Genomic DNA, 114,917 nt, shown 5'->3' with positions numbered 1-114,917 from the left:
GTGTAAAGCAAAATGTTCTAATTTGTCACATTACAAACATCAAACAACATCATGATGCCTAGCTACTAAAAACTTTTAGCACAATAGAAATCTCAATAATGGGTTTTGATTTTAAATCCGAATTACGCTTAATCTTGAGTTGTTTTAGCAAATGATTAGTGAGTTTGATGATCTAGCGCTTGAATTGTATGTTCCATCTTTCAATTTCCCGTTTTACCTTTGTGGGTTCGTTTCCCCAATTTTCTTGGGTTAAAATTTGACCTAACTAGAAGTATAGCAATATGGGTGTCATTAATCGTGGTTTTTAATATAGAATTCGATTATGAATAGACTTTGAGTACTTGGAGGTGCTACGAAAGGGCAAGGCCAAGGTGTGACGGTTCGTAGCTCCTGTTCGGCTTTTCAGGTAGGTTACAGCTTACCTTGCGGTTAGCGGATTATATGTATAACATTATTAGCAATAATAAGGTGAAAATGCCTTACAATCACTGCTTTCATGTAATATTGATTCTTAGGTGCATATTACAATTGTTTAAAAGTTCTCTTTAACTGTGATTTCCTTTAAACTTATACTGAATGAATAAATTGTTTCCTTTAATATGAGCTTTTCCTTCTATTAGTTAGTCGAAACAAGATTTAAGGAAATCACCTTTGTTTCGTGTTGCCAGATTAGCTTCATTTCTTTTCTTTTTTTAAAAATTTAAGCCGCCTTCAGTTAAAAAAAAAAAAAAAACACTTTTTGGTAGTAGTCCATACATTGTATTGAAGGCAATGCTTGTAGAGCTAAAACTTTTTACTTGGCACTTAGGAGCTTATAAATTTGCTAGAGAAGGAGGTAGTGCTTGCTGTACTTGCCGTTCGAAGAGTTTCTGGAAATGATTCTCGGGAGAAGTTTTTTGGAGATACTTTGGGAAGAAAATTTCTGGAAAACAAATTTTGTTTGGATGATTGTTATTCAAAGATACTTTTGAAACTATGTTTGGATTGGATGTTTATTGAGGAGCAGAAAAACAAGAAACACAAGCTGTATATTTAAAGAACGTTCAATCAAACCCTAAGAGAAAACTTACCTGAGTGATTCTTTGTTAACCTCACATAGTTTTTAGTCTCATGTCCCACACCGCTAAAATATTTGGTATATACTTCTGTTACAATGATTATTAACATCCTTTACTCACTTACTGCAGTAGATGTGACCATATTGTATTGCATATTTGGCAGGATCTGATCTCAACTATTCCCTCAAAGATTGTTATTGTTAATACATTTTCTGGAGGGAGAGAAAACAAATCAAGCTCCAGATAGTGTAGCAAGAAATAGTGGAGTTATTGAGATCTCAAAAGAACAAGGAGCTTAGATGGAGGCTAATAGGTTGAAGACATTGCAGAGAATTGGTGCTCAAGTTATTCATATCAAGTCTACTTGATTGTTTTTACATATAGCCTGATAGAAGTTTCCAAGTTATTATGTCTTCTCCCATTGTTCATGCGGGGAAATTTTAATAAATGCTTAAGAAAGACCTTTCATATGGAATAAAGACTCATAGATGTACTAATGTTTCTTCGGCCAAATCGAATATCTTTTTCATTAACTTCTTAATTTCTTAAACACTGAACTTCGCTAAATTGTACATTTCTCAATGGCTATTTGGTTGTGAACATCTTGGATATTGTTGAAGAGAGAACAAGCCTAATTAAAGTATATTAAACTACGTTTGGGTAAATAGAATGATCACTATTATGACTATAGCTTCGGTAAGTCTACCAAAGACAATCATATATGATAATACGGAAAACAAATTTTACTTTACCGGACAGGATTTACCATAGATCCTGCAAAGAACAATTACAATTTAATGTTCTATTTAGGAGTTAAAATAAATCATGCGCTTGGAAAAGAAGGACCAATTCAAAATCTACAATATTGGGCCCGTGCACACCAGTAATGAATTATTCATCGAAGTAATTACTAAGTGGACTGTCCGGAAGATAAAATAATACAAATGAGAAGCATAACTTAATTGTACTGTGAGATTTGCAATATTTCAAAAAAAAAAAAAAAAAAAAAAAATATATATATATATATATATATATATATATATATATATATATAATAACAAAAAAGGAAATTTTAATATTTTATTTATTGCCGTAGAAATATTAATTATTAACAAACAATTCTTCAGGCTCTGATGTGAATTACAGGAATATTTACATATTGTTTTCTTTTGATAGAGAAAAGATTAAAGAGCTTGAATAAGTAAAGCAATGGTAAACAAATTTCAAAAACTAAATGCATCTACACGAATTAAAGAAAATGTCTCATTCTGCAGCTTGTTTTCAAATTCAAAGCAAATGTTAGGAAAATTATCTTCTCTTGTTAAGAATTTAAGCAGCTTTCAAAATCACATCGTGTCAAATTCCTGAATAGAGCTAATCTAAAAGAAAATTTTGAACTTTGTTAAAAAAGTTAAATTAATTGGAGGAGAAAATAGTATTTGAATTTGGGGAGTTTATATTAGAATGCATTCTACATTAAGTATATATCACTAAGTTTACTATGTTGCTAGATGCAGATATTAGGTAAGAGGCAATCTATTACACCCCGTATTTTCAGAGAAGCACTTATCAAAATTTGGAAGTAACTATGTTGAACTATGGCTATGTAAAACAACTTTGGGATTATGAAAATAAGGAACGAAGCATTATCAAGTATATTTTAAGAGTAAAGGATGCATATAAGGAATGCTAGAAGGTCCTATAAGGAAATGAGCGGAAGAAATTGAGTTAGTATGACTTTGGAGAAAAGATGGGCAATGTTTCGTATGATAATTTTTGTCCAACTTAGAGAAAGAATATCTTTTAGTACATTAGGAGTTTTGAAGTAAAGCAAAAACCTAAATTGAAGCTCGGGAAGTCTAGTTTCCAACGCAACAAACCGTGCATTGATCCGACATCGGAATCAACCGTTATGAGTGTTTTAATACGGACTGCCAGGGCAGGAATTTACTCTGCGCGAACGCGCCTGAAGGTGGCGCGACCGCGCTGAGCAATTTTTAGGTAGGTTCAGGTAGACTCTGGAACATTATAAAAAGGGGCTTAACCCCTCATTTTCCATCCAAAAAACACTCCAAACCTCTCCAAATTTCTGGAAACTTTTCCATACATCAAATTTTAGCCCAGATCAAGTATAGTCTTCGGATTTCGATTCGAACAGCATGTAGTTGCAATTATAATACCGTACTACAGTGAATCTTGGCTGGAATTCAAGGTGAGTATTGAAGGTATTGCGGTTCTAGCCAGAGTAAGGTATGAATCCTCTTTTATTGATATTGATTTAGGCTTATTTACAAAGGTAGAGTTGTTAAATGATCGAATACCAAATTTGTTGGTTGATAAATTGAATAAACATCGTGTGGATGTTTTATGGAATATATTGGTGTTGATGATGATGTTATTGGCGTTGGTGTTGTTGTTGTTGTGTTGATTGTTGGTATTGTGATTTCGGGCTAGGGATATAAACAGGGGAGATGCTGCCCGAATTTTGGCAGATTCTAAAGGGGTTAATTTGAAGGCTTAAGACAAGCACGTGACGATGAGTCTAACAATAGTATTAATGATTTTATATGTAGATTACGAGACTACGAGTGATCTTAAGTAGGTCGCAAGACAGGAAGTAAGCTGGAAAGTCGAAAAGTAAGCTTCCAGGTATGTTAAGGCTATCCCTTATTTTCACTGGCATGATGTCTACTATTGAGCCACCTTTGACTATTCGCACCAAGATATGCTATTCATCAAGATTATACTCAGGTTACCAAAACCCTAGTGTGATAATTCTCTCCAGTTGAGGACAGGTATAAGAATAGTTGGGTTATATAAGCTGATGGAATGACAAAAGGAATAACTAGTGTACATACAGGATATTATGTTGCCTTTAAGTTATCATTATATGTTTGTATATGCCTGGCCTATGAGCCATGGAGTTGATTATACCTGACCTGCGGGTCATGGAGTTGTTGCCTGGCCTATGAGCCATGGAGTTGATTATACCTGACCTACGGGTCATGGAGTTGTTACTGCACATGAACGTGGAGTTGATTATACCTGACCTACGGGTCATGGAGTTATTACGTGACCTACGGGTTATGGAGCTATTTGTACCTGAACTACGGGTCATGGAGTTGATTATACCTAGCCTATGAGCCATGGAGTTATCTATGCCTGACCCTCAGGTCACGGAGTTATATCTATACAGTTATGTTATTTTGCCTCAGATGAAAGACAACCCAGGTAGAGTACCCCCAGATGTTTTCTTGAAATATCCAGAGTATAGCCTGTTACTTCATTTCAGTTGTTATCTTGTCTTACATATTCAGTACATTATTCGTGCGACGTCCCTTTATTTGGGAGCGGCATTCATGCCGCCGGAGTTCGGGTAGCCGGACGGCGATCCGCTCGGTGGGCCGCCTCCACTCGCTGTGTTGTAGTCGGTGCGCTCCATTTGGTTGAGCCGGTCCTTTTGGTATGCTATTTCGCGTGTACATATGGGTATGACGGGGCTTTGTCCTGTCCTTTCTGCAGCTCGTGTTCCCTTGAGGTGTGTAGACAGTTGTACACAGTTGGGATGTTATGTAGCCTTGTTGGTTCTCAGTTTCGTTGTTCAGCCTACATAGTAGCCTCGTCAGCTTGCTCAGTTGTGTATATATATTTTGGGTGTGTGTGCCCAGTTCAGACGAGATGGTCAGTATATATATATATATATATATATATATATATATATATATATATATATGCAGATTACATCCTCGCCGGCTTGTTGGTATTGTTTGTGTGCAGGTAGGCCTTATTGGTTTAAGTTGAGGGTTACTCCCAGAGTTTCCAATTTAGAGTGGTTTGCTCGGGCCTAGGTTGGCATCGAGTGCCGGTCACGCCACTCTAGATTTGGGGCGTGACACAATCACTGGACTCAACTCCTCAAAAGTGCAACCTTTCCAAATAAGAAAAACACTAACCTACTTCTGCATTTTTGCCGGTAAAGAAATTGATCCACTTGAATATGTTGAGAAGATGATATATGTAAATAAGTTCAATCGAGATAGAGTATTCACTAACACGTGAATATAATAATAAAAATAAATGGTGCCTATACAAAATAAAATACTAAAAATATAGTGGACCTTATTGGTGGACTTGGATTGGACTTTGAGATCCTATAGCACAACTTTAAATGCCAAGAACATACATATGTTGCAAATTTCAGCTAAAACGCATAGACTATATCTTGGATATATAGCTCGGCCGGATGAATACCCCTTTAGTGCAACATGACATTTAGGTTCTTATATTTTTATCTTCCACCTTTGAGACATTAATACACATTAATAAAAATTAATTACATAGGAGTGGAGAAGAGCCATAACGTTCAGAGTACTTAATAGAAATTTTTAGACTTTTTACTATAAGTTAAACAAATAGAATGGAGGAAGAAAAACTCAAAAAAGAAAAAAAAAAAAAAAAGAAGAGGAAAAAGATAAATAAGATTCTTGGCCAAAGAGAGGTTCCACATCAGTACATACGCAGGAAAAACAAGGGAGCATGGCTGAAGAAACCTCAAATGAGGAGCCTCTCTCTTTCTTATTGAGGAGGTAAGGGCTATCTTCACATTCTCTGAGGCATGAAGACTTTTGCATACCTACCTCAACGAAGTAGAGAAGGCCAAGGAAGCCCTCTCAACAACTATCGAAAGGCCATATATTTGGCAGAGTGAGGATTGGAAGTCGACAATGCTAAAAGGTCTCGAACAACAACTATTAAACCTTCAAAATATTGAACAAATGGTGATGGTGAACTTTCTTTTTTTTTTGCTCTTTTGTACGTTGTTGAGGCTCTGCTCTTTTTTTTAATTCGAGGCTATGTTCTTTATTTTTCATATTTATTTTTAAAGTGTAGTATCCTTAAAAACATAAAGTCATTTAACTTCATGTACTAATATTATTGCTATTATCTATATTAGTAAAGATTAATTCAAGAAGATGGTAACCATGTATTTGAACTTAGTAATATTGTTGCTATTATTTATATTAGTAAGGATTAGTTAAAGTCTATTAGATGTTAACCATGTGTTGGCAATACATTCCGCGAGATTATAAAAAAAAAATTACGTTAATTCAAAATTATAATAAATTTCTACTGTAAAATGTATGCAGTTTTTCTTTCTTTCTTTCTTCTTAATAAAATTTCTTACTTTTTTATTTTCCTACAAATTACAATATTGTCAAAGCAAAAATAAAATCATAAATTCACTATTAATTAAAAAAATTGGGGCCTCAAATATTTGGGAGCCTAAAACAAAAGCTTCACTAGCCTCCCCTGTTGAGCCACCCCTGATCATTGATAAGTGGTCATATATACAACTTTGGAGTCAAGTCTACTTTGAGTTGCTTAAGAAAAAAAAAATAGAGAGAGAGAAGGGAGGTTCTATGGTGTAATAACACAACCCCCCTAAGGACCTGTTGGAACGCTCAAAACACCAATCAGGGATTGTTTAAACACATATTTGACTGTGGTCAACTCTGAATCTTCATTTTAACTACTATGCAACTTAAGTGTCTGAATCACACCTGAGCCCCTCACACTCATCTAACCTATCCATCTAAGTCATAAATCACCATTCGAGCCTAGAGAAACTTTCAAACCTCGATTCCGATTCTATTTACTCTGAATGTTGATTTTGATCAACTCTTTTTTCTCTCAAAGACTCTAGTTTTTGGTTTTTTTCTCCGATACGCATTCGGTTGTCTCGGGATCTGTGTCACCCATCCCCGCAATTTATAATTCACATTTATTAAGGGTAACCTCAAGTATCACCTTTTTTTTGAGTCTTACCTGAACTATCAGGTGTGAGAGTTTCCTACCTAAACTATCATTAACTAGTTTGCAAAACACACCTCAACTATCAATTGTTCACTTTTCCTACTTGAACTATCACCGAATAGTACATATTAAAAAAAATTAATTATATGGGAGTGGAGAAGAGCCATAACGTTCAGAGCACTTTATAGAAATTGTTAGGCTTTTTAATATAAGTTAAACAAATAAAATGGAGGAAGAAAAACTCAAAGCAATGTGGAAAAAGATAAATATGATCCTTGGCTAAAGAGAGGTGTCACATCACTCATTTTTGCCTAGCTTAATATTATATATAGATTCGGTAGCTCATATTAGCTCTAGAACTAAAACTATTGGCACCCTATGGTGATTCTCGATCACCCATCGTATTCAACATCTATCACCATATATACTTCCTGTATTACCACTTGTTATAATGCTAGCGTCCACCAAACAATGTATGAAGGGACCCAGTTTTCTTCCAGTTCCCTTGTGCAGTGAAGAAGTAAAGAAGGCAAGATTTTACAGTGAAAAACTCCTTGCTCAAGGGATTAAAAACCACGACCTACTACGTAGGATTTCAACTCCACTATCACCGAGCAACTTCAGATTACAACCTCTTGCAATCTAGGAATCTAACTCACATAATCCCTCACCCTTACAATACACTTATTGTAAGCTACACCTCTTAACTACCCTTAGCCAAGCTCACAACCATATTTGACTAACTCTATCCAAACCAACTAATACACTTGACTAACTCTAGCCAAGGGTACCACTCAATAGATTGATTAGGTAAACTGCCTAACAACTACTGAGAATTTATGATACCTACAACAGCTTCTTAAAAGAAGAGTAGGTTTACAGTTTAAAGAGCATATGAATAAAGACTCACAATAACCTAAAGAACTTAGACATAATCTGGTGTCTTGATCAGGTTCTTCAGCTTGCAAGTGACTTTGATCTTGAGAGCACTTGAGAACTTGTGGCGGCAAGAATTTGCACAAGATAGTTTAGGCTTTCAAGTGATACCTAATATGTTGGAACAAGTTGTATATATAGTGGGGAACCTGGGGGTGAGATAGAGATCACTCATCCCATGTTTGACTTAAAGCATGGGCCGTAATGCGGTTGTACAGTTGTGCAGTTGGCAGTGTAGCTTTACAGTTGTTGCTGCTGACTGTACAACATACAGAGAGAGCAGATCGCAAACCAGGTCTCTCTTCATTTCTTTAGTAGTTTGACAATCATCAAAACATAGAATGTACTTTGTCTTATTAGATGCCACCAAACATCACCATTTCTCTAAGCCCAGAATCCAGAGTTATCACTCTCAACCATTTTCTTCTCATATCAGAAGAAAAAACTAAGAGAAGAGAAGGGAAAAACATATCTCAACTTCACTTTCTTATCTATTATTTTTCTTTTTGTTGGATTCAAATGGTGTTCTATATTGTTACGATGAAATGGTGGGTGATTATGGTAATTTTAGGAGGGTGGTGTGGTGGAGGATGTATGAGAATGGAAGAAAATAAATTTGGAGTTGTATATCTGTAGATATTATTCATGTATATTGTGTATAATTGAGTAAAAGTAAGGGGAAATGGCTCTTTAAGTCGGTATATATCCGTGTATATCCTCCTACATATATTATGTCCCTTGTTTATTAGTGTATAACTTCCATGTTATATATATGTGTGTGTGTGTGTATTGTTCCATGAAAATTTTGTATGATATATAGCAAGATAGACATGCGCGGTGTTTTCCACATAGATTTTAGATATGAATTTAACTCCAAACTGATTCAAATCACCTTCAATCTTCCTCAATTTTTGTATGTAACGTCATCTAGATGTTTTCAACGAATCAAATCTACATCCACAAAAAATATTTTACTAAAAAATTCAGATACAAATTTGATTGCGACTTAAAATATGGGTTTTGACTAAATAATATGGAAAATCGCACATTTGACCGCAATATATATATATATATATATATATATATATATATATATATATATATATATATATATATTGCATTGATGATAATTTCTATTGTATTGAGGATAATTTCTATTATAATATCTTTTATAAAATATAAAATATCTTTTATATTTTATAAAAGATTTGAGTAAATCTTTTATATTCACAACAATATTTATATTTATATTGAAATATAAAATATAACCCCCCTATATAAAAGATAACCCATATAAAATATAACCCCCCCTATCACTTTGGTATCAGAGTAAGAAGATTTTTGGACCTAAACCTATAACTTAAACCTATATTTTAGACAACAGTTTATGAGAAGACCATTCTCTGCGCGACAGAGAAGACAAACTGCTATACCTGTTTATCGACAATATTATATGAGACAACATAGTTTTACTCAATATATAAGTTATAATTATCGTATGATATATTTCATCCAAAAAAGACTTACAAATCTTAGAAAAACAAGAAAGTTTTTAACTGAATATAGTAGATACATAGACACAGTCCATCGCCGAGACTTACATAATAATATAACAATACTAAGTTTAAGAAATAATCTTAATTGGGAAATATTTTTCACCAACGACGAGATAGTTAGAGCTGAAGATCGTATTAGACATCTAGAACAAAAGGTAAAATTTATCCCATTAGGGTAATGCAAGATAATTATTTAGAGGTAAAACAAGAGTTAGAAAGATTGTACCCAGAATATATCAGACTAAGTAGTATTAAAGAGAGTCAGTTAAGATTACAAGAATTAATAGATATAATATCAGGATTAGAATATAAATTATTAGGACATATAAGATCTAGGAAATACTCTCAAAAGCAGATCCAGAAACGATTTAAGCCATACTAGTTATTTTTATGAGAACACTACCCTTTGTTAGACAAATAGCTATAGACCATTGGTATTTATATAGAGATATAGAGAAAGGACGAGAATATAGAAAAGTTGAAAAAGCCCTAAGTTCATATTTAGAAATAATAAATACAGAAACTTTGTCATCCCTAATAGAAAATAGATACGTTACAAAGCCAAATTAACGAAGATACAATTTCGGCTATAACTTGGGAATTCCAAGGCATAAGAGAAGATATAAAAGGACTTACAGATAATATAGAGTATCAAAAGAAAATTTGTAAACTAAGAATTCCTTTAGGATAATAAACAAATTTTGATAAAATAGATACACTAAAGAATTTAGAATATTTAGACTTAAGAATATACCCAGAAAAGAAATATAGAGCATTAAAAGATCATAGTATTATAAAGTGTAATTTTAGTAACGGAGAACATATATTACATAGTGAAGACGAACAATTTAATACATTAGTTGATTTAGTTATAAATTTTAGTGAAAAAACTCAAGAAAATAATAAAGATATTACTCGAATATTAGAAGTCATAGAAGTTTCTCAAACTAATCAAAAGAAGGAGTTAGAAAAATTAGAACAGAATTTTGATTACTTAAAAACGCAAGAATTAGAATTAGAATGAAAAATTCAGATTTTAATTAACAAATCGAATTTAGAAAAACCGCCTATAAAGACTGAAATAGAATTAATTAAGGCTATTCTAGAAAAGCCTAAAGAAATAGAAATAAAGACAAACCACATAATAACACAAACAACATAACAAATAGAAAAACTAAATAACGATATTAAAGATTTGAAAAAGACATTAGAAGAACTTAAAGAAATTACTCTTTCATGAACAAATTAACTATAGTTCAACAAGAAGCCTCAAAGTTAATAAAAAAATATATATCTTTACCACCAGACTATATAGACTATATATCTAACGCTAAATCTGATCAAATAGTAATAAAACAAAATATTACTATACTTTCTTTATTATTGGAAATAACTAAGAACGTAGAGCAGGAAATAATTCCAAGGCTAGAAATAATAAGCGAGCACTTAAGAGTAATAATTGAAACACAAAAAGAGAAAAATATAGAAACCCCAAAGAATAAAGAAGTTAAGGAACTAATAGAACAATTAAAGAAGGTTGAAATAACACCTCAGAAAGAAAAAGTTAAAGTAATTAGAAAACCACAAAAATGGACTTTCTTTCAACTAAACCAAGAAACGAAAGAGGACCAGAAAGGCAAGGACAAGAAAGACCCTGAGTAAGTTTTTCAGACAATAGAATAGGTAATAATCTTTTATCAAGAATTCTAAATAGGAGAAGACCGGAAGAAAATAAGCAGCAGCTAAGTGAGGTAATAGACGTAGATAGAGATATACAAATTTTTCAACAAAACCAATTAAAATTATTAACTCCAAAGACTTTATCCAATATAGGACAATTCTCAAGTACAACACGATTATATAGACATTATAGAGAAGAACAATTATCAGCCATAGGAACTAAAGTTACTACGATAAACTTAATAGACCCAGCGGCTATAAGACAAATAAAAAATACTGGAAGAAGTTTAATGCATATGGGATTAATAGTGGTAGGATTAAAAGGATTAACTAGAAAGAAGTTAGGAACTAAAGTTTTAATAGTAATTTATGATGATAGATGGTCAGACAAGAAAAAATCAATAATAGGACTAACAGAAGTAGACATGACAAATAATGGAGAAATTTTTTATATTAGCCCAGACTTTATAATGAATTTAGCAGAATTTGAAAAACACATAAAAATAGGAATATAGACCAAAGGATATGAAGAGATGTGTGACGGTAATAATTTATTAATGTGCGTAGGATTCCTAGGAAAAATGACTAATAATAGTAATACGAAATTTAAAATTAAGGTAGAAGATGTAGTCAAAGTAATGGGAAATAGAGGAATAAGACTAATAAAACCCATAAAAATAAATCCTGAAGAATATGCAGGGATGGAATGGAATCTAGAAGATTTTAATAGAAAAAAGATTCTACAGCCAGAATCTCACCTAATGTACACTAATTCTAGGAGAGAGACATCTGTACGTTTCACCAATTATAATTATACACCACAAAAAGACATAAAAGAAGAGAGTACTTTAGACGAAAATGAAATTACAGAATCAAATTTTATGAATATAGAATTAGCATAGGACGAGTTTGCGGTAGACATAGCTATAGAAGAAGCAAAAAGACTCCATAAAGAAAACAAAAATATACTTTTTAGATGTAAAGGGTGTAAGCTAGGAAACTTAACAATAGAAGAAACCATAAGTCATTTTAAGTTATGTGAAGCTAGAACTGATAATTGGGGATATAGAGTAGAAAATATGTACCAAAAGAAATTAGACGAATTTGATAAAATATTAGAAGATATGCAATTTAGTGATGACGAAATAGAGATAGACTCAATAATAAGTCAAAAAGAATTAATGGAATCTAGTGCGTCTAGTTCTAGTCCATTTCAAAGAACAACTATTGGAGAACAATATACTGTAGATACAAGTACAGGAAATGTACCGAGGAGAAGAGTTTTTAGAACAGCAGGAGAACCCTTAGACAATGTTAAACCATCAGGAAAAAGAATGCCCATAGAAGAACCTATCATCCTTCAAGAAGGAGGTAATAAAGGTAAAATATTAAATATAGCAGCACATGATCCACAAAGATAGAATTCAGTAATAGATCTTTGGAAAGGAATAGTAGTAGCAGACTATATAAAAACATATAATGATACAGATACATAAACAATGTATAAATATTTAGAAACTTTTTTAGGAGAATCAGCCAAAGCTTTATGGGAAGCTTATAAGAAAATTTTCCAATGGAATTTCAACACTTAGTATCCATGCGAGCAAATCCATATAATTTTACTAATAAAATACATACTTTAATTACAAGGGAAGACCCAAATAGTGGATTATTAGTACTACAAAGAAATGCAGTAATAAAATTAGAACAACTAAGCATAAGTAACTGGTTTCATATTAAGAAATTTTTAAACAATTCTTTTTACTACTGTACTATTAGTGGAAATGCTTTTGATCAAGAATTAGGTAAAAAATTATTTAATAAACTACCAGGAGCCTTAGGAAGAGAAATAAAAGATAGATGGAATAAGAGAGACAGAATAGCACAGAATCCTAATCTAAAATGGTCTGTAGGACATAGGATACAACATATAATGGATATACTACAAGAAAAATGTACCCATAAACAGATACAAAGACAGCAAAAACAAAATGAAATGAACTTTTGTAAAAGCGTGATTTACACTACACAAAGCTATGATAAAGACAATTATAAAAAGAAAAAGCATAAAAAATATAGAACACATTATAATAGAAATTATCCTCAATACAATAGAAAGAAATATTATCTTAGAAAGTCAGCAGCTAGAAAACCTTACTTACACAGAAATAGGCATGTAAGAAAATATCGAACAGAAAGGAATTATAAAAATAAACTAGAATGCTTTACTTGTGGAAGTGTAGAACACTTAGCCAACACATGTCCAAAAAGAATAAATAATAAGACAAGAAATTCTCAACTAATTGAAGATTTTCAAGAAACATTAATAAATGTAGATGAATATATGTCAGATACAGAAAGTATATATTCTATAGTAAGTGTAGACATTAAAACGGCCTTTCAAACACCTAGGAATTTACAGGTTAATCCATCGAGTATATTAAGAAATTATGAGAATAACCATATACTAAGAGTAATAGATTCATAATAACAAGTAAGTAATTACTCAAAACATTATCAACATAATATTTTAATTAAACATGGAATAATCTACATAGTAGGGAGATTAGTACAGAAAACATAGATAAAAACTTACATGACTTGAAGATGGAGAGAGGTTTCCCTTTCGGGGAACCCGAAAACTACTTCACACTAAGAGAAAATTACTTGAAGGCTTAATAATATTTTATAAGGAAGTTATATTACAAAAGGTGTTCTTTGGATAGTCAATTATGCTCTGATACCAATAAAGTTTAGTCTTCTTTTTCTGAAATGTCCTTGTCGGATTACTGCCACAAAAGTCTTTCTTTTCTTTTCTTCACATGTCATTGTCTTGTCTTCTTTTTTCTTTCTGAAATGAGATTCCACTAAAGTCTTCAAATGTCATTGTCTTTGTCTTCTTTTTCCTTTCATTTTCCTTTCTGAAATGTCTTTCTAAGATAAAGGTTTTGTTCTCTGTATCACCTTTTTTATTTTGTCTTTTTGCTAGGCTTATTGTTTTCAACCAATGTCTTCAGCCGTTTCTTCATGTTCTATCATTATTTTTCTCCATTAACTGGTCTAAGTGTCCAAATTATGTAGAGAAATCGAATCAAAACTCATGCCTGAGTACATCATTTGGATCTTGAGAGTCTTGAAATGCACTGTCCTGGAAATTAATATCATCTCCTTCGAAATCTGAACTATGGACTGGTGACATCCCATGACTTGGAGATAATTTTGAACTAGGATTTTTAACTATATGTTTATCTTGTTCTTTTGTCTGGAAAATTTTTTTTAGTGTCTTTTTACTATATTTTCTATTTTTTCATTCTTTTTCTTTTTTGCAAGTATGCTTTTCTTAGTAGAAGTTGCTCCTTGCGTAAGTGTCTTTGGTAGTCTCCGTCTTGTTTGGAGAGATGAACATCCCTCATCTTCACTTTTTGGCAAAGTGACAGCCATCAACGGATTTGATGAGTCTTTACCGGCTACCGTTTGAACCGGACTAGCTGTATCATTAGGGAATGCACACCCGTCTCACCCATTTTTGTCTGAGATGGAGAACCCTGAGATTGCACTAATTTGAATTTAACCGCTTGCAGTCTTTGTTCTAATATCTTCACTTGATGCAAGAGTTTCATTTTTTCTTGAACCAATGTCTCTTTCTGCTGGTTTAGTCTCTTGACCACTTCAGTCATAGTAGAATAGTGATCACAAAAAATTATCTTGTTTGTGTCTTTTTGTACGTTGTACTGAGGGTTTTGTCTGGGTTTTGTCTAAGAGCTGGAGAAATATAGTAATTTGGACCCAACATTCCTCTAGCATAGTCTAATGCCTCAGTAAAATCATTAAATCCTTTAAAAAGAGGTTTTCTTATGTCTTTAATAGAGTCTAAAACTTCTAGCCAAGTTTGAAAAACACCATTAGTTTTACCATGAACTACAACATAAAATTTAAATTTTTTGTCTAAATTTCGGTCTGTAAAATACTGACAAAGAGAATTTATAGTGGCTACAAAATGTTTAGAGTCTTTTTTATTATGTGAAATCCATAAATTATCTACTAAGCATCTTTGTTGTCTGTCTATTACATATTCTGGTAATACTTTAAAAGTCCAATTTGATGGTTGGAAAGCTACTAAGTTATTGGCTCCGAATTGTATTCTTTCCATAGTATTTCTCTCTAATAAAGATGTAGGTCAAAATGAAGGTTACCTAATATTGTCTGTCTGTATGTGTCTTGGGTTAAGGCTATGCCTTTCCCCTTGTCTGTTGTCGGAGAACTGGAAGGTCTCATGCTGTTCAAATAGAAAATCAGTTAGCAGTAATCTTTAGTCTACTTAATTGGTCTGCTAAATTATTATTTTTTCCTTTTATATGTTCAAATTTTAGATTATAAATTGAAATGGTATCTAAGAAATTTAACCATCTTCTTCTACTACTATTTTTATGATTTATCTTTAGATAGAATTTAACTATAGCTTCGCAGTCTGTTCTAACTAGTATTTCTGGTTTATTTAGGATATATAGTCTAAAACTATTTAATCCGTATATTACAACTAAAATTTCTGCATCTATACTACTCATATTTCCTTTTTCTTTATACTTACCACTTTGATAAGCACATATCTTTTCTTCATTTTTTATTACTATATTTATTTGGTTTTGCTTTTAGCACTGCTCCCCATCCTTCAAAACTACCGTCTGTTTCTATGATTAGATAGTCTGTTTCTAGAGGCATATTTAAATAGGGAATGTTTTTTATTTTTTCTTTAATTTGTTGTACTAATTTAATATCTTCAGTAATAAAGTATTTTTGACCATTAGATCCAGTCTTTGAATACAATGGTCCTGCTATTTTTCCTAAATCTTTTATAAAATTTCTAGCATAATTGACTATTCCTAAAAAAAATTATAATTCTTTAACATTGTCTAACTTATCTGGCATTTCTAAAGCTTTTTTGGCTATATGAGGTTGTAACTTTATTTTACCCTCTCCTAGTACTACTCCTAAAAAATTTATATAATTTTTACATAATTTCATCTTTTTCTTACTAATTATTATTCCATTTTCTACAAATAGTCTAAATACCGTTTGTAGGTGTCCTAAATGTTCTTTAATATCTTTACCAAATACTAGTATATCATCTACATATACTAATACAAACATTTTGTATTCTCCAAATATACTATCCATTTTTCTTTGAAAAATCGGCGGAGCTATTTTTAATCCAAATGGCATTACTAACCATTCGAAATGTCCTTCAGGACAGGTGAATGCAGTCCATTCTATGCTTTCTTCATGCATTCGTATCTGCCAATATCCTGATTTACAATCAAATTTACTAAATATTTTCTTTCCTTGTATTCTATTTATTAATTCTAATTTGTCTGGTAACTTATATCCATCTGTCCTAATATTATCATCAAGTCTTTTATAGTTTATTGCCATTCTCGCTTTTCCTCTGACTATTTCGCTATGATTTCTTACCATAAATGCTGCAGATCTATGTTTAGAAGTGGATCTCTGTATTACTCCTAAATCCAATGGTTATTTTATTTGTACTTTAAAATCTTCTGCATCTTGATTTGTTGCTTCAATTGAAGCTGTTTTAATTATATAGTCTGGATTTATTATATCTAATTTACATACAATCCTATTATTTTTCCAATGTTTTAATGGTTTTTCTCCTATAATTTCTATTTCATCTAGTATTTTTATTATATTATCCAGGTTTTTTTGATTCTTTATTACTCCTATTCTTTCTATTCCTGTTTTAAAATTATATAACTCTGTTTCTATATCTATTAAAGTGTAATCTTTTTCTAAGGAATCCTCGTCTCCTAGAATTTCTTCTTCTTTTAGAGTTAAATTTTTTATTTCTGGCTTATCTTTACAACATGTATTATTCTCTTGACAATCTTTACAACAACTATCTTCTTTCTTTTGCAGGTTGATTCGGTCTATGGTAGGGATCTTCTTATAACGGATTCTAGTTTCAGTCTTAAGAACTTGTACTGGTGTATGAGTAATATTTTTTAAGAAAATTACTCCATCTCTTGTTATCATACAGTTGCCACTATTATGTAACATAAAGTCTAATCCTATGACAAAATCTACATTTATAGTAAGGTCTCTTACCCATATCTTGTTAATTTTATAGCTTGGTTTGTAAAATTCTGAACAAGTATTTATAAAGCTAATGTAGGCCTTATGAACATAATGTCTATATATGTTATGTGTTCCATCCATTTGCATGGTTTACTTTTTTTTTTCTAGAATTTTTATTAAATTAGTTGGAACTATTCTTTTATTTATTATGCACTTTGTGCACCCTGAATCTACTAATGCTAATGTTTCTATCTCATAATCATCTATTTTGATTCTTGCAAGTATTTTTATTGTCCCTAATTTTTTATCTTCATTACATACTAATGCTTCATGGTCTTCTATACTCATTAGTTCTGCTTGAGAATCTTCTGGTATTGTTTGTAATGGTCTCATTATTGGTTGTATATTCGATAATCTTATTTCTTCATCTTCACTATCTGCTTCTTTTTGTTTTCCTTTTTCTAGTTTACATAGTCTAGTTTCTAATTCATTTATTCTTGTTTCTAATGTTATCATTCTTAGATTAATAGTAGGGTCTTCAATTTTTTTATGGGTTTCTTCTTTATTTTTTTTTTTGTTTTAAATTCTTTTTCTATACACATTGTACATCCTTCTATATAACAATTTTTACATTTAGCTCTTTTGTCTCTAATAGGATACCATTTACAAAAGAAACATGCATTACTATCCAATCCTTTATTTCTTTCGAATTCATGATTACAGTCTTCCGCTATATTTGCTAAATTATCTATTGCTTCTACGTTTAGATTTTCTAATCCTATTTCATTAATTAATTCTTCTGCTTCTGAGTCTGATGAGTCTGTTTTGATTTTTTCTTCAGTGTCTGTTTTGATTTTTTCTTTAGTGGAAATGCTTTTGATCAAGAATTAGGTAAAAAATTATTTAATAAACTACCAGGAGCCATAGGAAGAGAAATAGAAGATAGATGGAATAAGAGAGACGGAGTAGTACAGAATCCTATTCTAAAATGGTCTATAGGACATAGGATACAACATATAATGGATATACTACAAGAAAAATGTATCCATATACAGATACAAAAACAGCTAAAACAAAATGAAATGAACTTTTGTAAAAGCGTGATTTACACTACACAAAGCTATGATAAAGACAATTATAAAAAGAAAAAATATATATATATATATATATATATATATATATTTGAAGGCACTCCATCTGTAAATAGTTGTCACGTTTCGCTTTTCGAAAGTCAATTTGATCATTCTTTATACTCTTTCCATCCCATAATACTTGTCATGTTTCAGTTTTCGAGAGTCAGATTACTTGAACTTTGACCAACATATATATTTACTAGGTATTATATTGGTGGATGGTTGTTTCGTGAAAAATCCTAAATATTACTGACCGAAATTTGACCAAAAAAACTCACCATCTACGCTAATTTTAACATTTCACTTTGTCTATTAATGTATAAAAAAAAAATAAAGAGAAAAGGCATGAATTCCCCCTCAAACTTTTTCGCAAAATTCACTTTAACACTGTAACTTTACAAGCGTTTAAATACACCCTTAAACAATTTTTAAGTGAATTTAATAACTCCTCAAAAGTACAGAACCACACTTATGGTGGGAGGTGTTCTACACACACCTCCACATGTAAAAAACTTCTTTTTTTTTTTGTCTTTTTATATTATCTAAAAAAAAATCCTTTTTTCACTCATCCAGTCATCGTCTTCCCTACAACTCACAAGTTGAAACAACAAAGTATCCAATTTCTTCTTTTTATTAAGTGCTTAGTAAATAGGGATTTACAAAGTGAAGAACATTGTAGTAGTGAACCACCGCCGTGTCGACCTACACCGTAAACAACCCATCAACTACGCCAACTGAAAAACCCCACCATCGTCAATCCTAAATCATGTCGACCTACATGATTTTTTAATGAATTAGTTTCATCAATTTAATTTCATCCAACAGATAGTTTGCTTGCTGAATTTAATTCATCAATCCTAAAATTGCTTGCTGAGTTTTGTGGACAAGTTTGATTCATCAATTTATGTCTCTTCTCAAAAAAAAAAAAAAAAAAAAAAAGTTAAGAGGTTGTTTGGTATGATGAATAAGGTAAAGTAGTTTTGGGATAAAAAATTTAGTATCTCCTTATCTCTCATTTGGTTACTAATTATGAGATAAGTTATTCCAACAGAGGGTATAATAACAATTTCAAAATTAATTATTCTCAAAAAAAAAAAAAAAAAAAAAAAAAAAAAAAAAATGACAAAATTGTTTGGAGGTGGATAAACCTTTTTTTCTACTAAATAAGGTGAATAAACAAAATATTTTTTCTTAAAATTTTTACAATACATGTTACTTTTAATACAATAGATCAAACGATCAATAAAAAATAAAAATGACAAAATTGTCAATTTATGTGAACCCCAAATTTTTTTTTTTCTACTAAATGAATGACCTCTTTTGAATTTAAATAAAATATTTTTACACACAAATATTGACTTATTTTTAGACTATAAATTTTAAAAATCTTTTCTCTTTCTTAAATATCCAATCAATGGGTTCGATCAATAAAAAATAATATCACAATAACTAATCTCAGCATAAATGGCCTTCAAAACCAAACGACCCCTAAGGGGTCGTTTGGTGCATGGTATAAGTTGAGATATCCCAGCACTAATTTTTTATACCATGTTTGATAGAAGGTATAAATTTATCTTAAAATAAATTTATATCTTATACCAAATAAGATATAAGTTTCATCCCATCCCAAGAGATGGGATATCCCTTCTTATCTCACTTATACTGAGATTATTTTATACCATCTTTTAAATGGTATAAAATAATCCCAATGAGATAAATTAGTTAAAATTATAATTCTGGGATAATTTTGACTACCTACCGAACGACACGTAAGAGAATAAACACTAGCCGCCTCCACGAGTCCACGTGTATCTCCTTTTTCTCTCACCCAAAGCATATATAAAGTGGACCCGCCCTTTCGCGTGAACATTCTTCAGTCTTCTCTATCAGTAAAGAAAAAAAAAAAAAAAGCAGTAGATCATCATGTCTGGTACATACGGTTACGATGCTCCGCCTCCTCCTTCTGACGGTGGATACAGCAGTGGTGGATACGGTGGCTCGGGCTCGCACGGTGGTGGATACGGTGGCTCGGGCACCGGTGGTGGATACGGTGGCGAAGGCGGTAGGGGTGGATACGGTGTCTCGGGCTCGCGCGGTGGAGGATATGGTGGCTCGGGCGGCGGCGGTGGATACGGTGGTTCTAGAGGAGGTGGATATGTTGGTGGTTCGCATAATCGAGGTACTATACTATCCTTGTTCCTAAATTTTGTTCAATAAATTAGAGATAATGGTCAAAACACACGCTGAACAACTATCACTTTTTCGCGAGTTTCATTCTGGATTATTATTATATGATTGATTTTTGAACTTTTCATATATATATATATATATAAAAGAAATACTCCCTCCGTTTCCCATTTGATTGGGCACGATATTTAAGATATAGGGAAGACTTTTGAAATTTGTGGTTTAAAGTAAGTCTTGAAAATTTGTCATATATATAAAAAAAGAAATAGAAAGAGATAAACTAGAAACAACATTTGTTAGGTTAATGATACCAAAGGAAACGACCTTTTGATTTTTCTCTTGTTTTCATATTGAAAAAGTAAGAAGAATGAGAGGTGTTAAGCTTTTTATCATCTTGGCGTAACCTGATTATTGCAATGGCTCAGGATAGCCTTTTTTAGCTTCTAGGGTCTATTTCTTAGTTCACAATCCATCTTAATACCCAACTAACTATTAGTTGTTACCTTTTTCGACCTGAAATATCACCCCATACCATTTATGTATTAAAACACACCTCAACTATCAGTATTCAGGTAGGAAAGTGAACAACTAATAATTGAGGTGTGTTTTAATACATAGATGGTGATAGTTCATGTAGGAAAAGGAAACAACTGGTAATAGTTGGGGTGAGAAAGTTGCAAAAAAAGCTATAGTTCAGGTGTGTTTTTTTACCATTCTCAATAAATTAGCATAAGATATAAACTATTCTATGGTGAGAATAATTTTTTATCCATATTTATCGGAACTGATAGGTGGTGGTGGTGGATATCAAGGAGGAAGAGGTGGTGGTCGCGGTGGAGGAAGTGGGAGGGATGGCGATTGGCGTTGCCCTAATCCGAGGTAAGATTTTCAGTATCCTTCTTGATAGTTTTTGGAGTTTCTGCTTAGTATTACTTGTTCAAACATTTATATTTTAGGTTTTTTTGGGTAATATTTAGGAAATTGTGTTTTTATGCCTGATCAACTAATTGTTTTGATTTATTAGTTGGAGTAAATGGAGGTGGAAGTATCCAAAAAAAAAAATGGAGGTGGAAGTTCCAAAAGTTAATACCTTTAACTAAGTTATTCTAAGCTGCTATAGTTAAACTACTAACTTTGATATTCAACAGTTTTTTCAAGAGAGCTGTAGTATTCAATTGTAAAATTCATTTTTCAAAAAATATGATTGACAAACGGAATTTTGAACCTAGGGTTTGATTGGTTCAAAAAATATGATTGACATTATGTCTGCTTAAAGACAACAAGTGGCTTCACTTTCAAAGTTCAGTGAGCAAATTTAGTTTGATTCTCCTTGTCAAAAATTTAATTTGATTCTCTTTGTCGTAATTACAAGTTGTAATTATGTTCATGTCATTCCATGAAAAAGAGCACCTTGTGAATTGATGATCACAATTGAGCCCATGCTGACATGTTCTCAATTTTTATGAAGTGCTGTGAAGTATTAGCATGAACGTTATATTGTTTTGGGTTTAATTACCTAATATTATCTCATTTAAACTATGGAATTATACCTGTCTAATTTTCCTGTCTCGTGTTACTAATTCTGTTGTATCTGGATCTAGTTGTGGAAACTTGAACTTTGCTCGAAGAGTCGAGTGTAATAAATGTGGTGCACCTTCGCCTGCGGGTAATGATGATCGTGGTAGCAGAGGTGGTAGCGGTTACAGTAGAGGTGGAAATGAAGGTGGATATGCAAATAATCGAGGGGGGAGAGGTGATAATTATGATAGAGGGGGTGGAGGAAGCAATAGATATGGCTCGTATTCTGGTAATCAGGGAAGAGATGATGGTGGTTATGGTCATGGTCCTCAAGCTGCTCGTCCATCTTACAGAGGTCCTGATAGCAACTATCCACCACCATTCAACACTTATGGTGGGAACCCAGATTCTGCCCCTGATGCAGTTCCTCCGCCTGCAAGCTACAGTGGCGGAGCTGCGTCATATCCTCCTTCACACGCTAGCACTGTTGGCTATGGTGGGAATATACAATATGATGCCCCTGGTGGTGGTCGGGGTGGCCCACAAGGAGGGTATGATGGGGGATATGGCAGTGGTCCTCGAAAAGAAGTAGGTATTTATGGCAGTGCTCCTGCTGAGGCTCCAGAGAAGGTGAAACAGTGTGATGAGCAATGTGGAGATTCCTGTGACAACTCCAGAATATATATCTCAAATTTGCCTCCTGATGTCACCATTGAAGAACTCCAAGAACTTTTTGGAAACATCGGGCAGGTAATATGAAAGTTCTTTTGATTATAATTTTGGTTTCAGATTTATTTTTTCCGTTAGCAGTACATTATTTTTGAACTCTTTAGAACTTTTTGGAAGCATTTGGACAGGTAATATGAAAGTTCTTTTGATTATAATTCCCGTTTCAGATTTATTTTTTCTGTTAGCAGTACATTATTTTTCGTTACTTCACAACTCCATGCTATTCACTGTGGTATTAGTACTTGGAGCACGAAGATAAAATGTTGTAATACTTAGTATTTTGATGTTTTTTCTTTTACTGATCTTAGAAATATTGCCTTGACTTTATCATCACAATAAAGTGATTGATTTTTGTGACTAGCTGTTAGTCGATGCCTTTGAATGATGCTTAATTCCTTTCCCGTTAATCTGTAGGTAGCGAGAATCAAGCAAAAACGAGGCTACAAGGACCAGTGGCCTTGGAGCATAAAGTTATACACAGATGAAAAAGGAAATAACAAAGGGGATGCAGTTTTGTCATATGAAGATCCTTCTGCAGCTCACTCTGCTGGAGGCTTTTTCAATAGTAAAAACTATAATAATATGATTTCTTTTGACCTTATGCACTAAATCCTTACCTGCTAACCATGAATGTGTTCACCAGATTATGACTTCAGAGGTTATAAGATCAGTGTTGCAATGGCTGAGAAGTCTGCACCAAAGGCTCCTCCAGCATATGGTTCTGGGTATGTCATACAGTGTTATCCTATGTTCAATCTTCTTTTTGAAGTTATATTCTTTCATTTCACATGACTTCCAGTTATTTCTACAGTTCGCTACTTAAGAGTACAAAAATAGCTTTGTACTTGTGCCTCGGCATGCATGCGGAGTTAAGATATCTTTGATTAGATTATGGGAGTGTCTAACTTGCTAGTTTTTACAGTTTGATGGTTTTGTAGTTGTCTCTACTTGTGAACAGCCAATGCCCCCCCCCCCCCCCCCAACCCCCCCTTCTCCTCCTCCTTTTTTCCCCTTTTTCTTTTTAAAATTTTGGACTCTAGTCTGTGTCCTTTTTCTTTTTAAAATTTGGGCTGTAGTCTGTGTAGCCTGCCAGCAGTTGGTATTTTGGACCATTATTATAGTGTATGGACGCTTGTGAGTTGTGAGGGCCGTAATATTTTCCAAGTTGAACATTATGATTTAGCCTTGACAAAGACACAGCTGCATATAATTTCTTAAAACAATAATCGCTTTTGTGTTTTCACTAAATTTGCAAGATTGAGCAATCATGGGTGTCTTTATTGCCACTTTTGGGTTGCTTCCAGTGAAATTTACATCTAATATATTTTGTCTAATTTATATTGCAAGTATTATTTGCAAAATTTGACTATGTGGTAACTAGTGATCTTGATGCAACGGGTGGATGTCCTGGATGGATCCGCCAACCTACATTGGAACTTTTTTGTGGAGATATAATGAAGTTCATTTTTATTTTTAGAACCGTGAAGCTCAGTGCCTATAAAAATGAGTTTTAACACTCTGCGAACCGCAAGTTACACCAGTCTGGTATTAACCCCCTTAATCCCGCAGAATATGATTAAACTAAAAGTGCCAAGTTGACAGCGTGTTATATTATCTGTTAATACTTGCTTAAGTGAGTGATTTCAAGCGTTATTATCCATTTAATCTTCAGTCTATCTGCACCTACAACCTATCCTTCAGGTGATGCCTCAATTTTTTCCACTCGCCTGGTTCCTTCCCTAGCCTCTTGTAATCACTCTCCAAAAAGAATAAGGCTTTGTATTCTTTTTGTTATTAACTTTTTTAATGTTAGCTTAAAGTGGGCAAAAATGTCTAATCCATTAGTCTGATGGTTGCGTTCTGTTTATGGGTTAGATAAGGTTGGGTAGTTAACTTCTTCTTCTTCTTTTTTTTTTTTTTTTTTTTGGGATAAGGTGATAGTTAACTGTTTATTCTGAACTCTGAGAGTGAATATTTTGTCCACCTAGAGAGTAAAATATAGTAAAATGGTAATGCGGATCCTTTATGCTGACCTTTTATATTGATTGTAGGGGCGGTGGTCGAGGCGGCTATGGTGGTGACAGGCGCAGAGGTAACTATGGTTCTGGTCCAGACAGAAACTATCATGGTGGAAACCGTTCACGTCCCTACTGAATTTCAGCCGGACAATCTATGTACTAAAAATATGTGTTGGGAGGGTTTTTTTTAATTAGTTCCATTCCATGATATACTCCCTTAGCTGGAGACTAAGAGGTAGGTTGTTCATTTACTCTGAGCAATACCCTTTTTCTCCTTGCTATCTGCTACTTAGGGTGGTTTCTTCAGTTTGAAGCTTTGATTAATATGAACTGTGTGAATGTTTTTATAGAGGCGAATGGATGATTCTGCAAAATGCTGCTAAGGTAGGTTGAAATGTTCAGGTGAGTGTTGCTTCTTTGAAAATCTAACATGCTCCATTAATTCAAGCTGGTTGATACTGCTATTGTGTGTGTGCGCGCACGCTTGCACACGTTGGCATCTTCACATGATGCCAAATTTGATGTTTTAGGTGCTTCTAGATGGGTGGCACATATGTTTCCCAGATATGTTCTCATTTCTATGGTTACTAGCTAGTGTCCAGGTCAGGAATGACCATCTATTTTGGAATCAGTCTATATTAGTCAGTAAGGATCTTTTATCTTTTGAGAGTGCTTGAGCTGGGTCCTCAATCCTCTGGTGTTCTTGGTAGAGAAAAGAATCAGTATGTGGTTAGTTTTGCTACGTTTGGAAGTTCAGAGCGGAGTCAAGAATTTCGAGATTGGTAATGTTTCAATTGTAGGGATTACTCCTCCCCTGTATCCACTTTTTTTTTGGTTTTACATAATATAGAAGTTTGTTGACCGCCCTTTCGGTAGTCATATTGGTATTGACTTGGAAACTTATGGTGTGAACGGAGAAAATAGGATGTTATCGCTCGTCTGTTTGATAAGGACAATTTAGCTGGAGGAGCTATTCGATTTCCCTGAGAAGCATATACCAAGCTGTGCTAATGAATGCCTCGGCTGTAGGAGCTATCCCGAGACGGTTGTATGATTAGCGGCTTAGTGGCCAATTCGATCTTAATGTACTTTCCGTTTTTTCTTTATTTCAAGAATAAATTGGGTCCTGTTATCATGAAAGTGGAGATTGGTCCATGAAATAGGAGCAGACCATTCTTTTCCTTCCTAGCAAAGCAAGCCCAGAATTACAATGATGGGGTTTTTTTTTTTTTTTTTTTTTAAGGAGTCCCGAAAAATCAGTCGCTCAAGACCACTTTCTGCTATCAGGGTCTTTGTTGTAGTATGTTTGTGTAATATTCGGATTTTGACAAGCTGCTTTTATTAAATAATAAATGTCACTCTTGATTTTCTAATTGGGAACTGTCCTCATTTTTGTTGTGTCTGAAAATGGTGTGCGTTCTTTTAAAGGATTATGCAGACAGTAAATTTAAGGGAGGCTCCTTTATGGCTTTTGAGTCTTAACTCTTGATTTTCTAATTGGGAACTGTCCTCATTTTTGCTGTGTCTGAAAATGGTGTGCGTTCTTTTAAACGATTATGCAGACAGTAAATTTAAGGGAGGCTCCTTTATGGCTTTTGAGAGTCATCTCTACTACTTTTTGACTTTCAGCATAGCGTCATTTCCAGGTGCTTATGTGTGTCGGTATTTTGTCCATTTCTGGATTCTGCATAGCATTTGTCAATAGATGAATGATCGACACTGCACTATTCAAATTTGACGTTTATGTGTTAGCTTGACAGAGCAAAATGCATCTTGGCTCTTATCATGTTAGAAATGTAACTCTTCATATTTCTTTTCTTGAATAGATTATATACCATATTTTTTTTCCTCCTAGAATGCATCTAGACAGGGACAAGCTTGGTGTTTTGATGATCACAAATCAAAACAATCAAAGTGCCGCCGTTTTCTTGAATAATGGACTAAAAGCATATACTCCCTCCGTCCGATATTACTTGTCTGTAAGTATAAGGTCAAAATAGGAAAATGGTCATTAATCCTATTTTGATTTTGTGAATGGACAAATATTTTATAAGGTCAAATAGGAAAATGGTCATATTTTTTGATTTTGTGAATGGACAAATATTTTTAATAATGTGGGAATAAGGGAGAGGAGTATTCAAGTTTTCCCTTCTTCGTCGTTGAAGGGTGGACGGCCACTTTCTGCCTCGAAACCTCAAATATTTGCAGAGAAAAAGTCCTCAATTTCTTGCAAAAATTGAAATATTCTATTCGGCCAAAAATATTCTAATGACATTCGAGGATCAAGAAAAAGGTCAAAATAGCTCGAGATCTTTGGATTTTGGTGCAAAATGATCTTATTTCTTTTACCTAGACCATCAGCAGTCAACATTCATTTTTAAAGTGGTTTCTTTCAGTTCTAAACTACTAGTATATGTTGTTTTTAACGGAGATTTTTCTTCAAAGCAAGCTAAATTCTCTCTTTAGAACAGTATCGATTGAGACGCTTTCTTTTGTGAGTCAGATGGTTGAAAGATAAAACTGTAAATCTCTAATGACGGTTGGGGATAGATTGAAAATGTACAATTTGGTCAAGGATTGTGGATTATTTGTATAGGATCAGTTTAAGCCAAAATTAAGAGGTGACAAACTATGTTGGATTTTTTTTTCTCTTCGAGGATCTATTTTGTTGGGTTCCTGCGTGAATTTTACTGCCGTTCTTTTTTTTTTTTTGTGGTATTTCTTTCCATCTATCTAAACATTGACAAGTAAAGCTACCCAATCCTGTGCTTGCTTGAATATAGCAGCTACATGGTGAACTAGTTGAACCGCTCTGTGCAAAATGATCTATACGAGAGCAAATTGGTATGGGTGCCATCAAGTTAGCTCTTACAACCTGGTCAGCAGAGTGCATGCTAGACGGAAATAAGGCACAGAAGCCAAGTTAACCAGAATCTTAAATGATAGAATGCATCAAATACAATTTGAAGGGAGCCAAGAATGCATCAAATGCAATTTGAAGGGAGCCTTGGAGTAACTGTAAAGTTGTCTCTGTGTGATTTATAGGTAACGGGTTCAATCGTGGAAGCAAGCATTAGGGTAAATTGTGTACATCATACCTCTTGGAGTGTGGCCCTTCTCGGGATCCTATTAACACGGAAAGCTTTGTGCATCAGGTTGTGCTTTTTAGAATGCATCAAATACAACTCTCAACGGTAACCTAGTATCTATTTTGGGGCTTAAACCAAAATGGGAAACAAGTAACTCGGTAAGCACTTACCCACAAAGAAAGTTAACGTCAAATCAATTAATTTGATATTAGCAGTTAAAAACTAAATTGAGAATACACATGGCTTAAATGTTGTTAAGTCAAAATGAGTGCATGAAGCCATGAAGGACATGTGTCACGCATCCGTAGGGTTAATGTAAACACCTAGTGCGGACAAGGTTTTACCGAAAAGCTCTAATTCAATTCCGGACCAAAAGAACAAAGATTTGATCCATAAAGGAGTCTAATCACTCTCTCATCAAACTGTTAAGCATACTAATACCAAGAGCACAAATACTCAAAAAGCTGCACTCAGAATAAAATAGGTATCACTAAACAAAGTGGAACATTTAGACTCCAAACTACAAGACAGACTCCAACAGCGTGAACAAACCGAGACAGTTTAATATTCACACCCATGGTTGCTAGGGATCCCTGTTATGATGTTTCCTGTGTTATTTAGCTGCGGATGTTTGATTGTTAGTGAGATTAAGCAAATGTCTGAACCAAAATATGTTATGGCTAATAATTCTTAAATGTATTGTATTTTAAAAAGAAAAAATTTCATTATTATAGGTGTGTAGCATCTGCTAATGCCCTCTTTAGAAATGGAGATTAATCGAACCCAGAATGGTTTCGTAGACCAGCGCCTTATCCATTATGTTTTTGCTGCATCAATTTCTTAAATTTATCGGATAGGTTTTTTAAATCAAAGTCACCAAGAAAATTTCATTATTATAGTTGTTTAGCATCTGCGATTATGAATATCTTATTTGTTCGGTTATCGTTTTAGCATGTTTACAAATCGATAAACCGAACTGATAACATAAAATGGAAAAGACCGACTCCCCACAATCTTGGGATCGATCCGACTCTAGATATTGACATAACGACATCAGTCCGAAAATTAATATGGAGGCTATCTATCTACAAGGCAAACTTGCAGAAACTGTGCATTTGATAAAACTTAGATCTAACCTTCTGCAACTATTGATTGGCCGTTGTGAAAAATCTTAAGGTGCTTCTCAAAATGCAACAATAAAAAGGGTTAATTACGATAAACATCCTTATAATGATATCCCCATATTTTTTAATCAAATACTTACGACCCCAATATTATGAAAATCCTACACTAACACCCTAAAAGATATATCCGAAACTAAATACATTAGAATATAATTATTGAAAGACAAATTAGAACTAGAAATAAAAAGATGATGATTCATATATAATAAAATATTATAATAAATAAAAATGCATATTTGAAGTATAGGAAAGTTATTATTAATAGTTGTTATATCTTATTAAAGTATTTGTGTTTATTTCTTATTTATAAGTTTGAAAGATACATGTTTCAAAAGTGTGTGTAACCTCACTTAATCAAATGCGTGAATAAAGATATGTACAGAGAGTTTATCTTATTTATTAAATTTCATAAAAATAAATATAATTACTTCTTATATATAATTTTAATTTATTTTTTAATATATTTACTGATGGATATATCTCATAGGGGATGTTAGTGTAAGATTTATATAAGATATGTTAATAAGTTTTAATTTTAAAATATACAAGGGGCAAACTAAGTGTTTAGAGTTTGATAAAACAAAATTAAGAAAGATCTAACCTGTAAAAGTCATGTTAACTTTGATCGACGTCGTAACAAATGACATGATATATAACTCTATCAAGTCCCAGAATAAATTTGAGCAAAATCCTTCACGCCAATACTTTGAGTCATGTTCATATTTCACCCAAACAATATAAAAAGGAACAACTAACCACAACATAAAAAATGTCAACCAAGTTCATCCAACCAAATTTAAGGTAGTTATTAGAAGCAGAAATCGACTGACACAAGTATAGTCTCCCCAGGCCGTCACTTAATTGGGAAGAAAAATAGCAGCTGACCAGTTTTTAACATTGAGAGTAAAGCTACCCGACCTTGTGCTGGTGAAAAATAGCAGCTACCTGATGAATTAGTCGAATTGCTAAACCAACTTAGACTGCATAGTTAATTGGTATGGGTGCTACCATAATAGCTCTGTGCAGACTAATCTAGAAAAGTGAGCCAATTGGTATGGGCTCTTAAAAACTGGTCAGCAAAATGCTTACTGATTAAAAGGAAAAAAAACACAGAACACAGGTTAACTAGAATCTTGAAATAAACGTAACACACACAACCTCTTGTGCTTGATTAAAGAGTAGCAGACTAGCAGTTCGTTACTGAATAATTAACTTGAAAAACACTTGTGCTTGACAAATGTTACAAAAGTGCGAAACATATTTTACTACACAACTCAAAAACACTTACTTTTAAACACATTAATTTGAAAAATCATACCTTTTGAAAGAAAAACAAACATTTTTAGCTTCACGGAAAGCTTGGCCAAACAGGTTGTTAGTATCTTAATTACTATTAGGTGGCTTAAAGCAAACTGAGAAACGAGAAACTTTATCCAACTCTGTAACCAAAAGAACAACATTTGATCCACAAAGGAGTCTTAATCATTCTCTCATCAAAATGCTGCATACTAGTACCAAGAACACAAATATTCAAAAAACTGTTTGCAGAACAAAATAGGCATTACTAAGTAAAAGCGAAACATTTAGACTCCAAACTACAAAACTTAACTTTAACCACACTCCAACAGCACGGATTCTGAGACAGCTTAAGCAGTGGTGGCGGATTGAGCAGCCAACCTCTTACGTGCCTCCTCGATGATGGACAACTTAATACCTTTACCCTTAGGTAGTGATACCCACGGCTTAGTACCCTTGCCAAGTGTGAACACATTACCCAAACGGGTAGCAAATTCATGACCAAGCGCATCCTGAATATGGACAGTCTCGAAGCTACCCTTATGCTTCTCCCTGTTCTTAAGAACACCAACACGACCCCTGTTTCTACCTCCGGTGACCATCACAACATTCCCAACATCAAACTTGATGAAATCAACAATCTTGTTAGATTCCAAGTCCAGCTTTATGGTATAGTTGGCCTTGATGAGAGGATCAGGATAGCGGATTGTTCTTCCATCATAAGTGTTAAGGTACGGAATCCCCTTCTGACCAAAAGCCACAGAGCGGACCTTGCAAAGCTTAAACTGCCAAAAGGAGAAAAAAGGTTAATTACATTTTTGGACCGATAGCCCGCAAATGTATAGGCTATGTATATTAAGTATAAATAAGCATATAATATACATAATATATACTCGAGATATACATATTATACATATAATAATCAGTGCATAAGTTTTGCATGTTTTAGCTAATGCCGTAGTTAATTTTGGCCGACTGGTCAAGAATGAAAAATAAACCTAAACTTTACATGGGCAGAAAATGAATCTAACACAGAAATTCCTGACAAATGCAAAAAACTATAACATTAATCTTACCTTGGATTCCTCATCCCTGATTGAGTGAAGACGGAATCGGCCCTTAGTGTCATAAAGGAGACGGAAGTTCTCATTCGTCTTCGGAATTGAAACGACATCTGTATATAGAAAATTAGAATTATCATTGTCAAGGAGCAAAACAACCCTTACAGCCAAAAGAAAGGGAAAATGCAATTTGGTTATTGAACAAAAAACTTTTGTTGACGAACGGACAACCTATCCATAGTATTCAAAAGTTCCAATTTATATGACACTCTTTTTATTTTAGGATGCAAAATGTTTGACACCATTATCTTTCACCTCAACTTTAAGAATTCAAATTCATTAAATTATTCTAAAAATTTACACTAATATATGATGTTTTATCTACCAAACTCACTTTTCAACCATCACTTTAATATTCTTTTCAAAAAAAATAAGTTGGTGTATAACTTATTTTTTTTTGAGTATATCTACTCCCTCCACTTATTTTTTTAGTGGTTTATTTTCTGCCTTTAGCTTGCCAAACACTCAAAAAAGCTGAAAACACTTATAAGCAACTTATAAGAAATCCACTTCATATTTAGTGGTGCCTTTAGCTTGGGCACACCCCTTGAGAAATCTACTGACTACAAGAAAGTAAGAAGTGTTATTATTAACTTACCCTTAATAAAATAGTATCTATTTAATACAGTTTCTTGGTTACATAAAAACCATTTATTTGATTGAATACTGGTGAATTTGGAAGGAAATAATTAATACTCCCTCCGGATCAAAAAAAGAGTTCACTTAGCCATTTGCACACCCCTTAAGAAAATACTACTAACTACTAGACAAAAATAAGTAATTTGACTAAACTACACCTAATTAAATAGGCATTGGGATTTGATCATACAACACTTAATAGGGGCAAATATGAAAAAACAAGGTTAATTCTTTCTTGATTTGCTAAGTGGACTCTTTTTTTTATCCAAGAAAAAAAGGCTAAGTGGACTTTTTTTGATCCGGAGGGAGTACCTTCTTGATTATGTGAAATACTACTTATTTTGGACCAAAAAGAAAAGGTAAAAACACTACTCAATATGGACAAAAGGGAGTAATATATAAGATGGATGTTTTTAAGTACATAAACACCAAATACCATCATACAAGATGGAATGAAGGAGCATTAGACAATATACCAGAAAACGGTCAATTTAGATAAAGTGCATTTACCCATGAAACCAGCTGGATATGTCTTGTCTGTCCGAACTTTCCCATCAACCGAAATTTGTCGTTGCATCAAAATTGCAATCACCTCACGGTATGTGAGAGCATACTTCAGCCTGTTTCGCAAGATAAGGGCCAATGGTAAGCACTCCCTTGATTTGTGTGGGCCAGAGGAAGGCTTGGGAGCCTATACAGGAAACAATTGAATTTTTTTAGCTAAAAGCATATCCAAATCTTCTAGAACTACATAGAAAAGACTATGAAAAAAGACGTCTCACTTACAAATGCTCCGCCAAGCTTATCAAGCATCCAATGCTTTGGGGCATTGAGCCTCTTCAGATGCTTCTTCAAACCTCTAGCCTGTACAAATTGTAAACCAGGTTTCAATATAATTAAACCCCAATTGATCCGCCAAGTATGCAATATGATGTATAACACAGAACCGTAAAGATCAATAAACATGAGGGATAGCAAAATTCTCTCAAGACAGAATATGCTCTTCCATAAACAAGATTAGTAAACTTCAATACTAATACTATGAGCGGTAATTTGGTTTAATGTACTAGTTCTGCGGGGATTGCAATACATGGATTGTTTGAGCAGAGAATAAATATGGAGAACGTTATGCGGAGAATAAATAATACAAGGATTGTACATTGATTATAACATAGGAATTTTTTTTTAGGTATAAAATATAATAAGGGCATTTTCATCTTTAGATTCTCTTTTCCACGTATTGCTAATACACATAGTACTTATTTTACCTTCTATCCCGTATAAAATAATACATAAATTTACATATAACTTATTCTCGTATTAGATATATGACGTTTCATTTCCGGTAGTAAAATCAGCATACTTACGCGGATTTTGATAACGGAATAAAGCAATAACGATTTATATACCAACATTAACTTGGCTTACAACTCAAACCAAACAACCCCTAAGGAACAGTAATAGTATCAGACCCATCGAACGGGCTATCCAATAACCATTTAGAGCCTCCATCTATTCAATTGATTTAAGAGTAAACAGCCAAAACCATCATAGAACTATAAATAAGCCACATAAATCATGTAAAGGACAGGGCTCAATCCCGTATAAACACTCATCTTCCATAAATATGTCAGCAAAAGGGCAATGGAACTGAGCACCACATCGAGACAATAGAATAGACTCAGAAAGTGATAGGACTACAAAAAAATTTATGGCTGAGCCATTTGTCGATGGAATTTTTTCTTTCAAAAGGAGTTTGGTTACATATCGGACTGCTTTTTTGAAAAAAATATTTGAAGATGAGTTTCAAGTTTGAAAAAAGTGGTTGACAAGTTTTTCAAGTGGAAAAACTTTTCCACTCACAAAATTTCATCTTTTTGTCAAGTTAAATTCATGTCCAAAACACAACTTCAATTTTCAAATACCCTTTTTCAACTTAACTTCAAATACTATTTTTTTAGAATATCACACTTTCTATGTCCAAATGCCTAATTAGTCAAGTACATACAACCAGTACTCTGTCCACAACTACAAGTAGAAAGACTAATTTTTTTGAACCGATCAGCTCGCCCTACTAGCTTCAGGTCATATCTCTACAGAAAAACTACAGGCAGGAATTTTTACAACACAAGAACTAAAGTTTCACTAGCAAAATATTAGATAAGTACATTTTCACTATATATAACACATGAAAAAGAAAATGTACTAACAAAACTCAGCAAGCCTAAAAGAATGACACATTATTCTTGATAACAAAGTTTTGATTTTTCAGTGGACCCAGTAATTAAAATATGTTTCTACATACTTATTTAGGTCTATAAAAAAATTCCAATTTGAATCTATACTATATATAACACATAAACAAATTGTCCTAGTAAAACTCAGCAAGCCTAAAATATATTCTTGATAACATAAATAAGCCCAGCAAAAAAGATTTCAATTTGATTATATACTATATACTATAACACATAAAAAGATTGTACTAACAAAAATAAGCAAACCAAAAATATATTCTTGATAACATGAATAAGCACAGCAAAAAAAAAATCAATTTGATTATATACTATATATTATAACACATAAAAAAATTGTACTAACAAAAATCAGCAAGCCTAAAAGATATTCTTGATAACATGAATAAGCACAAGAAAAAAAAAAAATCAATTTGATTATTTACTATGTACTAACAAAAATAAGCAAACCAAAAACATATAACATGAATAAGCACAGCAAAAAAAAAAAACAATTTGATTAAATACTATATATTATAACATATAAAATGATTGTACTAACAAAAATCAGCAAGCCAAAAAGATATTCTTGATAACATGAATAAGCACAAGAAAAAAAGATTTCAATTTGATTATATACTATATATATAACACATGAAAAAAATTGTACTAACAAAAAACTAAGCAAGCAAAAAAGATTGATAAATAGATGCATCACAGTATATACATATAAACAAAAATATTAAGTGAAGAAATGGGGTATAGAAGAACGAACCATTTTGTTAGTGTTTGTGTATTTTTTGCTGCTTAAGTTGAAGAAGACTGAGAGATGAGAGAACAACTTAAACCCTAGTTTTTTCTTTAAGTAGTGAACCTTTGTAAGATTTGGGCTCTGGCTAAAGTTGGGCTGGACTTTTAATGGGTTTTACTAATTTGGGCCTCCAACTAATTGAAAATGTGATAACAAACTTTTGAATATATATTGTCCTTTAAACGCACTGGTCTTTAATTTATGTCTTCTTTTGGGGTGGTCTTTAATATTTTTTCTTTAATTTTTCTTTTTTCATTTCACGAAAAATCTAAGGTTTCATTTAATGATAAATTAGATGAAAATATCCTTAACTATTTGGATCGCGTGTATGCGCGACCAAGCATAAGTTTTGTGATATTAAAAGACCGTGATTTTTTTATCAGACTTGAAATAAGTATTTTCCAAGATAACTTTGATAATTCCTTAGGAATTAAGTTACGTCACATAAAAACTTTTGACCTGCATATTTTGTGAATTTGTTGTAGTGTCTAGAAAATGGAGAAATGATTTTTGGGGCATATGTTATTTATCCTTTTTTAGAGAAAAAAAAATGATAACTTTTAATGCGGACTCGGCATAAACTTGTGAAATGAATTATCAAAGTTATGGGTGTGTGTGTGTGTATAAGGCATTATTTTTTATTTTTTTGGAAACACATTATGCTGGATGGCATAGCGAAATTTAAACTCATGGCATTTTTTTTTTAAATTGTGTACCGCGTGTGGGTTCAAATAGAAGTTTTTTTTTTTAAGGCAAAATTTAAATTTTCAACATATTGGGCAAAATTTAAAGAAGATTTAAGTTACGCTCTTTAATTTATGTCTCTCGTATATGTGGTCTTTAATTTTTTTTTTTTTTTGGCTGCTGCTCATTTAATGAAAATTGGTGGATGAAAATATCTTTAACTAGAGGCATATAAGTTTTGTGATATTAAGATTTTGAGTTGAATAATGAACTTTTTATGGAGTTCGATATGTTTTTAGTCCATTTTTGGGTTGATTTTTTTGAAAGTTTTGTCTAGAAAATGAAGAAATGATTTTTGGGGCATATGTTATTTATCCTTTTTTAGAGAAAAAAAAATGATAGCTAATGCGGGATGGTAGAGTACATGTATGGGTATGTGTGTGTGTGTATTTATTTTTTTTATTTTTTTTTGGAAACACATTATGCCGTCATGGCATAAGTTGTGTAACACTTAAGAGTTTTTTTTTTATATTCTGGAACTGAACTTTTGCTTCGTTGGGCATAAATTCTCAGAAGATTTAAATGTTAAACATAAGTGGTAGAAAAATTGCAGTTGTTCAAACCACCCGAAATTCAATGCTTTTGAGGACATTTTTGAGTTGAATAATGTATCTGTTTTTATGGAGTTCGATATGTTTTTAGCCATTTTTGGGTTGAGTTTTGAAAGTTTTGTCGTTTCCGACATAACTTGTAGAAATGATGATGAAAAAATATAAACTTATGCCCCACGGAAACAAAAAATTATGCTAGGTTACTTTTGTACTCTTATTTTTCACCTAAAGTGTTGAAAGACAAAAATTAAAGACCACGAATTCAAAGAGTTAAAAATTGCAGACCACCCCAAAATAGGACATTTTTATTTGGCCCTTTTGATAAAGAGAAGTTTTTTTTTTCAGCTTGATCCAATAATTTAGACGAGATTAGGGACCATACTCCCCTTTCTTCTCGTAGTTGCTATTAGAACACAAGTCAAGGAATTCAAAATCACGACACAAGCACCCTTTATTTACTTTTTTTTTTTTTTTTTTTTTTTGTACATAGAGAAAGTGACTGCTACATTCACATTCCCCTTCTAGAATATCAAGGATTTCAAAGATCTATCATACTGTGCCCAATCGGGGATAAATTATCAGTTTTACAGTTAGTGAAACATTATAATACAAGTTCAAATGTCCCTCCATTACAATTTTGGGTAAAAATATCCCTTTAGTTTGTTTTAATGGTTAAAAATATCCTCCATTATAATTTCGGGTCATTTATGCCCTTGACGTTATAAAAGTTAATAAATATATCCCTCATTTGACGGATATCAACAAATTGATTTAAATAACCCGATTTCACAAAAAATAACTTACTCCCATACTTACCGCTCTGACCCGCCTCCTAAAATAACTAAAGTCTTCCTTCTCTCTTATATTTTTTCCTCCAGCAACTTGACTCTCAAGCACACCACTCCGACGAACTCCTACTTCTATCCTAGGACTAGGATTCAATAACAATTGGAAACTAAGGCTTCAGCTGCTAAACAAACATCAATTCGTCAAACTAAAATGACAGCCACTGATAATAAAAAGTTAAAAAGGTGCAAAATAGCTCTAATATAACTTATTAGTTTCCCTCTTTGATTTATCTCTCCCAAATGCATTTTCACTCAGTTTCTTCTAATATTCTATGTAAAAGAGAAGAGCGGATGGATCTTTCACACTAAAATTAGAATACAGTACGGCTAATGACACAATGGGAAGGGAATTCATAAATGCAGCCTTTTACAATTTTTTTTTTCAGTTAAAGATTTTGATAATCACATATCAAAACGTTGGACAGTGAAAAAAGATGAGATGATGTACTTCAAGATTGTGTTTCAAACGCCATCAGTAGGGCTGTTCACGGTATGGTGAAAAACCAAAACCAAACCGAATAAAAAAATCGACTTTTGATTTGGTTTTAAATTTGAAAAATCGATAATATTTGGTTTGGTTATGGTTATACTAAAAAATAATCGAATAAATAACCGAATCAAACCGATAATTATATATATATAATTATTCAATTATTTATAGGTATAATATTAGCTTTTCATAAATAATTATAAATATTTTATACCTTTTAATTATTAATTTGATTTTAATCTACTTATTTCACATGATTGTTTAAGGCCCATGTCTTAACGAATATGTTCAAGCCCAACTTAAGTCTTAAGTATAAGCCCAACTCTATAAGTCTTAAGTGTAAGTGTTTAACCCTACCATCTCACTTTTCATTTTACATTTCTACCTAACCTAGCTGAACAAGAGAAGCTCACGTTTCTTTCTCACAGTCACAGTAAAGGCTCAAGAAATTTGAAGAATGTAAAGAAAGAATAGTTGAATTGTCACGGCTGTCCTAAATCGAAAAATCGAACCAAACCGAATCAAACCAACAATAACCAAACTGGTAGTTTTTTATTTTATTTGGTTTGGTTTTAGACATTTGAAAACCGACTAAATTGATTTGGTTATGGTTTTAATCAATAACCGACCCAAACTGAACCATGAACAGCCCTAGCCATTAGGGAAGACAATGGGTTTATTTTAAGAGGTGGGTCTGGGGTGTAAAATAGGGGAGTGGGTTATTTTTATGAAATCGGGTTATTTGAATCAATTTGGGATTTCCGTCAAATGAAGGGTATATTTGTTAACTTTCATAACGGCAGGGGCATAAATGACCTAAAATTGTAACGAAGCATAATTTTTAGCCATTGAATGAAAGTAGTGGAATATTTTTTATTCTTTTCCCTTCTTTTAGCGACGGCCAAGAACTATGTGAACTGATCTGTCAAGGCTTTCAAACTTTTAACATATTTGGCCACTCGTCCAAATATAATTATAACATTTAACTCCCCCCCCCCCCCCACCCCCACCCTCTCTCTATCTCTCTCTCTCTCTCTCTCTCTCTCTCTCTATATATATATATATATATATATATATATATATATATATATATAAGTAAACTAGTGGCATTGGCCCGTGCGTATATTAAAGGAGATATTACTACTTATTGAGGCTGATGCATATAATTAAAGGATGTGATATTTTTTGAAGTGGTTTTTACTTAAATACGTAGTGAGCTCTTCAGAATACATGTATAACTTTTTCAAAATGTGAGCTCAAAGTGTTTAATAAAAACCATTTATCATGTGTTCTGGTACTTCATTGAAACATATTCATAGTTTGAGTATCTAAATAACATTTACTGGCAAATTTTAAAAATTGTTCAATGAGTACCATATGAGTGTGTAGCGTAATTTAAGGACCCGTTTGGCCATGAGAATTTTTCACTTTTTTCGAAAAATTATTTCACTTTATTTGAAAATCAACGTTTGGCCATGAAAATTAAAACCTTATTTTTACTTTTTTTTTTTAACTTTTAATACGTTCAAACAATCAAATATTCTTTGCAAAAACTATAACCAAACACAATTCTATCATCAACTCTAACTTCAAAATTCCAAATAAAGTGAAAAATATTTGATTTTCATACCAAACGCCTACTAAGAGGCAACTTATGTATTTGCCCATAAAAAAGCAACAACCAAAAAAGAATCTTAGCACCACTGATCAAATTGTCACGGGCAGCTTGTCGTTGTCGAAGCATTCATTCGTGTAACATTCCTAAAGTGGGTCTGTTGTGCAAAATGACACTTGCCTCACAAATGCGGAAAGATGCATTCGGGCTTAGAGAAAATATCTCCAACTTTGAGGGCACTTTCTTAGAGTAAATCATAAAATTGAGGGCTGTCTGGTAAAAATATACTACTTCCTCTATCCCATAATAAGTGTCACCTTAGTCAAATTCTTTTATACCTTATTAAGTGTCATCTTAGAAATCAAGACATAAATTGACTAGTTTTCTCCAATTCTACCTTTAAAAAATAAAATAACATCTAAATGATGATTGAAAAAACTACATAATAATTTGATATTATTGGATTCTAATATCAAAATATTTACTTCTTGTGTATACTCTAATTAAAAGGTAAAAATAATTTATTTTTCTTATATATGAATAATTTAATAAATTTTACATTTCATTATTAATTTTTTAATATGCGTATTTTTTATTAAAGCGACACTTATTAAGAAGCGAGGAAGTAGATATTAGTACTTCACTTCTGGGATTCAGTTATCTTTACAGTTTCCTCACTTTCAGTCTCTCTTTTGATTCCACGTGCTGTGACTTAGATCCAGATATCGCAAAGAACCAAGAAAACAAGATAAAATCACTATAATGGTCCCTCATGTTTCAGAATTGGTTCAAAGTAGTCCATTAAGTATGTATTGAATAGTAAGTATAGATCCTTAAAATTTGTCAAAAATTAGCATTTTGAGTTTCCATCCAATATTTAGTGAACTTTATCAGTTAGATTTGACGGAAATAATGCAAAAGAAAATATTGAAAACTAATTTAAACGTATGTTTCTACTATTTTTGATTTATTTCTATAATCTGATGTATTTTTTGAGGTATAATTTCTGCTTCTTTTTATATTGTTTAGGTATTTAGTGTAATTTTTTGTGTTGTATTTTCAGAGATTTGATGAGACTTTCTTGATGCTAGGTTAAAAAAAAAAATCATTATTTCCGTCAGATTTAACGAACATAAATTGACAAATATTTGATATATTTTACAAACTTAAAGGACCAAAACTACTTAATACATATTTAAGGGGGTATTTTAACCTATCATACAACATGAGGGGTCATTTTCTCAACAATCCCCCTCAATTAAATCCTCTATTTTTCTCTTATAGAAAAATACCAAAACATTTCCCAAATTCCATTATCTCACAAAAATGGAATTTTCTTTCCAAAAAAGTGTATCATTTCTCCTAATTTGCTTCTTATGCTTCACCCAATTTTCTCCTATTTCTTGTGATAAGAAAGTGTCTTTAGCTTTGTATTATGAAAGCCTTTGTCCTTACTGTTCCAATTTTATTGTTAATTATTTACCTAAGATTTTCAAGAATGGGATTATTGATATTGTTGATTTAAAACTTGTTCCATGGGGTAATACTAAGCTTAAAGCCAATAACACCTTCAAATGCCAGGTACACCAAGAATCTTTTTCTTTTTTTTTTGTATAAATTTCTTTTCTTCTTGTTCTGAGATTATAGTTAAAACTGCTGTCTTTTTAGTTTCAATTTGTTTGACTTGATGCGGAGTTTAAAAAAATAAAGAAGCCTTTTGAATCTTGTGTTATTAAATTATGTATAATGTACCAAAATGTCCTTTAAATCTTGTGATCCTAAACATGTCATGTGTTATGTTGAAATTATAGAGTTGTCTCAGTGTTTCTTTATGCAATTTGCAAAAATTTTTAACTTCAACTTCACATCGTGATTTGGGATTTTAAATAATTTTAAATGTAAAATTTGACCCATAAATTTATATTTTATAACAAAAGATCCATAAGTTGATAGATATATTTACCAATCTTGTTTACCAACTCATGTCCAATTTTAAGTTATACTACAATTCATGTTTAATACCAGTGGAAGGATTATATTAAAGAGTAGTTAGACTACTACTCATGTTTCATTTTTTTTTTTTATTGAACTAAAGCTCGATCAATAGATGTTGTAATTTTTAAAAAGATATTCTACTAGCTTATGAATTATGATTTGCTCATTTGATAAGATTGTATAAGAATTGGGAAGTTTTGATGGTTTTCACAACTTGTGGGATTTTTATGTTTATGAGAAATAATACAACTTAAGAAATTCATATTGCATGTCCAAATAAAACTTCAACTTCAAATCATCCCGATTTCAAATCATGTCCAAACGGGGCCTAAGAAAGAGACAATTCTTTTTTAAACAGACTAAAAGGGGAAAAAGAAGCAATTTGAAATAGAGGGAGTAATAGAAAATCGAAATAACTAGTTAGAGTAAGCATGAAGGGGCTTAATTGAGTGAAATTATGATGCTTTTTATGCATATGTTTTAAAAGCACTTACCTAAGATCTAAATCTTTGTGAAATAAGATAGGACTATAGGCAAAAATCTCAATTTTAAATAGGCGGATCCATAATATAAACTTGATTGGTTCATTGTTTGAGCTCATACTATTGAACCCGTTTTTCACTTATTAAAACAATGGCTTCAAAATGTAGTATTTGTTGAAATTTTGGTAACTTCTGAGTTGAATCCCGTAAACTAAGGCTCCGGCCACCTCTGAGTTTAGAGCGTGATATTTATACATTTTGCAAATATTTTTGTATACCTATAATGGTTGAACAAAAAGACAGTAAGTTGAATAGTTTGTAAACATTTTTGTATATTTATGAAATTCTCTTTGTTATGGTTGCAGCATGGTCCAGTTGAATGTTTTTTGGACACTGTAGAGGCTTGTGCAATTGATGCCTGGCCAGATTTGGTAAGCTACTAATCAAAGTTGTTGAGCATGTTTTTTGATAGTTGTAGTCAATTCATTTAGAGCGCGTTCAGTTTGATGTATATAACAAAATAATCCTTGCATTACTAATCACTGTATTACTAGTCCTTGCATCACTTGTCTTGAAGCAAACAACCCCTTTAAAGATAAATGTGTAGCACCACATTAGAGAGTATAACTTGATAAATCATAAATGACAGGTAGCATGAAAGATAAATGTGTAGCATCACGTTAGAGAGTTACTTGATAAATGATAGGTTAACGTGTTATTTTTTATATCTACCTAAGGAGGATATTCTAAATTGTAGTTGCATTTTTATTGGATATTTTGATGCAGAATGATCACTTTCCTTTCATTTACTGTGTGGAAAGTCTGGTGTACCATAAGAATTATACCCACTGGGAAACATGTTTTGAAAAACTGAATTTGAAGGCAAAGGTTATTAAGGATTGTGTCCTCGGTGGACGAGGGAAAGAGGTTAGTTCTCTTAATTGATTTAAAGCTAATCCTGTTCTTTCTGCTTCTCTCTTTTTAATTTTTGGGTGTTATTTGAGCATTTCTTGGTAAGTTGGTATCATTTCTGATTCGCCTTGCTGTAAAGATTTGAATTTGTGTTTAAACAAATTTAGTTCTATTTGAAATTTATGATTTCACATCATAATGTGCAGAGAGCAGTGAGTCTACGCTTAACATATTAATAACTTCAGTTCTGCTATATGCTCAATCACTAGATGTTGAGCATTTGAATATGGAAAAAGAGGAATTTCTTCAAATCGACTATTGTTCTCGTGGATACACATTATTGAATGTACTAGCTACCTTTGAAGAGGAGGACAAGTAGCATTTTGCATCTATCTATGCCATGTTTCAGTATCTGTTGTGGGAGCCGTTTGATTTAAAGTTTTTTTTTTTTTTTCCAGATTTTTTTTTTCAAAACATTTGTTTGGTTATACGTTGGACTGCTTTTTTGGTTAGTTTTTGAGATGAGTTTTTCAAGTGAAAATTGAATACTAGCTTTGATCTGCTTTTCAAGTGAAAGATCTTTACCAATTTCAATTTTTTTTCCCAAGTGAAATGCATGTCCAAACTCCAAACACACTTTCAACTTTCAAATATCATTTTTTGTAACTTTAACTTTAATAACTGTTTTTCAAGTTTCAACCAAATGTATGTCCAAACGCCTACTTGGTGTCCTTGTTTTTCATTTTATTCTCATTGATTACCATGTTTCAGTATCTGCTGTTATTCTTAATAATTTACTGTAAATATTTTTTTCCTTCGTATTATTTTCCGCAACACTTCATACACGAATTTTGGAGGCTAAGCCATTTTTTTTCAACAATTATATCAAACTGTGTTTGTTGGCGAGTTTGCTGAGGAAAGAAGGTTATTCTCTTTTTCAGTTCGAGTCCAAGTATATTTAGTACCTTCCAAGTGTTTATTCACAATTTAATGTTTAGCATAGAATGGTAGAATAGGAAGCAACAGGTAATAGCACCACCCTAACTTGTTGCTTTCTTTATCAGTGCTATCACTGTTTGTCCTTTAGAAGTTTCCTGAAGTACCTTTCTTCAGGATGCGTTTTTGTTCGTTTTCGTAGTAAGCACAATAAAATTTAAAGAGTTCTTGATCTGTTATCCGCTTTTATTTCTTTTCACACCATCCAAAATTCTTTATAGAATCATATTTTTGGTTATTTCCCCTGAAACAAATGCTTGGAATGTCACTCCTTGCACCTTTTGCATGTTGCATTATTATAAGTTTTCATTCAAGTGTTGAATAAGAGGCATTTTTTTTTTTGATGATGTAAGTGTTTTATAATCACAAAGGCATCAAGGGGATGCATAGTTGCAAAAGAGTGTTGAATAAGAGGCATTAAGGTGACTTTTGCCTTCTTCGTGCCCTTAAAATGATAATCTGCTTCTCTGCCCTTTGAGGTCTTATCTGCTCCTGTTATTTGCGGTTACCGAGGTGACTGATGATATTAAATTAGGTAAACAATTCATCGGGCTAAGAGTATGTGGCATCTTGTTAATGAAATTGGAATTGTAACCCTATTGTCGGCTTGCTGTGATTCATTAAGTAACATAAAGAGGGAAAGTGGAAGTTTCAAAAAAAAAAAAAAAAAAGAAAAGAAAAAAGAGGGGAAGTGAATCAAATTAGTGAAGCTTAAGCTGAAACACCCCTTTGTTTTCTTAATTATGTTTTCAATAAAGAAATTCAAGATGAAATTGCTAATATAGTGGTGCAAATACTTTCGGAATTTCTAATGTTGCAACAAATGATATTTTCCTCATTTCTTGCTATGCGGAGACCAGAAAAGATTTAAGTTAGTCACGTCCACTGTTTGAGATTAATGAAATTGGTCTTGAGTAACTTGGAAAGCTAGTCCTCAGCATCTATTTGTTTGACTTGAATTCCAACAACATAAAATTGTTAACTTTGGAGCTTATTGGAAGGCAGCTTAATTTGTAAATAACTTTGATGGAACAAATTTTATTTTGGTATGATTTTTTGTTTCTCATAGTAGTATTATTATGTTCTGTGATTAATTTTACTTAAATTTTAATGTGCAGCTCGAACTAAGTTATGCAGCTGAGACAAATGCCCTTCAGCCTCCACATAAATATGTACCATGGGTTGTTGTTGATGGCCAACCGCTTTACGATGTCAGTTTCTTTCTCTATATTTCAGAACTTGCATTATTCATTATCTAGTAGGAGTATTATATAGTCCCTTTCTAACTGTGTGTCAAATTATGTTTTTTGAGTTCTTTTCCTGCATGCTCACTGACAACAAACCCCTTCACCCCCTGAAAATTATTTCATCATAAATAAAAGTTGCCAGCTTTTTCACTTTAAGGAGCGGACTTAGCCTTATGGGCTGATTTAGAGCTTTTTACTTCTGAAATTGCTTTGCTCTAAATAGTTAATCAAAAGCCTTTTCTAGAGAAAGTGAGAAAAATGGTCCCTTATCTTTGGTGGTTGGTTCAAGATAGTCCGTTAACTATCATTTGAGCAGCTTTGGTCCTTTTAAGTTTGCCAAAAGTGAGCACTTTTGGTGTCTTTCAGATATTTAACATTAACTATCATTTGAGCAGCTTTGGTCCTTTAAGTTTGCCAAAAGTGAGCACTTTTGGTGTCCTTCGGATGTTTACCACCGATTGTTAAATTTAATTGGAATTGTCAAAATAGAAATATTTAACGGGAACTCACATTTGGAAGTATAGTTTTTGTAGTTTATGTTACTATTTGTTTTGTCTATTTCAAGAGTCTAGTGTAATTTCTGATATTTTTGGTCTACTTTTTGTTTCGTGTGTAGTTTTTTATGTTGCGGTTTATGGACTTTAGAAGAAATTTTTCGGTGTTTCTGGTTAAATTTTTTCTCCACATTTCTGTTTGGTAAATATCTGACAGAGATCAATAGTGCTCTTTTTTGTCATTTTCTCATCTTTTCTATATTTATTATCTGCTTTCCAAGTTTTTGTTTTGTACAACTTTTAACTGGCGTAAATGGCCTCTAACCCTCGATAATTGATTGCCCTAGTGGTTTGTGAAAATTCCTTCCTATGACAACATATTTCATTGTTTCAGGACTACACGGACTTCATAAGCTTCATCTGCAAAGCTTACAAAGGAACTGCTCCAGTCCCCGGTTGCAGCTCATCCGTCAATGTCATTAAAATAGGAAGGAAATTTAATGCTTTCTGTTTAAAGACGACAGCTATTTCCAAATTATCAACTATAAGTTCAGCTATTACGTCATGGTTGAACCGCTTTAACCTGGCTGCATTTGCATAATGCACAAGCTGCTTTGTCGTGCTGCTGCTTATAACATACCCGAGTTCTTTGATGCTAGTTCTTTTTATGAAGTGATGAAGATACTGTAGTTGGTGAATGCATTTGTAATATTTGTCATTTTGGATGATAATGAAGGTTCTCAGTTCTCTCTAATCAGCTGTTGATAGGAAATGTTGTAATATGAGAATTTGGCTCAATTGGGATGTGGGAATACAAAGTATGGATTTTTATAAGTTGTCTACATGAAAGCAGCCACGTCTTGAGTCTGCACTTCAACAAACTATATTATAGAGGTTAATCCAGGATCTAAATTCAACCAGTTAATGATCTTATTTTATATTATCATACATTTTGGTTTTTGTTGCATAGATGCACACAGTTCAAGTCAAAAGTAATGGATTCAGTTGAAACACACAAATGATTGTGTTATGACTATGTTGTTGTGGCTCTGTATACTATTCACACATTGAATATTCCCCTTTGTAACCAATTCCTTGAGGTAAGCTGTACTTCACTGTAGTTTTAGATGTTTATATTGTTCAGACGCTTTAAGAATATTGTTGGATTCGTGTCGGTCTTCTAAAAATAGTGTATTTTCTAAAGATTCAATACATAGATAACATTTTTGAAAAGTCCGAATAAAATAACATTGTGAAAATAAAATTTACATTGATAGCGGATAACGATGAAGAATACAACAACTCATTTTTGCTCCTCTATTGAGCTTTTGCACTATATCTCTGCATTTTAATGATGTGAGGCATTTTAGATATAATTGTATGGATTTGACTCAAAGCATGCCAAAGCACATAATATCACATTATGTTAAGAGTAACACCTACAACAGAAGAGTTTCGCGAATAGCTAAAAATCTGAAGTAGTAGTATTTCTTGAGGAAGCATAAGGTTTATGGAAATTAAAGAATTAAGTTTGTAAATATTTAAATTTCCTTTTTATAAAAAGTATAGGATGCCTTCTTATTTCACTTTAGACTTGACGTGATAGTTCCGGTGGGGTGGCAGAATACAAAATATAATACAGTGGTATTTGTATATGGAGAATCAAACTTAACTTCCTAACTACAAATGAATATTGTTATTTGTGAACCGTGGCACTATAAAATTCCATGAGGAAATAATTTTTGAGAAGTCGCACTTGATTAGGGGTGATATTGATGAGAGAGTCCTCGACTTAAGTGACACAAAAAACCAAAAAAAAATTGGAACCAAAAAAAAAAAAGTTACAAAAGTAGGTTTCACGCACAGATTCTATAAGTGAAAGAGGCTACCTTTTTTTTTTTAAGCTATCAAAATCACAGTTTTTTCATACTTTGGGCAAAGATTAGTCATATTTCAAAATCCCGAAATATCAATATTTTATAGAACTTAATATCTTTTTTTGCGTGCAATAATGTCGGCTCATTACATCAAGTATAACTAAAAATTTGGATCGTTGTTTTAGGCATTGTAAAGTGCCCCGAAGTAAGTTTTGTTTGTTTGGAAACTTGTCATCTTTAAGTTTAAGTGTCATATTTTATAGGGTTTTGATCTAAGTGTTTTATTATTTAGTCAAATCGAATGTACAAATAAAAATATTTTGATCTACCTTTACTTTTTTATATTATGTTGTTATTTTTCTTTTTTTGTCTTTTTTGTTTTTGCTATGTCTTTTGTGTAATTCGCATTTTTTAAATGTAATGTGTATTTTGTATTGTTTGGAAACTTGTTAGCTTTACGTTTAAATATTATATTCGAATGTACAAATATAAATATTTTATTTAACAATAATTCATCCAATATGAGAGGTTTATACTAATTCAAAAATAATTCATTCCATTAAATTACAATACTAATTCAAAGCAATACAATACTAAATTACAATAAGAATACAATCTTCAAGTTCTAGAGGCTCTATTACTTCGAGACATGCTTGTACCACCACGGCCTTGTTGCCCACACGAACGCTTGTCATGGCCATATTGCTTACATGTAGAGCACTTGCGAGAGTAAGTTCTTTCACTAACATCCATTTGATTGGGTCTACGACTCCATGAGTTAATGCCCAATTTCTTGATGTAATCCTTGTTAGCAACCATCGAAAACGGCTCGTTTGGCCAATAAGCTTCATTACCAAGTGGTGAAATTGGCCGAATATGCTTTAAGGTAACCGTGGACCTTGTATTCCCCGCCACATAACTTGTTACCGTTTTTGCCATTCTCTCGAAGCTTTCTTACAAAGATGAGAACACGACATGTGGTACGTTTGCCACTTACCACAAGTGCATGTTCTTGTTGCCTCATAAACAGTATGCACGTTTCCACCCTTACCGTTGTAATAACCCGTCCTAACTTCATACACACGTTGAATGGGGTCATACTCGGTCATTTGGTGAAACTCACATTTTTTTCTATAATGCTCCATCTTTTTTAAGGGCTTTGGCATCCATGTCCCGCCTTCTGCTAATATCGCTCTGGCCTGCCTTGTCCTAACCACAAAATCGCTCCACAACCTGCTTGAAAGTCATTCTCACTATTGCGGTGATAGGTAGTCGCCGAGCAGGTTTCGAAGCCATTTAAAGACTCGGTAATTTGTTTGTTGTGAGCATGCCCCATCTTTTGCCTTCGTCGGCATTTAAGCGTCCATTTTTCAATTTCGAGCTTCATCAACCAAACATATGCGGGTTCACTAATCGCCTTGATCATATCCATTTTTCGCTTTGATTGCAAATTTCCTTGAGTGCCCCATTTTCTTTGTTGATGCTCCCATCGCGCTACTATTTTTCCCCTTTCACATCAATTTGTTTAGAGTGCTATTGTGAAACTTTAATTGCAAATTTTCCTTCAAGTGCCTTAAGCAATAGCGATGGTAAACAAGGGGAGGCTGCCACCCTGACAAATTATTCATATTGTGCAATATGCCTTTATGATGATCAGACAACACACATATGCCCGTACGATCCTTGATAACATGAGTCTTCAAATGGGTCAAGCCCCATGTGTCATTGCTCTCGTTAGCGGCAATTACGAAAGCAAGACGGAATATTGACCCATTGGCATCCATTCTTACCGCAATTGGGAGCTTGATGTCGTACGCAGTCCATATACATGCGTGCCATCTATGGATATCACCGCAAGCCGCAGTCGATGAAGCAAACCCATCAATACATGGTTTGAATGTCCAAAATACAAAGTTGAAAATTTTACCCTCTATAAGCCGCCACTCTACAACCTTCGATTAGCATTAAAATATTGTAGAACCGCCATATACCTTGGTGAATAAAAAAGAGGTATGCCAATTTCAAAGATCATCTCAAAACACGTCTACGCCGAGAAATCCTTTACATCTCTTTGCTTATAGTTTTACCATATACGGTTTGAACGTTTCTAATACAATCTTTGATGGGGATCTGCACTAGTTAAGTTTAAACAAAAATATTTAGTAATGATCTTTTAATTGATATAAGACATATAGTGTACTAGGTAGGATAAGTTACCTTGGCGTTTCGGCAATGTCTTTAAGTAACACTTGAGCAAACATGTTTGTATCTAAATTATAATGATTTGCTGGATTGTCTTCCATATCACAAGTGTGGTTTGTTTAGCTATTATGAATTTTGTGTAGCCCACATACCATCGCATATTTATTGATTCCCCGAAGCAACATTGTCCCCCTTGATACCGTCTATATGGTCTACAAACTAGCCTCCATATCTTTGTGTTTGGTTTGATCAATCTTAAACTCCCTCATTTTCTTAAAACAATAAATTTTGACAGATAATAAATGCCCGTTACAATGCCTTTTTGGATGCAAACATCATTCCTAATGCAAGGTAGCATTGATCTCTATTGAGATCCTTTGGTTCAATCCAGGTTTTTAGGCGACTATGATCATCTTCTCTTATGAAGACAAATGCATCATCACGACCTTGCAGGCTGTCATGATAAGGAATATTGTTAGAATGCCACTGAATTGGGCTTTCAGAAGTTGGGTTTTCCACCATCGGTGGTGGTACGTGGTGGTGCATTGGTTTTTGTTGGTTTTGAGGAATATTGTTGGTCATACCAACTTGAACATTATCATCATGTTACCTCCGCATTATTAGCTATTTCATATTCGTCATCACTTTGATGACTCATAATAATTTGGAAAATCTTCATTATCAAGTGCATTCCTCCTCCTATACGAAAAGTAACATATTTTAAATACCAACATCATATATATAGACGGATTATTTAATATCAAGGTGATGAACTTAATAAGCATTGTCATAGTGTGGAGAATGATCAACTCCACCGAACTGAGAGGATTGATCAACATCCATATTTGGTACCACTGGCGAGTTTTGAGAATAACTCCTATAAATATTTGAAAAGTGGTTATTTACCAATTCATACAACAAACACATGCTACTACACACAATAATAATATAAAAATGCATATTTACCAATTTTCATTGTAAGCTAGATTAAAAATTCTTTGTCTTAGATTTTCCAATTTGCACTTAACCACTCAAAATGTCTCTATAAGATCTAAAGTCCCTATAAGTGTTACCATGAATAGGTAACACTTGAGGACTTGAGGGACTTATTCACGGGGTATCTTTTCAACATACATCTCTGTCCCGCGACCCAAACCGATGAGCTGTGATGGGAGTCTGACCTCTAACGACCAAACACCCCTAAACACTTATCTGAAATATACTGAACCTCACAGCCCATAAATGGCATAAACTGATCTTATAAGAGGGAACATCAGAACTCTGTATAATCTGCATACATATATATATACACAATATGCGGAAGAACAAATATATAGCCGGTTAATATCAAGGTGATGCTACATACACTGTACACAAAAGAATAGAAGTCGACAACGCTACATTATCTGATTAATACATCCAACTGTCTACAGACCTCTACTGGAATGAAAGATGTAGAAAGGACGGGACAGGGCCCCGTCATACGCATCTATATACATCTCAAAAGAATGGCCTGCCAAAATATATACCGCAACTCGGATCAAATGGAGTGCAACGATCTCTTTGGATAAGGGTCCTACTAAGGCTGGACCCCTCCTATCTACCACCGCCTCTTGCGGGCATGAATGCCACCTCACTATCTCCCGAGCAACGGGGAGTCAATACGGATAATGTACTGAATATGTAAGGCAACATATATGAATAATGTATAGAAATCATGAATAAGATCTGACTCATAAGCTGAAATGACTATCTGTATGTATCTGTATGAACTAGTATCTGTCTGCATCTGACTAAATCTGTATGTCGGAAAGCATGGACATGCATCTATATACATATATACCTAGTGGGTACACACCTCATTGTCACATCACAGGCCACACCTTCACCCCCTGTCAAGTGTGCCTTTCACCGATGGATATATATATCCCAACATCATAGGCCACTCATGGACCACTCATAGGCCACACCTTCACCCCCTGTCAAGTGGGCCTTTCACATATAAAACGTAACATCATAGGTCACACCCTCACCCCCTGTCAAGTGTGCCTTTCGCTCGTACCCCTGAGAACTGAAAGTGAATGCATAGTGCAAATAAAACTGAACGACAGGATTCTCAAAACAATATAATAACAATTGACCTCTCATGGGTCTTACTGAACTCATACTACTAGGATAGGAAATCACAAGGTATGTATATAGGGAAATACCATAACCGGGGTACGGGAACAACAAGACTGTATTTCTCTTAGTGCTTATAAGAATAGAGTAATATGGAAACTCTTTTACTCGTTTATTAGTTCATATCATAGGATCATGCCAAAGAAAGAAGGAATAGCCTTAACATACCTTGACGTATATCAAATCGTCCAACTTCTACCTCTTGAACTTGTAAATCTACAATTAAGATAACATAAGCCTAATTAGGCTACTTGCCTTGCTTGCTAATCATCCCCAAGCACGTATGAAGCTTAACGAATTATAGACGACTATCTCCTTTATAAGCTTACAATGATAACGCCTATACATATCAAAATATACGTAAATCCATCTCTAATCTTTTCTTAAAATAGTCTCAAGTCACTACCTCGCCCTTCATCAATCTATCATTTCTACAAATACCTTCTCTTTACCTAAAATCACTAAAACTCTTGATAGTAAACTCAAATACAAGAGCAAGAATTATTTACATACCTTGAGGGGTCAAGAATCCCAAGAATCACTTTAACTTTAACTCCTAAGCTTCCCGTTCTTGGAGAAACCTAGAAGCGACCTCTTCTTCATAGCTCAGGTTTACGGGGTCCGGGTCTTGTCAAATCTTCACTAATATGCTATAAATGTTGGGAGAGCAAAATATTAGGGTTTCCTGATCTGGGAATGAGAGAAATATGAAATAAGGTCGTGGACCACGTATTTATACTCGGAGAATTAAATGCTTTAGTTGTCCGATTCGATGAGCAGGTCGACGACCCGTCAACGTGTCGACAGTCCGTCGACGTGCTCGTCGACCTGCGCCTGCAGAATGAATGGCTGCGGAACCCTGTCGACGTCGCACAACGACGGCCCGTCGACAGGTTCGATGACCCGTCGATCGTGACTGGCGTCCTGCAGGTTTTTCTGATTCAGTTCATAGCACGTCGATTCGATTTGTTCAACTTTTAACTCTATAAATTGACGGGGAATATCTCGTTGGTACCCTCGTACATGGGATAAGAAATTTTCTACCTCCAAACTCGGGCTCGGGTCTCTATTCTAAGGGCATACCCGACTAGAAAACTATGGGTTCTACTACTATGAACACGAGGAGTGTAACAATCTCAAGAACATTAATGGATACTAAATCACTATATTCTTCCGGTGATCCCAAATAATCACTCAAAGATTCATCATCGTTGATATTGTGCATGCTATAACGCACTACACCGTTTGATATTGTTTGTGGATATCTGCCTGTTATTGAGATTCCAAACTCAGTGGGTGTAGCTTTCATTCTTTGGTGCATGTAACTGACTAGTGTTTTATAATTTAAAGTTGTTGGAAATTTAACATGGGATTTTGGTCTGATACTATAACGAACGGAGTAATTGTCCTTAAGGATATCTCCATCCCAAAAAAGTGAAACCTGAGGTTGAAGCATTTTGAGACATTTTTTCTATGAACTTTGATTTTTTTTTTCAATGACTTGTAAGACTTAGACTTATGAAATTGATGAGTTTTTCACTCGTTCAACATTCATGTTAAATAGATTCCTGAAATTGTCATGCGTGGTGTATTGTCAAATCATCACTTACAGTGCGCATTAAAATGGTGCTCAATACAAGTGAGAGTTATATTAAAACGGTCAAATAATGCAGCATTGTATTGTCAAATCAAGTCTTTATGTGTCATAGATTCCTAAAATTGTCATGCGTGGTGTGTTGTCAAATCATCACTTACATTGCGCATTAAAATGGTGCGCAATACAAGTGAGAGTCATATTAAAACGGTCAAATAATGCATCATTGTATTGTCAAATCAAGCTTTTATATGTCATAGATTCCTGAAATTGTCATGCATGGTGTGTTGTCAAATCAACACTTACATTGTGCATTAAAATAGTGCGCAATACAAGTGAGAGTCCTATTAAATCGATCAAATAATACAACATTGTATTGTCAAATCAAACCTTTATGTGTCATAGATTCCTGAAATTGTCATGGGTGGTGTGTTGTCAAATCAACACTTACAATGCGTATTAAAATTGTGCGCAATACAAGTGAGAGTCATATTAAAACTGTCAAATAATGCAGCATTGTATTGTCAAATCAAGCCTTTATGTGTCATAGATTTCTGAAATTTTCATGCGTGGTGTGTTGTCAAATCAACACTTATATTGATCATTAAAATGGTGTGCAATACAAGTTAGAGTCATATTAAAATGGTCAAATAATGAAGTACTATATGTAATATGATTGACAATTTCAGGAAGCATTCACATTAAAATGAGTTATCATGTCATTCTACACCCAATTTGGTAATCTTGATTCTATTACATGTTTTACCCCAGGAAACATATTCGAAGCAATGGGTAGGACATGGGAACTAGATGATGATTTTTAATACTCAAATAACCCTAACAATAGATTTAACCGAGAATACAATAATAAAATGAGAGAGGAGTGGGATTGGCGTGTTAGGGAGACTGCAACAAAGACCTTTTGGAGCAAAAGTTAGCGTCGAGAGGGCTTAAACGCCCAAAAAAACGTGTTATGTCAATGCCTCGTGGAACAAGAGTTTAATTTTGCTCTTAACCGTTTTCGCAAAGAGAACAATCGGATGCAAATACGTTACTTTAGGGTAGAATATGGTGTACATGGTAGCACAAGATTTAGATCCAAGTGGGATTCGGACTGTGAGATGTCCGATGAAGATTAATATTTTTTTATATAAAGTAAGTAGGTAGGGTCATAAAGACCACCCCTTCCCCCCAAACTAGGGGTACGTGGGGATTTGCAACTATATAAGTAGCCCTTTCTTTTGTTATTAGACTACAACATATTCAATGTCGAGTAGTAGAAACGCAACTTGGTCTTTACTCCTTCCAAAAGAACTATATAGCAGTGACGATGAGGGTTCAAATTATAGCAGTTTTTTGAGTGATAATCGTGATTTCAAACTAGACGAGCTAAATCCCTACTTTCTTATAGAACGTAATGATGATTTTACGTAGTGTGAAATATTCAGATCCGCGAGAATATTATTGTTGTTTACACCGAGAATGGTCACATCGGCTTGTCAAATCAGAACGTCTTGTTCGTGACTTGGAAAATCTCAACGCTCCAATCCCAACAAGGTACTCAATAACCATACCTTGAGTAGGTCCAGAAACTTGCGAGCTTTCCGTACAAAGGATTAGAAAAGAAAACAACAGAATGCTGGCAAGACGTTATAGATTTTATATGCTAAAGTTGGCCGAAGAGCAAGCATCATCAACCGGTAGAGAACTAATATCTACTGAAAAAAGATGTGTCTTAAGCGCAATATTTTCGAGAACGATATTGAGGACTTCTATTCTGATGAAGATTAGGGGTTATTTAAGTTCTTTTAAATTTCTGACTCATGCGGTTAATTTGTATTGTTAGTTTATGATGAAGTCATCATCAATAAGAAAAATATTAGTAAGTTTTAAATTTGATTTGATTGTTTAAGTCTATTATTAATTTATAGAGTTAATAATACATAAAAAGTTCAACAATTGATAATTTAAAGAAAAAACTAAAATAAATTAGTACATAAAGGGTGCAGATTACTTTATAGATGAAAGGGTGCAACTAGTAAAAACAAAATACATAGGAATATTAAACTTAATAAACAAAATAAATAGAAATAATAAACAACAACTAGATAGCACAAATAATCTTCAGGCACTTTACAACGCCAAAAACGACGACCCGAATTATCTGGGGTCCTTGATAATTTTAGCTTACAATAATAACCGCATTCACAAACATCGGGTACTATAGCAAAGTTTGAGGTTTGGGAACTTTGAGACATGTTTTTGGGGGTGTAAAAGTGTGTTGAAGGGGTGAAAATGGAGGAAATAAAGGAGAAGAGTTTGTTGAAAATTGGCTAAGTGTTTTAAGGTTTTTATGGAGGCATATTACGCATAGATTCTGTGTGCGAAAAGACTTAAGTGTAAAGTTACACTTTGGTCCTATCGCGCACAGAATCTGTGCTCGAAACCTACTTATGTAATTTATTTTTTTTGTTAGTTTGGTTTTTTTTTTTTTAGACTAAAAAAGTCACGGATTCATTGATGAGATCTAAATTGGGTCCGCAACTTAAATGACTTAAAAAGTGAGATTTGGGATCAAAATAACCCATTAAAAAAAAGGTGACAGAAGTACCTTTTGCGCACAAAATTAGTGTGCAGTAAAAGTTAATTGTGACGGCACCGTTAACTTCTATTGCGCACTAATTTTGTGGGCAATAGGAATTACTTTTTGCTGATTGGTACATTTCCCATCAAAACTCTATGAGCTCCTTTATTTTTTATTTGTTTTGTTTAATTTATTTTCTTCACTTCCAGAGCCCACTTATGCCCCTCAAGTTGATGCTGTATTGGGAAATGGATTTGGATTGTATGATTTTGTTGTAGGGCCAAAAACCACCCCACTTTTAACCGTGCGGAAATAATTAGTGAGGAAGGTAAATAGTGACTTAAAGTTTAAAGTTCTTTTGTTATTACATAAAATATGTTTGTATTTTATTTTGTTTGTATTTCTCTATCATAGTTCACTTCGTGATGGATGTTATTGTAGACACAGTTTTAATTAGGGAGAAGGGGAAGAAAGAAAACATACCGAGTGAAGAGAGCTCTTAAAATTTTCTGAATTTATTAATTCCTCCTATTTTGATGTTCTAAAAAAATTATGTACTCCCTCCGTTTCAATTTACTTGGTCACTTTCCATTTTACACTTTTATTAAGAAATCATAAATAAGAAGGATGTTTTTACTAATTTACCCTTATCTCTCTTCAATTAATTGAACTCCAATCAATATTGGTTACTTTAAAAAACAATTGATGTTAGGTGCAAAGTTGGAAAAAGTTAGTTAATTCCATTTTGATTTTGTAAATGGACAAATATTTTGAGACAAATATTTATAATAATGCGGTCAACTAATACGGGACAGAGGGAGACGAGTCTCTATTCATCAATATTATTTCTATTTTCAGTTCTTTTGTGGATAATTTTGAGATTGTGTAAAATTGATAGGGACCTAAAATCATAATATTAACATAAAATGCACATAAGATAATGTATTAATTAACATAGAATGCACATAATATTATGTTAATATTATATTTTTTTGGTATTATTTTCTTAATGATAATTAGTTATCTTAGTCTTTATAATCGTTTATTAATAACTCGTGCAATGTCTTAAATTAATTATGAAAAGAATCTCGATATATTCGAAATAAAGTAATGCCTTAATTAAGATAATAAAGACTAAAATAACTAATGCCTTGACTGATATTTCTTTATTCTTTGAATATGTTACAATTTGAGCTCAAAATATGTTTGCATGGACCTGTAGGCTCTAAATTGTAACATATTCAAAGAATAAAGAAATATCAGTCAAGGCATTAGTTATTTTAGTCTTTATTATCTTAGTCAAGACATTACTTTATTTCGAATATGTTGAGATTTTTTCATAATTACTTTAAACCGAGTTATTAATATAATAAAAACGAGATAACTAATTGTCATTAAAAAAGTAATACCATACCTAAAAATTATTACCACACAATCGCAAATTATCCATAAAAGAATTGAAAATATAAATAATTATTTCCACACGGCTAAAGTGGGGTTTTGGCTAGGGCTGGGCATAAATACCGAAAACCAAAAAATTGAACTGAACCGAACCGAAACCGAACCGAACTAGTTTGGTTTGTTGGTGTCCACCTTTAAAAAATCGAAAGAAATAGCGAATCGAACTTTGACGAAATCGAACCGAAGAATTAAGTTTAATACATTAACAAAAAATTAAAATACGCCAATTAAGTTTAAGCCAAAAAAAAATCAATTGTAACAAGCCTTCTTTTGTTTTTGTATCCCTAATTTTCCACTTCAGTTAAGAAAATCAAATATCTTTAACAACAGAATGTGAATAGGATGTGCCTTTAGGATTAATGTATGTCCTTTATATGTTTTCTTAATTATTCTTGCTGTATGTATATAACACCTAGTAATCATATATTATTGTTATGGTTTTCTATTCTTGTGTATCCTGTTTGTTTGATTTTGATTTTAATTTGTCAGTTTTATGTTTTGTTGCTTTTGAGAATATGAATTAGTGTAAATGGAATCGCTTCTAATATCATATCAAAAAAACCGAATTGAAAAAACCGAAATCGAACTGAACCAAACTTCAAAAAATCGAAACCGAAAGAACCGAACCGAACCGAACTAGTTTGGTTCGGTGTTCGGTGTCCATCTTCAAAAAACCGAAATCGAAATAGCCAAACCGAAATTCGATAAAACCGAACCGAAGAACCGAACGCCCACCCTAATTTTGGCCCTACAACAAAAAACAACAAAATCATATAATTCATTTCCAATGTAGCATCAACTTGATGGGCATACGTGGGTCCTGGAAGTGAAGAAAATAGGATAAACCAAACAAATAAAAAATAAAGGAGCTCATAGAGTTTGATGGGAAAGGTCCCCTATTGCGCACAAAATTAGTGCGCAATAGGAGTTAACGTCTATTGTAATTTTGTGCGCAAAAGGTACTTCTGTCACTTTTTTATTTAATGAGTTATTTTGGTCCCAAGTCTCATTTTTTGGGTTATTTAAGTTGCCGACTCGATCTAAATTAGCTTTTACAAAAAATATAATCTTGACATATTCGAAATAAAGTAATGCCTTAATTAAGATAATAAAGACTAAAATAACTAATGCCTTGACTAATATTTCTTTATTCTTTGAATATGTTACAATTTGAGCTCAAAATATGTTACACTGCATGGACCTGTAGGCTCTAAATTGTAACATATTCAAAGAATAAAGAAATATTAGTCAAGGCATTAGTTATTTTAGTCTTTATTATCTTAGTCAAGGCATTACTTTATTTCGAATATGTTGAGATTTTTTCATAATTACTTTAGAACGTCGCACGAGTTATTAATAAATGATAATAAAAACTAAGATAACTAATTGTCATTAAAAAAATAATACCATACCTAAAAATTATTACCACACAATCGCAAATTATCCACAAAAGAACTGAAAATATAAATAATTATTTCCACACGGCTAAAGTGGGGTTTTGGCCCTACAACAAAAAACAACAAAATCATATAATTCATTTCCAATGTAGCATCAACTTGAGGGGCATACGTGGGTCCTGGAAGTGAAGAAAATAGGATAAACCAAACAAATAAAAAATAAATTAGCTCATAGAGTTTGATGGAAAAGGTCCCTATTGCTGTTACAAAATTAGTGCGCAATTGGTTTTAACTTCTATTATAATTTTGTGCGCAAAAAATGCTTCTGTCACTTTTTTATTTAATGGGTTATTTTGGTCCCAAGTCTCACTTTTTGGGTTATTTAAGTTATCGACTAGGTCTAAATTAGCTTTTACATAAAATATAATCTCGACATATTCGAAATAAAGTAATGCCTTGACTAATATTTCTTTATTCTTTGAATATGTTACAATTTGAGCTCAAAATATGTTACACTGCATGGACCTGTAGGCTCTAAATTATAACATATTCAAAGAATAAAGAAATATTAGTCAAGACATTAGTTATTTTAGTCTTTATTAGCTTAGTCGAGACATTACTTTATTTCGAATATGTTGAGATTTTTTCATAATTACTTTAGAACGTCGCACGAGTTATTAATAAACAATAATAAAAATTAAGATAACTAATTATCATTACAAAAATAATACCATACCTAAAAATTATTACCACAAAATCGCAAATTATCCACAAAAGAACTGAAAATATAAATAATTATTTCCACACGGCTAAAGTGGGGTGGTTTTGGCCCTACAACAAAAAACAACAAAATCGTATAATTCATTTTCCAATGTAGCATCAAATTGAGGGGCATACGTGGGTCCTGGAAGTGAAGAAAAAAGGATAAACCAAACAAATAAAAAATAAAGGAGCTCATAGAGTTTGATGGGAAAGGTACCTGTCAGCAAAAGGTAATTCCTATTGCGCACAAAATTAGTGCGCAATTGGTGTTAACTTCAATTGTAATTTTGTGCGCAAAAAATATTTCTATCACTTTTTAATTTAATGGGTTATTTTGATCCCAAGTCTCACTTTTTGAGTTATTTAAGTTGCCGACTCGGTCTAAATTAGCTTTTACATAAAATATAATCACGTGGAAAATTGTTTATTCATATAAAAGACAACTAGTAATCACATTATTCCATGAATTGTGTGTATAATTATTGTACATGCAAGTTGATCTTTTCTTGCTTTGGATATAATAATGATTCCATTAGCTCAAACTCCAGAAAGTCAAAAACCAATTTCCCCCCCTCAAATTCCTCATCTCAAAATGGGATTTTCTTTGCAAAAAAGTGTATCATTTTTCCTAGTTTGCTTCCTATGCTTTATCCAATTTTCTCCCATTTCTTGCAAGCAGAAAGTGACCTTGGCTTTATATTATGAAAGCCTCTGTCCTGGCTGTTCTAATTTCATTGTTAATTATTTACCTAAGATTTTCAAGAATGGGATAATTGATATTGTTGATCTTAAACTTGTTCCATGGGGCAATACAAAGATTCAAGCCAATAACACCTTCAAATGCCAGGTATTCCAATAATAGTCTTTTTTCTTTTCTATAACAGGAGTATTTAGTATTATTACCAGTTGTTCCTTTCGCTTCGATTATCTTTTTATCTTGCTGTTGTTTCTGCTTCTTTTTTCACCTTTCCTTGAGTTGGGGGTCTTCGGAAACAACCTCCCTACCTTCTGGAGGCGGACACAGGATTTTGACGCAGAGGGGCACCGATGACCACTGCCTTAATATACATATGTCACTTATTATGTGAAAGTTTGGCGTGCAACTCTTTAAAAACTTAATAATTATGCTAACTTATTAGTAAAGTAGTAGTATAAAGTATAAACTTTAAAATTGGAAGAAACGAAAATAGGTTTAGAACGGAAACAAAACAAACTCAAAAAAAAAAAAAAATGGAAATAAAGGTGCTTTAAAGAGAAGACTCGAACACAGGTGTCATATATGGACCTAGGGCTAAAGAGGCAATAAAATGCACCAAAGCAATAGATATATCTCAGGGGTCCTTTTAAATACATATACATTCCTTAAGGTATATACACTATATATGTACAGTGTATTCCTGAGGTTATGGGGGACACGTGACCCCCCTCCTACTAGGGTGGGTCCGCCCTTGCTACCTTCACAAGTAGGGGTTAGGTTAGCATATATTCTACTCTCCTCAGACTCCACTCGTGGGACTACCTTTGGGTATGTCGTTGTTGTTATGTATTGTGGTTGAAAAGAAACATAGTGAGTTAACTCGCACTAGGTGAAAAGGATTAAAAGCGGCAGACCCAGAATCTAAACTTGTAGGTTCTTCGTCGAGAGAGTGGCTTTACTTACTTTTATGCACGTACGTAGAAGGTTCGATCCTAAAACATTGGGTTCTGCCGAACTCACGAACCCATTGTTGGATTTGCCCACCGGAGCGACATCCATTTTTGAGGAGAAAATGACAAAAATGGTCTTTATGTTTGAGGGTAGGTTCAAAGTAGTCCCTTAAGTATGCTCTGAGCGGTTTAGGTTTTTAAGCTTGTCAAAAGTAAAAAAAAAAAAAAAAAAAAAAAAAAAAAAAGATATAAAAAGAATTAAAAAAAAAAAAAAGTTTGTCAAATGTTGACATTTTTGGTCTCAGTCAAGTATTTAACAATTTGTATTTGTTAATTGCGGAAAAATGAGCAAGAATTTAGCGGGACTAACATTTGGAGGCACAATTTTTGTAGTTTTTGCTATTTTCGATCTATTTCTAGAGTTTGGTGCAGCTTTTTGAGGTGTATTTCCGACTATTTTCTTTTGTGTCTAGTGCAGTTTTTTGTGTTTCATTTTTTTAGAATTTGATGGGACTTTCCTGATGTTTAAGAATAAATTATTTTTCCACAGTTCCGTCAAATCTAACGAACGTAAAGTGTTGACAGAGACCAAAAGTGTTAACCTTTGACAAAATTAAAGGACCAAAACCGCTTAGAGCATACTTAAGGACTACTTTAACGTACCCTCAAACATAAGCGAAAGTGATTTAACATATAATATATATACACACACACACTAAACAATATGCATCTGCCCAGTATAATTTTCCTCCGAAGGAGTGTCAATTGCACATATGTATACAGTTAGATCTCGAAACATTGGGTTCTGCCAAACTCGCAACCCATTGTTGGATTGTTGGATTTGCCCACTGGACCTACATCCATATTTGGGCTATACTTTGACTCACTTAAGTTATATTGTGGTTCTTATACATAAGAATAATATCAAGCACAGTTAAACATTTATGAAGTTCTGTTTGTTACTGTTGCAGCATGGTCCAGCTGAATGTTTACTGGACACTGTAGAGGCTTGTGCTATTGATGCCTGGCCAGATTTGGTAAGCTGCTAGTTAAAATTCCACTTTCTGGTCATCTGTATTTTTTGAGCAATTTACACATAATTCAGTTATGAAAGAAATGATTTCGTGACTATGCAAAATTGTAGTTGCATTTTTATGGGACATTTTGATGCAGAATGAACACTTTCCTTTCATTTACTGTGTGGAAAGTTTGATCTACAATGAGAATTATACCCAATGGGAAACATGTTTCGAAAAACTGAATTTGAAGGCAAAGCTCGTTACTGATTGTGTTTGCAGTGAGAGAGGGAAAGAGGTAAGTTCTCTTGATTGATTTCATTTTGGACTTTGGCAAATTTCAGATCTTTTGTTTCCCATTTTTGCACTATATGCTTATTAAATGTTGAATATAAGAATATGAAAAAGAGGAATTTCTTCGAACGAACTATTGTTCTGCAAGCAGATACACATTCCTGAACATACTAGCTAGCTTTGAAGAGGAGGAGAGTTATGAATCTATCTATACAAACAACAACAACAACATACCCAGTGAAATCCCACAAAATGGGGTCTGGGGAGGGTGGAGTGTACGCAGACCTTACTCCTACTTAGGGAGGTAGAGAGGTTGTTTCCGACATGAATCTATATATACAGAAGTAGATGAATTTTAAAGTGTTTTTTCACGAATATAAGGTTAAGTATACAGTCATAAACAAGAAAAGAAATAAAAGCAAAGTGAAGTAGTCTCTGTAATGTCTTGCTTCATTATCATAGTAATAGTTATGCCCTTCAATTTGTTGGGAAAAATAACACACCAAAAACAATGTTCACGGTAAATTATAGGAATAACAACGGATACCTCGATATGGTAATCAACGAGAATAAATGGAGAAACAAGGCCGTCAATATTTTAACATGGAAAACCGTTCTTAGTAGGGGAAAAAGTACGGTATAAGGTGACTTATGCCTTTTTTTGTGCCGTCTGATTGATCATCTGCTTCTCTGTTCTAAAGTTGATTGTTGAGGTCCAGCTCTTTTTTTTTTTTGGGTTATCCAAGTGGCTACTGGCTAATGATTTGAAATTTAGGTAAACAGATTCTTTGGGCTAGGGCCTAGGAGATGTGGCCGCTTGTTGGTGAAACTGTAACCCTATTCTCATGACTCATGGGAGTAAAATAAAGAGGGAAGGTGAATTATATTAATGAAGAAGTTCAAGATGAAAATGTTGACATAGTGGTACAAATACTTCAGAAATTTTTAATAAAAAAACAAAGTATTCCTCATTTCTTGCTATGCTGAGATCGAAAAGGATTTAAGCTATAGGCGGAGATTAATGAAATTATCTAGTGATAATTTGGATCCACAGTCCTCTGTCCTCAGCATCCATTTGTTTGGCTTGGTATCTGACAAAAATAAAATAATAGATTTGGAGCTTATGAGAAGCGAACTTGATATATAAAGAACTCTAATTGAACAAATTTTATTTAGTATGACTGTTTTCTTTCTTATGGTAGTAATATATCTTATGTAGTGTGAATTAATGTTACTTGAATCTTATGTGCAGCTTGAACTACGTTACGCGGCTGAGACAAGTGCCCTTCAACCTCCACATAAATATGTGCCATGGGTTGTTGTTGATGGCCAACCACTTTATGATGTCAGTTTCTTTCTCCTCTATATTTCAGAACTTGCATTGTTCATTATCTAGTGTTATAGTCCCTTCCTAGCATTGCCCTGGATAAATATTTCATTACTATAAGAAAGTGCCAGCAAAAATTACTACCAGAAATCGTCAATTTCCATTGGATTTGGCTCGTCGGTAACGTTTCCTACGACTTTTCCATCAAAAACCCCCGACTGACGAGACATTGTTTGGAGATTAACAATTTTAATTCATTTTACCTCTGAAATTTGCCTCTTGCTTTCAAGAGTTCCTCAAAAGTCTTTTCTATATCTCCGTGCTTCCCGGAATTTTGTTTTGTACGAGTTGTGGCTAACTTAAATGTCGTCCACACCCGGTGCCAAGGGGGGGGGGGGGGGGGGGATTGGAAGTTCTGTAGGTGATGGTCGTGATCACCAGTTATGGTGTCGCGTCAGACAATCCAAAGGCTCTGTTGCCTGAATCTTCAAAAATGCTGTAAGGTGCATGTTGGATCCTCCAAAAGTAGTGCATTATTGGAGGATCCAACACGGGTGCTGCAGTTTTTTTCAGTGAGTCTGAGCAACATAGTCCAAAGGAGTACTGTCAGGCCCGAAAAGTATTTTTCTTCTGGTGCGATGACAATGTTAATTTTTCATTGTTGCAGGACTACACGAACTTCATAAGCTACATATGCAAAGCTTACAAAGGAACTGCTCCAATCCCTGGTTGCAGCTCATCTACCAGTGTCATTAAAATGGGAAGGAAATTTAATCCTTTCTGTTTAAAGCAGTCAGCAATATCCGAGTCATCCACTATAAGTTCAACTATCACATCACGGGCAAGCCGTGCTAAGCTGGCTGCATCTGTATCTGCATAATATAGAGCTCCTTGATGCTGGTTCTTTTTATGAAATGATGAGTTGGTGCATGTATCTGTAAAATATTTATCATATTTGGATGATAATGAAGGTGTTCAGTTCTCTAATCAGCTGTTTATAGGAAATGTTGTAAATTGTAATATTATGAGAATCTGATATAAGTGGGATGTGGGAATAGAAAGTATATGGATATTTGTAAGTTGTCTACATGAAAGCAGCCAAGTCTTGAGACTGCATTTTAGCAACTATATAGAAGAATTCAAGATCTAAATTCAGTGACTTTAGAATGAGATAATCTTATTTTATATACAATTTAATCTTTTTTGCGTATATGTACATAGTTTAAGTTTAAGCAGAAGGTATAAATTCAGTTGAACCCATAAAACTGGTTCTAAATTCGACTTTTGAATATAAATATAGTTGTGGCTCTGTGTACAATGCGTTAAGAACCTAAAGCATGATTTGTGTATTATAGCCGTTCCATTCACCCTTGGTATGTGTTCAGATTATGTGTTATAGTGTAACATCAAGGTTTTCCTTGATGAAATAATCTTACAGTTTTTGTTACTCCAAATTGATCTAAATGTTTTCCTCTTCGAATGGTTAATGACATGCATATTGATAAACAAACTTCATCTTCTTTATGACTACAATTTTTTTTGGTTCGCACTCGGTTTCTGATATTCATTTTATAACTCGATTAATTTGGATTCGCGTCGAAAATTCTCACTTTGTGGTAAAATGTTCCCTACCAAAGGCAATCCTCTTATTAAAAATAGAAGAATATTTATCACTCCACCTATGACTTTACAATCATTCTAACTTTAGTTCCATACTACATGTTTCAACGACCAATATATTTAATACTCGAAAATTACCTTTTTTTTTTTTAAAAAAAAAAACATTATCTTGTGTCTATCCTTCCGACCTTCACATTTCACCATTGTTATCAGTTACCTACTTTAATATCTGACAAATTACCAAAACTTGGTTGTGTCGAATATATCTAGACCATTCCTTTTTCCCTTGAAATCCTTAGCAAATCACAGATATGTGACTCGAGGCTTAATTGTCAACTAATTTTCGTTAATATAATTATGAAGGAGATTAGGCAAAACCAAGTCGATATGTCCGAGTGGTTAAGGAGACAGACTCGAAATCTGTTGGGCTTTGCCTGCGCAGGTTCGAATCCTGCTGTCGACGATTCATTTTATTGTTTTTCCATTTTTCTCCCAGCTATGTTTTTCGCCAAGTTTTTGGAAGTCAAAAGTGTTTTTTGAAAAAGAAAAATTAAACATTTTAAAGAGTTAAGGTGTTTGACAAAATTTGTAGAAACAAAACAGTAGCATAACTTTTTTCAGAGTTTTTTGAAAACTTGACTACACACAAATTGCTGAACTTGTGAAAGTAATCCCTCCGTCCCATAATAAGTGTAAAAGCTTAAAAACAGCGCGTATTAAAGAAATCGATAATGTAATGTGAAATTTACTAAATTACCCCTATATAATAAAAATAAATTACTTTTTCCTCTTGATTAGAGCGTCATGCTTGAAACCTTTCGACATTAGAATCAACAATATCATCCAATTCTTATGTGGCATAGCTTTCCAATCATCATTTAGATGTTACTTTAACTTGTCAGTTTTAGTCTAAAGTACGATTGGAAAAACTAACCAATTTGTGTCTTGGTTTTCTAAAATAACTTATTATGAGATAATTTTTTTTGGTTAAGGTGTAGCTTATTATGGAATAGAGAGAGTACTTCTTTTAAAAGTATATTTTTAGAAATGAGGAAATTTTGGAAGTTTATGATCGTTTCCATTCATTCCTATACGGAAGCAGTTAGCCATGAAAAGAAATTTCAAACACATGAAACATTTTTTTAACCTAAGGAGATCTTTTGAGTTTTTTTTTGTGTGTGTGTGTGTGGCGGTGGGGTTGGGGGGGCGGGGGGGCGCTCTATTTTTCTCATCTTCCTGGAGAGGAGTTGTGATTATTGTATTTGTTCTATTTCTTCTCATGAATTCCAGGACAATAAATCATATGCTTTTATTAAAGCTACATTAATAAAAATGAGATTCAAACTGCTAGTAATTCATTATAAGTGCACTAAACAATTTTAAGTCCATCAGTCCATGGCTCCAAAAGCAAGAAACCTTCGAAACCCATTGACCTTGACTTGAAAAAAAAATAAAAAATAAATAACCTTTGACACAATTAGCCAAAAAACTTCAATCACCAGGTAACTTAAGGCCTCATTTGTTTGCATTTATTGGATATCTGAATCTGAATGGTTCGGACGTGGGTCGTTAAGTGCATTTATTTACATTAAGATCAAGCTTATTGGGTACGAATAGGTCTTAATGATGAAGATGTGAACCAAGTCTTAATATCGTTAAGAGGTATTTTTGTATGGAACTTTTCTATCGTCGAGGCTCAACCCCAACCCTGACCCTCGACCTCAACCCCCACCCCCGCCCGGCTCTCCACTCCAACCCCGCCCATCCCTCAACCCCACCCCACCACCTACCCACCTTCCACTCCAACCCCTCGCTCTCCACCACCCCCACCCCACCACCAACCCCAATCCCACCTCACACCACCCACCCCCACTCTCCACCACCAATCCCTACTCCACACCACCCACCCCTCCTTCCCACCACCAACCCCCCCCACTCCCCACCAACCCCACCATGACCCCTACCCCACACCACCCGCCCCCCTCCCACCACCAATCCCACCCCAACTACCTCCTACCTGCCACCCCAACTACCCACTCACTACCCACCATGACTACAAAACATCTCCACCATTACTAGTGAATATAAATGTTTCATTTTTTTTTTATCAAATAATATTTTTTTATTAAATTTGTATTTATTTTCTACTATTTAGTTACTTTTTAATTTGAATTGTATATTTATTATGTTTAAATAAATACATTATGCACATTCAGATATTGAAAAACAAACAGTCTTAATTATTCATTGTTCAGACCTAAAGACAATATCTTAATCATTCAGATGTGCATTCAGATTCAGACGTCTTAATCTTAATGAAAACAAATGAGGCCTAGTTCACAAAGCTTAAATAACCAAATGTCAAACATTTATTTCCTCTTTTTTTCGTAAAATTGCCATAGGTCTATCCTTAGAACGTAATCATTCAAAAATGTTACTACTTACTATGTTATCGGATAAAGCAGTATAACAATTTATTAAAAACATATACCTAGAGTTTTACAGTTTATAAGCATATATAAATTAACTAAATATTGTTGCCTTATTATGTTTCAAGTTAGTAAACAACTTTTAATTGCAAAAGAAGAAAAAGTCAAAACCACCCTTGCAAACATATAGTGAAGCAGTGGCAAGTTCATAACATGTTTGGCAAGCTTCTAAAATCAGTTTATTCTGAAAAGTGATTTTTTGAGAAAAGAGTTTTTTCAAAGTGTTTTTTGAAAATACTTTTGAAAAATAGTTTATATTTCAAGTAATGTTTTTGAGCGAATTAGTATTTGACCAAGCTTTTAAAAAGTGCTTCTAAGTATATTTTTCTCAAAAGTGCTTTTGGGCAGAATCTATTTTTTTTAGCTTATAAAAATAACTTCTGCTACTCCTTAGAAGCACTTATTTTCTTCAAAAAGTTTGGCCAAATATCTCACTTTTTAAAAATAAACGCTTGTTCGGAAAAATTAAGCACTTTTTGAAGGAAAAAAAAAGCTTGGCCAAACAGACTATCAAAGTGAAAATTAAGAATTCATGCAACCGCATTGTAAAAATCTATAAACTTTAAAGAATTAGTAAAATCTACCATATGAAATTGAGGATAGTTAGCTTCAAAAAGATAAAATTTAACATAGACAAAAGGTCCGTGGACTTATTTTCTTCAAAAAGTTTGGCCAAATATCTCACTTTTTTAAAATAAACGCTTGTTCGGAAAAATTAAGCACTTTTTGAAGGAAAAAAAAAAAAGCTTGGCCAAATAGACTATCAAAGTGAAAATTAAGAATTCATGCAACCTCATTGTAAAAATCTATAAACTTTAAAGAATTAGTAAAATCTACCATATGAAATTGAGGATAGTTAGCTTCAAAAAGATAAAATTTAACATAGACAAAAGGTCCTTGGACGGCAGGTTCGAACCTGCGCGGGCAAAGCCCACATGATTTCTAGTCATGCCCGATAACCACTCCGGCACGTCCACTGGATGAAACTTTAAGGCTCAATAATTTAGATTTCTCACTACACGTTTGGATTGCTTATAAAATTTTTTTTGAGTGTAGGGCTAAAGCCATTTTTGTGCTTAAAAACTAATTAATTTAGCCTTATAAGTTGAAAACAACAGAAAAAAAATAAGTTCTCACTGCTAAAGTATTTCATTAGGTGAGTAGCATTTAAAGCAAAAGTTAGAAATATGAAAAAACGTAAATTATGCAAGAACTTAAACTTGAATATTTCAATTCTTATGGAGATCTGTCCTAACTATATCGTATGCATATATCAATTACATGTTAGTGGCTTAGTGTTGAATTTCGGAAAACTTGACCTCGCTTACCTTTGAGGTAAGGGTAAGATCCGCGTATCTTTTCTTTTACCCCTATGCGTACCGTATTATGAGATTTCACTGGGTATGTTGTTGTTGTTGACTTAGTGTTGAATTTCGGAATCATCACTTGGGTTAAAGTTGTTGCACAAAGAAGGAGATTAACTAAAAGGGAAGACATAGCAAGAGGTAGGAGACAATAAAACACATGTAGTGCCAGTGAAGGCTATATGCTCTATATAGGTGGTTGACGGAAGAATATGAGTTACAGTAATTGGGAAGGGGATAGTACTTTTTTCTTTTTTTAATTTGTTAAGATCACAATTGAGCCAAATCAAATGTATCTTAGGCCATAAAACAGTGACATATATAAAAGATTGCGTTTATGATGTCATATATAGTTCAAGTTGAAGATAGTAAATGTACTCTTACGCATACTAACTTAAATATAGATGAAAATGCCTGCAAATTAAGAACATTTCTAAAATTTCTATTGGATGATAAAACTAAGATTTCATTTCTATTCTTTTGACAATAAAACAACTAAGACCTACGTATAGCCAAGAGAATTTATAGGGGATTAAGATTTAAACGTCCGTACAGGCCACAGCAATGGATAAAATGAAAGGAAATTAAAAAAGGACCAACGCGTCAGGTAGGGGTCGAACCTACGACCTTCTGCTTAGGAAACAGACGCTCTATCCACTGAGCTACAGACGCTCTATGTCTTTACGTTTCCACTTTGTTGTATGTTACTGTATTGGTTTTGTACTCGGTTTCCATACCTACTTTTGGTCTAATTGGGTTCGCGACAAGAAGTTTCACGTTGTGGGGTAAAACACTTCTACCAAAAATAAATCAATTACCAAGACTTGAATTCTTGATAAAGTTTATAATGACACGGGCCAAATTTATCCTTGTATTATGCGAAAATGATTAACTTTATCCTTCGTTATACTATACATACAGAAGTACCCCCGCCATTACCTAAATGGTTTAACTATACCCTTGCTCTGTTAGGAATGTTTAAGGTGGACCTCCAATTCCACGTGGCATTGTTATTTGGTTGAAGTGAATAAGATGTGGCATGCCACGTAACCACCCAAGCCCATTTTACCCCATCCCCTTCACGTCTTCTTCCACCACTATCATCTCCTCCATCAACCACCATTATTACCATCAACACCACCATCACCAACTCAAAGTAGGATAACGGAGGATTGTATTTCATGTTTTGTTCCAATTTCATTACAATTTGAAAACGAGTGCATACATATCTATTATGCTCAACTCGAGCTACCTAATAATTCAAAGAGAAGATCAAGCTATCAAAAATATCTCAAGCAAGATCAAATTCTGTAATTATTAAAGAAACTAGATAATTTAAGCCCATTTTTTTGCGCGGAGTGCCCTTCTTTTGGGGTGGTCTTTAAATTTTGCCCTCGTATTTGAAATCTTTAAAATTTGCCCCATTTATCCACATGGGATTCCGAGGTTCGAACCCGCGCCGATAAAATTTTAAAAAAAATTCGCAAGGCGAGTTTAAATTTAGCTATCTGGGACCGGCGTACTTTTGTTAAGGAATTACAAAGTTATGCGGACCGACATACTTATGCTGTGCGAGACTTGGCGTAAGTATGCGGTCAAGATAACTTTCGATAATTCTTCGCACAAAGTTATCGCCGGGTCCGGCATAAAAGTTTGCCCATTAAAAGTATGCCCCACCGGCATAACTTTGTGAAGGAATATCAAAGTTATCGGGACCACATACTTATGCCAAGTGCCGCCCGTAAGGCATAAGTATTCAAGAAAAAGTCGATTCTTCACATAATTTTTAACTACGTACCCGTCCCTAATTAAAATAAACGGAATCCAAACTTAACAATATTAACACATACGCACGATTGACAACCTCATCATGAATTGCATTTGCACCGTACGTCACCATTTCCTTTGACAAGAAAGCATGTTTATTCTCGCGAAAGTAAATCTTAGATAAAGCCAAAGACAATAATTACGGTGTAAGTAAGCTAGCTATAGATGGTCGGTCGAAGCAATTCGAATGCTATATCATGATATCGAAACTTTAGGTCCTCCACGTGATACACCTAGCAAGCTTCCACAAGAATGATGAATATTTTGAACCACTTTGCGGGATAGCTGGTAACAAAACATGCTATGACTTATCACTCAAATATTTATTTACATTGTTGTTAGGACGGCATAACTTTGATAATTCCTTCACAAAGTTATCTGGCCGGTGGGGGCATACTTTTAATGGGCAAACTTTTATCTGGGATCCGCATAACTTTGTGAAGGAATTATCAAAGTTATACCGGACCGGCATACTTATGCCAAGTACGCCAACGAGGCATAAGTATTAGGGTCGGCATAACTTTGGTAATTCCTTCACAAGTGTATGCCGTTGGCGGCATAGCGAAATTTAAGCGCTCTTGCGAATTTTTTTTTAAAATTTTGACCGCGCGGGTTCGAACTTGGAACCTATGGGTGTTAGCCAGAAGGGCAAAATTTAAACATTTCAAATATGAGGGGCAAAATTTAAAGACCACCCCAAAAGAAGGGCAATTCTGCGAATTGCCCATTTAAGCCCGTGCTTGGACGGGTCCAATATGACTAATTACATTTAGTTAGATAAATTGCATATAGAGTAATCTTAAAAGTTTCCCTTGTTTTTTTTTTTTTTTTAGGAATATTGAGAGAGAAAATGAACATATAAAGTTCACAAGAAAATCGTGTAGCTATTAAAGTAATAAAGTGTCTTTAATCCTATAATTTTGTCAAGTATTATTAGTATCAAGTATGATAACATATGTTTTTAAGTTGTAAGACACTAAAAATCTAACATTCAATTTTCTCCTTATCATCGTGTAATCACACAAAGGTCATTCATTTCAATTTCTCGCTCACAAGTTGATTTATCACCAAAAAAAAAAAAAAATGCATCTCATTATTGAATGAAGCTAAGAATGTAATTTGTCTTAATTAACTAATAGATGGAAAAATATTAGCATGATAGGATATTTGTTTTTTATTCTTTTTTGGCGGGAAAATGATACATGCGTAGTGGTCTAGCCACATAGAGCGAAGAATGGTCAATTGAACACTCTTCATCGAAAAATATATAAAAAGTTATATTGTGTGTATAAGTAAAACAAACAATTTTTTTTTATACATATATACTAAACCTTGAACATCGTTGAAGAAATTTATCACTTGGTCACTTAATTTAATTAGTTGTATCATTTATGTCAATGTAATGAAAATACTACATACATTTTCAAGTCAAGCGTATTTTCTTTGAACTTTCATATCTAGATTCAATTTTAAATTCTTTTACTAATTTTTTTTGTGTTTACTATTTATAGATACATATTAAATTAATAAAAATCAAATATTCTTTGCCCAGAGAGTAAAAGATGAAAGATTGGATTTTTTTGTTATTCCAAAAAATATTTTATTAATGTTAACTGGTTACTTAGTAGGTGTTTGGCCATGAAAATCAAATATTTTTCACTTTATTTGATATTTTGGAGTTGGAGTTGAAGATGGAGTCGTGTTTGGTTATAGTTTTTGCAAAGAATATTTAGTAGTTTGAATGTATTGAAAGTGAAAAAAGTGAAAACAAGTTTTTTGGTGTTTTTCAGTTGTATTTGGAATTTCCATGGCCAAACGTTAATTTTCAAATAAAGTGAAAATGGAAATTCCAAACGTTAATTTTCAAATAAAGTGAAAATGTTTTCCGAAAAAAAGTGAAATTTTTTCCATGGCCAAATGTTAATTTCCAAATAAAATGCATAATTTTCATGAAAAAAAGTGAAAAATTTCCAAATAATTAATTTCTCAAACTAAAATTATGCATATTTTGTTCTTTAACGTATTTTTCAATATAATTATCCGCTTAAATTCGTCTGCTTCTCCAATTGCCAAAACGTATATGTTCAAAACATGGCCAATAAAATAGTTAGCGTCCTATATCCAAAACTTTATCTTTGGTCATGAACTTATAGCTTGTGAAAACTCAAAATTCTCATTTTCACGAAATTTCTTAAGTATTTTTAAAGTAAATAAATTTGCATAACTGATTAAATTTAATTAATTTAGAAGTCTAAAAGATATTATATTGTTAGTTTATGTAAATTGGACTCAGAACGTATTTATTATTTTTATCAAACTTTGATTCAGTAAATTTTAGAAATAAATCAAACTTATATTAATTCATATATTTAGATCAAATCTTAAAGGTTTAAACTGTCACGCTCCGAACCTAGGCCTGGACGTAACACGGCATCCAAGCGCCCGATCGTATGTGACCGAGCGAACAAGAACATTTGGTGCCGAATCAACACGTGATATCAAAACATAGCCGAATACGGAAAGCAACGAAACACGTCGATTTACTAAAGGTCTGACTGAAATCATAATGAGGAAATACTTAGATAATTTGAACATATCTGAAAGTAGCCAACATGGCTAAACCAAAACAACTGAACGACTGAGTATAGATGTCTACAAGGCTAACATAACAAATATACGACGTCCGGATTGTGTATGAAGCCCTACAATAATACAAAAAGGTAAAGTTCAGAAATTGTAAGAACCGCATGACCGATATCGCCCGAAGGAAATTGAGGCTCGCGCGATAGGCGATACGAACCCTCACAAGTAGCCGGATCGTCGGCTTTGTATAAATCGTTACCGTATCGCGAGATACGGGGCCCCAACTAAATAAAAGGGACATCGACATTTGAATTGTACTCGGTATGTAAAGCAAATCGAAGCAATAAAATGCGGGCCGAAATCGAAAATCGAACTAAACAGAAAGCAAGAAGGTCGAAGTACTCCACAATTCGGATGAAGAATCACTCCGTAAAATCGTAAATATAATCGTGGCCTGTGGCCCAAATAATGTGCACAAAAGCGTGGCCTCGTGCCTGCCAATACATATGCATAAATCGCGGCAGCTGTGGCCCAAAAATACGATATGCAAGTGTTCGCATTAACAATTTACAAGACCGAAATCGGCTATACCGATAGTATGATACTCGTTTTCGATTAAGGGACTCATGCACAATCGGTTATACACCGACCGAGACTGTTGTGATAACAATGCATAAGTCTATAAAGATTACGTGCCGAGTTCATGATGTTCAAAGTGACAACCATGAACGACCTACGTAGAATCGCAACCCTAGAAGATAACAGCTTTCGATATCATATCATGAAACTAGGGCTAAACTATATTCGAGTCAAATTACGACAAGTATGAAGTATGAGGCGTAGGGAGAATCATTAATATTCTAACGTAGATAGTTAGCCTCACATACCTTAATTCCGGCCTTTGAGCGTAATACAATGTTCGTCAACCCTTTCAACTTTGATTTATATCAATACAAGTCAAAGGAAATCTATATTAGCAATAATATCCATGCTTTGGTCATCTAAGCATTTTATCAAACACTTAGTGGGCATAAAGCTCACAATCTCCATTAATGGTGTTTCTTCACCCAATTCCCATTCTATTACTTCTAGGTGATTCTACAATCTCAATTAGGTGTAATTAATATCATCCTCTATCAGCCATATGATTATAACAATCTCAAGTCAACAATCCAAAACCCTACTATAGTTTGTGTAATTCTCTTTACTAAACCCATTTACTATTCTCCCAGAACTCATCAATTCACTATTATGAATGATTAGAGTATAGAAACTATCACTTTTTTGACGTTCAATCTCTTGAATTCGAGTTCTAGGGTTTCCACGCCCAACAATAATGTTTCACTCACAACTCTATCGATTAGAAGGGTTTACTCAAGTTAGACAGAGATTAGGGACTTGAATTCAACCTAGAATCGTGATAAAACTTACCTTGGAGGGTTCTTGAGGCTTGGAACTTGTTCCCTCTGACTTTAGGGTGATTTTTCGTGACTAGGGGTGTTAGGGAAATAAACCCCAAGCTTAAATATAGCTTAAACGCAAAATCCCTACTTTTGACCAGAAACCCGACCCGTTATGCAATGGACCCGCGACGCACCTACAGCGCACGACCCCCTGCAGGTCAATATTCAGAGAGGGTGTTTTTTTGCGATCGGCCCGCTCCCTCACGCGCCCTGAAAAGCGACGTGTGTCGGTTCTGTGAAGTGTTCGGTAAAATGGACATAACTTCTTGTACAGAGCTCTGTTTGGGCTCCACAATATACCGTTGGAAAGCTATTTCAAAGGGATACAACTTTTGTGTTTTAAGTTTCCTCAAATTCTCAACGGATTTTCACTAAATTGGACTGGAAGGCAGACGTATCGAAAACTTAGGCTATTCTAGAATTTTAAGCGCCTTACTATTAGCCATATTGAGACGATCATATATCCTTGCTCCGATCTCGATTGGCGCGGTCTTATATGGTTGGAAAGGTATTTCTACTTACTACAACTTTCATTAAGGGTAATTTCCCAATTTCCCAACTAATCAAGGAGTCATGGTACGAAATAGCTTATCAATCATTTTCGCAAAACGTTCAAACCTTCGCTTTTTCCACTAAAACTCTTAATGATACGGATAGCCTAACTTGCTTGCAGATTAAGATACGGGATGTAACATAAACGACACAAAATTCAAATGTATTTTCTATTTAAATAAAAAACTACGTTCTTTAAAATTTCAGTGAATATACTCGTTGTTTCCTTTAATTGGAAATAGCAAAAACAGAAGTATTAATATGATGTCGTGCTTATGTAAGAAAAAAAGAAATTGAATTGGTCTTAAATGCTAATTTTACAACTTATATACCGGTCTGATCCAGGAGGAAAAAAAAAGTAATTTTCTGATAATCTTCCTAAGGCAAGCAATATAGTAGGGCCCACATTTTTTGAAATATGCATTCACACATGTGGCATTGAGTAAAGGAAAGCTCTGCAACTTGAGGGGTATGCCTGAAATTAAATCAAAGTTGCCTGGTTTTTTAGTGAACCTGACGCTCTTACTGCACAATGTACAACTACTCTATGCTGATATTTTTCCGAATTGTCTCTTTTACCCACTTTTCGCATACAGACATTTCAACATAAAATTCGATATCACATTTCAGTTGCACCCCACTCCACCATCTCACAGGTAAAGCTAGCATTAACATATACATGCACTGATGCAACAAAACTAATTTCAACACTGAAATTCAGAATTAAACCCTGATGTCACTATTTTTAAAAAAAATATATTTTTGATGAAGATTAAACAAAATTTGAGCAATGAAAGTGCTTAGGCTAAAGTGGAAGACCCAGAAGAGAATAACTTCAGAGAATGGAAGTCTTATTCTGAAAGCTATGGAATATATGAAGGGCTGGATTTGTTTATTTTTCTCAGGACCTCTGATTCTAGAATTTTTTTATGTATTTGTGTACGTGAGATAGCCTCGCGGAGAGAGAGTATTTGACAAATTCAATAATAAAATTTAAATGAAATATCGATGTAAATGACTGAAATGCCCTTGTCAATCAAGGTGCAGCATGATTCAAAACTTTTATGTCATTGGTATGAAGCATGTAGCACTACAAAAATTGCTCAAACAATGTTTATATATACTATTCTTTTGCAGAACACCTACGGTGCAAAATAATGCATTTTTCTATGGTATACTTACTTCACCCATAACTTTTAAGAGTGAAAAAGATCTAAACGAAGATAGTTCACCACTTGTTGCACATAAATTAACCTGGAATCTTTCTTATAAAAAAATTTCAACAATATCACGCTAAATGTGAGTTTGTAACTCTATATTATATTACAACAGTGACCTAAGTAATGTCTTGGTTCTTTCACGAAGCACACCTAAATTTTGTTTTGAAAGGTTTATAATATAGTATATATATATTTGGCAACTTCAATTTTGAATGGTCATGGGGTTATTCCTTTTAGCCCAAGTTTTGGAACGGGTCATGGCACACCGCCCTATGCAGGCATGACATTGACCATATGCAAAATTACCGTTCCATTTTATAATATATACTTTCCATCTTAATAAAAGCATATTGAGTTCAAATATGATGTTATCTTTTTGTGTGATTACAAACATTATTTTTAAATTTTTAGAAAATAAAAAATTACATAATTAAAAATTGCATGGAATATTATAAATAACATCTTTCACTGTTAAAAATATTTCTAAAAATATTGTATATATTGATAGTCAACTAATTTTAACTATGTGATTACAAATTAGTTACTCCTCCTGTTTCAATTTATGTGATACTTTTCGTTTTCCGAGATACAAACTGCATGAATTTTGATATATGTTTTCACCAAATTCATATGAGAAAAGTTGCAACTTATAGTACTTTTCATGCAGTTCAAATATATAAATTTTAATCTTAAAATATTAAGTTAATCTAATCCAATTTAGCTTTAATATTTAATCAAATTAACTCTCAAAAAATAAAAAATATCACATAAATTTGAAAAGAGGGAGTACTATTTATATCAAATTACAAATTAATACTGATCAAAATATTAATTATAGCAACCTAATAAGTAATCTGATTATGTATTATATCGTGTGAAAACTTAAACTCTTACGAGTACTATTTAGAATGTCAATAGTTTTTTAATTATGGGTTTTAAATTTTTTTAATTATAAAAAGATATTCCCTCCATTTCAATTTACGTGAACATATTTCTTTATTAATATGTGCAAAAAAGAATGACCCATTTCTATATTTAGAAACAATTTATCTTTATGCAATGATTTATAGCCACACAAAGTATATGTGATTCATTAATACCACAAGTTTAAAAGTCTTCTCTTCTTTTTTAAATCCCGTATCCAATCAAATTGGTTCACATAAATTGAAACGGAAGAAATATTATTTATACACCCTTTGTCCAGTATAATACGAAGGACTCAAAGCACGATTGTCAAAACACCAAATCCGCGCGAATTTATATATTAAAACATTTATCTTTGAAAGAAAAATATATATTTTAAAAACTATTAAGAAGTAATCACAACACTTATTAGGAGTAATTCACAATATTTAGAAAATTTTAGAAAATTTTCTGCTCAAAGAAATAGTTTGTAAAATGAAACGTTATGGTAACATTTTCACAAAAAATGTGGTGCACCGGATGAAGCTGCTCCTTCCTTAATTAGAGACCTCGGGTTTGAGCCCTAGATATGAAAAAATCCTTGGTAGGGAGTGCTTCTCCCGAATGGCACCCTATGTTGCATGAATCCAGATATAGTCCGGCTCCAATGTAGGTACCGAACACCAGATGGAAGAAAAAAACATTTTTACGTGATATTATATGCTTTTGACATTTATATTTTTATATATATCTGAGATTTTTTGATTTTGTCAATTTATGTATCTTTGGTAGTTAGGGATGGGCATGGTACGATATTTGAAACTTCCATACATAATTTCGGTTTCTAAAAATACTATATTATTACCGCACCAAATTAATTCTGTATGATTCGATATTTTTTTTATGAATACCGCATTGAATACCACACTTAAAATACATACCAAATACTATACTAAATATTATAATACCGAAATCGCAATATAAAAAATTTGAATTTCAGTTATATGCATACCACCCCGCCCCCCCCCCCCCCCCCCCCCCCCCCCCCCCAATGGTAGTTTCTAGAACTAGTAAACCCCCCCCCCCCCCCAAAAAAAAAAAAAAAAAAAAAAAAAAAAAAAGAGGAAGGCCAAAAAAGAAACACGAGTCAACCTTCTGTCTTTCCCTGTTACAAAGGAAAGAAAGATAGATTCACGTAATGAAAACGCTAACTATTTTTCCGCAGTAGCCATAGTTAGGCACCTGTCCTCTAATACTCCCAAATCCCTAAACCAAAAAAAAATTCCATAAATACCCCTGACTACCCTCTACTATCGTTTTTTTTTTAGCAAATCCATGAAAATTCTTCTCCATAATTACTCTCTATTTCTTCACACATATTCTCTAATTTTATCGGTAATTTATTTCTTCATCTATAATAATCAGTTCTGCTTTTAAATTTTGCTATCACGATCCACTGAGATTTAGTCCTTTGATGTACTGATGTTTAGGAATAATGCACAATATTTGAAAAATATTTGTAAATTTAAAATTACATTAAATAAAACGTGATTGTAACATTTTTCATGTGATATTATATGCTTTTGAGATTTACACATATCCTCTGATTCTATCGGTAATTTCTTCATCTATTATCAGTTTGCTTTAAATTTTGCTATCACGATCTACTGAGATTTTAGTTCTGGAATTAATTGCAAGCGCGACTATATCTTCGATGCTCTCACGATCCATCAGATTCGTGTTGAAAAAATAAAATAAGTCATGTATTTTTTTTTTTTTTTGTATTATGTGCAAGTTTTTTTTCTTTTTTGCTTGATGATATACTGTGAAAACAAAATAAGTTATTATGATATACTGTGTTTGGAATTTGGAATCAAGTGTTATATTTGTTGGTGAAATGATATACTGAGATTCACCTGTGTTATTGTAGAAAAACATAATAATAATAATATGCCTTTTGTCTGTAAGCTTGTTTACTTGATGTATAGTATTTGGAATAAATTACAAATGACACAAAGTAAATGCTAGTTGTAATCATGCTTTTGCTTGCTATCACGGTGCACTTTGCTTGATATAATGTATTTGGAGTTAATCGCAAGCGACGATATTTTATTAGCCATGATCCACTACATTCATGTAAGGAACAACCAAAAATAAGTCATGTTTTTGAGTGTTCGGTGCAAGCTTACGTCTATGCTTGATATACGGTGTTTGGAATTTGGAATCAATTGCAATTGACAAGTGTTATGTTTGTTGCTCTCACGATCTACTGAGATTCAGCTGTGATATTGTAATTAAAAAAAAAAAAGAAGTAAAATAATATGGCTTTGTCTTTCGGTGCAAGCTTCTTTGCTTGATATACTGTATTTGGAATAAACTACAATCAAAACAAAGTAAATGCTAGTGTTAGGTATTTATGTTGTTATGATATATCGGATTATGTTGCTTTGAGTTTTTGTATTTCTTCTTTGCTTGATATACTGTATTTGGAATAAATTACAAATGAAACAAAGTGAATGCTAGTGTTAGGTATTTATGTTGTTATGATATATCGGATTATGTTGCTTTGAGTTTTTGCATTTCTTCTTTTCTTGATATACTGTATTTGGAATAAATTATAAATGAAACAAAGTAAATGCTAGTGTTAAGTATTTATGTTGTTATGATATATCGGATTATCGTGCTTTAGTTCATATGCATTTTGTGTCATCTGATCTTGCATTATTGAGTTGTTTTCTGATTTTGGTTGTTTCAATGGGTTTACGCCGAGCGTTTAGCAGTTTGTTGCACTATATGCTTCCTAGAAAGAGACCGGCAGAAGGCGTGGTAGTTGAAGGTAACAGTAGCAGTTGTGATCCAGAAAGTGCTCTCAAAAAGCGTAAAACTAGTTGTGTGATCTCTTCCTGCACCAAAGATAATACCAGCGGTTGCAGTAGTAACGAGGTCATAAATAATAATACTAACGGTAACCCTAGCAGCAGTAATATTGGTGAACGATCGGTTACAGAGATGGCTTTTGATGATGGTAATCCACATGATATTGATGAGGATCTCCACAGCAGACAGCTCGCCGTGTATGGCCGTGAAACTATGCGGAGGCTTTTTGCTTCGAACGTTCTTGTCTCGGGGATCCAAGGGCTTGGTGCTGAAATAGGTATTTATAATGTTTTTTAATGATTTTGTCTGTTCTTTTAGGTTTTTGAATTTATTCTGTGTTCTGTTAGATTGTTTGATGACTCCACATGTATGTTACCTATTAACATCTTTTGCAGACTGGAGACTTAGATTTTGAGTTCTGAATCGGGACGCCCAATTTGTTAACTTTTCTATTAACATGAGTGTAGTCTAGGATGTGTTTCTTGCGCGTTGCACAAGCTATGGTCTGTAAGCATTAAGTCCAAAGAGAACACACTTTTAGTGAGAGAGTCAGAAAAGTGCAAATGAAGGAAACCATTAAGGAGCCATTTGGCCATGAGAATTATTCACTTTTTTTCCGGAATAATTTTTCACTTTGTTTCAAAATCAGTGTTTGGTTATAAAATTTTTGAAATCCAACTTGGAGTTGGATTCCAAATTTGGAAAAGTGCTCCAAACTTGTTTTCCTACTGCATCTTCGTAAATTTCAAATAAAGTGCTCTCTTCTCTCCTTTGCAAAAAGTATAACCAAACACAACTCCAGCTTTATAAATTCCAAATAAAGTGAAAAATATTTGGAATCTGTGGCCAAAAGCCTACTAAAAGTTCTATGTAATGCAGTAGAAGACGTTGCATAAGTTACGTGTACCTGCACTTGTTAACTGCTGTTGCAATTGCACTAACTGTAGCTTATATAAGAAAGATTGAATTCTGGACTTTTTCTGGTGGCATCATGTCAATCAGGCTATATTTGGTATTTAGTGTTTCTTTGCATTTATGTGATATCTGTATTTCCATGTGATTGCAGCAAAGAATCTTATACTTGCTGGTGTAAAGTCTGTGACTCTGCATGATGAAGGAGAAGTGCAGTTGTGGGATCTGTCAAGCAATTTTATTTTCTCAGAGAGTGATGTTGGTAAGAACAGAGCACTTGCTTCTGTTCAAAAGCTACAAGAGCTCAACAATGCTGTAGTCGTCTCAACTTTGACTACGAAATTGACCAAGGAAAAGCTTTCTGATTTCCAGGTGAAGTGCCAGCTTTGTGTTTTAGCTTTTTCCAAGTTTATTCAACGAAAACTATATTTTTGCAATGATGCACGAGTTTGTCGCTTCGATTTGTATGGTAACTTCTGAAAGATGTGATAGATCGTTCAGAAGTTCTTTGGTGCAATTAATAATATTGCCTTTGATTTACCAACCAAAAGATTAAAAAAATCTAGAGATGTATGCTATTTTCATGCAAAAGGCGGATGATACTTATAAAAAAAGGTGGCTGCTTTTTTTTTTTTTCCCCACCTCTTGACATAGTATTATGGTGGATTTCTCTTTGGATTGTAAAAGTAATTCAGGAGCGCATTTTATCCTTATGCTGGCCTGGATGAATTTTAATCAAAGAAAACATGGTTAGTGAGGATTCATATAACCGACCCCTACTTGTTTGGGGTTGAGGTATAGTTTATAATTATAATTGTAGTAGTAGATTTGCTCGTATCTTTTGATGCTGCGTTGATTTGCATATTTTCGTGTCAATCTGTACTTACAACTGCTAGTATGATTTTTGGCTAGTGCTTCCTAAGTATCCAAATCGACTTGTGCGTTTGTGGTAGTATTTCTATACAAGGAGATATGTCTTAGTTGATAAAACAAGTTCCTTCAACCAGAGAAATCTAGAAGCATCGGGACCTTGGGAATGCAGTGTGCACTTACTTCCTTAATCATGCTAAATTCTTGCAATTTGTTCCTGTTGAGATATATCAATTTGCGAACTGTCTTTAATCTCCTTTTGCTAATTGTTTGGACTTTGGACTGGTAAGAAATTCTAATGTAACTGTCTAGCTAGACATCATAGTTTCATGCTAACACACTGAACACTATGTTGTTTTAATGCAGGCTGTGGTATTTACTAACACTGGCTTAGAGGAAGCATTGGAATTCAGTGATTACTGCCACAATCATCAGCCCCCTATAGCATTTATCAGAACTGAAGTGAGAGGTCTATTTGGTTATGTCTTTTGTGATTTTGGCCCTGAGTTCACAGTTTTTGATGTAGATGGTGAAGAACCTCATACGGGAATTATTGCATCGATTAGTAATGACAACCCTGCCCTAATTTCGTGTGTGGATGATGAAAGGCTTGAGTTTCAGGAGGGGGACCTAGTTGTGTTCTCAGAAGTACGAGGCATGACGGAACTTAATGATGGCAAGCCAAGAAAAATTAGAAGTGCAAGACCTTATTCATTTACCCTCGACGAGGACACAACAAACTTTGGTCCCTATGAAAGAGGTGGTATTGTTACTCAGGTGAAGCAGCCTAAAGTTTTGAACTTCAAGACACTGAGGGAAGCTATTAGTGATCCTGGTGATTTTCTTCTTAGTGATTTCTCAAAGTTTGACCGCCCACCTCTGCTGCATTTGGCTTTCCAAGCATTAGACAAGTTCAGATCAGATTTGGCACGGTTTCCTCTTGCTGGTTCAGAAGATGATGCTCAGAGGCTGGTCTCTATTGCCACCAATTTAAATGAAAGCAGGGGGGAGGGCAAATTGGAGGATATAATCCCAATCCTTTTACAGCAGTTTTCTCATGGTGCACGTGCCGAACTTAATCCAATGGCTGCTATGTTCGGTGGTATTGTTGGGCAGGAGGTTGTGAAGGCTTGCTCTGGGAAGTTTCATCCGCTTTATCAGGTTACAAATGCTGTTTTTATCTTCTGTCGATCGCATTTATATTTAGTTCTGTTTTTTAGAGTTCCTTTTCCAATCCCAACCCCCCTCCTCCTGCCCCACCTTCTACACCTTTTTTTTTTTTGGGGGGGGGGGGGGGGGTTGGGGTGGTGTGATTGTTGGGGGTGTCGAATGGGCGGGTCAAAATGGGTTGAGTTAATAAATGAGTGGGTCATTGACCCTCCAAAAAGTTACTTGGGCTGGGCTAAAATGGATTGAGCTGATATGGGCTAAAAAGCGGGTCATAACCCAACCCGCCCAATTCTACTAAGCTGTTAAATCTTTGTTTGATCTTTTATAATTTTTTAAGTACCTAATAAAACTATTTTTTTTAATATGGCTATATATAACATATCAAACATTAAAATGTTATTTTGAAAGTAATTTGATAAGGTTCTCATGGGTCACTTTGGGCTATATATCAGCCCAATTTTAAGATGAGCTGAAATGAGTTGGGCTAAAATAGGCTGAGCTAATTAATGGGCGGATTGGGTGGGTCATGTTTTCATGGGCTAAATTTGCCACTCGAAGGCGTGATTGTTTCAGTGGACAAATAATTTGGTTGCCTGATTATTTTTTTGAGTTAAGGGGGTCTGAAGGACACTGGCTTTCTTTAATATTTCCTCTTTGGTTTTTTGTTTTAATTTTGTTTACAGTTCTTTTACTTCGACTCCCTGGAATCACTTCCAACTGAGCCACTGGATCCTGGTGATCTTAAGCCATTGAATACTCGTTATGATGCCCAAATCTCAGTCTTCGGGCAAAAATTCCAGAAGAAACTAGAAGATGCTAAGGTGTTTTTGGTGGGATCTGGTGCCCTGGGTTGTGAGTTTCTGAAGAACTTGGCTCTAATGGGAGTTGCATGCACCGAACAAGGGAAATTAACAGTCACTGATGATGACGTTATTGAGAAGAGTAATCTTAGTAGACAATTTCTTTTCCGTGATTGGAACATTGGCCAGGCAAAATCCACTGTTGCTGCTGCAGCTGCAGCATCTATAAATCCCAAGTTTCGAGCCGAAGCTTTGCAGAACCGTGTGGGTCCCGAAACTGAAAATGTGTTCGATGACACTTTTTGGGAGAATCTTAGTGTGGTTATTAATGCACTTGACAACGTCAATGCGAGACTTTATGTCGATCAGAGATGCTTGTACTTTCAGAAACCACTGCTTGAATCAGGGACCCTTGGTGCCAAATGTAACACTCAGATGGTGATTCCCCATCTGACCGAGAATTATGGTGCATCGAGAGATCCTCCAGAGAAACAAGCACCCATGTGCACTTTGCATTCCTTCCCGCATAATATTGATCATTGTTTGACATGGGCACGGTCGGAATTTGAGGGCTTGCTTGAGAAAGTACCAGCAGAAGTCAATGCTTATCTTTCTAATCCAAGTGAATATACATCTGCACAAACAAATGCTGGTGATGCTCAAGCTAGAGACAATTTGGAGCGTGTTCTCGAGTGCCTAGATCGAGAAAGCTGTGAAACTTTTGAAGATTGCATTGCATGGGCACGCCTCAAGTAATACACAATACTCCATCTGTTTCGATTTGTTTGCATTACTTCCCTTTTTAGTCTGTTTAAGACCACAGGATTAAAGGGCATTTTAGTACATTATACAGGTCTTTAGTTTAAGATTACAAGATTCAAAAGTCTTCTTTACTTTCTTATAGTCCGTGCCAATCAAACCAAGACAAACAAATTGAAATGGAGGGAGCACCATTTTGCATTCGTCTTTTGCATTTAACTATCATAACGGTGTCTTGCAGTTTCTGACCTTTGTCCTTTTTCCAGGTTTGAAGATTATTTTGCAAACCGAGTAAAACAACTGATTTTCACTTTCCCTGAGGATGCTATGACCAGTTCTGGAGCCCCCTTTTGGTCAGCCCCTAAGCGATTCCCTCGTCCCTTGGAGTTCTCTTCTACCGACCACAGTCATCTCCATTTTATCATGGCTGCATCCATATTACGTGCTGAAACTTTTGGTATACCTATTCCTGATTGGGCTAAGCACCCAAAGAAATTGAGCGAAGCAATTGACAAGGTTATGGTCCCAGATTTTCAACCAAGTAAAGATGCGAAAATTGTGACCGATGAGAAGGCTACCAGTATCTCTACCGCTTCTATAGATGATGCTGCGGTCATCAATGAACTTATATCAAAGCTGGAGTGCTGTAAGAAGAATTTACCGCCAGGCTTCAGGATGAAACCTATTCAATTTGAGAAGGTATCAGTTTCGCGATCTTTCAGCTGCTATAATTGTGTTTTCTTTTTTCATGATATTCCCCCCTAATTGTCTAGTTTATGAATTGCTTATGTTGAAATGTGTGACCATCTCATCTAAAAGCTTAAGCGGTTAGAGAGGGCATACCTTTTTTATGCAATTTATATTCTCAACATGCACCCTCGCGGACCTGTCTCCCTTTTACCTCGCCAAGCCCGTGGAAATTCCTTTTGATAATGGTGCCGATTAAACTCAAAACTTAGTATCTCTTGCCTGTTCTAATACCATACTAAAGTGTCTCTCTCTCTCTCTTTAAGCTGTTATATATATATATATATATATATATATATATATTCTCAGCAGCACGATTCTCAGATGAATTTTCTCAGTTACTGATGTTTTCTTGATGTTTCATCTAATCACAGGACGATGACACTAATTACCACATGGATCTTATAGCAGCACTTGCTAACATGAGAGCGAGAAACTACAGTATCCCTGAAGTTGACAAACTGAAAGCTAAATTCATTGCGGGAAGGATCATTCCTGCAATCGCGACTACTACTGCGATGGCGACAGGTCTTGTTTGCCTTGAGCTGTATAAGGTTCTAGACGGGGGCCACAAACTGGAGGACTACCGGAACACATTTGCCAACCTCGCTCTACCTCTATTCTCCATAGCCGAACCAGTCCCGCCTAAGGTCGTCAAACATAATGATATGAGCTGGACTGTTTGGGATAGGTGGGCCATCAAGAACAATCCGACTTTAAGAGAACTAATCCAATGGCTTGCAGATAAAGGACTAAATGCATACAGCATTTCATGTGGAAGTTGTTTGTTGTATAACAGCATGTTTCCCCGACACAAGGAACGGATGGACAAGAAAGTAGTAGATTTGGCAAGGGACGTTGCTAAGGTGGAGATACCGCCATATCGCCGCCACTTGGATGTCATCATTGCTTGTGAAGATGATGAAGATAACGACGTTGATATTCCTCTGGTGTCTGTATACTTCCGCTAAGTTCTTCTCGGTGATCGATTCCACTATTTGTTTCAAAGTTTAGGATCATACAACTTGTATGGACTATCCTTCAGTCATCTATGTTCTAATAATGTATGATATACAGGGATATTATTTTCCGTAGCGACTCTGATCCTCGTACATTAATCGATGGTGCCTTGCAATATTTTGAACCTGCTATCCTGTTGTATATATATTCTTCGTTCTGTCGTTTTAGTTACTGTGCTGCTGTCAATTTAATTTCCCTTTTAGTGTGAGATTGTTCACATTGTCAGTCCCAATCCCGGATAAAGGAGGATGGTTGCCGAGGATCAATCGGAAACAACCTCTCTACCCCATGAAGCTAGGTTTTAGGTTTTATGGGTAAGGCTGCGTACATCTTATCATTTCCAGACACTACTCATGGGATTACACTTGGTTTGTTGTTAGTGTTGTATATAGGTGTAGTTGAGTTATTTTTCCTCGACAGTAATTAGTTTTTTAAAATTATGTGCAATAAACTAGAAGTTCGGTTATCATCACCCTCGAAAGTGGAAGTGAACTCCTTGTTGACGTAAATTTAAGCTGGCTGTAGATGGGCATGGCCTATATGTACACAAAAGTAATATTTGATCTATATATATGACGTACATTTTTCAATTAACCACTCTCTACATACATAGCTGTACTCCGAAGATTTAGTTTGACTATAGAAGTTTTATGATCGGGAATTATATTTTAGCCAAGTTTTGAGAAACCGGCATAAAACGGTCTATATACACGTTCTGGGTTAATAGATTTAGTACCCACGTTTACAAAATTTCAGAGTTAAAATAGCTCCTTTCTCATCCTCTTTGCAATTCCACTCTTTAATATTTATTTCTTATACGGTCGGTAATTCTCTCTCCTGAAAGTTGAACTCTCTACAATATCTCCTCCTAAAATCAGTCTATTAGAACTCTAGTACGAAAGTGAATTTCTCACAATAAATTCACTCTAGAACAATCATGAATTTCTCAAAAAATTTCTAGGGTTTCTGAGCCATTTGTTTGCTTGTACTACAAAATAGATGGGGAAGATTCTTTGAAGAAATTGATCAAGAATCAAGCTACTGATTCTAATTTCGAACATTTTGATTTTAAAGATTCCGATTTCGAAAATCCTCCACCCAAGTTTTCAAAATCTACACGTGAAAAATCATCAAGGTATGTGAATAAAAGTAAAATAAGATTGACATTTCTCCAGTTCAAGAAATGGGTAAATAAATTGCAAAAGACCCTGTTAATTCGAAAAAGAGGAAGTTTCGAGATAGCGACGTGGGTGGCAGTGACGGTTTAAAAGCTGCGAAGAGAGAGGCTCAAAAAAAAAAAAGGCGGAGATGAGCTAGCAATTCGTGAATTGGAGGTATTTATTCATGTAATCAGCCTTTTATTTTTTGACTAAACTTGCAATTTTGAGTTGTATACACCTTATGGATACATATGTTTGGTTTGTTATATTTTATTGCAGCTATATTTTTTTTTGTGTGTGTGTGTATGCATGCATGTATGCATCTATCTATATATCTCCGTGTGTGTATGTATTGCATACACCTTCTGGTTTATTCATTTTATTATAGTCACCTAATATATACATGTGTTTGGTTGTTTTTTTACTGCATATTTATTTTGTACACATTTTTTGTATACACCTTTTGGTTATACAGACGTAATGTATACACATGCTGGGTTTTGTTGCATCTGTGTTTTGTATACATCTATTGTACACATATGCTGGTTTGTATAATGGGGAATTATTTTTTGCTTGATTTTAGTTGGCTTTGCTCAGATATATTGTATACACATTATGGTTTGGATACATATGATTGTGTAGATAACAATCTCTTTTGAAGCTGAATTTGAATTTCATAATGCAAGAGTGCGGTTATTATGTCCCAAAGAATTAAAAATTCCCAAGTTGTCAGTTTAGCTCCCATGTAAATGTAGAGGTTGTGAAATCGTTAAAATCAACACTTAACGATGATCAGATTTACATGTTTAGTCAAACAATTTTTAGGTACTTCCTTCATATGCCAGAAGTTCATATTCAGAATCAATTGATAACTTACTTAATGAGAAGGGAACTGGTTCACGATCGGGAGGACTTGTTTTATGTCAAAATACATGAAAATAGATTGTATTTTGGATTAAAAGAATTTGCCATAATAACCGGTTTGCAATGTGACGGAGAGGATGATGTTGATGATTTTTTTGAGGATTCAAACAGGCTAAAGCAAACATATTTCCCAGGCAAAGTCAAAGTAGATAAGAATGACCTTGTGGAATGTTTTTCCAAGGAAAGGTGGCTTTCAGATGAAGATGCTGTAAAGATTGCTATTCTCTACTTTATTTACACATTCCTATTATCTGCCGTCACCAAAAGGATTTTCATAAGCGATCAATACTTTCACTTAGTTGAGAGCGGAGAATATAAGATTTTTCATGGGGAAACTTTGTTTTCAAAAACTTGATGAAATCTATTAGGAAAAAATTGTATCGTGTCAAAACCTTTCATAGGTTTGGTGGGTTATCCCTGGTGGGTTATCCCTGGCTTTGCAAATCTGGATATACGAGTGTTGTTCCAATGTCAATCCAGATATTGCAATCTGTGTTGCTAACAGAGTTCCACTGATACTGAACTGGAAAGTGATTAAGAAGAGTCCTACCACCGAATTTTTAGGCCAGTCTTTATTTAGCAAATCTGCTAACAAAATAAGATATGAAAAACTTGTACTTTATATTATTTATTCATGACTGTTTTTATTATCAGTTGTTTACAAATATTTCTGTTGCATTTGATGAATTGAGATCGTTTAAGCCCACTGATAATGATGCAAGTCACTGTAATGTCAATGACAAAAATCTCAAAGCTCCACATGAGAAAAAGATCAAACCTCAAAAGAAAGAGTCTATAGAGAAAATGTCCAATAAGGTAAAGGAGAGTTTCGAGGAAAAGGAAACGAGATGCAAAATTGAAGATGTAAGTTTTCTGTTAACTTTTTTTTTTTTTTTTTTTTTTTTTTTTTTTTTTGAGTTTTATCGCATAATTTATTGTTGTGAGTCATCAAATTATTTGCATGTAACATTTTCTATCTTGCTGTATCTAGCTTGGCAAAGAACTATCTTTGTTGAAGAAGTTCGTGTAGGAATCATTTGCTAAGTTGTTTCAGGCTGAGTCGAGCACGCGCAGTCTGAATAACGACGACCATCATCGGGGGAGCTTCATTCTACATTCAAAAAAACACATTAATTGTTCTAGGGAATTCGTTTTGAAGAGTGAGTTTGAAAAGTTAACTTGGCAATATTATAAAAAGGCTTAAAAATATTTTACCACTGATTTGAAAATGGTTATGAATATTAAAGTGTGTGATTTTAACGTAGGTGTAAGTATTTGTATTCTTCCTTCCTATATATCGTATTTCATGAGCTGTTTTTGATGGTTCAACTTTCAACAACTTAGCACTGAGGTTTGAGCTTTCAAGGATTTGACTTTTCAACATTCATTTGACAAATGAGCTCATGAGGTAAACAATTATGCAAATTGTATACATTTTCTTTTTATGGAAAATATGAAAATTTATTATCAAATCTAATATTAATAGTTGAAAAAGCAACTAAAAAAACAATATAACTTGAAAAGTCAAATGTTTTTTGTAAAGTTATATTTTTTTTTACTTGTTTTTTCAATTGTTAATATTGGATTTGATAATAAATTGTCATATTTTCCTTGAAAAGAAATTATATATACAATATGCATAATTGTTTACCTCATGAGCTGATTTGTCAAATGAATGTTGAAAAGTCGTCTTGACCAAATCCTTGAAAGCTTTAACCTCATTGCTAAGCTGTTGAAACCATCAAAAAAAGCTCATGAAAATATGTATATATATAGGAAGGAAGAATACAAATACTTGTACCTACGTTAAAATTAAACACTTTTAATATTCATAACCATTTTCAAATCAGTGGTAAAATATTTTTAAGCCTTTTTATAAGATTGTCAATTTACCTTGGCAAACTCACTCCTTAAAACAAACCCCCTCGAACAGTCGCCGCTCCACTTCAAAATCTATTTAAACAAATCTCCGACAAAAAACGACACCATTTTGTTAATTATTTAAATAGATTTTGAAGCGACTCAGTGAAACAACTTAGCAAACGACTCCTGCACGAACTTCTTCAACAAAAATAGTTCTTTGAAGTGGCTATCAAGATAGGTTGGGTTTTTGATTTTTTTTTAATTATTTAAATAGATTTTAAAATTAATTTTTCTTAAAATTAATTTTTTTTTTTTGACATGGCTTATTGTTATTTTACTTTTTTTCCATGTCCTAGAAACTCTCCTTTACCTTACGGGACATTTTCTCTGAGGGTTTTCTGATCTTTATCTTATGTAGAGTTTTGAAATGGTCATGACGTTGACTTGATCATTATCAATGGAAAATCTCAATTCATCAAATGCAGCAGAAATATTTGTAAACACTATACATAAATAGATGCAACAAAACTAACATGTATATACATTAGTTAGGTAACCAAAAGGTGTATACAAAAAATGTGTGCAAAATACATATGCAATAAAAAACAACCAAACACATGTATACATTAGGTGACTATAACAAATTGAATAAACCAGAAGGTGCTATACATACATACATATATATATACACACACACACAAAATATAGCTGCAATAAAAATTACAAACCAAGCATATGTATACATAAGGTGTATACAACTCAAAATTGCACGTTTAGTAAATAAAAGGCTGATTACATGAATAAAGACCTCCAATTCACCAATTGCTAGTTCATTTCCGTTATTTTGTTTAGCCTTTCTCTTCGCAGGTTTTAAACCTCACTGCCACCCACGTCGCTATCTCGAAACTTCCTCTTATTCGAATTAACAGGGTCTTTTGCAATTTGTTTATCCTTTTCTTGAACTTGAAAAATGCCAATCTTATTTTTACTTTTATTCTCATACCGATGATTTTGAATGTGTAGATTTCGAAAATTTGGGTCGACGATTTTCGAAATCAGAATGTTTGAAATCAGAATCAATAGCCAATTTCTTCAAAAAACTTTTCTTCCCCATCTATTTTGTAGTACAAACAAACAAATGGCTCAAAAACCTTACAAATTTTTTGAGAGATTCATGATTGTTGTAGAGTGAATTTATTGTGAGAGATTCACTATTGTACTAGAGTTCTAATGGGCTGATTTTAGGAGAAGATATTGTAGAGAGTTCAACTTCCATGAGAGAGAATTACCGTATAAGAAATAAATATTAGAGAGTGAAATTGGAGAGAGAATGAGAAGGAGAATTTTTTACGAGGGAGACACTTTTGAGTTTGAAAATCAAATTTTTTTTACAACACTAATAGTACGTTATGTTTGCATAATCACTTTTAGTCAAACTCCCAAATATCTTTTTTAAAATATAACGAAAAAGGGCAAAAATGCCCCTGAACTTTTAAAAAAGATACAAAAATACCCTTTATTCATCTATTTGCTAAAACTACCCCTCAATTCAATTTTTTGGATGATTTATGTCCTTAGACTAATGGACAACACTAATTTTTATTTTTTTTCAAAATCTGTAAAAACTAGATTTTTATAAAATGCAAAAAAATTAAATTTTTTTATGACTATAAAAATTGAATAAAAAAAAAAAAACATACATACATATATATTACACACACAAGAAAATTATGGAGTATTAGTTTTGCACATTTTTTAAAAAAAAATAATAAGTTTTTGATTTAAAAATTGAATTTTTAAAAAAAATGGGGTTTCATGAATAAAAAAAGTTTTCCAAATTTAAAAAAATTCCACATGTTTTAATGAAAATCCTTTCTCTTCGCAGTTTTATATATATATATATATATATATATATATATATATATATATATATATATATATATAAAAGGCTTACTACATTTGTTTTTTAAAAAACGGGTTTTGAAAAAATTATTTTTCCTTATTCTACAAATAACGATGATTTTGCATGATTTCTTTTTAAAAAATAAATCAATTTTCGAAATAAAATGTCATGTGTAATTTAAATATTTTAAAAAAAAAAACAAAATTAGTGTTGTATTTTTAGTCAAAGGGAATAAATAGCTCAAAAAGTTGAATTTTTGAGAGTTTTAGCAAAATAGATGAATAAAGGGTATTTTTATACCTTTTCTAAAAGTTTAGGGGCATTTTCGTTCTTTTCCGTTAAATTTTAAAAATATTTGGGATATTAAGAAGTTCATCACTTATGCAAAGATAATGTACTATTAGTGCTCTATGTGAAAAATATTAGATTTTGTCTAACAAAGATAATGTACTATTTTGGTCCTTTTCTCCTATTTTTACTCCAGAAATTTGTGAACGTGGATACTAATAGCCTGCTTGGCCAAATTTATTTTTCCCAAAAAGTGCTTATTTTTTCAATAAATGCTTATTAAAAAAAAATGAGGTGTTTGACTAAGCTTTTGGAGAAAATAAGTGCTTCTGGGGAGTAGCAGAAATAGTTTTTCAGAAGCTAAAAATAATAGTTTTTGACTAATAGCACTTTTTTCGAAAAGTACTTTTGAGAAAAATAAAAGCTTGGCCAAACACTAATTGCAGCTCAAAAGTGCTTTTTAAATTAATTGGCCAAACACAAATTATTTTTTGTCAAAAGTAATTTTTTGTAAAGTACTATTTTTAAAAGTACATTTTAAAATAAGCTGATTTTAGAAGCTTGGTCAAACATACTTTAAATCTTTTAACCTAAAACGTGTACATTGGCTATTTTATGCCAGTTTCTTAAAACTTAGCTAATACTTCCTCCGTCCCACAATAAGTGTCACTTTAGTTAAAATTTTTTGTCCCATAATAAGTGTCGCCTTAGGAAATTAATGCATATATTGACAAAATTTTTCCTACTTTGCCCTTAGACAAAAACTGACAAATTTATGTATTCAAGACAAAAAGCACATAGAAACTTGGTATTGTTGGATTTTCAATGTTAAAAGGCTTACTTTTCACGCATGCTCTAATCAAAAGAGAAAAACAATTTATTTTTATTATATAAGGGTAGTTTAGTAAATTTTACATTACATTATTGGTTTCTTAATATGTGTATTTTTGATTAAGGTGACACTTATGATAGGACCGAGGGAGTATATGCCTATTATGTGTCTAAGATACCACACAATGCCAAAACACGTGTCGAAACGTCAAATTCCCTATATTGTAATTGAAAGCCTCATCTATACATTTTGACCGGACAAGCAAGTTTTAGCAAGTCTCAGAATATTTAGTGCTATGCAGAAAAAAGTTTTAGTTGGTATGATCGCATGAGAAAAAAGTTGCATTGCGAAAAGTAAGTTCGAAATTTACAGAAGCTTTTATCATCATATTGGGATATGCGCCAAATATTTTCGCTCTAAGTCGGTAGAAATACAATACTTTTGGTACTCCGTCCGGATAAAAAAAAATGTGTTCACTTAGCCTTTTTTTTAGGTCAAAAAAAGTGTCTATTTATTAAATCAAGAAACAATTAACCTTAACTTTTCAGATTTGCCCCTATTAAATGTTATGTGATCAAATCTCTATACCTATTTAATTAAGGCATAGTTTAGTCAATTTTCATATTTTTTTTCTTGAAATAAATAGTTTCTTAAAGGGTGTGCAAATGACGCGAACTCTTTTTTTTATTTTTTATCTCGAGGGAGTATTATGAACTGTACTCATCTCACTAACCACTAGCCATCAATGATTTATATTACAGTATTTATTGGACATCCAATTTGAGAAAGAAATTAAGATTTTTAAAATTTGATAAAACTTACCATGAACATTTCGTGGCTCTAAAACCATATCATTATGGGTCGAATGAGAATTTCAAGTTAGATATTTCAAAATATAGTAATGCGTATTTCTTTTTTGGGACAGACAAAAAGAATGTGTGCCACAAAAATGCTACGGGGCCTTCGTTTTGAACTTTACTAACAGAGCTTGAGATTATATGTCTTTCTCGAGATTCATTAATCACAAAGCATCAGGACCTCCTACTAATGTTTTTATATGTGAGTAAAGATTTTCAGAACAATGGTAAATCTGTAGGGAGTGTACACATATATTTTCTTGATCTAAATTTCTATAGAACCTTGAAATTCCTTGTAGTATCTTAACAGGTACTGTAGGATTCTTTTGTAAGGATTGCTAGGAATCACTATGCAAATGCATATGTCATGGATTCATGGTCTATATAAACCGAGCAATTTGTGTCACTTGCCTATCAGTTTTTATCAGCTCCTTCATCAAATTTGGCAGAGCTACTCACTCTGAAGTCCAGTTGCTTCTGATGCTTTGACCGTCTTCTCTCATCGAAATTCTCCCATCCTTCAAGCTGTGAACGTTTGGAAATCGTGAGGGGGGAACAGAAATGGGGCATATTACTAGTTAGTGAATAATTGAGTACCTGGCGGATAACATCCACAGTTATTTCAGTGCCATGGAGATCTAATATCGAGAGTTCGCTGCACAGCTTAAAGATGCTGCTAGGAAGGGATTTGATCCCGTTGTTTTTAAGATAAAGTGCCTGCACCAGTAATCAGAACATGAAGCACGCAAATAATTGGGGCAAAAGCATACTGTTTCAAAAAATTGTTAACTAGAGAAACTTGTGTAACAGCTTTTTCTCCCTTTTGATAACTGAGAGGTCCCTAGGAGTTGGTTGGCACACAGTTCGAAACTAAGTGATAATGGGCCCCCATCTACCCCTCTCCACTTAAAATTAGGCTTTTATCTGTGGCAGGATTCAAACTCGTGACATGCCCCTATAATGTGCGGTAAGAACTTACTTGCGCCGAGTGCTACACCAAATTAATGAATGTAAGACGTGTCTCTCATACACATTTTCCACTTCACCGTGATTAAGTTTTACCTATCACGTGCTTTGCTTTTAGCAAAGCAAATGGTGTTGGTCAAGCAGATGATGGCAGTAGATCGCCCAGTTTGGTCTAACAACCAGTACTACAGCATATCTAGCTAACTTAGTCAGATGTTTGCAAGTTCTATTCTATACAGCGTTTATAAAAGAACAAGTTATTTTCTACATTACATAAAATAAATTGTAAACTGAAGTGGTATCTTTGAAGCATGACTTCAAAAGAAACACACTATAATTAAGCAAAGAATGTGAGAAGAAAGACAAACAGAAATGCAAAAGCAAATAAATGCTGACAAACCTTTAAGTTCTTTAGTTTGCTAATTGTTTCTGGCAGCTCTACCAAAAGATTAGATGAAAGATCAACCTACACCATAATGAATCAGGTTATACGTATATAGGTAAATATTATTACCGTAATAACATCATAGGAAACAATAAATGCTGGAACTTGTTTCAGCCTATAATTTGGATTTCATGATTCCAGTTAATGAAAGAGAAGAAGACAAGCGAATAAAGGAAAATAAGCCAATTTTTTTTTTTACCTCAATAAGAGAAGCACAACCCCCTATACTTTCCGGAATAGAGTGTATCCTGCAATTAAAAGATTAAGCTTACAAACCTAAAACTTAGGTTCTTATTTCTTCAAAGAGAAACAAAAAAAAACTCAACAGACTCCAAAACATCAACGTCCTCGAGAAAGGTTTATCATTGGGCGAGAGAACAAAGACTTGTAACAATAACTTAACACTAAATATCATGATAACAGTACATTGAGATATCTTTTTGTTTGTTTCAGTACTTCAAATTACCTATTGTTGTTAACTTTCAGAACCTCAAGGCCGGTCAGCAGACCTATCTCAGATGGGAGACCTGTTAACTCGTTATGTGAAATATGAAGTTGTCTAAGACTGGTCAAAGCGCCGACCTCAGGAGGCAGTGTTGCTATACTGCATACCAAGAAGAAGATCAGTTGATACAGTCGTATAAGAAACCTTTATACGAAATAAAGGCACATGATAAATGGTTGAGGTTGATAAACAGAGTAAGCCGTATCAGAAAATAAACACGAAACAATATCTGAATGTCACTGAACAAAAGAAAATTAGTACCATGATTTTTGTGAATGAAGGATAGACAGCTTATATTCAGTTCCCAAGCATGTTTTTGAGAGGGTCAGTCAATAAATAATGATCACCACTAAGAATCTCTCTTTTCCACTTCCAATTAAACATCTCACATGAACTGCTAATAAACAAAAAGTGATGAATATTACACGTTGGCGTGGTTTTTATACTTTAGCAAAGGGGGTGTCCTATAACCAATTCGGCACTTAAAAGTAAGAACTGAATACCTTAAGAGCCGATTAAAAGCTTTATAATATTTTCGTGAGAACAATTCAAGTTACATAGAAATTGATAATTGCCAATCACTGGTTCAAACTAACTATAAAGTGATATGTAAAAGCCAAACTATTCAAACATTTGACAGACCATGACAGTTGACAATTTTTTAAACATGCTTTCATAAGTATTTGACTATTCTGGAAGTAACTTGTTCTTGTTATAAATAAATGCAATAATCGGGTTCATTGATATTCATAAAAAGTAAAATGCAAGGAAAAACCAGTATATTAGACAGAAAACTGTGACCGAATTTTACAATTGAGTTTCAAGCTGAATGTCAAAGGAAAACTTGGAATGGTTAATATTCCAATTATGCAACTTAACATTCGAATACTCCAAATTCAACAACTTATATTACTCATTGACATAACTTAAGTTTTCATATTTTAATTTTATCAAAACAAATGAGAACTATGACATTGCAATTACTGTCCCTCACAATCAAATCTACATACATGTTTGGTGTAGCCATCATTTAATGGTACAGAAAAGAATACAAGTTAACTTCAATTACATAGAGACAATGCAACATATTGGCGAATCTCATTCAGCTTGGAGAGTAGTATGCTAATGAAGGGAATATATGAGGAATAAGTGGGACTTACTGGTTTTGGTTCAGTGAAATAACCATAAGACTCTTTAGAAAAGCTAGCTCTTCCCAGCTTAAGGAATTATCCACTATTTCATTCCCATTGAGCATCAATTTCTTGGAAGCAGAAACAATACCAAAATAAATTTCTGCCTCAAACAAGTGAATAAATTGCAATTTCAAAGATAAGTAAAGGAGTCAGCTCTATTGACCTGAAGCGAACATAAACTATTAATCGCCGCCGGAAGATGCTGTATTGAGTTTTGGCTGAGATCAAGGACTCTAGCAGAAGGTCCACAGGTCAACACTTCATCTGGTAGGGCCTATCAAGTTCCAATAAGTGATTAGAGCAATATCTTCAAGAAGAAAAAGCAGCTGGCAACGTAGTTTAAGGACATACGTATGCTACTACGATTTATTTAATAACTCTTGGGTTATAGAAGGAATCAAACTTGGTTTTACTACTTGGTTAAGAGAAATTTACCCTTTGACCATAGTATATTCTCATTCTTGATACAGAATATCTACATGCATAAGTGATACAAAAAGGGAATTATCTGAGTAGTGTAGGCCATTTCTCTCTCGGACTAACCCAATATTTATTCAATAAGTTTGAACTGCACAGTAGTATTGTTTTCTTTTTTTCTTTTCTCTACATGACTTGCATCTTTTTGGGACTTCAATTTAGTTTAGTGTCTTGCTACTGATAAAATTTTGGGTGGTCATTCTGGTTTTAGTGTTGCAACAAATAAGTTCCAAGATGAAATATTTAGAGGTACCCACTAGAAAGATTAAAATACCAGAAACATGCAACATTTTCGTCATCAGCTACTAGGAAGGTCATGCTTTTAATCCTCCTAGTTCCCAACAAATGAACTATATTCTAGGAAGGTCATGGTTTTAACCCTCCAAATTCCCGACAAATGAACTATATTCAACCCATCTATCAGCCAAAGTTTTTAATTGGAATAAAGTATGTCATGGAGGGATTTTGCTTTATTCCAAATGTATTGGATCTTTATGACAATATTCGTCCCATCTCTTTTGCTCTTCTATTCATGGGGGAGGGAAATAGAATTTTGTTTTTTATTTAGACTGCACAGCTAGTGGTATCTTTCTAAAGATACTGGGAATATCTACTCCAATGGCCATGTTCTATTTGGAGTAATACTGCAAAATTAGCCTTCATACAGATGGATGAGTTGTTAACAGCTCCATTACTGAAAACAGGTATTATAGACAAAATGAAGAACAATCGAAGGTTCAAATCCCTCTGCCCAATTTTTATAATTTTATGGATTCTTTGTTTTAGTGGTTTTGCCCATATTGGTATCCGAAATAGAAGGGAATAGCTGGCTATCTCACCTACTCAAGCCAGAAATAGATTAGATATAAATTAGATAAATGAATTGGAAGGAAAAAGAAAAAGAGAAAACAATTTTATATTAGGTCAACTCCAATATGTGTAAGATTGGATAGAAGTGAGTTCTGGTTTAACCATTGTATCTCTTGTCCCATAACAATTAAGATCAGCCATGGTAAGAACAGGTTCGAAATCATTTGACGAAGCAAAGCCAGTTACTTCTCATCTTACCTTCAGATTGCATCCTGATAATGCGACGACCCCAGTAACCTTCCACCGTTCAACTTGGCTCTTCAGAACAGGAATTTGAGGACCGTCCGTTTTAGGTCTCATAGCTTCAGGCATCCTCCTCACTGTGGGCAATGTGGAAGCTTCCTTTCTTATTGGTCCATCCTATCAAATATACACAAAAAGGTAAATAACTCAAGACATCAGATTAAAAAGCTTTAAAATTTTAATCAATTCACTTTCTAATATAGAAAACAGAAGTTCAGGATCTAGTGGAATTTCTGGTTTTTATTTTATAAAAAATCCAAAGACACAAGTACTGGTCAATCGATTACACCTCAATCCCAACTAGTTGTAGTAGTCTCCTATATCTCAAATTCTCAACATACATTACTCCACGTATATCCATTTCGTTCTAGTAATCAATATGTTGTCCTTTAAGACAAAGAAAGGCTTTCTAATACTAGAGGTTTTCTATATTTTCTAATGATATACAATTCTGTAACAAAGTGTACCAACACAGCTAAGCCCCAATACCAAATAGTTGGTAGGAGTTAAATGGTCACTCAACTAGGTGAATTTATCTAGCAAAGTCATTTTCTCTGTTTTATGACAACAAAATCACTCAACTATTTCTTGGTTTCTTAGAAGGTCATACCTACCAGATTATGGTACAAAGTCCACTGGAGATCCCTTTTTGTTTTAAAAATACACATTTTATATATATATGTATAAACGATAATCAGTTAAGCAAAACTAAGTTACCATTTGATTTTTCCCATGTTTTCTTGTTCTTATTTCTTGATTCAGAATTTTCCTGAGCACCACCACCACCTTCAGAATTTAACTCTTCAATGATGATTTGCTTCGGAGAGCCTTATTGTTCATTCAACAGGTAGTTCCAACTACCAAATGGTTCAGTGAAATTAAAAATGGATAATCGAAAGGGTCTTTTCCTCCAAATAGTTTCGACATTGCTCACTGTGAACAAACCCACCAAAAGAAAGTAGCTTTTCAGTTTTCGTAAAAATAAAATTGTATTTGTTGCCACAAGTGAAATGTATTTCTAAAGCTATGAATTTAGAATACAAGTTAGCACTTCCTACATTCAGAATTAGGAAATGTAGAAGCAACCAAGAAAAAGATAATTTCATATTTAGAACAAAAATGGATCTCCAATGAACTTTCAACCATAATTTGGTAGGTCTGACCTTTTAAGGAACCGAGTAATAGTTGAGTGATTTTATTGTCATAAAACAAAGAAAATAACATTGCTAGATAAATTCACTAAGTTGAGCGACTATTTGGGGAATTAACTCAGTTGGTAGTCACAAAAGAGCTTCTAGCAAAATGGAGGAAAGGACGGAAAGTGAACTGCAAAGAAAAATCGGAATATTACAGCCAAATACCATTCGGCCATCTAGTTTACTATATGTATGCAGTGTACTGGTAGTGTATATACTAAATATACATATACTATACATACCTATACACTACCTATACAGCCGAACTGTATAGGCAGTGTATACTTCGGCCATGTTTGGTAAACTAGATGGACGTAGTGTACATTTAGGTAAGTTTCCCAAGAAAAATGAAGAATTACCCCTTGGTGTAAGCCCTGGGAAGCCATTAGCATGATCTTAGCACCATTTTTAACCTCCAAGGACTTCAATGTCATTTCATCCACCAATACTTTCCCTATTCATGAAAAACACACAAATTATGTCGACTATCAAATTCAAATAATACTTAATCAAAAATTATTTCCACTATCATTATATAAAAATTAAATCCTTTTATATGCGATAAAATAATTATTATCATACTTCTAGCCAAACAGGTAAAACTCTCATCCTGTCAACAGTTACCTGTCTCACAAATGACTTTACAGAATTGATAATAACAAAATGAAGATACATATGAAATTTATGTTCCTAATGTAATATTTGGTTGAAGTAGAAAGAAAATATTTGAAATTAAATTCGAATTAAAGTTGTGTTTGAAAATGAATTTCAAACTATTATTTTACTTGATACTGCTCAAATAACTTTTTTCACATAATGGTCAAAAACACACGTCAAGTATCACTTTTTCGTGAGTTTCCTACCTGATAGTGAACTATCAAGTGTTTGCGTTTTCTACCTGAACAATCACTAACTATTTATCAAAACAAATCTCGACTAGTATCTGATGGTGCGGGGTGTACATTCTCTATTTATTTTTTTTGTGTGTGTGTTTAAAAATGGTGCCAAATGACACTCCAGCAGGATAATTAAAGGAGTTAAATTGAAAAGTTAAAAAAAAAAATTAAGAGATAATAATCAAAAACACTATCACTTTTTCGCGTGTTTCTAACTTGATAGTTCAGTGTGTTTCGATAAATAGTTGGTGATAGTTCAGGTAGGAAACTCAAACACTAGATAATTCAGTGTGTTTTGATAAATAGTATACAAGCACCTTATAGTTAAGGTAGGAAAGTTCAGAAAAAGTGATAATTAAGGTGTGTTTTTAACCATTATCTTGATAGAAAAAAAAAAAATTAAGTATTTACGATAATTATGTCCAAACAATTATTTTCAGCCAAACGTGTTCCTGAAGAAATTCAGTTCACTGATATTCAGCTCTTTGGAGCTACTATTGTTTAAAAAGGGGAAGAGGATAATTCACTCAAATTTCAAACCCACGTATCAGGGAAATAAGGATCATGGTTATTATTTAGTTGGGTGATGGAACGAGTTTAAAAAATAATTTCAAATTATTTTAGAGAATAACACAAGGGTATATTTGAAAACTTTCTTTTTTTTTCAGTAGAGAGGTATTTTTGACCCGGTGATAGGGTTAGAATTGAAAGAAGTAAGTATTACCTTTGAAAATGAGTTTTTGGCCACGAGTGAGCACATTTGTGAGTGGTTGAATCAGTGATTTGAGCTCTTTGACGGTCGATTCTGAGGAGATTTCTACTGGTATTGATCGGCCACTGAACTTAACGTTGACTGTAATTGTGTTATCGCCATCGCTTTTTCCCTCTTTCTCCATTTTTACTCCAATCTCTGAATTCACAACGGGGAGATTGACCTTCTTAATGAATTCAAATGAAGATGATTTCTCTTTGACGAAATTATCCTCGATTCTTAACGAGAAATAAAAAGAAGTTAATGTGCATTATTAAATTTTTGGGTTAAATTTATATCATGTTTAATTTGAGTTATTAATTAGTCTCGGTATAAAAGTATAACATAATCTTAGATAATATTATTTCATTTCCTAGGTGGTATAACTAATACACACATGCTTTGGATTATATGTGGTATGTCCCACCTTTAATCCAATGAATGAAATAAAGAACAAGTACTAAATAATTCAGGATTATAATTTCAGAACTATAATTCCTGCATAACTTTGTCCGATTACCAAATGACCACTAATGGTCCCTCAGTAGGTTAAAAATAGTTCCTTAACTATCCATAGTTGGTGATTAATTCAAAAAAGTGATTTTTAAGCATAAAAAACCGTTTGGATTGGCTTATAACACCATTTAAAGTCATTTTGTGCATAAAATGTGTTTCAAAAAAATAATTGGTGATAATTCTAGAAGCTAAAAAAAATAACCAGATAACTTTTTTTTTTTTTTTTTTGGCTTATAAGTGTGTTTTGCCCATCCAAATAGTTCTAAAGTACTTTTTAAATGTTGAAAGTTATTTTATAAATAAGTAGTTACGTGTTTGGATAAAAGTGTTAAAGGGTGTTTCGATAAATAGTATTGGAATTAATGTAAATATATGATAGGAAATGTCAAACACGCTTTTTTGCCAAAAAAAAAAATAGGTTCAACTTCGATTTCGGTATTTGACTTTTTTTAACTTATTTTAAGTTGTTTTCTATTTTACCAAAAATTCAAAAAGTTAAAAAAATGGCTTATAGTCCAGTTTGACCAACTTATAAGCCAATCCAAATAGCTCTTAATGGTTTTGGTCATTTAAGTTTGCCACAAGTTAACAAAATGTGAGGGTTGGTTAAAAATGGTCCCTTAGTATGCACTTGTTTATTGGTACTAAAATAATAAAATTAACATTTTTACGATAAATTATTCATCAAACAATTATTTTAGAGACAAGAACTATGAAAAAAAAAAAAAAATTAGCGAAAATAAAGGTGATAGGGTTAAATATTGAAAGAAGTAAGTATTACCTTTGAAAATGACTTTTTGTCCAAAATGAGCGAAAACATTTGTGACTGGTTAAAGCAATGATTTAAGAGCTCTTTTACTGAAAATATAGTATAAAAATAAATACTTCCATTGTAGTGGTTCTTTTTTTTGCAAGAAATTAGTTTACGCGCATTTTTCCTCGAAAATAACCATAACGTTGGTTTTCGTAAAAAAAAAAAAATAGTGTCCCTCGATTTTATCCATCGGTTTCCGTCCATCATTTGTTTGCTTGTTTTAGTAGTGACAATTTTTATAGTTTTTGTTATTTCTAAAGTTTGGTGTATTTTCTTAATGAATTCAAATGAAGATGATTTCGGTCTTTTTGACGAACACTATTTCCTAACATTCTTAACGAGAAATAAAAAGAAGTCAATCCGTTGGTTTTGTCCCAAGGTATTTAGCCTTTTTTTAAGTAATTGTGGGAAAAGGACGCTAATTTTTTTTTATTTTTTTTGAGAACTCAAATCTAACATTTAGATGAATATTTTGCATTATTAAAGTGTCAAAACTTTTTAGGACCAAAAATGTTAAGTGCATTCTTAATGGACTTTTTTTAACCAACCCTCATAGTTAGTCGGGGACCATTTTTGTTAATTTGAAAATGTTAAAGGACTAATAACAGTGTTAGAAAATAGTGATTTGAAACGGCTCACAATTTTCTTCAATGTATATCTTCAATTAGTGTATTGGGGTCCATCGCTTTTTAGGCTAAATAAAATTTATAGTTTTTTTTTTTTATTTGCAAATATGAAAATTATATCTCAAAAATCAAAAAACGAAATAATTCCATCTTAAATAAGGAATCACACTCATTAACCTTCTTTAAAATCAACATTTTCACCAAGGGACCTCGCATCTCTTATGTATATTAAAAAATGAATTTGCACAAGTAAAATAACATCTTCAATAAGGGAATTACACCAAATAAGAAAAATAGTAGAAAAACTATTCAATAGGTAAATACACCCCATAAGTAAATGTAAAATTAGATAAACTACAAGTTCTCAAAAATAAGTAATAAATTTCATGTTTTTTCTAAGCAGTGTTTACGAAATTTCCATCACAATTTAAGTAGTAAAGTGATTTAAATTGAATTTAACAATTATAGAATAGCATAAATTTTTATAATACACTCCCTCCATCCATTTTTATTTGTCCATTATACTAAAAATATATGTCCCCTTTTGCTTGTAAGTTATATAGTTTGAAAAACCAAGACATAATTTACCATTTTATACCTATTTTACCCTTATTATTAAGCGTTCCAATTCATTTTCATTTTATTTATTGCTTATTTGTCCCAAGTCAAATATAGAAGTAAATATGGATCGAAGGAGTAATAAACAAAAGAAATTATATGTTAAAAAAAAAAAAGTTGAATTTTGATCTCAATCCAAAATTTCCATCGAGACCCAAGTTTTTCGATTTAAATATGTGTATTTGATATTAAGAGAAATGTCTAATTTTTTTTTTTTATTTGTGTGTTTCCTCACTAGAATCTATATAAGATAAAATAATATAAAGAGGAAAGACAATATAAATAATAAAAAGATAAATAGAAAATTAGGGCCAAAAGGGAATTAAAAGTGTACAAAGGAAGTAAAAAACGCAAAGAAAATGGGAGTCCAAAAATGTTCAAGATAGATTCATTGTCTACCATGGACTATCTTTGTCCAATTTAACCAAAGCAAGTAAGATTAAATATTTAACCTAATTTAAGCAAATTACAACATAAGTATATAAAAAATTTATTAATGAGGGCATACCCCCAGGACTAAAGGTGGATCCGCCCCCGTGTATAGTTACGGGACTATTTTGAACCTACTCTCATAGTTAGGAGACCATTTATGTCTATATCTGGTTAAACGATAAAATTGACTTAAAAATACATGTTGCTCCTTCCGGTTCAAATTAGCATTTATTTTTTTTATTAAAAAAGGGTGTCCACTTACCAAATCAAGAAACAATTTTTTTTTCCGAATTTATCTTTATTGAGTGTTAAGTGACTAAATTTCAATTCATATTTAATTAAGTATAGTTTAGTCAAATTACCTATTTTTTCGTATAAGTTAGTATTTTCTTAAGGAGTGTGCAAATGGTTAAGTAGACACTCTTTTTAAACCGAAGGGACATGCCAGGTATTATACAAGGAAAATTTATCAAAAACAACCCCTCTCTACCCCCACAAAAATAAGGGTAAAACTTGTGGAAGTTGTTATTGTACGCCATGCCTTGTACCAAGTGTAATCATTTTAAACTATTGTTTGCAAACAGGTTTTGATAATTTTGTAGAGAAGTGTTTGCGCAAAGTTCTTTGTTTAAGTTTTTTTTTTTTTTTTCATTTTAAATTCTCACAAAGAAGAAGAAAAAAACCATTTTTAGTGAATAATAGCCGAAGTTCACAAAAGGATTATATAAGTGAAACACTAACAGAGCCTTTGATTGCTTTTTCAGAATTATATCACATTTCTTTTCAATATCAAATAAAGTAAAAAAAGGTATTTCCGTTGCCGGGACTTGAACCCGGGTCTCTCGGGTGAGAGCCGAGTATCCTAACCAACTAGACTACAACGGATTCTTGTTAGGTAAGGAGCCCTTACCTATGAAATCATATTTTCCAGCGCGAATCTGAATTGTCCACACCCCAAAACATGTGCAAAACAGATGAAAAACCAAAAAAATTGAACTCCTTCCGTCCCAAAAAGATTGTCCGCTTTTGACTTGGAACAAAATTTAAAAAATAAAGGAAGACTTTTGAAATGTGTGGTCCAAAACAAGCCTTGGATATTTATGTAATCGTAAATCATCTCATAAAAGCTTAAATCGTTTAAATATAGAAAGGGGACAATCATTTTAAAATAGAAAAAAAAAGGAAAAGGAAGACAATCTTTTGGGGACAGAGGGAGTATTATTTAAACCTTATTACGTGTCGTGCATTTCTTAACCATAACACTAACTGGTGGAATACAAGTGCAAAAATTATAGTAAGCAACAAGAATGGTTTTAAAAGGACAATAGTAGTTGATCATTAAAAATAAAAAAAAAAAAAAAAAAAAAAAAAAAACTCATAGCTCAGAATCAGCCAAAAAGTTCCTGAGTGATTTTTGTAGATTGCAGTAATTGACTCGGTGCACTGAGGCTTCTAACTCCTGGATCAAACTTTTCCAATTTGGTAATCACCATTGAGTTAATACCAGTACTAAAAAAAAAAAAGAATTGGCCCAAAGGAAAAGTACTATTTATATGTATTAGCTTTGCAAAATACACGTACAAGGATCCATTTACATTCATGACTAACTACAACATGTAGAGGAGGGGGTTTGGCTCGATGAGCCATTACAATAAGGAGTATGTGTGGGACCTGATCCTACAAAACAGTACTCTTCAAGACATGCACTGATGTTGGTGTGACGACACGAGTAGTGCCAATCTGATCAGCTAAGTATGCCGGCACTGCAAAGGCGGGTGTTTGAGCAAAAAGTGTCATTGAATTGTACTCTTCTAGTAAACAGTCATATTTTGCAAGTGTCTGCACTGCATTAAGAGTTTCTTGATTTAAAATCGTCAAGCATATCAACAAAACTCTGAATGCGATGAACCTGCCAGGAGACACAAATTTTGTAGCAGAGGCATCATATGAGTTCGTGAGTTTGGTTGTTGCGAAATAGCTCACAGAAATAATATTCACGGTATATAACATCAATAAGAACGAAACATCAAGACATGATACATAACAACGGGTCTACCAAGTCTAAAATTCCTTATTATAGTGAATAGGATTGACCACATTTGGCAGAGGTATGTGCGCCTAAAAATGCAAATAGCTTTAGGTGTACATTTCAGCTATGTTGCTCGGACTCTCCAAAAATGTTGCCACACCCGTATCGGATTCTCGCCAAATAAAATATTTTTGGAGTATCCGACACGCACCCATCAGCAGTTTTGAAAAGTCCGAGCAACATAGCATTTCAGAATTCACTTTCGCAACTCAAAACATACCGCGTTTAAATTTTGAATTTGTCACTGTTCAAGAAGGGGATTACACTTTACTTATTTTGAGAACTTAACTGAATCAAATTTTACTTGTCTTTGAGATTACAGTTTGATGCATCCCTTAAACCATCATTTAAAGAACTCTCTCTTTTGAAGGTAAAAATTCTCACAACATAATATGAGAAATAAAGTTACAAAACTAGAAAAATATACAGATAATTTTTTCAAAAAAAATATAAAAATAATTCCGTATTATTTCTGCGGAAAAAAATAATTGAATTGAGTTATTTTAGTGAGTAAAATAATTTTGATATTGACATGTCAAAACCCGTAAGGGATGCCCACTATTTTTCAAATTGACCTTTTCCGTTTAAAGACTCTCATTTGTAAAAATTCTCACAACATAATATGAGAAATAAAGTTACAAAACTAGAACTAATATACAGTCAATGTGATGTTGGCTAATTTTGATATGTGACACCTTGGATGCCCAAAACAGTTTTATGTACTTCTGAGCAGTTCACAGAATGTGATGTTATTTTAATGTGACAAAAACAGTTTTATGACTTAGCTGTTTTTTTTTTGTTGTGTGTAGACTTCATGGACCATATCTAAATTAAATCCCTTAATGTATCTACGGAAAGGGCTCAAATATGCCATTGAACTATCGGAAATGGCTCATCTATGCCACTTGTCAATAGTTTGGCTCATTTATGCCATCGACGTTACCAAAATGGCTCATCTATGCCATCGCCGTTACCAAAATGGCTCATTCATGCCATTTTTCATCAACACCGATTTTACAATACCAGATATGACACGTGGCCTCCAATTAGAGGTCCACGGTGTTTAATTAAACCAGCCCAATTTTAAATCCCAAATTAATAAAAAATCCGACCCAAATTGATGAAAAAGGGCATGAATGAGCCATTTTGGTAACGGCGATGGCATAAATGAGCCAAACTATTGACGAGTGGCATAGATGAGCCATTTCCGATAGTTCGATGGCATATTTGAGCCTTTTCCGATGTATCTATCTGTTACTACCACTAAAATTCAGGTCAGAAGAAGCTGCAGCAAAGGGGTAAGGACTAGTAACTTTGTGTTTAGTTTTGTTTTGAGATATATAGTTGTCCTTGTTGCTAAAAATATCTCACATATCAACACTGTTTGACCTTCCGATGATTTGTGTTTTCAGTTAGTTTAATATGACAAAATATTGTATTGTGACTTTAATGTTATCCAGTGCCGGCTAAAGGGGAAAGCCACTAAAGCAATTGCTTTAGGCCCCCCAAAATTGAATGCCCCAAAAAATTTATTTTCTATATTATCTACATGTTACAAAATTATGAATAAAAGATACTAGATTTTTAAAAAAAAAATGTGATAGAGGTTGTTGAGATAAATAATTCGGATTTTACAACAAAAATGCAATATATGAAAATGAATAATTTGGTGAAGACTTTAATAACATAAAAAATGAAGTCTCTTATAGAGTCGATTAGTTTTATAAAGAGTAGATTAAGTCATTTTTTCACTTCAAAATAGACTTGAATTATTTTAAATGTATGAAATTATGTCGACATCTACTTAAGTGGTACAAACTTGAGATTATTAGATTATGAGAATTTATAAAACTATTATTTTAACGATCAATAGATGCTTTTTATACAAATATTATTTAAATTTTATTGAGTAGAGTTACAAAATATCTCTAGTGGTGGAAGTTAGCAGGTAACCGAGTGAATAATCAAGATACGTACACCAGATAGATCAGAAGAATCTGGTCTATGGTTCCCGCTGTTGTTGTGTGGGGTTTATGGACAGAAAGGAACCAAAGATGTTTTGATGGCATCGCAACTAGCAGCTCCAATTTTAAAGGCAGATGCCTAGTCTTACTCTTTAGTTGGGTTAACCATACTCCTTTGTTTAACCCTGAACAATTCTTGGATTTTGTCAGCTCTCTAGTTTTATGATAGGTCTTTATTTTTGCTTTTTTTTAGAGCTGACTGTCCTATTTTTGTAAATCTCACATCCCCTGGATGCCTTGTTATTAATATACCACTTATTTCATCAAAAAAAAAAAAAAAAAAATTATAATAGGCATATATAAAGTTGTTTATCAAATAAATTTAAGTCTTTAAGAAGGTTTAGCTTTAGGCCTCAAATTTCGTTGAGTCGACGTTATCATGTGCATCAAAGGATAAGGACTAGTAAGTAGTAACTCTGTTTTTAGTCTCCTTTTAAGAAATATACTTGTCCTTGTTATCAAAAGAAATTTCATGTTGTTCTTTAATTGGGATAAATAGCAAGTTAATTTTGTCTTAATACTAGCATTTGTGAGTTGAAGGGGAGCCTTGGCGTAACTGGTAAAGTTGCTGCCATGTGACCAGGAGGTCACGGGTTCGAGCCGTGGAAACAGCCTCTTGCAGAAATGCAAGGTAAGGCTGCGTACAATAGACCCTTGTGGTCCGGCCCTTCCCCGGACCCCGCGCATAGCGGGAGCTTAGTGCACCAGGCTGCCCTACTAGCATTTGTGAGTTAAGCATCAACTAACCTCCTTCTTCCTTTGAGTTCTTGCTTCTCCTTCTTCTGCTTCAATACTATCTAGTTTAAGAAGCTGAACCATGAACAACTCTGTGAGGATAACAAATTCTCTGTCCTCAACTGTAGTACCTCTCTGCAAAGCTTCCTCTATTGCCACAACCTACAAGAAAAGCAACAAACATACGTAACCACGAATCCTTGCTTTTATATTCGGCATTCTGATTTTCACATTGATCATAACCATGCTCGGGAAATTTATTTCAAGTCTTCTCCATGAAGATTGGTGAGTTGGTAAGAAGTCAGTCTTGTATGGTTATAAGACGGGATTGGACAAAGAAAAGAGAGAGCTCAACCAGACCTAGCCTAGCAGAGCCAGTCGCGACCAAGTAGATGGCATTTTTTAAGAGTTTAAGCCTCTACCGGACTAAGAGCTACCTAAGTACAATTAAAGAAAATGAAAATGAAAGGTAAGCAAAAGAGAGGAAAAATGCGAGTCCCCGAGAACACAAGTAGGTCACCACTTCAACAACTCACCGTACATAATATCAGTGGCACCACTTTTATAAAGGCCCGTTTTTCAACCCACTTAAGTACAATAAGAAAAACCCATGATTTGCCACATTGTGAGAAATATCAGTTACTAAATGATTTTTCTTTTTTAAAGTGGTGGCATATGGATAGTATGTGAGGTGAGTTGTGTTTTTTGGTACCAGATTTAGCATCTATCCTCTGCACTATATATATGCATAGTCGAGTTGTTCTTTCCGTTACGAAATTAATTATGACTTTGATGCAACAAATTGAGAGTTGAATGATCATCCGTAAAATTACTTACCCTGGGTGAGAGCTTATCGACCTCTTCTCTTACTCGGGCAATGGCTTCACAAGAGACAGAGGTACCCTGCAAGTAAGTAAATAACTCGAGACATCAAAAGCTTTAAGTTTTAAATAAGCTAAGGTAGTGGAATTTCTGGTTTTCCAATTTTATAAAATATCCAAAGACAACAAGTACGGTGAGTCAATTACACCTAAATCCACACTATATCTGAATATATACATTCTACTCCGCGTAGACCCATTTCATTGTAGTGATCAATATGTTGTCCTCTACGACAAATAAGAGGCCTTACAATAATAGAGGTTCTCCATTCTCTGCATTTTCTAATGATATCCAAATCCGTAAACAAACTTAGTGTAGCAACACATTGAAGTTTTAATCCCAAATAGTAGGTAAGCCAACAATAACGTTTTTAGGGAAGTTGATTGTTCTAAATAGATATCCTACATCTGAACTGAATCTTTTTCTAGTTCAAGAATCTCTTTCTAGTTGCTCTGGAGCTCTAGAACAATTAGGAGATTCTCTACGGCCTAATTTAGCGATCATATTGCTTCGAATATGAGAGTTGCTAATAGTAAAATTCAAGAAAAAGAGCATAATGCATAGAAAAATGAAGAATTACCCCTTGGGAAGCCATAAGCATGATCTTCGCACCATTTCTAACTTTCGACGACTCCAATGTCATTTCATCCACCAAAACTTTCCCTATTTATGAAAAATACACAAATTGTGTCAACTATTAAATCAAAGGCTTAATACATACACAACCCCTTAAACTTGTCAGTAAATTCTATTTAGACACTGGAACTAAGGTTTGTTCAAATTGAGCACCTGAACACATAATAAAGTATTTCTATTAGACACTTAGGGGTCATTTAGTAGTTGGCTAGAGTTATGCAGGTATTAGTAATACATGAATTAGTTATGAGAAAATCTATGTATTATTTTATGCAGCTATTAGTTATGCAGGGTTTAGTTATTCATGTATTAGCTATTCCACCTTTTGCGCTGTATAAAATAATACATAGATTCCCTCGTAACGTATACATGTATCAGTTATGCGGGTTTCTAAATTGCAAACTAAACACCGTACTAATTTTATACATGAATAACTCACCTCATAACTAGCTACCAAAAAAAAGTCCTACTTATGCAAAATTTTAATAAATGAATAACTTACTCCTAACCAGCTATCAAACGACCGCTTATGGTTCAAATTTTGAAAAAACTGTGAATTCTTAAGTTAATCACATAAAATATGTCAATCTCTTTAAGTATACACATCGGCCTCAATTTGATTAAGGCCTGAGGTTTTGCGGCTTATTGTGGCAAATGCATATAATTAAAGAAGCTGACATATTTTAAGTGTACAAACGTTTTTTTTTTTCCTAAATTTGAACCGAAAGTGTCGAATATGAACACTTTATTATATGTTCAGGTGCTCAATTGGAAACAAGCCTTAGTTTAAGTGCCTAAATGAAATATCCTGGCAAGTTCCTAAATTAAATGATCAGGACTATTATAAGTGAAATAGTGGTCATGTTGCAGCAATTCACTGGAATTCAGCCCTGTGGAGCTTAAAAAAATTACACTGGTATGTTAGAATTGAACGAAAATACCTTTGAAGATGAGTTTTTGGCCACGAGAGAGCACATTTGTGAGTGGTTGAAGCAGTGATTTCAGGTCTTTGACGGTTGACTCGGATGAGATTTCAACAGGTATCGATCGGCCGTTAAACTTAATGTTGACTGTGATTGTACTTCCGTTATCGGTGTCGCTTTTTGCCTCTGTCTCCATTTTCTCCAATCTCTCAATTCTTTGCCTAAAATAAAATTAACTAGCTTTTTCTCATTTTACTATTGTATTAATTACATTAATAGATTGATTTTGTGAGTTCACATACCAATATTTAAGAGGTTTTATTCTTAATGAAGTAAATATTTATCGAGAGAGAATATGATGAAGTATGTTAAGACGGTAAAATAGTCAAGATGCTATCCTTATAAATATTTTTTTAATGGCGTGTTAATAAATATTTTGAGACGGAGGGGGTATTATTCTCATTTGACAAAATTATCCTTCACTCTTGGAGAAAATGACAAAAATGGTCCCTTAAGTTTGAGTATAGGGTCATAATAATTGTCCCTTAAGTACACACGTAACGATTTTAGTCCTTTAAATTTGTTAAAAGTTAATGCTTTTAGTCTCCATTAAATATTATCGGAATCTAAGAATCTATGAAAAAAGGAAATTAGCGGGAACTTATATTTAGAGGTATATTTTTTTTAGTTTCTGCTAGTTTTGATTTATTTCTAGAGGCTGATGCAGTTTTTTTGAGTTGTACTTTTATGTTTTTGTTTTTTCTAAAATCTTTTTTAATGTCTAACGCAGTTTTTTTTGTTGCTTAGTTTAGGTTTTGCTGGAATTTCTTGGTGTTTACGGTTAACTATTTTTTTCTACTATTTCCGTCAAATCTAGGACAGACTTTGAAACTTTTTTGATGGAGACTAAAAGTGTTAGCTCCTATTGACAAATTTAAAAGACCAAAACTGTTAAGTGTATATTAAGGAACTATTTTAAACCTAACCCTCGAATATAAGAGACCATTTTTGTCATTTTCTCTTCACTGTTGAACGGGAAAAAAAAAGTAATTTAAGTGAGACTGTGGTCATGTTGCCATAATTCACTGATATTCAGTTTTTTGGAGCTCCGTTTGTTAACAAAATAATGCTGATAGGTTAGAATTTAAAGGAAATACCTTTGAAGATGAGTTCTTTGCCGTGGCTTGTGCTACACGACGACAAAGATACTTTTCTGAACTTCAAACAAAGTAGGCGTTTGACCATGAAAATTCAATATTTTTCACTTTATTGGGTATTTTGGAGTGGTGTTTGGTTATAGTTTTTGCAAAGAGTATTTGGTTGTTTGAATGTATTGAAACTGAAAAAAATGAAGAAAACAAATTTTTTGGTGTTTTTTAAATTCCAAATACAACTTCAGGTTGTATTTAGAATTTCCATGGTCAAACGTTAATTTCCAAATAAAGTGAAAACGTTTTCCGGAAAACAGTGAAAAATTTCATGGCCAAACGGGCCCAAAGGTTATTCCAATTTGACTAAATTATCCTTCACTAATAATTCCATTTTGAAGTTTTCCATTAATATATCATGGTTAGGCAATAGATTAAACTTAAAAATGTATACGGTAAAAACCGGGTAAAGTTTGTCCGGTGAAACTCGGGATCAGTAAAAGGAAGAGAACGAACGGTAGTGTCGATGAAGAAGCTTTGCTTGAATTCGTTGTATCCCAGGAGATAACTCCTTATCGTGGTCGGGTCGGTGTCCGATCCTTATAGGAGTTGATTGTGGTCGTTTGCCGGTTCGAATAGCAGCGAAATCGGTCGTGGCCGTTAGCCGGTTTCTTCGTGACCACCGTCCCCGATCGTGGCCGTTGGTCCGGATAATCGGTTATTCGCCGCCACGTGTGGGAATCCGCCTCACCGACGGAGTCGTACGAGGTGTCGGGCTCTATGGCCTACACTTAACTTTATCCTAGTTATTGTCTTTTATCTAAAAGAGACGTGATGTGTAGAGACTATAAATAAAACTATAAATAGGAGTGAATTCCTCGCTTTGAGGTTGGCTTCGGATCAAGAACTTTGTACTTTAAATATCTATATAAAAATCTCTTCTCTTTGGTTTTCGAGACTTTGTCTTGATTTCTGACTTGAACAATTCATTGAACCACTTCATTCAAACATTGCTTAGAACATATATAAGATCTTAACATAAAACACATAATTCCAATATCATTATCCAATTTTTAGCAAACGAACCCATATTTAGGCCTTTTTTTAAATAAAAAATAATACC

At 33.5% G+C, this 114,917-nt stretch overlaps 7 protein-coding genes, 3 long non-coding RNA genes and 4 other non-coding genes across 18 annotated transcripts; 7 read left to right on the top strand and 7 right to left on the bottom strand.

Moving 5' to 3' along the window:
• Positions 1-20,081: 20,081 nt before the first annotated feature.
• Positions 20,082-26,092, top strand: LOC132050489 (transcription initiation factor TFIID subunit 15b-like). 3 transcript variants are annotated; one of them, XR_009413427.1, is made up of 7 exons: positions 20,083-20,446; positions 21,246-21,333; positions 22,056-22,722; positions 23,116-23,266; positions 23,345-23,426; positions 24,753-24,954; positions 25,070-26,092. XR_009413427.1 is itself a non-coding variant. In XM_059441741.1 (6 exons), the coding sequence occupies exons 1-6, from the start codon at positions 20,191-20,193 to the stop codon at positions 24,853-24,855; spliced, it is 1,341 nt and encodes a 446-aa protein (XP_059297724.1). In that variant the 5' UTR covers positions 20,082-20,190; the 3' UTR covers positions 24,856-26,092. The 3 variants fall into 3 exon arrangements, 2 of the variants coding, with proteins under 2 accessions (XP_059297724.1, XP_059297723.1); XM_059441741.1 differs by having other exon boundaries at positions 20,082-20,448; positions 21,254-21,333; positions 24,753-26,092; XM_059441740.1 differs by having other exon boundaries at positions 24,753-26,092.
• Positions 26,093-30,434: 4,342 nt separating this feature from the next.
• On the bottom strand, positions 30,435-35,189 carry LOC132050487 (small ribosomal subunit protein eS4-like). Its single transcript, XM_059441739.1, has 5 exons — positions 35,055-35,189; positions 32,835-32,912; positions 32,559-32,739; positions 31,365-31,462; positions 30,435-31,073 (listed from the first exon to the last, which is right to left on the bottom strand). The coding sequence occupies exons 1-5, from the start codon at positions 35,055-35,057 to the stop codon at positions 30,639-30,641; spliced, it is 795 nt and encodes a 264-aa protein (XP_059297722.1). The 5' UTR covers positions 35,058-35,189; the 3' UTR covers positions 30,435-30,638.
• Positions 31,797-32,068, top strand: LOC132050488 (uncharacterized). The gene is made up of 2 exons (XR_009413426.1): positions 31,797-31,840; positions 31,931-32,068. It is a non-coding gene; the product is annotated as an uncharacterized LOC132050488 (long non-coding RNA).
• A 5,439-nt stretch (positions 35,190-40,628) lies between the features above and the next one.
• LOC132050485 (gamma-interferon-responsive lysosomal thiol protein-like) lies at positions 40,629-46,412 on the top strand. Its single transcript, XM_059441738.1, has 5 exons — positions 40,629-40,919; positions 42,181-42,246; positions 42,602-42,742; positions 44,842-44,934; positions 45,859-46,412. The coding sequence occupies exons 1-5, from the start codon at positions 40,665-40,667 to the stop codon at positions 46,063-46,065; spliced, it is 762 nt and encodes a 253-aa protein (XP_059297721.1). The 5' UTR covers positions 40,629-40,664; the 3' UTR covers positions 46,066-46,412.
• On the top strand, positions 42,749-44,408 carry LOC132050486 (uncharacterized). The gene is made up of 2 exons (XR_009413425.1): positions 42,749-44,039; positions 44,138-44,408. It is a non-coding gene; the product is annotated as an uncharacterized LOC132050486 (long non-coding RNA).
• Positions 46,413-59,924: 13,512 nt separating the features above from the next.
• LOC132050484 (gamma-interferon-responsive lysosomal thiol protein-like) lies at positions 59,925-64,957 on the top strand. Its single transcript, XM_059441736.1, has 5 exons — positions 59,925-60,369; positions 62,141-62,206; positions 62,343-62,483; positions 63,732-63,824; positions 64,474-64,957. The coding sequence occupies exons 1-5, from the start codon at positions 60,046-60,048 to the stop codon at positions 64,684-64,686; spliced, it is 837 nt and encodes a 278-aa protein (XP_059297719.1). The 5' UTR covers positions 59,925-60,045; the 3' UTR covers positions 64,687-64,957.
• Positions 64,958-65,807: 850 nt separating this feature from the next.
• On the top strand, positions 65,808-65,889 carry TRNAS-CGA (transfer RNA serine (anticodon CGA)). Its single transcript has one exon. It is a non-coding gene; the product is annotated as a tRNA-Ser (tRNA).
• A 2,922-nt stretch (positions 65,890-68,811) lies between these two features.
• On the bottom strand, positions 68,812-68,892 carry TRNAS-AGA (transfer RNA serine (anticodon AGA)). The gene has a single exon. It is a non-coding gene; the product is annotated as a tRNA-Ser (tRNA).
• Positions 68,893-69,878: 986 nt separating this feature from the next.
• TRNAR-CCU (transfer RNA arginine (anticodon CCU)) lies at positions 69,879-69,951 on the bottom strand. Its single transcript has one exon. It is a non-coding gene; the product is annotated as a tRNA-Arg (tRNA).
• A 9,018-nt stretch (positions 69,952-78,969) lies between these two features.
• Positions 78,970-87,113, top strand: LOC132050483 (ubiquitin-activating enzyme E1 1-like). 2 transcript variants are annotated; one of them, XM_059441734.1, is made up of 7 exons: positions 78,970-79,222; positions 80,608-80,981; positions 81,771-81,988; positions 82,853-83,647; positions 84,340-85,208; positions 85,482-85,914; positions 86,337-87,113. In XM_059441734.1, the coding sequence occupies exons 2-7, from the start codon at positions 80,621-80,623 to the stop codon at positions 86,931-86,933; spliced, it is 3,273 nt and encodes a 1,090-aa protein (XP_059297717.1). In that variant the 5' UTR covers positions 78,970-79,222; positions 80,608-80,620; the 3' UTR covers positions 86,934-87,113. The 2 variants fall into 2 exon arrangements, with proteins under 2 accessions (XP_059297717.1, XP_059297718.1); XM_059441735.1 differs by having other exon boundaries at positions 80,605-80,981.
• A 2,043-nt stretch (positions 87,114-89,156) lies between these two features.
• Positions 89,157-91,001, bottom strand: LOC132050481 (uncharacterized). Its single transcript, XR_009413424.1, has 3 exons — positions 90,960-91,001; positions 90,718-90,795; positions 89,157-89,651 (listed from the first exon to the last, which is right to left on the bottom strand). It is a non-coding gene; the product is annotated as an uncharacterized LOC132050481 (long non-coding RNA).
• Positions 91,002-94,889: 3,888 nt separating this feature from the next.
• LOC132050478 (LRR repeats and ubiquitin-like domain-containing protein At2g30105) lies at positions 94,890-102,633 on the bottom strand. Its single transcript, XM_059441729.1, has 10 exons — positions 102,325-102,633; positions 101,064-101,158; positions 99,464-99,625; positions 98,082-98,192; positions 97,886-97,986; positions 96,687-96,824; positions 96,420-96,468; positions 96,176-96,241; positions 95,407-95,526; positions 94,890-95,334 (listed from the first exon to the last, which is right to left on the bottom strand). The coding sequence occupies exons 1-10, from the start codon at positions 102,494-102,496 to the stop codon at positions 95,224-95,226; spliced, it is 1,125 nt and encodes a 374-aa protein (XP_059297712.1). The 5' UTR covers positions 102,497-102,633; the 3' UTR covers positions 94,890-95,223.
• A 3,536-nt stretch (positions 102,634-106,169) lies between these two features.
• Positions 106,170-106,242, bottom strand: TRNAE-CUC (transfer RNA glutamic acid (anticodon CUC)). The gene has a single exon. It is a non-coding gene; the product is annotated as a tRNA-Glu (tRNA).
• Positions 106,243-106,883: 641 nt separating this feature from the next.
• LOC132050480 (LRR repeats and ubiquitin-like domain-containing protein At2g30105) lies at positions 106,884-112,859 on the bottom strand. 2 transcript variants are annotated; one of them, XM_059441732.1, is made up of 5 exons: positions 112,665-112,859; positions 111,668-111,750; positions 111,043-111,108; positions 110,218-110,367; positions 106,884-107,266 (listed from the first exon to the last, which is right to left on the bottom strand). In XM_059441732.1, the coding sequence occupies exons 1-5, from the start codon at positions 112,840-112,842 to the stop codon at positions 107,207-107,209; spliced, it is 537 nt and encodes a 178-aa protein (XP_059297715.1). In that variant the 5' UTR covers positions 112,843-112,859; the 3' UTR covers positions 106,884-107,206. The 2 variants fall into 2 exon arrangements, with proteins under 2 accessions (XP_059297715.1, XP_059297716.1); XM_059441733.1 differs by lacking the exon at positions 106,884-107,266 and adding an exon at positions 109,893-110,016 and having other exon boundaries at positions 110,214-110,367.
• Positions 112,860-114,917: the final 2,058 nt, after the last annotated feature.

This window comes from Lycium ferocissimum, chromosome 3 (genome assembly GCF_029784015.1).
Source record: "Lycium ferocissimum isolate CSIRO_LF1 chromosome 3, AGI_CSIRO_Lferr_CH_V1, whole genome shotgun sequence".
NCBI classification, from domain to species: domain Eukaryota; kingdom Viridiplantae; phylum Streptophyta; class Magnoliopsida; order Solanales; family Solanaceae; genus Lycium; species Lycium ferocissimum.
This window is presented reverse-complemented; position numbering and strand designations above follow the sequence as displayed.

What these genes read in the sequence shown, in the direction of transcription:
- LOC132050489 (XM_059441740.1), top strand. Translation starts at nt 20,191, where the DNA reads ATGTCTGGTACATACGGTTACGATGCTCCGCCTCCTCCTTCTGACGGT. An exon ending in TGGTGGTTCGCATAATCGAG is followed by an intron (nt 20,447 to 21,245) that starts GTACTATACTAT and finishes CGGAACTGATAG; the next exon opens with GTGGTGGTGGTGGATATCAA. An exon ending in TGCTGGAGGCTTTTTCAATA is followed by an intron (nt 23,267 to 23,344) that starts GTAAAAACTATA and finishes TGTGTTCACCAG; the next exon opens with ATTATGACTTCAGAGGTTAT.
- LOC132050487 (XM_059441739.1), bottom strand. An exon ending in ATAAGCTTGGCGGAGCATTT is followed by an intron (nt 32,740 to 32,834) that starts GTAAGTGAGACG and finishes TTTCCTGTATAG; the next exon opens with GCTCCCAAGCCTTCCTCTGG. An exon ending in TCAGGGATGAGGAATCCAAG is followed by an intron (nt 31,074 to 31,364) that starts GTAAGATTAATG and finishes TCCTTTTGGCAG; the next exon opens with TTTAAGCTTTGCAAGGTCCG.
- LOC132050485 (XM_059441738.1), top strand. Translation starts at nt 40,665, where the DNA reads ATGGAATTTTCTTTCCAAAAAAGTGTATCATTTCTCCTAATTTGCTTC. An exon ending in TTGATGCCTGGCCAGATTTG is followed by an intron (nt 42,247 to 42,601) that starts GTAAGCTACTAA and finishes ATTTTGATGCAG; the next exon opens with AATGATCACTTTCCTTTCAT. An exon ending in TCGGTGGACGAGGGAAAGAG is followed by an intron (nt 42,743 to 44,841) that starts GTTAGTTCTCTT and finishes TTTAATGTGCAG; the next exon opens with CTCGAACTAAGTTATGCAGC.
- LOC132050484 (XM_059441736.1), top strand. Translation starts at nt 60,046, where the DNA reads ATGATTCCATTAGCTCAAACTCCAGAAAGTCAAAAACCAATTTCCCCC. An exon ending in ATAACACCTTCAAATGCCAG is followed by an intron (nt 60,370 to 62,140) that starts GTATTCCAATAA and finishes TTACTGTTGCAG; the next exon opens with CATGGTCCAGCTGAATGTTT. An exon ending in TTGATGCCTGGCCAGATTTG is followed by an intron (nt 62,207 to 62,342) that starts GTAAGCTGCTAG and finishes ATTTTGATGCAG; the next exon opens with AATGAACACTTTCCTTTCAT.
- LOC132050483 (XM_059441734.1), top strand. Translation starts at nt 80,621, where the DNA reads ATGCTTCCTAGAAAGAGACCGGCAGAAGGCGTGGTAGTTGAAGGTAAC. An exon ending in AGGGCTTGGTGCTGAAATAG is followed by an intron (nt 80,982 to 81,770) that starts GTATTTATAATG and finishes ATGTGATTGCAG; the next exon opens with CAAAGAATCTTATACTTGCT. An exon ending in AACCTATTCAATTTGAGAAG is followed by an intron (nt 85,915 to 86,336) that starts GTATCAGTTTCG and finishes ATCTAATCACAG; the next exon opens with GACGATGACACTAATTACCA.
- LOC132050478 (XM_059441729.1), bottom strand. Translation starts at nt 102,496, where the DNA reads ATGGAGAAAGAGGGAAAAAGCGATGGCGATAACACAATTACAGTCAAC. An exon ending in ATTTCACTGAACCAAAACCA is followed by an intron (nt 96,825 to 97,885) that starts GTAAGTCCCACT and finishes CTTGGTATGCAG; the next exon opens with TATAGCAACACTGCCTCCTG. An exon ending in CTGAAAGTTAACAACAATAG is followed by an intron (nt 96,469 to 96,686) that starts GTAATTTGAAGT and finishes TTTTAATTGCAG; the next exon opens with GATACACTCTATTCCGGAAA.
- LOC132050480 (XM_059441732.1), bottom strand. Translation starts at nt 112,842, where the DNA reads ATGGAGACAGAGGCAAAAAGCGACACCGATAACGGAAGTACAATCACA. An exon ending in TGCTTATGGCTTCCCAAGGG is followed by an intron (nt 111,109 to 111,667) that starts GTAATTCTTCAT and finishes ACTTACTTGCAG; the next exon opens with GGTACCTCTGTCTCTTGTGA. An exon ending in TCGATAAGCTCTCACCCAGG is followed by an intron (nt 110,368 to 111,042) that starts GTAAGTAATTTT and finishes CTTTTCTTGTAG; the next exon opens with GTTGTGGCAATAGAGGAAGC.